The sequence below is a fragment of the Hypanus sabinus genome, chromosome 11 (assembly GCF_030144855.1).
Source record: "Hypanus sabinus isolate sHypSab1 chromosome 11, sHypSab1.hap1, whole genome shotgun sequence".
Taxonomy (NCBI): domain Eukaryota; kingdom Metazoa; phylum Chordata; class Chondrichthyes; order Myliobatiformes; family Dasyatidae; genus Hypanus; species Hypanus sabinus.
Genome location: NC_082716.1, coordinates 78,919,183 through 79,063,361, shown reverse-complemented (window position 1 = coordinate 79,063,361; position 144,179 = coordinate 78,919,183). Strand labels below are relative to the sequence as shown.

Here is a 144,179-nt window from a genome sequence, read left to right as displayed (position 1 = left end):
GCAGCTGCATCACTATTTCTGGATCGACAGTGCCACGCCCCCCCCCCTCTTTTGCCTCCCTCCCTGTCCTGTCTGAAACATCTAAACCCCAGCACTTGAAATAACCATTCCTGTCCCTGAGACATCCAAGTCTCTGTAATGGCCACCGTATCATATCTCCAAGTGCTGATCCACGCTCTAAGCTCATCCACTTTGTTCACAATACTCGTTGCATTAAAGTAGACACATTTCAAACTGTTGGTCTGAGTGTGTCCCTTCTCTGCCACCTGCCTATCCTCCCTCACACACTGTCTCCAAGCCTCTTCAGTTTGATTCCCATTGTCTGCCATTTCTTTGTCCCCCCCATTACTATATCTCCAGCATCATTTTCTAGTAGTTTGACATCCACTCTCGCTTCTCTTATACTCTTTCTATATGAGAAAAAACTTCTGGTATCCTCTTACATTATTGGCTAGCTTACCTTCATGTTTCATCCTTTCTCTCCTTATTGCTTTTTTAATTGCCTTCTGCTGGTCTTAGGTGCTTCCCAATCCTCTAACTTCCCACTAATTTTTGCTATACTGTATGCCTTCTCTTTTGCTTTTATGCTGTCTTTGACTTCCCTTGTTAACCACAGTTGCATCATCCTCCCTTTAGAATACTTCTTGCTTGGGATGTATCTATACTGTGCCCTTGAATTGCCCCCAGAAACTCCGGCCATTGCAGTTTGTCTGTCATCCCTCTTTGTCTCCCTTTCCACTCAACTCTGGCTGCCTCCTCTCTCATTCCTCTATCTCATGGGCATTCTACAAGTTTGAACTCTTGGGATAAGTAAGCCATGAGTAATTAAGCAGGCATCTGGCATCTGCTTTTTCTTTAGTTAGGCTATGATAAGCACTGCAAAATCAAATCTGTATTGTCCATATTTTATGATGAACTTTAGATCATGGTCTGCTTGCGTGGTAGCGTGGTGGAGGTTCGGTGCCTTGCTGAAGCAACTGGGGGGAGGAAGGAGTGTTGATGCTTTGCTGCTGCTTGTGCGTGGGAGAGGGAGGGGCTCTTTAGGGTTTCTGGTATTCATTCTTTGGGGTTTTTTTTGTTTTGTGGATGTCTGTGAGGAGGAAGAATTTCAGTTTACATGTTGTATACGTTCTCTGATATTAAATTGAGCCATTGAACCATTTATGATGTGCTAATGGGGCCTTGAGGTGAACTGCTACATATAAACTCTCTGTGGTGAAGATGCTCCCACAGTGCCATTGGGTAAGGAGCTTTAGTGTTGTGGCCCAGCAATAATGTAGAAATGGCCACTGTCTTTCTGAAATGGAATATGAGTTGCTTTGACTATAAGTGCTTGTTCTCATTAATCCGTTGTAGCTCCAGCCTCCCAGTGTTGTAGACCTCAGATCTCACATTAGGTCTTTCCATCATCCATGTGCCTGGTACTTGTGAAATGTAAAAAAATTTGTTCAGGAAACTCTAGATCCAAAATACTGGAAATAAATCACATCATCAAATTTCCTTCCAGCCCGTGCACTCTCCAATTGTTCCTGAAGCATTAATATGCTTGACGGGAATCAATGTGCACTGAAGTATTGAACAAAAATGAATCTAACATAAAGGCACTAAACAGTAGTATGATTTACATACTACACTATTTGCTGAAGAGTATACTTATTTCTTCCTCAAAATGTGCAGTGCACCAAATAAGTTTGTAAAGTTCAAATGCTATATCATCAGTTTTCGGTTCTGAAGTACCTATCTTCGACATCCAGTCTTACTTCAAATATTTGCATGTGAAGAGGTGCAGACAAAGTTTTTAGGGTTCTAATAGTTTGTCCCTCCTTCCCACTTGCATGCCACCATCTGCAGTCTATCCTTCTCCCAATTACATGCGTAAGTCACCAAAAAACAAACCCACTGCACAGGCAAGTTGCTCTGATTTCTCACAGGAGTGATCTTGGCAACATCACTTTGTGACACTGACTACTTTGCAAAGAATTCTTGTTTAAATAATTGCACCTCTGAGACAAATTAGTTTCTGATCGCCAACCTTTCATCAGATGAGACCTGAGCTGCCTTTTCCAAATTCTTCCTGTTCTGATGAAAGTCAAACACAGACTCCACTCACCTACAGACAGGGCTTCCCTGAACTTCTGAGAATTTCACATATTCGTCTTCTGAAGTGTTTTGCATCTTGCATTAAGCTTCCTGTAGTTTTTGGGCAAATTGTCAAACCCATCTCAGGTTTTAGACATTTGCAGGTTTGTTAACCACTAGATGGTCTATTTCCATTTCCTGTTACATCTGTTATTGCTTTGTTCTGATTAATGATGCAAATTCACACACATTTTTAGCTATCTGATTGAGAATGTGGCTGCAATATATATCCATATATCCATGTGAATGATAGCATTTCTATATAGTGAAATACGGGTACAGTATACGTAGAACTGATGTTCACCACCCAAGTGCATGCTATGTTGGCATTGTGGTTTGTTGTGCTATTCTCAAAGCAATGGAAGTTTCCCCTGAGTAGCTATTTGGAAGATCACATTATCATTATTTCACGCCATTGATTCACCCTTTTGGCAAGTGGTGGTAGGAGATAAAGTTTCACGAAGTGACCACAATACAAATGATATATTTCCTGGAAACCGCTTTGAAGTCGCCTCAGGTAAAGGCTCAGTGGGCTGATCATTCTGTGTCAGCACATGAACCTTCTCAGAGGCTGAGCTGTGTTCGAGTTCCTTGAATACTGGTCGGAAAAACTAAATGAGCGCTTGAGATGCAAAGATTAGAATGAAAAATGGCATCATGAGTTTCAACTGGGTAACAGTCAATAACTAGGGAACCAATATAGACACAAAAGCACACAAAGTTTTTCCCAATATAAGGGGAGAGGGGTAAGGTCTGCAGAGAATCTGAGAAGCAGAGTTTCCACACAGAGACTGGTGGGTATATGGAATAGACTGCCAGAGGAATTGGCACAGGTGAGTACAATTACAGTGACATTAAATGAAAGGCATCTAGTCATACAGTAAAGATTTCTAGGGATACAAGGCAAACACAGGCAAATGGGACTAGCTTAGGTATTTTAGTCAGCAAGGGCGTTCAGCAAAAGGACTTCATTCCAATCTGTAATACTCTCCAGCTCTATCTATGACCTCCTATCTCAAGTAGGGTAAGATGATGAATATCACTGATTTATTATGAATCCTTTGAAGAAGTTAGGGATGGCACAGCAGCTTAATGATTGGTGTAAAGCTTTTCAGTGCCAGTGATACAGGTTCATTTCCCAACCGCTGTCTGTAAAGAGTTCATTCATCCTCCCGTGACCAGGTGGGTTTTCTCTGAGTGTTCCAGTTTCCTTCCATATTCTGAAGACATACAGGTCAATAGGTTGGGCTGGAAGGGCCTGTTACTGTGCTGTATATCTAAATTAATAAATAAATCTTCTCCATTATTCAGCAGGGTCTTGGCAGACCTTTCTCCTCAAACACCTTTTTCCTGCAGTATCGCTATCCCCTTTTCTTCCTTTAACAACCAACTATTACTGATTCTCCTGAGGCCTCCCGTCCCATGATCCTTTCCCTTCTCCAGCTCTGTATCACTTTCGCCAATCACCTTTCCAGCTCTTAGCTTCATCCCACCCCCTCCGGTCCTCTCCTATCATTTTGCATTTCCCCCTCCCCCCCTCTACTTTCAAATCTCTTACTATCTTTCCTTTTGGTTAGTCCTGTCGAAGGGTCTCGGCCCGAAATGTCGACAGCGCTTCTCCCTATAGATGCTGCCTGGCCTGCTGTGTTCCACCAGCATTTTGTGTGTGTTGCTGTTTGAATTTCCAGCATCTGCAGATTTCCTCATGTTAACTATTACTGATGTTTGTTTAGTGAAGATAAAGGAGCCAGTAGATGCTGGGATCCTAGCGAAAAAAACGTTGCTAGTGGAACTCAATAGGTCAATCACAACCTGCAGTACTCAATGGCAGGGAATTCTAAAGTATAGGCAAAATAATTCCCCTCATCTCAATTCTATGTGTCTTACTCATTATTATTGCGTAATATGATATAACCGTGGCCTATCTTGCAGACCACAGTTTGTGTGGCTTCAGAGCTGTGTGCCAGACATGGTTATAAACAGCACAGGGGACTGTATTGGCTCCCTTCCTGTTTACCCTGTATACCTCAGACTTTAGATACAACACTGAGTCATGTCATCTGCAGAAATTCTCTGAAGACTCAATAATAGTTGGGTGTATAAAGGGAGGACGGGAGGATGAGTACAGGGCCCTGGTGGAGAACTTTGCCAAATGGTGTAAGCTGAATCATCTGCAGCTCAACATCAGTAAGGCAAAGGAGATGGTGACGGACTTTAGGAAGACCAAGCCTGCGCTGCTCTCTATTACTATTGATGGTGAGGACATGGATGTGGTGGGGAGCTACAAGCAGCTGGGGGTGCACCTGGATGACAGACTTGAGTGGAGCACCAACACAGAGGCTGTGTATAAGAAGGGCCAGAGATATCTCAACTTCCTGAGCGGATGCAGGTCGCCTGGAGTATGCAGGCCTCTCCTTCACGTGTTCCACCAGTCTGTTGTCGTCAAACTTCTATGTGATGATGTGTTGGGATAATGGCATCAACAGAGGTGATGCCAACGGGCTCTATAAACTGGTTAGAGAGGCTAGCTCAGTTACAGGAGTCAAAGTGGACACACCGGAGGCTGTGGTAGAATAAAGGCCCCTACGGAAAATCCTGGCAATTGTGGACAATGTTTCTCACCCTCTGCCTGCCACCTGTTAGTAATAGACTAAGACAACTGCATTGCTCCAAAGAGCGCCATATAAGGTCGCTCTTACCTTTGGCCATTAGGCTCTGTAGTAAGTCAACCTATAGACGCGGAAGTGATGACCCCATCCTGTAGACTGTTTGACGTAACTTACTTTTTATTCTTTCTTACTTTTCTTCTAATACTTGTATATCTGTGCACTTGTACTGCTACTGTGACACTGTGATTTCCTTTGGGATCAATACAGAATCTGTTTATCTATCTATAATGTACTTCCAATTTGCTTTTGGCCTCTCCAGAGCAATGGAGAAAGCTGAGGACTGACAGGTTAACATGGAGTGGGAAGGAGAGTAAAAATGACAGGACCAGTTTTCTTCTCCCTTTGTTCACCCCAATTCTCCTCATCCGGTTCCTGCTATCACCCACAAGCCTCAATCCCACAAGCAACCTTATCATAATGTTACACAGTGCCAATATTTCTTTGCCCTGATGCAAAATGTTGTCTCAATATGTCAGTTATCCAATCTGCTTTCACGGATCCGGCTTCACCTATTGAATTCTTCCAGTGTTCCGCAAAATATTTCTGAGACTCTTGGGGGAACCTTTAAGACTTGCATCCCATCCATGAAACTGGTGGAGTGTGTTATTTGCCCATCGTAGAATCTGTCTGCACTTTGTTCCTCTGTCGGGAGGTCAGGCAGACTGTATTCAGAGAGGACATTATTGGTGTGTCCTTTCAGTTTCCAGTAAGCAGATAAGTTTGGTTTTACTCATGGAACAGCCTGGGGGCAAGGGGGATATCATTCAGAATTAACTACATCTGAAATTTTTGATCCAACTCCTTCTGCAAAGATATTGCTGAGATGCCATATTTACCCATAGAATGGCACTGAGGAGATGCTAAAGCATGATGAAAGTTGAAATTCGCTTCCTATACTAAGCAAAAGAAACCTAAAGAAAGATTTGCACCAAGATATCTGGGGCCAATCAATTTGAACTGTGGGATTATTAAAGACACTGGAGCAGAATTAGGCCATTCAGCCCATCATGGCTGCTCTACCACTTAATCATGGCTGATTCGTTTCCCTCTCAACCCCAACCTCCTGCCTTCTTCCCATAACCATTCACACCCTGACTGATCAAGAACCTACCTCCACCTTAAATACACCCAATGACCTAGCCTCCACAACCACGTGTAGCAATGAATTCTGTAGATTCACCACCCCCAGCTAAAAAAATTCTTCAGCTCCGTTCTAAATGGACATCACTCTATACCGAGGCTGTGCCTTCTGGTCCTAGACTACTCGGAAATGTCCTCTCCACACCCATTCTATCTAGGCCTTTCATTGTTCCATAGGGTTCAATGAGATACCCCTCATTCTTCTAAATTCCAGCAAGTATGGGCTAGAGCAATCAAATGCTCCTCATATGATAAGCCTTTCAATCCCAGAGTAATTTTTGTGAACACCCTTTGAACCTCTCCAATGTTAGCACTTCTTTTCTTAGATAAAGTTCCCAGATCTGCTCACAATACTCCAAGTGAGGTCTCACCAATGCCTCATAAAGCCCCAGCATTACATCTTTGTACATTCTAGTCCTCTCAAAATGTTCAAAGTTCAAAATTTCAGAGTTCAAAGTAAATGTTATTATCAAAGTACATACGTGTCACCATTTACAATCTTGAGATTCATTTTCCTGCAGACATACAAAGGAAATCTATAGAATAGAATCTATAACAGGATCAATGAAAGATCAACCAGAGTGTAAAAGGCAAAAACTGTGCAAAGGCAAATATAAATAAATAGCAATAAATAACATGAAAATGAGCTACCAAGATAAAGAGTCCTTAAAGTGAGATAATTGGTTGTGGAAAAATCTCAATGGATGGGAAAATGAGCGTAGTTATCCTTTTTTTGTTTAAGAACCTGATGGTTGAGGGGTAGTAACTGTTCTTGATCCCAGTGGTGCAAGTCCTGAGGCTTTTTTTACATTTCACCTGAAGGCAACAGCAAGGCAAGAGCATGGCCTGGATGGTGGGATCTCTGCTTTACTATATCAGTGTTTTGTGTAGATGTGCTCAATGTTGGGAAGGGTTTACCCATGCTGTACTGGGCTGAACCTATTACCTTTTGTAAGATTTTCTGTTCAGCAGCATTGATGTTTCAAATACACCTTCCAAAACACATCCATAGAAGTCTGACAAAGTTCTAGATGTCATGCCAAATTTCCACAGAGTCCTCAGGAAGTAGATGTGCTACTATGCTTTCTTCACATTTACAATTATGTTCTTGGTCCAGGACAGGTCACTTGAAATAGTAACACCCAGGAATTTGAAGTTGCTAACCCTCTACACCTCTGAACCTCCAATAAGAACTAGCTTATGGACCTCTGGTTTCCCTCTCCTGCAGTCTACTGCAGATCAGTTCCTTGATCTTGCTGACATTGAGAGAGAGGTTGTTTTGATGGCACCATTGCATTTGACTTCCTCACCACTGACCCAACTCTTTAGAGAATCCTGCACAAGGACTCCCAAGACCCTTTCCACCTCAGATTTTTGAATTTCCAGTCCTTTGGAACCATTACAGAATCTAGTGATTCTTGAAAGATGATTACTGATGTCTCCACAATCTTTTCAGCTCTCTCTTTCAGAACCCTTGGATGCAGTCCAGCTGGTCCAGGGGACTTACCTACATTCAGGCCTTTCAGCTTCCCAAGCATCAACTCCATAGTAATAGCAGCTGAATTCACTTCTGCCCCCTGCACTCTTGAACGTGAGGCATAATGTTAGTATCGTCTACAGTGAAAACTGATGCAAATACTTATCCCGATTGTCCTCCATTTCCTTGTCCCCATTACAAACTCTCTGGCGCCATTTTCCTTCAGTCCAAAATTCACTTTCATCTTTCTTTTACTCTTTATATACCTGAGAAAACTTTTGGTATTTTCTTTGATATTATTGACTAGCATACTTTTATATTTCATCCTTTCAATAAGTTTCAAAAGGTTTCAATAGGTACATTTAATGTCAGAGTAATGAATACAATATGCATCCTGAAATGCTTTTTCTTTGCAAACCTCCATGAAAACCGAACGCCCTGAAGAATGAATAACAGTTAAACGTTAGAGCCCTAAAGCCCCCCTCAACTCCCCTCACCCACACACAGGCAGCAGCAAAGCAACGACCACCCCTCCCTTCCTCATGACCAAAAAAGCATCAACGCCCCCCACCGAGCACTCAAGTGTACAGCAAAGTATCAAGAAGGACACAGACTTGCAGTACCTCAAAGACTACTCGTTCACCCAGTATTTGACATACTGGCTCTCTCTCTCTCTCTCTCTCTCTCTCTCTAACTCTCTAATAAGGGAAAAAGTGATGTCTCCATTTCACAGCGAGATGGGAGACCAAACAAATCAACTTGCCTATTTATGGTGTTAAAAGTCTGTTGCGTTGCTTTTTCCAAGGTCTGTGCCTCTGGGCACACAGCCACCAGCAAGCTGGCTAATTCCGATCTTCCTTGCTCTCCCGCGACGCACCAGCCTTGTGTCCACCCGCCTCCAGGGCCAAGAAAATCTGGCACCCTGAAGGTGCACTAGTATTCTAGTGTATAGTGTATAGTATAATGTATATAGTCCTTGGCATATCGAAAAGCGGCCGGTCATGAGGCCCTGAGAGCAGGTCCCATTCCTGCAAAGAACTGAAGTCAAAGTGTAGCTCCAGGTCGGGAGTAACTCCAGGCCAGCTGTTTTAGTTGCCTTCTGGTGGCTTTTAAAACATCCCAATTTTTTGCTCTATTATATGCCCTCTCTTTTGCTTTTATGTTGGCTTTGACTATCCTTGTTGACCACGGTTGTGTCATCCTGCCTTTAGAATACTATTTCTTCTTTGGGATGTATCTATCCTATGCCTTTTGAGTTTTTCCCAGAAACTCCAGCTATTGCTTCTCTGCAGTCATCACTGCTAGTGACCCCTTCCAATCAACTTTTGCTAATTCCTGTCTCATGCCTCTGTAATTTCATTTACTCCACTGTAATACTGATGCATCTGACTTTAAATGCTCCTTCTCAAATTCCAGGGTGAATTCTGTCATATTATGATCAGTGTTTCCTAAGTGTTCCCTTTCCTTCAGTTCCCTAATCAAATCCAGCTTATTAGAATAGCTGATGTTTACTGTTATGGTGATCTTTGGTTCCTCTAGGCCTTAGAGTCTAAGATGTTGAGAATATACCCATCTCTGGGAGTGTGGTGCCCTTTTAGAGGCTACGACATCAGGCTGGTTAGAAATGACTGACCCTCATTTTGACACACACCCCCAACTCTTGCTTAGAAAGAGGGTTTTGAAACGAGAGGGTGCCATCACATAACCTCAAGCCTGTTGTTTCTTTCTATCCTTCCTGTCAATTACCTCACTCCATTTCAATTGAGTGCCTGATATTTGGGCCCCTCCAGAATCAATTGTGTTACATGGTGTGTGTGTAATGAAGCATCTCTGTAGCAAAGATATGTGGTATGAATTATATACCTCATTATGCAGGTCTGGAATGTTCTTCCTGGTTATTTGAGGGGCTGTGATACTTGTCGCCCTACAAGTGGCCCGGAGCAACCACTTTCTGCTGAACATCGACGGCTCCTCCGTAGAGATCGTTAAGAGCACCAAATTTCTTGGCGTTCACCTGACGGAGAATCTCACCTGGTCCCTCAACACCAGCTCCATAGCAAAGAAAGCCCAGCAGTGTCTCTACTTTCTGCGAAGGCTGAGGAAAGTCCATCTCCCACCCCCCATCCTCACCACATTCTACCGAGGATGTAATGAGAGTATATAACCTGGTACAGGAATTGCACCATCTCGGATCGCAAGACCCTGCAGCAGATAATGAGGTCAGCTGAGAAGATCATCGTGGTCTCTCTTCCCACCATTACAGACATTTACACCACACGCTGCATCCACAAAGCAAACAGCATTATGAAGAACCCCACACACCCCTCATACAAACTCTTCTCCCTCCTGCCATCTGGCAAAAGGCACCGAAGCATTCGGGCTCTCATGACCAGAGTATGTGACAGTGTCTTCCCCCAAGCTATCAGACTCCTCAATACCCAGAGTCTGGACTGACATCTTACTGCCCTCTGCTGCGCCTATTGTCTTGCTTATTATTCATTGTAATGCCTGCACTGTTTTGTGCACTTTATGCAGTTCTGAGTAGGTCTGTAATCTAGTGTAGCTTTTGTGTTGTTTTACGTACTTCAGTGTAGTTTTTGTATTGTTTCATGTAGCATCAGGGTCCTGAAAAACGCTGTCTCATTTTTACTATGTACTGTACCAGCAGTTATGGTCGACATGACAATAAAAAATGACTTGACTTGATGACACCCCACCCTACTCTCCACTCCCTTCTCCCCACCTCACTCCTCCACCCACCACTACCAGCTCTCACTGTGAACAGCTGCTTTAATGGATAAAGGCATAGATTACCGCAAAGCTTAAAAGAGACTAGCCAGAAATATGTTCAAACCACATGAATAAAATTATTTTCACAATAAGCTGCTTGGGTGCAAATGTGAAAATTTCTAGAAAGATGCAATTGTACTGGAGGGTGTGAATGAGATTCACCTAGTTGTTGCCTGAGATGAAATATTTCACTCATGAGGAGAGGCTGGATAGGCTGGGATTGTGCAAGGCTGTAGTGGAGGCTGTTGGGAACACTTCTGCCACTTTGTAGCTTCATCCATTACTGCCAACAAATTTGTGTCCATGAATGATCTGGCAAAATCCACATAAATCCTGTGACACCCCACACTGCTTTGTCCATTGCCATTTCTTCCCGATCTTGTAGGTCCAAATAGAAGTTAATCTTGTTTCCCAAGCTCTTGTCAACTTTGAGCAAAAATTCAACCACAGTGTCAAAAAGATCAAAGCAACATTTTAAACAGCAGTCTTTTGACAGTCAAAGCACCCCAGTGTGAAGCAAGCAAGCATTCAAACTCTTCATCATCATCTTGGTGAAATATTCTGCTATTTAATAGCTGACCTTTAATTTTGTTGAATGCAGATATTACAAGAGTTATGCTTAAAAAATGTCACTGGCTGTGAGATGTTAATGATAAATTACACAATAGATTCCAAACAGGTTAGCTTTTTCTCGTAGGTGCCCCTAAACCAGCATGGCAACCATATATGGTTCTCTATCTATTGCACAAGAAGTCATGTTCCTAATCAGAAAATTCTTATCCTCAATTTACATTTTGAGCTTGTTGTAGATGGATTCTCCACTGATTTTTTTTAAACTTTTTACAAAAGAGAATCTCTTCATAAATGTTTCCATTTTTGATAAACCGTACATATTCCATTAGCAATGCCTCATTGTCTCGCAAAGTTGACTCATCCAGTAGTATCCCAATTGTAGCTCTGTACATAGTTGATACTCAATGTTTCCACTCATTTTGTCAATATGAGGAGCTACAGAGTTATTACTCAGGGGAATTGATTTTAAAATACTGCTATCTACTTTGTGTGTGCAATGTTTTTCAAATGCTTCCTTCATCTTCTGGAATTGTGCAAGTAGCCTTTTCAAGGTGTCTTATACAGAATCTTGATGTATAAATGAATCTTCATGGCTTCATTACACAGTACAGTATTACATATACAACACGTGGAGGATTGCTGATCTGATGGGAATGGAATAAAAGCATACTCTAGGTACGTAACATTGCATTGACACACTTTCTTGCAGTTTCTCTTTCCTAGCAGGATTAGAATTCAAGGTTTTGCTATCTTTGGACTCAAAGAGATCACTCTGCACACATTTATCCATCATTAACAGGGCTAAATTAAAATAAAAATTAACACAAACTGGGAATGTCTATCAGATGTTGATAGCAACAGTGAGTTGGCATGGATGGAACAATGGCAGTGGCATGCAAAGGAACAGCGAGGTGAAAATGAAGGTGATCACAACAGCAAAAATTATGTTCATAAAGATTCAGATTGGAATCTAAATGTCAATTGGGATAGAGCTGGTGTTTGGCAAGCTACCTTTATACTATTCCAGTTAGTGTGATTGACCAATCACGTAAGGTCTCATAATCCCCAAAAATGGTTCTTCACTGGACGTATGATGCCAAGGTCACTTTGAACACCTCAAGAGGAATCCTCAGGGGTGGCAGCTTTGCTAATTGGCTCTATTTCACCATTTTGTTCCGGCTGGCACAGTATCATTGTGCAACCTATTTTCTGTAGATCTCTAGGGAAAATTGAGAGGGTGTACTTGACTTACCTACTGTTAAATTGCATAAATTTGTTTCATGCCACAAGTCAAGGGAAACTTGGGGACTGTTGGTTATTCACCCCGATAGTGTCTGTTTGGTCGGTAAGGCCAGATGAGATTGCTGAGTTTCAGCCGTGTGGTGACGACGAGTGCTCACCGCCTGCAGAGCTGTTGTTCTTCCTGTGTTCCAGTGCCTCATCCATTTTTTTGGAAGTGCCTGCTCTACTAACGGCCGGTCAGGTCTCGTGCCTCTAGTTGGGGTATCACTTACAGGCCCCCCCACCCCAAGAATCCTGAATGTCCCCTGCCAATGACTTCCATTTCCCCTAATGCCCCCCAAGACATAAAACCACCTCCGTTGGGAATCACTGATCAACCTTATTGCGTATACTGTGTGTATTCAAATATAACTCCTTCTGTCCTGTATTCATCACCCCTTTCTGATTTTGCCCCCATGTTACACTTCAACTCATGCCACTGACTGCAACTCTGTCCTTCCTCTCTGACTCACTACGCAATACATTAATTTGGGACTTGGGAGAACTTGTGCATGATTCCCTAAACGTTAATTTGCAGGTGACATATGCAATGTTAGCATTCCTTTCAAGAAGACTAGAGTATAAAAACAAGAATGTAACGTTGAGACTTTATAAAGCACTGGTGAGGCCTCACTTGAAGTACTGTGAGCAGTTTTGGGCTCCTTACTTAGAAAGGTTGTGCTGAAACTGGAGAGGGTTCAAAAGGGGATCACAAAAATGGACCCAGGATTGACATGGTTTGTCCTGAAGAGCATTCGATGGCTGTGGGCCTGTATTCACTAGAATTCAGAAGAGTGAGGGGAGACCTCACTGAAATTTATCAAATGGTGAAAGGCCTTGATCGAGCAGATATGGAGAGGATGTTTCCTATAATGGGAGAGTCTAAGGCCAGCGGACAGTCTCAGAGTAAAGGGGCATCCTTTTAGAATGGAGATGAGGAGAAATTTCTTTAGCCAGGGAATCTGGAATCTGTGGAATTCTTTGCCACAGATCATGAAAGTCTTGATGTATATTTAAGGCAGAGGTTGATAGATTCTTGGTCAGGGCACAAAGGGATACGGGGAGAAGGCAGGAGATTGAGGCTGAGAGAAAAATTAGATCAGCCATGAAGAAATGATGCAGCAGACTTGATGGGCCAAATGGCCTAATTCAGCTCCTATATCTTATGGACTGCATACCAACTGCCCCCATCTTCAGGCAGATCAGTCTGGTTGCCACCCCTCACCAAATTAGTTTAAACCTTCCCCAAGATCTCAAGCAAACCTGCCTGCAAGGATATTGGTCCTTGGGTTCAGCGGTAACCCATCATTTTTGTACAGATCATCCCCAGAAGAGATCTTAATGATGCAGAAATCTGAAACTGAGAGAAGATGTGAAATGTGGGATAAGTTAACAGAGGCATACAGCTTAGAGACAGGTCCTTCCATCAACCATGCTGATCATCAACCACAATTTACTGCTGATTTTATTTTATTCTTCCCACATTCCCATCAGCATCCTCCAGATCGTACCACTCAACCTCACACGGGATCAATTTGCAGTGACTAATTAACCCAGCAAGCCGCAAGATTTGGGGTGAGGGAGGAAAGACACATGGTCCTGGGAAGAACAGGCAGACTGCACATGGATAGCACCTGGGGTCTGGATTGAACTCAGATCTCTGGAGCTGGGGCAGTCGAGCTACCAGTTGTGCCACTGAGCTGTCCGCGTAGAAGCAGGAGGAAGAGAAGGCTTCCTGTTTGAAGCCACACATTTAAAGAGTAATCGTCCTGCTAGAACATCAGCACTCTTGTGGTTTTGCAAGAATTTATTTCAAGATCTGGCATTTGAGGATGCATTCTCTGGAAACAGCCGCTGAATGAAGACATCCGTCTTTTTGATGTGCTCTAGGGTTGGGGGGCTTGATTCCTGTCATTGAACACACTGTAGTTATTTTTTCCCTGTTATCTTTCGATCAAGTTTTTTTTTGGAGGAGTTCCTGGTCTGGCCTCCCATTTTCAATTCTCCTGCTTTCTGTCTCCCCTCGCGGAGCCCTTACTCCACTGACCGGTGCTGTGCTATGCACCAATGTTTCCAGGTAAGGTTCACTTGGAGAAACATTGTCAGCAATCTGCCAAAATACTTCCTATGATGCAGAAAAACCATTTGCCTATTGAGTGAGTTAGACCTTACTCATCGCATCCACTGATACATTTTCTCACAACCCATCCTCTCTCTCATATCCATCAACATAACAGTGACTCCTACTGGTAATTTATAGCAGAAATTTAACCTACCAACAGCACAGAGAGTAGGGATAGAAGCAAGAGTAGTCAGAGGGATAGGGAAGGGCAAGACAGAGGGAGGGCAAGGAGAGATGGGGAGCGAAAAGGGAGAGACAGAATAATAGGGTAAGGAGTGACAGGGGAAGGGAAAGGAGAGACAGAGTGGGTGAAGGAGAAATGGAGAACATGAGAAGGAGAGATAGAAGTCAGGGGAAGGGGAGAAGGGAGACAGAGTAACAGATGGTGAGAGTGGGGGAAGGAGAGAGAGAGGGATGGAAAGCAGGGGACTGAGAGTGAGGGGGAGTAAGGAGAGCAGGGGAAGAAGAGATAAACAGTGGAGGAAGGAGACAGATAGAGACTGAAGGAAATGTAGAACCATAGAACATTACAGCACTACAGGCCCTTCGTGTCAAGTCAAGTCAACTTTTATTGTCATTTCAACCATAACTGCTGGTACAGTGGAGACAATGTTTTTCAGGACCATGGTGTTACATGACACAGTACAAAAACTAGACTGAACTACGTAAAAAAAAACACAAAGAGAGCTATACTAGACTACACTGGACTGCATAAAGTGCACAAAAACAGTGCAAGCATTAGAATAAATAATAAACAGGACAGTAGGGCAAGGTGTCAGTCCAGGCTTCAGATATTGAGGAGTCTGATAGCTTGGAGGAAGAAACTGTTACGTAGTCTTGCCGTGAGAGCCCAAATGCTTCAGAGCCTTTTCCCAGATGGCAGGAGGGAGAAAAGATTGTATGAGGGGTGCGTGGGGTCACTCATAATGCTGTTTCCTTTTGGATCCAGTGAGGGAGGCAGCAGGGTCTTGATATGCCTCATGACGAGCCTCTCAAAACACTTCATGACGTTGGATGTAAGTGCAATGGGACATTAGTCAATTAGGCAGGACACTGAAGACTTCTTCGGCACGGGGATGATGGTGGCACTGCTCAGGGAAATGTTGAAGATGTCAGTGAGAACATCTGCTAGCTGGTCTGCACATCCTCTGAGCACTCTACCAGGGATGTTGTCTGGCCCAGCTGCCTTCTGTGGGTTGACCCTGCACAGGGTTCTTCTCATGTCGGCCACAGTGAGACACAGCACCTGGTCATTCGCAGCAGGGGTGGACTTCCTCGATGCCACGTTATTTTCTGCCTCAAACTGAGCGTAGAAGTTATTCAGCGCATTTGGGAGGGAGGCATCACCCGCACAGTCAGGTGATGTTATCTTGTAATTGGTGATGTCCTGGATGCCCTTCCACATGCGCCACGTGTCACCGCTGTCCTGGAAGTAACTGTGGATTAGCTGGGCGTGTGTATGCTTTGCCCCTCTGATGGCTCGGGACACCATTGCCACCACCCTCCACCTGGCCCTAACCCACCTGGACAAAAAAGACACATACGTTCGGATGCTGTTCATAGACTTCAGTTCAGCATTCAACACAATCATTCCTCAGAAACTGATTGGAAAGCTGAGCCTACTGGGCCTGAATACCTTCCTCTGCAACTGGATCCTAGACTTCCTGACTGGGAGACCTCAGTCAGTCTGGATCAGGAGCAGCATCTCCAACACCATCACACTGAGCACGGGGGCTCCCCAGGGTTGCGTGCTCAGTCCACTGCTGTTCACTCTGCTGACCCACGATTGTGCTGCAACACACAACTCGAACCATATCATCAAGTTCGCCGATGACACGACTGTGGTGGGTCTCATCAGCAAGAACAACGAGTCAGCTTACAGAGAGGAGGTGCAGCAGCTAACGGACTGGCGCAGAGCCAACAACCTATCTCTTAATGTGAACAAAACAAAAGAGATGGTTGTTGACTTCAGGGGGGCACAAAGCGACCACTCCCTGCTGAACATCGACGGCTCCTCAGTAGAGATCGTAAAGAGCACCAAAGTTCTTGGTGTTCACCTGAAGGCTTCAGCCTTCCATGTTGTGCCAACCCATATAATCCTTAAAAAAAAAGTACTAAACCCACACTACCCCATAAACCTCCATTTTTCTTTCATCCACGTACCTGTCCAAGAGGCTCTTAAATACCCCTAATGTTTTAGCCTCCACCACCATCCCTGGCAAGTCATTCCAGGCACTCACAACCCTCTGTGTAAAAAAAACTTACCCCTGATGTCTCCCCTAAACTTCCCTCCCTTAATTTTGTACATATGCCCTCTGGTGTTTGCTATTGGTGCCCTGAGAAACAGGTTCTGTCTATACACCCTATCTATGCCTCTCATAATCTTGCAGACCTCTATCAAGTCCCCTCTCATTCTTCTACGCTCCAAAGAGAAAAGTCCCAGCTCTGCCAACTTTGCTTCATATGACTTGTTCTGCAAACCAGACAACATCCTGGTAAATCTCCTCTGCACCCTCTCCATAGCTTCCACATCCTTCCTATAATGAGGTGACCAAAAATGAACACAATACTCTAAGTGCTGTCTCACCAGAGATTTGTGGAGTTGCAACATGACCTCTCTACTCTTGAACTCAATCCCCCTGTTAATGAAGCCTAGCAACCCATAGGCTTTCTTAACCACCCTATCAACCTGTGCAGCAACCTTGAGGGATGTATGGATTTGAACCCCAAGGTCCCTTTGTTCATCCACACTCTTAAGTAACTGACCATTAATCCTGTACTCAGTCTTCTGGTTTGTCCTTCCGAAATGCATCACCTCACACTTGTCCGGATTGAACTCCAGCTGCCATTTTGCTGCCCAACTCTGCAGCCTGTCTATATCCTCTTGTAACCTTCGACAACCTGCAGCTCCATCCACAGCTCCTCCAATCTTCTGCAAACTTACTCACTGATCCTTCCGACTCTATGTCCAGGTCGTTTATAAAAATCACAAATAGCAGGGATCCCAGGACAGATCCCTGCAGCATTCCACTAGTCACCAACCTCCAGCCAGAATACTTTCCTTCCACAACTACCCTCTGCTTTCTTCCTTTAAGCCAATTTTTTATCCAAACAGCCAAGGTTCCACTTATCCCATGCCTCATGACTTTCTGGATGAGTCTCTCATGAGGGACCTTGTCAAATGCCTTGCTAAAGTCCATGTAGACCACATCCACTGCCCTACCCTCTTCAATTTCTTTTGTTACCTCTTCAAAAAACTCTATCAGGCTCGTGAGGCATGATCTTCCCTTCACAAAGCCATGGTGACTATTCATGAATAGACTCCAAATGCTCATAGATCCTATCCTTAAGAATCCTTTCCAGTAGTTTGCAGACCACCGACGTAAGACTCACCAGTCTATAGTTCCCAGATTTCTCCCTATTACCTTTTTTAAACAAGGGAACTACATTTGCCATTCTCCAGTCTTCCAGCACTTCCCCTGTGGCCAAAGAGGATTCAAAGATCATAGCTAATGCTCCAGCGATCTCTTCTCTCAATTCCCACAGCAGCCTGGGGTGTATCATATCCGGCCCTGGGGACTTATCAGTCTTGATGTTTTTAAGAAGATCTAGCACTTCTTCTTCCTTAATCTCCACGTTGTCCAGCACACAGGCCTGCTCTATTTCAACCTCACCCTGATCAAGATCCTTTTCACTTGTGAATACTGAAGCAAAGTATTTATTTAGGACCTCCCCAACCTCTTCCACCTCCAGGCACATGTTGCCCTCTTTATCCTTTAGCGGTTCCACCTTCTTTCTCGTCATCCTCCTTTTCTTCACATACACATAGAACACTTTGGGGTTCTCCTTAATCCTACATGCTAAGGCCTTCTCATGTCCCCTTCGAGCTCTCCTAAGTCCTTTTTTTAGCTCCTTTCTGGATACCCTATATTTCCCATGAGCCCCTCCTACTTCCTGCTTCTTATATCTAACATATGCTCCCTTTTTCCTTTTGACGAGTTGTCTCACATGTTTCCTCAGCCACGGTTCCCTTTTCCTACCATTTTTTCCTTGCCTCAGTGGGACAAACCTATCCTGAACCCAGCTCAGGTGGTCCCTAAACTTCTCCCACATTACTTCTGTGCTATCCCCTTTGAACATCTGTTTCCAATTTACTCTCTCTAGTTCCTGCCTCATCCCTTCAAAGTTAGCCCTTCCCCAGTTAAGGTCTTTGCCATTTCATCTGATTTTATCCCTTTCCATAGCTATGCTGAAGCTAAGGGAGTTGTGGTCACTCTCACCAAAATGCTCCCCCACCAAGAGGTCTGTCACCTGACCAGGTTCATTACCCAGAACTAGATCCAGTATGGCCTCTCCTCTCGTCGGCCGGTCCACATACTGTGTCAGGAATCCTTCTTGAACACACCTGACAAATTCAGCCCTATCTATCCCCCTGGCACTCAGGAGGTGCCAGTAATATGAGGGAAGTTGAAATCACCCATAACTACTACCTTGTATTTTGTGCACCATTCTAAAATCTGCCTGCTTATCTGCTCCTTGGTGTCCCGAGGCTATTTGGGGGCCTATAGACTACTCCCAGCACAGTGATTGATCCCTTCCTATTTCTGACTTCCACCCAGACCAACTTAGTGGACACTCCCTCTGCAGCGTCCTCCTTTTCTATAGCCGTGATACTATCCCTGACCAGCAATGCCACTCCCCCCCCTTTTTCTACCTCCCATCCTATTCCTTTTAAAACACCTGAATCCCAGGATCTGCATCATCCAATCCTGTCCTTCCTCCAACCAAGTTTCAGTAATGGCCACAACATCATAGTTCCACGTACTAATCCATGCTCCAAGTTCATCCTCCTTGTCCCTAATACTCCTAGCATTGAAATAGACACATTTCAACCCCTTTAACGGGCTACAATTATGTTCTGTCCCCTGCCTGTCCTTCCTCATCAACTCAGAACTCTTAGCATCATGCCCTTGTCCTTCTACCTTAATCCCTGCACTCAGATTCTGATTCCCAACCCCCTGCCAAACTAGTTTAAACCCTCCCTAACAGCTCTATCAAACCTGCCCGCCAGGATATTGGCCCCCCTGGGATTCATGTGCAACCTGTCCTTTTTGTCCAGGTCACACCCACCCCAAAAGAGATCCCAATGATCCAGAAACCTGAATCCTGCCCCCTGCTCCATTCCATCAGCTACGCACTTATCCTCCACCTCATTCTATTCCTGTTCTCACTGTCGCATGGCACAGGCAGTAATCCCGAGATTACTACCTTGAAGGTCCTGCTTTTCAACTTCCTTCCTAACTCCCAGTAGTCTTCTTTCAGGACCTCTTCCCTTTTCCTACCTATGTCATTGGTACCAATATGTACCACGACCTCTGGCTGTTCTCCCTCCCACTGCAGGATATCTTGGACGCGATCAGAAACATCCCGGACCCTGGCACCTGGGATGCAAACTACCATCTGAGTTTTTTTCTTGTGTCCACAGCATCACCTGTCTGACCCCTTCACTATAGAGTCCCCTATCACTACTGCCTTCCTCTTCCTTTCCCTACCTTCTGAGCCACAGGGCCGGACTCTGTGCCAGAGGCACGGACACTGTCGCTTCCCCCAGGTAGGCTGTCCCCCCCAGCAGTACTCAAACAGGAGTACTTATTGTCAAGCCATACAGCCACAGGGGTACTCTCTAGTACCTGACTCTTCCCATTCCCTCTCCTGACTGTGACCCATTTCTCTGTCCCCAGTGGCCCCGGAGTGACCACCTGTCTGTAACTCCTCTCTGTCACCTCCTCACTCTCTTTGACCAGACGAAGGTCATTGAGCTGCAGCTCCAGTTCCCTAACACGGTCCCTTAGGAATTGCATCTCAAACACCGAGTTCAGATGTGGCCGTCCAGGACAGCGGGAGACTCCAGGAACTCCCACATCTGACACCAACCACAGAAAGCCGGCCTCACACACATACTAATTCCTTTAGCAATCAACAACTGCCTCACCGCGTCCTGTTACCGCCGAAGCCCATTGAGCCAAAGCCCTTTCACTCAGCTGCCCGCTCCCAACACTACCCGCTGGATATGGCTGCCTTCTTTTTAAACTGTTTGCACTCGACTGGCTGACGTCATATGCCTGCGTAGTCTGGCCTCTCACTTCCCCCGGGAAATCAAAATGTCTTCCCGCTGGAAATCCTTAGGTGCTCTCCCGCTGCCTTCTTGTTCCGAATCCTTCCTGTTCCGAATGTGGGAGGAAACCAGGATACACCAGAAGAAACCCATAAGCTCAGAGGGAGAATATGTAAATTGCACTCAGACAGCTCAAGAGGTCAGGATCAAACCCAGCTCCATAAGACATAGGAGCAAAATTAGGCCAGCCAGCCCATCGAGCCTGCTCCACCATTCCATCGTGGCTGATCTTAGATCCCACTGAACCCCATACACCTGCCTTCTCACCATATCCTTTAATGTTCTGACTGATCAGGAAACGATCAAATTCTGTGTTATATATACCCACAGATGCACTACTCTTTGGCTAAAAAAATTTCTCCCCTCTGTTCTAAAAGGTCAGCCCTCAATTTTGAGGCTGTGCCCTCTAGTTCTGGACACCCCCACCATAGGAAAACATCCACTCCACATCCACCCTATTTAGTCCTTTCAACATTCAGTAGGTTTCAATGAGATCCCCCTGCATTCTTCTAAATTCCAGTGAGCACAGGCCCAATGCTGCCAAACACTCCTGATATGTTAACCCCTTAATTCGTGGAATCATCCTCATGAATCTCCTCTGGACTCTCTCCAATAACAACACATGTTTTCTGATATATGGGGCTCAAACCTGTTGACAATACTCCAAGTGCGGCCCAACAGGCGGCTTATAAATCCTCAGCATTATCTCCTTGCTTTTATATGCTATTCCCTGTGAAATAAATGTCAACATTGCATTTGCCTTCTTTACCACAGAGTCAACCTGTAAGTTAACCTCCTGGGAGTCTTGCACAAGGATTCCTAAGTCCCTTTGCACCTCTGATGTTTGAATTTTCTCCCCATTTAGATAATAGCCTCCACTATTTGCCATCTGCCATTTTTATGCCATTCTTCCAATCTGTCTAAGTCCTGCTCAATCACATTGCTTCCTCAACACTACCTACCCCTCCACCTATCTTCATACCATCCACAAACTTTACCACAAAGCCATCAATTCCATTATTTAAATCATTGACAAACAATGTAAAAAGTAGTGGTCCCAATACTGACCCCTGAGAAACACCACTGATTACTGGCAGCCAACCAGAAAAGGCCCATTTTACTCCCACTCACTGCCTTCTGTCTGTCAGCCACTTCTCTATTCATGTCAGTATCTTTCCCATAATGCCATAGGATTTTCATCTTGTTAAACAGCCTCCTGTGTAGCACCTTATCGAATGCCTTCTGAAAATCCAAGTAAATGACATCTACTGCCTCTCTTTTGTCCACCCTGTGTGTTACTTCCTTGAATAACGAACAGATTTGTCTGCAAAGACTTCCCTTTTTAGAGACCATGCTGACTTTGATTTATTTTATCACTGGTCTCCAAGTACCTTGAGACATCAGGCTTGATAATAGAATCCAGCACTTTCCCTAAATGGCCTATAATTTTCTTCCTTTTGCCTTCCTCCCTTCTTAATGAGTGGAGTAACATTTGCAATTTTCCAGTCCTTTGGGATCATGCCAGAATCAAGTGATTCTTGAAAGATCATGATTAATGCATCCATTTTCTCTTCAGAAACCTCTCTCAGAACTCTGGGATGTAGTCTATCAGGTCCAGGTGACTTATCCACTTTTGAATTTCCCTAGCACTTTTCCCTTTGTAATAGCACCTCCTATTTACTCTTTATATAACAGAAGAAAACTTTCAGTATCCTGTTTTATATTATTAGCTAGTTTTCCCTCATTTAATCTTTTCCCTTCTTATAGCCTTTTTAGTTTCCTTTTGCTGGATTTTAAAAGCTTCCCAATCATCCAACTTTCCACTCACTTTTGCTACTTTAAAAACCATTAACTTCCCTTGTCAGTCATGGTTGCCTATCCCTGCAGTTTGAGAACTTCTTCTTCTATGGATCACATCTATCCTGTGCCTTGTGAACTACTCCCAGAAACTTCAGCCACCTCTGCTCTGCTGTCATCCCCACCAGCATCCTCTTCCAATCCTGGGCAAGCTCTTTTCTCATACCTCTGTAATTCCCTTTGTTCCATTGCAATTCTGATACATGTGACCTATGCTTCTCCCCCTCAAGTTGCAGTGTGAATTCAATCATATTATGATCACTGCCTCCTAAGGGTTCCTTTATGTTAATCTCCCTAATAAAATCTGGGTTATTACACAACACCAAATCTAAGATGGCCTTTCCCCTAGTAGGCTCAAGCACAAGCTGCTTTAAAAAACCATTTTGTAGGCATTCAACAAATTCTCTTTCTTGGAATCTGACAGCAAACTGTTTTTCCCAGTCCCTTGCATATTGAGGTCCCCATAACAATTGTGATATTATCCTTATTACATGCCTTTTCCAGCTCCCTTTGCAATATCTTAACCCTACATCTTGGCTGCTATTTGGAGGCCTATATATGATTCCCATAATAGTTCTTTCACCTTTGCAGTTTCTTAAATCCACCTACAAAGATTCAGCTCTTACTGAAGATGTAATTCCATCTCTTACCAGCAGAGTCACACCACCACCTATGCATTTCTGCCTGACCTTTTAATGCAAAGTATATCCTCTGATGTTAAGCTCCCAATTATGGCCCTTTTCACCCATGACTCAGTGATGCCCATCATGTCATACCGACCAGTCTCTGATTGTGCCGTGAACTTGTCCGCCTTATTCCAAATACTTCCAAGTCGATGAAACTGTGAGACGGCATTTTTATCTGCTATGTTATTGTCCCACTCTTCAAAACCTACACTTCTATTTTAAATAAATCCAAACCATTTAGATGACATCCCAAGACCACATGATGTTCTGGTGATCATGTCTTGTCCAGAACCTCAAGATGTCCTACAGTCTGTATGAACTAAAAGTGTACACTGGCTGACATCTGCAAAGTAAATTTTATATTGCATTCAACATGCCTTGATCAATTTATACTGAGACCTCCTTCAGTCAGGGTCGACCATGGACTTTGTATCCTGGCTGTCTAGATATGCAAGCCTGGACAGTACAATATGGAGAGCAAGATGTTGCCCAAGTAGCAAGCTCCCCCTCTCCACACATCTGATGAACCTAAAGGAACATAGAAACATAGAAAACCTACAGCACAATACAGGCCTTCGGCAGCGACCGATACAGTTTAGCATCAACAGCATTGCAAGGGTTGCCAGTCAGCAATGAACACATTGTACAACTGCCTTAGGAAGTCCAGCTCCAGGCTTTTCCCTCCAGGTTTATTCTTGAAACCGTCCCTTTGAGTGAGAAAGCTGCAAGGCAGCCGAGATTTGAGATCCAAGATTTCCTTCTCCTAGATGACTTGCCAACCATGACTGACAAGTCACATCCGCCCAAAGCGACTGGTTTTATGTCCAGTAACCCATCTTTGCCCCTTCTCCCGTCAGCAGAAATAGTTCCACTGGGCTTAGTAGCTAAGCCACACATAAAGGCCAGGAGCTGTCCTTGGTTGTCAGAGGCTATTTGAGATGCACGCCATTGCAAGAATTTAATAGGTAGTGGGAGCTTCTCCCCATTACCACCCCCAGCTATAACAAACTTAAGGAACCAATCAAGTTATATGATGTATTTTCTAACTGACACGTTTTATCAACAAATTCATTCTGCATTATCCTACAACAATCTTCTCTTCAGGCTTATACTTTACCTCTGTACTTAGCTTTGTGCTGTACTTCCCCACCTCCCCATCTGAAAAGAAACTAAAATAGGTACGTGACACATTACAAGTACAAATTTATCAGATTTTCAACCTCCACATAAACCTCCAGAATGAAACACAGCCCATTGTTGGTAGGTACTTTTAGAGACAAGAAATGCCCCAGCACTCAACAAAATGAAAGTGATGTTGTGATAACGCACCAGGGAAGAAAACCTGAGAAGGAGATCCCAGTTAAGCTAGTAATGGAACTTAATAATTTTCATTTCCTCTCTAACAGGTTGTGGAAGGCCCCACTAAAGAGAACTTCTAAAGAAATACTAAATTTGTTTTTGTAACCAATGGCAGCCAATAACACTAAATTCGCTAATTTTATTCAAATATCATGAAGTAACTTCTCTAACACAGCATTTAGAAAGTCACTTGTTTCACAAAAACTGCTCAGTCAGTTATTAACTATTTCCTGCTGGACACACAAGAAGTTATAGGTGCTGGAATCTGGAGCAAGATGCTGGAGGAACTCAATGGGTCTGAAAGCATCTAGGGAGAGAAATGGACAGTTGACATTTCAGAATTAGACCCTTCATCTAGACTGGGAGCTAGCCAATATAAAACAGTGGAGAAAAGGGGTGCAACAAGTCAAAGAGGGCAAATCACAAGCAAGAGAAAACCTGCAGATGCCAGAAATCCGAGCAACACACCTTTTTCAAAGAAAAGGCCTTGCCTTCCTCCACCATCAACGCTGCCCTCAACTGCACCTCTTCCATTTCAAGCATGTCTGCTCTTACCCCATCCCCCCATACACTACCAGGGTTAGGGTTCCTCTTGTCCTCACCTACCACTCCACCAGCCTCTGCACCCAGTACATAATTCTCCTAAACCTCCACCACCTCCAGTGGAATCTCACCACCAGGCACATCCTTCCCTCCTGCTCACTTTCTGCCTTCTGCAGGGATTGCCCCCTACGCAACTTCCTTCTACATTCGTCCCTCCCCACTGATCTCCCTCCTGGCACTTATCCTTGGCAAGCAGAACAAGTGCTACACCAGCACCTACACCTCCTCCCTCACTAACATTCAGGGCCCTAAAGAGTCCTTCCAGGTGAACCACCTGTGAGTCTGTTGGGGTTATTTACTGTGTTCAGTGCTCCTGGTGTGACCTGCTGTATGTCAGTGAGACCCGACATAGATTGGGAGAACGCTTCATCGAGCATCTACCCTCCATCCGCTAGAACAAGCAGAATCTCCTAGTGGCCACCCATCTTAATTCCACTTCCTATTCACATTCCAATACGTCCATCCTTGGCCTCCTCCACTGTTGTGATGAGGCCACACTCAGGTTGGAGGAACAACACCTTATATTCAGTTTGGGTAGCCTCCAACCTGATGGCATGAACATTTATTTCTCAAACTTCAGCCCCCCTTCTCCATTTCCTATCCCATTTTTCCTCTCTATCCTTATCTCCTTGCCCGCCCATCACCACCCCCTGGTGCTCCTCCCCCTTTTTTTCTTTTTTCCATGGCCTTCTGTCTCTTTCACCAATCAACTTCCCAGCTCTTTCCTCCCCCTCCACGTTTCACCTATCACCTGGTGGTTCTCTCTCCCCTACCCCAATCAAGTTCCCAGTTCTTTCCTCCCCCTCCAGGTTTCACCTATCTCCCCTACCCCACCCCCACCCGATTTTTAAATCTACTCCTCAGCTTTTACTTTTCTCCAGTCCTGCCGAAGGGTTTCAGCCCGAAACATCAACTGTCCTTTTTTCAACAGATGCTGCCTGACCTGCTGAGTTCCTCCAACATTTTGTGTGTGTTACTCCAATGAGGAGGGGTTATAGACAGATGGAGAAGAGATGACTGGACGTTGTAACAGAAGCTGGGAGCTGATAGGTGGAGGAAACAAAGGGCTGCAGCTGATGGAATCAATATGCAGCGTAGAACCAATTGAGGGAAGTGGGTGAGTAGTGGAAGGGGACCACGGGGTACTGTATGGACAGATGAAGTGGGAGGAGAAGAGGAAAGAAAGAATGTGATAAGTGGGCTGGGCGACTGTAGGTAGACTGTGCTGATCAGCAGGGTCAAGAAAGGAACTTAGGGTCTAAAAATAAAGAATTGGTGTTCCTACCGTTGGTTTGTGGTTACCCTGGTTGAAGATGAGATGCTGTTCCTTTCTTTTGTATAGACATTTTGTTGAGGGAATGGGGAGGAAAATTAAAATGACTAGCAACCAGGAACTCCCAGACACCCACAGCTGTTTCTCACTGTTTTGTTTGCTAAACTTCATGTGCCAGATTTAACGCTGGAAAGCAACTGGAACACTTTCGAAAGCAACTTTGGTCAGTTGAGTCCAAGAGCAAAGTAGGTGGATTAGACAGGAGGGAGTGAGTTAGACAGCAGGCTGTAATGGACTGGGCAAGGAGAAGTTTGGCCAGAGGCATCATGATGTACATTGTGAGAACCAGTGGCAAATTAATGACCTCAGTTTAAACAAATAGTAGACTGTTGCACAATTCATACAACCGCAGCCACTCCACAGATGTCAATATTTCAATACCATGATATTATTCAGGGAGGTTCAATGAATCAAAGATCCTCTTCTAGAAACTATGAATCTCATGCCTGCTATTTTGTGTTTTTCCAATAAGGGGCGCTTTGCATTTCAAAAATCATTGCATAAACCTTCCTAATGGTATCAGTAGTAGTAAATTATTCAACACTAAGCAGTATATCAGCACAGCAATGATAAAATCTATACAGGAAATTAGGAATGTATTCCAAATTTATTTAGACTGCAAACATACTGTTAACTGCTATGTAACAATGGCAACTCATTCAAGTCGTGTATGGTCACTGGGTGAACTAGGAAAAAGTTCAGAGGAACAAAAACTAGCTCTGGAAAGGGGCAAGAAGAACTGAACTATGGTGTTCAGGTGTCATCATGGAGAAAGCTTAACCTTTGTGGTTTCCGATCATCTCTTCAGAGTTGTTCTGTGGTCACCAGTGCACTTTCTTCGATCCGCTTCATTAATGTTATATTGTGATTAGGGTCATAGAATATCTTTTTTGAAAATGTACCTACACTTTACAGAAACATATTGTATTGTGGCTATTTGTTACATTAAATGGTGCATTTTCATCGTTGCTTTGTTATAGGTACTACAACGTAAAACATTACAGCACAGTACAAGCCCTTCGGCCCATGATGTTGTGCCAATATTTAATCTAATCTATCAAAGTAACCCTCTCCTACCTACATAGTCCTCAATTTTTTCTATCATTCATGTACCTATCTAAAAGTTTCTTAAATGCCCCTAATGCATGTGCCTCTTCCAGCAACTCCGGTAGTGTGTTCCCTGCACCCACCCCACACTGTGTGAAAATCCATACCTCTGACATCCTCTAATCACCTTAAAATTATGCCTCCTCATTTCCACCATGGGAAATAGACTCTGGCTATCCTCTCAATTTATGCCTCTTATCACCTTGTACACCCTATCAAGTCACCACTCATCCTCCTTCACTTCAAAGAGAACAGCCCTAGCTCACGAAAGCTATCCTCATAAGACATATACTCTATCCAAACAGCACCCTGGTAAATCTCCTCTGCACCTCTCTAAAGCTTGCACGTCCTTCCCATAATGTGGTGACCAGAACTGAACACAATATTCCAAGTGTGGTCTAACTGGGGTGTTACCTCGTGCTTCTTGAACTCAATCCCCCCCATGAAGACCAACACACCATACACCTATCAACTTTGAGGGATCTATGGATATGGCCCCAAAGATCCCTCTGTTCCTCCACACTTCTAAGAACCCTACCATTAGCCCTGTATCGTGTCTTCAAGTTCAACCATCCAAAGTGAATCACTTCACACTTTTCTGAGTTGAACTCCCAACTGCCACTGTATCGCACAGCTCGGCATTCTGTGAATGACCCATTGTAACCTACAGCAACCTTCCACACTATCCACAACGCCACCAACCTTCGTGTCATCTGCAAATTTACTGTGTTGCTTCTCTCTCAGATGAGCTAAACACCTTTCATGTACATTTAAAAGGGAGATTAAAACTACAATGTCTGTAACTCTGTAACATTAGGATATCTTCCATGAGGATGAACCTTCACAAAGAGCTAGGCCCTGATTGTGTACCTGGAAAAGGAGTAACAAGACAAGAGCCCATGGTATTACAGGAAAAATACTAGCATGGATAGGGCATTGGCTGATTGGTAGAAGGCAAAGAGTGGGCATGAAAGGTGCCTTCTTTGATTGGCTTCTGGTGACTAGCAGTGTTCCACAAGAGTTAGTGTTGGGATTGCTTCTTTTTACGTTATATGTCAATGATTTGAATGACAGAATGGGCTTTGTGGCCAAGTTTGCAGTTGATATGAAGATAGCTGGAGGGGCATATAGCGTTGAGGAAACATGGAGGCTCCAGAACGACTTAGATAGATTAGGAGAATAGCCAAAGAAGTAGCAAATGGAATACAGTGTTGGGACGTGTACGATCATGCACTTTGGTAAAAGAATAAAGGCATGGACTAGTTTCTAAATTTGGAGAAAATTCAAAAAAATCTGAGATGCAAAGGGACTTCTGAGTTCTTGTGCAGGATGCCCTAAAGGTTAATTTACAGATTGAGTCAATGGTGAGAAAGGTAAATGTATCATTCAACATCCCTGAAGTTCTACCCTGGGCCCAAAATATTGATGTAATGACAAAGAAGGCACGGCAGAGGCTATATTACATTAGGAGTTTGAGGAGACCTGTTATGTCACCAAAGACTCTCACATATTTCTACAGATGTACCATTCTAACTGGTTGAGTCACCATCTGGCACCGGGGGGGGAGGGCCCACTGCGGAAAGTTGCAAACTCAGCTCGCTCCATCACATGCACCAGCCTCCCTCACTGAGAAAGTCTTCTAAAGGTGATGCCTCAAAAAAGCAGCGTCTGTCATTAAGGATCCACATCACCCAGGGCATGCCCTCTTCTCATTGCTAACATCAAGGATGAGGTACAGGAGCCTGAAGACACGCACACAGCATTTTATGGAAAGCTTCTTCGCCTCCACCATCAAATTTTTGAAAGGACAGTAAACCATGCAAAGATCATCAGCGAAGGTCCAGAAATCTCTTCCCAAAGTAACCTGGGTATATCCCGTCCGGCCCTTGGGACTTACCTATCCTAATGATTTTCAAAAGTCCTAGCACATCCTCTTCCATAAAGTCACCATGTTCTGGCTAATCAACCTGTTTTACATGGTCCCCACAAAGGTCAAGGATCCTCTCGATACCGAAACAAAAGTATCCATTAAGGACCTTCACCGCCTCCTTCCTCCAACTCCAGGTACATATTTCCTCTTCTATCACTGACTGATGCTACCCTCATTCTAGTCATCCTCCTGTTCTTCACACATCTATAGAATGCCTTAGAGTTTTCCTTAACCCTATTCACCAAGGCCTTCTCATGTCCCCTTCTAGTTCTCCCAAGTCTATTCTTCAGCTCCTTGGTCACTACCTTGTTACTCCCAGGAGCCCTGTTCCTTGCTTAGTAAACCTTAATTAAGCATCTTTCTCTCTCTTGACTAGGTGTTCTACATCTCTTGTCAACCATGGTTTCTTCACCCTACCATCCTTTAGCTGCCTCAGTGGGGCAAACCTATCCAGAACCCTATGCAAACATTCCCGAAGCAATGTATACATTTACATTGTGCACTTCCCTGAATACATCCGTTCCTAAATTTTGCTCCAAAGTTTTTGCATAGTAGCATTACAATTCACCCCCTCCCAGTTAAGTACATTCCCATACCATCTGCTCCTATTTCTATCCAAGGCCATGATAAAGGTCAGGGAGATGTGGCCACTGTCTCAGAAATGCTCTCCAATACTATACAATCCATTCGTTTTAGCAAGCAGAGGAAAGTAGTGACCAAACATGCTAGCTTTTATTTATGGTTGTTTCTGGTTGATGTCTAACTCGTCACATTCCTCAAAAGCAGTTCTTGGAGAGAGAGAGAGAGAGAGAACGAATGAACGTGTCCAATGAGTTTAAGAATGCATGCTGTTGTCTAGTTGATAGCAGAGTTACCCTTTAATTGGCAGCTAAATATTATGCTCCTTGGTTTTGTTTTGTGATTGTTCGTGAGTCTATTTTTGGATTTTGAAACTCCAGTTTATTTCACATGGTCTTGAAATGTGTGGTGCAGGAGTTATGTGATAGGGTGCATATCCGATGTTGGAAAGTACTAGACATGCATCGTTACTGCAAATATTTGATACAATTTTGTTACCTGCACAACTTCTTTCACTTGAATGATTCCTCACATGTATATGTGTAGGATCACAGACCAAATCTGTGTGGATAAAATTTGCTCTTTTGTTTGCATGTTGGGTGTTTTAATGTTTTCTTTGAATGGGCTCATGGTGATTCTTTGTTTCATGGCTGCCTGTGAGAGGACAGACCTCAGAGTTGTAATCTGTATGCATACTTTGATAATAAATCTTTGAATTTTGATTCTTGGCTGAGCAGGGCCTTGGAGAAGCTTGATACCTGCTGCGAGTTTACACATCTAATGCTGGTAATCAATCAGCCACCTCAACTCTCTTCCCAGTCCCCCAGCCATTTTTCCACCATCGTCAACCCAAGAGCCCACCTACTTTGCAGTTTTGGTCACCTACCTGTAGGAAAGACGTAAACAAGGTTGAAAGAGTACAGAGAAAATTTACAAGGAATCTGCCAGGTCTGGAGGACCTGTTATAAAGAAAGATTGAATGTTAGAAGTGTATCCTTTAGAACATAGAAGATGGAGAGGAGATTTGATGGAGATTTTCAAAATGATGAGAGGGATAGAAAGGGTAACTGCAAGCAGGCTTTTCCCACTGAGGGTGAGTGCAACTACAACTAGAAGCCATGGGTGAAGGGTGAAAAGAGAGACGTTTAAGAGGAACATGAGAGGAAATTTCTTCACTCAGAGGGTCGTGAGAGTGTGGAAAGAGCTACCAGCACAAGTGGTGTATGTGAGCTTGATTTTAATGCTTAAGAGAAGTTTGGATAGGTACATGGATCGTTGGTGCATGGAGGGCTATGGTCCCAGTGCAGGTCGATAAGAATAGGCAGTTTAAATGCTTTCGGCATGGACTAGATGGGCCAAAGGGCCTGTTCCTGTGCTGTACTTCTCTATGACTTCTCCAAATTAATTTACTAATGGCCATTTAGCTGAAAAGCATTTCAGGTAACTTCTAGATAAGACTTCAAAGTTGCAAGTTGAAAGTTCAGTGTAAATTTATTATCAAAGCACGTTTATGTCACCATATGCTTCCCTGAGATTCTTTTCCTGGCAGGAGTTACAGTAGAAAAAGAAATGCACACGCTACACACAAAGACTGATAGGTAACCAAGATGCAAAAGAAGACAAACTGTGCAAATACAAATAACAAATAATAATTATAATTATTATTATTATTATTATTTAGGATGTGGTAAAGGTATGAAAAGATAACAAGATCAACTGATAATAGATTCTGTAATTCTAAACCAAGCCCAGTAGAAAAGCAAAATTCTTTCATGTTGCTAATGTTGACCAGCAAAAAGCATTTGATTCTATCCCACACTCATGGTTATTAGAAGTTCTTAATATATAAAAACTACACCCAATTCTTGTGAAGTTCCTACAACATCTGATGAAGCATTGCCGTAATCATCGTATCTACTAACGCCCAAAACGGAACAACCACTGTTATCAAAATAAACCTAAGTATTTTCCGGGGCGACTCTCTCAGCTGACTTTGGTTTTGTCTAGCTTTAAACCTACTCTCTAATTTACTGAATCAAATAAAAATAGTGTATCAAATCAGAAACAAGCAAATATATTATACCTATACACAGACAATTTGAAATGATACGCTCCTTCATCAGAAAAGTTAAAGCATTTAATTCTAATAATAGAACTATTTTTGAAAGATATAAACATGAACTTTGGACTAGATAAGTGCAGAACATTTAACATAAGGAAAAGTGCAATAGAGCTAGTAGAAAATAAAACAAAGCAGCAGGGTACAATACAACCGAGGGACGAATATGAAAAATATAAGTACCTGGGATATCAACAGGCAAAGAAAATCGATCAAAGGGAAAACTTTCAATGGAATTTACTCCAAGGCTCAAGAGAATCTACCAAACAGAGATCAACAGTAAAAAATATAACAAAGGCAATAAACACTTTTGCTATACCCATATTAACGCATTCTCTTGGTATAATATCTGGAAAATTTACAAAGAAAAATAAGGACTGATAGGACAAATTTTAGAAAACACTATGTGCTCTCAAACACACTTAGATTAACACAGAATGAAGAATAACAGACATTAAAAAAGTTAGATACTGTAAAACCTCCAAGGATGTTTTGTACTTTCATCAACAAAAATAGAATTCTGCACTCCACCCGAGCATATACAATCACGATAAGAAGTATACACCACTAAACGTAAGTGAATGCACAACTCAGAAACAGAAAGAAATTATCACTACAGAAGAAAAAGTTAACCGATGGATGAGCATGACCCTCCATGGAAGACATCCCCATGGTCTGAGCAGACTAGATGTTGACAAGGAAGCATCAAGCACCTGGCTCAGAGTTGGAGGCCTCTTCCCAAAAGCAGAGAGGTTCCTTGAGCAAAACAGGACCAGGTGGTAAACACAAAAATGATCAAAAATACATAATAAAAGAACAAAAAAAATTCAAGATGATAAATGTAGAAAATGCAAAGAGAAACCAGAAACAATCCAACTCATTTCCAACGTATAATCCTCCATAACTTCTGCCACCTCCTACGGGATCCCACCACCAGCCACATCTTCCCCTCCTCCCCACTCTCGGCTTTCCGCAGGGATCGCTCCTTACACGACTCCCTTGTCCATTCATCCCCCCTCCCCCCATCCCTTCCAACTGACCTCCCTCTGGGCACTCATCCCTGCAAACAGAAGAAGTACTACACCTGCCCCCACACTTCTTCCCTCACCACCATCCCAGGCCCCAGGCAGTCCTTTCAGGTGAGGCACCACTTCACCTGCGAGTCAACTGGGGTGATATACTGTATCTGGTGCTCCCGATGTGGCCATTTATACATTGGGAAGACCTGCTGCAGATTGGGAGACCGTTTCGCCGAACACCGGCGCTCAGTCCTCCAGCAGTGGCGGGATCTCCCTGTGGCCACACTCTTCAATTCCACAGACCCTCCCACTCTGACATGTCTGTCCATGGCCTCCTCTACCGTCAAGATGAGGCCACACGCAGGTCGATGGAGCAATACCTTATCTCCCGCCTAGGTAGCCTCCTACCTGCCGGCATGAACATTCAGCTCACAGACCTCCGTTGATACCCCTGCCCCCCCCCCTTACCCCATCCCTATCTATAATTTTAGTCTGGTTCTCTTTCTCTCTCTTTTTCCCCCTTCACTATAATCTCCCCCCAGCCCTACCTTTCTTTCTCTTTTATTTCCCATAATTCTCCCCTTCCCCCAGCTCATTTCCCTCCAGCCTATCCCAGCTCTCTACTTCATCCCTCCCCCCCACTTCTTATCCCCCCTCGACCATCCCAAGCTACTTCACTCCTGATGAAGGGTTTCGGCCCAAAACGTCGTCACTACCTCCTCCCATAGATGCTATCTGGCCTCCTGAGTTCTTCCAGCATTTTGTGTTTTTATTCCAATTCATTTCAGGATCCTGCAGCAGTTTAACTTCAATCCAATTAATTGCACAGGCACAATTACTGTAGGTGGCAAACACCTTTCACCAAAATCTTGCTTCAACCTCATAAAAGACACCACACCTCACTATAAATACAAGCCTGATCCAATTTTAGAGTTAGAGTCCTGCAAACTATCCATTGTTACAGATAGGACAATCTATACCAAGTGTCCAGATATAATATTACAGGGTTAACAAGCAAGAACAACTTACTTAGCAGATATAGCCATTCCAAACACACATAACATACAGAACTCAATAAATGAAATGACACCAGAGATATGCTGAATTAAAAGGGGAAATTGAAAGACTATGTAACATGAACAGGATATACATTGTCCCTATAGTAATATCTACAATCATATCATCCCAAAGCCACCACACAATAGAATTTAATGATTAGGCCTATACAGCAATACTGATGTAAGTCTCCAGAAAGCCACAATACTAAACATCAAAAGTTCCTAGCAATTGAGAAATGAGTGAGCTTGCCTATGCTTGTATCTCAGGTTTTACTAGTTTGAGCTGAGCAAAAATAAACAATAATAAATAGTAAATAAATAATACCGAGAAAATGAGTTGTAAAGACCTTGTAAGTAAGTCCATAGCTTGTGGAATCAATTCAGTGTTGAGGTGAGGGAAGTTATCCATATCAGTTCAGGAGCCTGATGGTTGAAGAGTAATAACTGTTCCTGAAATTGATGTGGGACTCAGGGCTCCTTCTCTGTGGCATGAGCAAGAAGAGAGCATGGCCTAGATGGCGAAGGTCTTAATGATGGATGCTGCTATCTGGTGGCAGTGGTGGGAAGGGCTTTTGCTCTGATCAATTAGGCTGTATCCTCCACTTTTTGCAGCCTTTTTTGTTTCTGAGCACTCATACCAGGCCATGATACAGCAGTCAGGATACTCTCTACTGTGCATCTATAGAAGTTTCAGATGACATCCCTGTTATGTATTTAATATTTCATTTATGTATTTGAGTAATATTATAAATATATTGTTTGATCAAGCATTCTTTGTTTCAATTATTCAATATTGGTTCTATGTATAATACTGAGGGAATAGCATACATTATCATACCACCACATCATATGAGTGTGTCTCGCTTAAAGTAAAAGCAAACCAAGACCCGTTCTCCTGGGCTCCCATCTTAAAAATTGCAATTTTTAATGTTTTGGAGTTACAAAACATAACAGTGCCAAATCTGTGCAAAATTTTAATGAAGTAGAGATGCTGCCGTGCCAACTTTGTGATGGCACTTACACCCGGTTCACAAGTAACCTTGGTGCTATTTCAAAGAAGGGCAGTGTTCTGCTCACATTTTTGTCCCTCAGAAAAATGCTACAGAATAGATAACACAATCATATCACAGATTCCTAGCATTGTACAGGTCCTTCAGTCCAGTGACTTTGGCAGGCCATCAAGCTCCCATTAAAGTTATTTCTTGTGGGATCATGCTGTGCGCAGCTTAGCTGCCACTTTTCTCACACAAGCCAGGTTGCCCATTCTTCTAAGGTACTTGATTCATTACAAAACAATTGTTTAATATGCTTGTTACAAACTTCAGACCAGAGAGGAAAGTCAAATCCCATTGCTAACTCTGCTAAGATCTGCTGGGATACTTCAAAGGAGAGCAATTGGCCAAAATTTGTTGCCAAGCAACATATGGTATTAAGGCAGATTCTGAGAAGCTTAGATGGAAAGTGAAGGAGAGATGAAGTTTGGGGATAAAATTTGAGAACTTAAGCACAAGGCAGCAAATGGCATGACCAACTTTAATAGAGCAAAGATGCTCAGGAGCTCAAACTTAAAAGTCCATTGATACAATGAGCTTTAATAGGGCTGCAGGAAAATGCAGAGACTGACAAAGGTCAGGCTGTGATTCTCAGAATTGCTCAAGAATTGTGAGGCTATCTCTAGTATGTAGTAACTATTACTCACACAACCTGATCAAGCATATCAGATGCAGAGCATAAAACCAAAATATTTAGGGCGAGGATATTTTAAATCAACTTTCCCTTGACATGAGTAATATGAACATACAGAAGCAACTGACAAGAGACATTGGTTCATCCCATAGACGTAATAAATTGCAATGCCATTGTGCAATACAATGCTTACATTACATAGTGTCTGCTCTTTGCAATCTTCTGGCAGACAAAATCAACAGATTTAGAAAGCACAGGACAAGATTCAATGAGAGAAAAGAAAACTAGAGAGCAGCTCTCTGGTGCATTTCAATATTGGACACTATTCCAGGGAATTACGTTCATCCTAATTGGTTATGGATACCATTTTATTGCCCTACAGGTTCTGTCTGGGAAGACACATTAAATCAGACTTGCATGGGAGCATTCTGATACATACCATAAGGACAAGACACTGCAAGGCATAGATCTGTCCTCATACACTTTTATACCAAATAACCCTTCCTCCATGAGATACATTGTGGGAGATGGGTCTGATTCATTAATTGTGGGGCAGGAGATTGTGGTCACATTGGGGAGGGCCCATGGCAAGGGTGATTCATGGAGCATTAGTTGGAGGTGGGATGAGGGTTGGGGACCTCAAGGTCTGAGTCACTGCACGTAGGTGGAGGGGGTGATGGTGGGTGTGGGTGAAGTGGCAATTAGCTGCTTCTGATCCCAGTTTGTGGGGTTCTTCGGGGTTGGGATGAGTTTTCCATGCTTTCTGTGGGACTTGCACACACAGAACAGCACAGCAAGTATGAGGTGAATTTATTTATTCATAGCTCCAGAAGGAAAATCACAGACTTGACAATCTGCAAGGTTTAATTAAAGGAAAAATGCATACAACTTTGTCCACACTTTGCACATAAATGTCACTGTACACATACAATTTCTAGACATTGTTTCCTGCAGCCAAGACAGAAGCAGGCTAGGCTCACGGTTCAATTCTGACATCTTGGAATCAGACTCCAGGCATGCATTGATTGTGTATCCTCAAGAACATTGTCCTGGCTGGGAAGAAATACAGATGGCAAAGTAACTTTGTTAGGACTAAAAGCTATGTTACGCCAGCAGGAAAAGAGAATATTTTGAGATTTCCATGATTTGTCATCTAACATAACTGCACACCACAAGGACAGATGGTTATTTATGCATCTTTTTATACATGACAGCATGTTAGCCTGAAGCATTTACTCCTAGTGAAGCACTTTTGAAGCATATCGCTAATGTAATGAAGGAAATTCTGTAGCACTGAAAATTTGTGTCCACAATTGACTCATCCTCTAGCCAAGCTGGATCTAGTGTGAGTACTACGCTGATATGTTGGCCATCTACCAACAATGTGGAAAATTATCCAGGCCTGTTTTTTAATAAAATGCAGGGCAGATCTAATCCAGCTAATTCGTGCCCATTCTATTCTCAATCAAAGTAATAGAAGATGTGAAGAGTGTTATCAAGCAGCAATGCGCAGCGTGGATTTAACCACTTTGCACCAGGGTTTTATCATCATCTCACTGCACACAAATGAAAGAGCTGAATTCCAGAGGCGAGGCGAGGTGTCTGCTCTTGTATCAAAACAAACATGGCTTCATGGAGCCCTGGTAAAGCTGAAATCAATGAGTATCCAATGGAAACACTGCAAAGGTTAAAGCCATACCTCAGTCAAAAGAAGTTTGTTGGCTTCTCTGAGGTAGGTAATCCTGTCCTCAGGGCACTGCTGAAGGGAGCTGCCTTGGGCAGAGTCCTGCGTCCATCCATCTCCAGCTACTTCATCACTAGTCTGCAACAAACACAAAATTACAAATGAGTTACAGATGAGATTACTTGTACTGAAAAATGCAGGAATCCCTTACAAAAGATATACCAACACGACACTTATAAAACTATGCAAATATGAGGTATAGAGGTCATGCTTAACAAATCTACTGGACTCTTTTGGAGGAAGTATCTTTGGAATAGGCAGGGGATATCCAAAGGATATAGGACATTTAGGCTTCCAGAAAGCTTTTGATAAGGTCCCTACAAGCAAGTTTTTCCACTGAGATCAGTGTGCAACATTAAAGCATTACGATATGGATAATAATGTGTCAAGAACTGAGGATTGGTTGATAGATAGAAAACAGAGAATAGGTATTAACATTTTTTTTCTGATTACTTGCATTTAGACAACTACATCCCGAATCTGCAGAGGAAAAAGCGTCAAGGGAATACTGTATAAGCTGTGTGTTTTCCATGGAGTGATTGCAAAGAAGGTTCATTAAGCTGATTCCTGAAAAAAAAGCAAGACTGATATATGAGGAGAGGTGTTCACAGGAGTTTAGAAAATCTCAAAGATCTCACAGATACTTAAAACATTTTAGGTACTTGCGTGTGATTCCCTTACACATTTCTCACACTTTTCTAGCATTAGACATACACCCACAGACATCATCTGCAGCACTGCAGACATTTGCACACTTACTGGCGGGAACCAGCTGGTAAAGGTGCAAACTGTGACTCGCATTTTTCGATAACCAAACGCAGAGCAGGTTACCAAGATGACTCAATTTAAAGGGACCCCAATGGGGTGTCAATATTTTGTGCATAGCCTCTGGGAACAGTTTTTGTGCACAAGTTTCATTATCGATCATCTCAGCATCTCTGTATTATGCAGTTTTATTTTAGTTTTTGTCATTTTAGTGCTTTTTTGCATTAAAGACTTATTTCATATAGTCTTCTTTCTTCACTGTCTTGTATAATTTAGGTGTAAGTTAGGTTTTGTGTATTGCGTGAACCTACATGCCTATAATGAAGATGTAGACGAGTTTGTCATTGTACCCATATCTCATCGTTCTTGCTTATATGACAATGAACTCCATTTGTCTTGGCTTCCTCCTCAGTACCTGATACTGCAGTTGCAGCTTGTAATGTGCTGTTAACCCCCAGTGGCCTCTCATGGGATGGTGATCCATCAGATTAGCCAATCATATGAGGAGACACGCCGTCTCCCCTGATGAACCATCAATAACTCACACTGAGACGTAAGGCGAGATATCGGCTTTTATTGACTGGAAGAAGGAACCAGGAGTGAGTGTCCATCATACTATGACCTGGAGACTGAGGCCGAGCGTCAGGCCTCCCATCGCCTTTATACAGGGGCCTGTGCGAGGAGCCACAGGAGCAGTCAGCAGGGGGACGTGTCCAGACAGGCACATAGTTCACCACATCCCCTTCCTCCCTTCCGCTGTTTTTTCTCACCTCTATGGTACCCTCTTCTCCAGATCTACTGCAGAAGTATCCCATAAGGCCTGAGCTGCCTCCAAACCGTCAAGGCAGCAAGGACACAACAACCACAAGCAGGAAACGCATTTGATGGGTTGCTATGCATGAAGCTGTGGCATAAAGTAACAGCACATTGTGTTGGAGGAGGCATTAGAATCGATTGAAAACTCAAATAGGAAGCAGAGAGTTGGAATAATTGGGTTCTTTCCATATCTGAAAGAAGTAACGAGAGAAATACTACGGCAGTTTTTGGTCGCCAGATGATCTCTATTTACATTAATGAGCTGGAGAAAGGAACAGTATGTAAAGTTTCCAAATCTGTTAATGATACAAAAATTAGTGGAAGAGCATATTGTAATAAGGTTGCTGTGATCCTGCAACTGGTTATAAATTGGGTGAGTGGGAAAATGGAACATTTGGAGAAGTCTGTGATTGAGCCCTTCGGTAAGAGAAATCAAAAGGGCAGGTTATTAACTACATGGACAGAGACTGCAAGAGAGTGAAATACAGGTGGATCTATTTCTTCTAGTGCATGATTCACAAAAAGTCAGTAATCAGATCCAACAAGTAGTTAAGGAGCAATTAGCTTTCTGGATTTCATTGCAAGAAGATGGCCTTGTAAAATAAGGAGGTTTTGGTGCAATTGTACAGGGTGTTGGTGAAACCTCACCGAAATACTAGGTACAGTTTTAGTCCCCTTGTCTGAAAGCAAATATAGTAACATAGGAGATCCACCAGGTTAACCCCTTCTCATCTTTCTTTCCAGTCCTGATGAAGGGTCTCGGCCTGAAGCTTCAACTGTTTACTCTTTTCCATAGATGTTGCCTGGCCTGCTGAGTTACTCCAGCATTTTGTTGCTTGGATTTCCAACATATGCAGACTTTCTCACGTTTGTAATTCCTGATATGAGAAGGTTGTCCTACCAAGAGAAACTAGTATCCCTTAGAATTTAGCAAAATGAGGAATGATCTTATTCAAAGATATAAGATCCTAAGAGGGTTTGACAGTAGATATTGGGATGCTTACACTAGTGGGAGTGTTTTGAACAACAGGATATAACTACAAAATAAGACGCCAATCATTGAAATGTGTTGAATGTCAGAATTTCTTCTCACAATTTTTGTATTCCTCTGCCCAGGCAGTTGGTGGAACCTGGACCATTTCAAATATTTAAAGTGCAGGTTGATAAATAATTGACAGATGAAGGAATAGAGGAATATGGAAAACTGGCACAGAAGAGGAATTGAGGCCAGAATAGATTGGAAATGTTAAATGGTGGGGCCTGTGTGTCCACTTTCTTATCTTCTTGTGGCCAGTACAGATTCTGTGCTTCACTTATGGTGAAAACCACCCTAATATCTTTTAGTAAATCCCATACCCTGAAAAATGACTTACTATTTTAAATGCTGCATGCCAATCCCAACAAAGAGAAGAATAAAGACATGCATTAAATTTTCTGAAGTAACTTAATTGGCTGTAGATCTCTCTGAGACATCCAAGCTTTTGGCAGCACTCCTCCTGGGCCCTGGCTACACACAACATCAGTTCAGAGGCCTCACCCACAAATGGTGATCTCTAATTTCTAAACAGGCTAAGTCTTTGTGTGTGGAAGTGTGCGTGTACATCTTATATTTTTTAGTGATGCTTACTGAGAGGTCATTTTTGCTCAGATCACCAAGAAAAACTTGTCTGCTCTTTTTCAAAGAGGAACACACCCTCCCAAGGGAGCAGAAAGGCAATCATTAAAAGTTATCCGAAGCATCATGCTCCTGCCTGTATGACACAAGCTCCATATGCCACTCAACTGAAGGTTATCCTGGGTTTGTGCTCAGATTGCCAGAGTGGGACCTGAACCCAAACCTTTCCTATTCAGAGGCACTTTGATATTGAATATCTGTAGATACCATTCATCAAAATCTTTCTAGTTACATTGTGCATTTTTATCTTTATTTTCAGTGGAAATTAATCAGTTTGTCAGCTCTAAGGGTCGAGCAAAATTTGCCTCTGGAGAGATTATTTGAATAACCACTCCAGAGGGTCGGCTATCATAGCAGATGATTTCTCCCGACACCCACATTATGTTGCCCTCTGAGATGGAGGAGGTTGATAATGAGAAGGAGGAAGTCAGTCTTTCAAGTGCCTTAATTTCCTTAGACTTAATATAAATCTGGGTTATATGGTGATACAGTTTGTAGAGCTACAGCCCTAATATTCCAACACTTCCAGAAAAACCCTGACCTTGGGCACTCTGTCTGAAATTTACACATCATCACTGTGACTGAAAAATAAAAGTGTTCTTCAGACTGCTGTAGTTTTCTCCCACATCTCAAAGATATGTGGGCTGGTAAGTTGTGTGTAGGGGCAAGCAGTAACATCTGGGGGAGTTGAGGGGAGCCTGTCATGGAAATAAAGAAGGTTAAAGCACAAAAATGGCCCCCTTGGTCCACTGAGTTCACACTGATATTAGCCACCCTTTTATGTTAATGCTGTATTAATCCCATTTTCAAATTATTTCTTAGTTTATTTGTGCTAAATCAAATAGAGTAAGAATACATAAATGATTGATAATGCAGACATGGTAGATCCTGAGGTATGTAGGAGGCTAGGAATCTACAAAAGTCAGTTACATTTCCCCTACTCCAGAGTGTAAAGTGGAAGCACAATGCAACTTTCCACCTAAAGAATCCAAAGATAGCATAAGATAGAGAGTTGTCAGACAAGAACATAGGTCCCTGCTCACTTACAGCTTAAAGCTAGTGCTTCACTTGTACTCCAGTATTCAACCTTCCTCGCTACATCTCTGGAAAATGTGATTAAAACACTTTTTTTTAATGTTAAAAGATTATATCAAAAGTAGAAACTGGAACCTTTGAATAAGAGGTGAGGCAGAATCTCTTCAGCCAGAAGGTGATGAATCTGTGGAATTCATTGCCACAGAGGGCTGTAGAGGTCAAGTTCTTCTGTCCTTTGCATCTTGATTCCTCTCATATATTCTCCAGAGTAAAGGCCAAAGGCCCATACTGCTCTTCTTCACTACTTGAATCAGTCCCAATGAAAGTTGAAGGGGAATTGATATGGAATTCTGAGGGGAAAATGTTTCACACAAAAACAGTTAATACCTGAATGAGCTACCCAAAGAAGTGATGAATGCAGGAATATTTAAGGCAGAGATAAATATGTTTTTATTATTGATAATGACAAATTAATTGGAGAGGACTTAATGGACCAATTGGCTTAATTCTGGTTTTACATCATATGATATAAACCCAAGTGTAGCAAGAACAGGTGAGAATAATTGAGTTCATGTGACTTATTTAGTTTATCTAAAGGGCCTAGATTTTGCAGTTAAATTAATTTTTTTTTATGTTTTAAATTGTACCAAGTATTTAAGTATATTTGATGAATTTAATTATTTCAATATTTTTATTAATTCTTATTTTTTTTAAACTCCAAATTGTAACTGTGTCTGAGCATAGGGTCACAGGGTTCTACAGAACGAAAACAGGCCCTACAGCCCATCTGGTTCATGCAGAACTACTATTCTGCCTAGCCCCTTTCACTTGCACCTATAGCCCTCCATACCCCTCCTGACCACGTACTTAATTTTTTTAAATATTGGAATCAAACCCACATCCACCACCTCTGCTAGCAGCTTGTTCCACACTCTCACTAACCTCTAAGTGAAGCAGATCCCCCCTCATGTCCCCCTTAAACATTTTACCTTTCACCCTTAACCTATGACCTCTGGTTCTTGTTTCAGCTGACCTCAGCAGGAAAAGCCCGCTTATATTTATTCCATCTATAACTCTCACAATTTTGCATTCCTCTATCAAATCTCCTTTCATTTCTCTTAACCTCCAAGGAATGAAGTCCTAAACTTTCCACCTTCCTGATAACTAAAGACCCAGTGAAATCCTTGTAAAGTTTCTCTGTACTAGTTCAATGTTATTGATATAGGTATATTTCAAGGTGACCAGAACTGCACATAGTACTCCAAATTAGACCTTCCTAATGTCTCCTGTACTCAGTACCCAGTTATGAAGGCCGATGTGCCAAAAGCTATCTTTAAGACTCTATCTACCTGTGATGTCATTTTCAAGCAATTATGGATCTGTATTCCCAAATCCCTCTGTTCTATTACGCTCCTCGGTGCGTTACTGTTCATTGTGTAAGTCCTACCCTAGTTGGTCCTCCCAAAGCACAACACTTCACACTCATCTGCATTAAATTCCATCTGCCATTTTTAAGTACCGAATTTAATCATTTCAATTTTAGAATTTAAAAACAATATTCATATTTGTTAATGACACAATTGCAAAGGAAAGTCAATGTTGAAAAATAAATCAAGAAAATGTTGAAAGAGATCAACATTTGCTAATCTCCTTAAAGCTGCAGGGAACTTTCAGTCATTAAAATCAACTCCTCTCCATTTACTCAAGCTGAACCTTTGGTGATTTTAAATGCCTCTATCAAAGCTCGTCTTTGTTCTGTGAGGGGAACAAACCCAGCTTCTCTTGTCTATTAATATCAATTTCAGCAACTTCATGCTAGATTTCTTTTCCCTGGTGTTTACTTTTCCCCGACAGGAAAAACAGAAACAGTTACAAAGCTTCTCAACAACTATTTGAATGAGCAGGACATAGAAGGATATGGAATTAATGCAGGTAAATGTGATCCTGATGAAGGTCTTAGCCTGAGATGGTGTCAACTATACTCTTTTCCATAGATGTTGCCTGGCCTGCAGAGTTCCTCCAGTATTTTGTGTGTGTTGCTTGGTAAAGATAGGCACGATGGTTGATACCTTTAAACTTGGATGATAGAATCTCCAGTTTGATGCAGAAATAAAACATTGTGAAATATTTACAGGAAATGCTGGTCAGAGAAGTCATCTTAATGCTACAGTCAATTGGTACCTGACGTCTTCAATTATCAGCCAGTTCTAAGAATTGTTTCACACATTTTATTACTTACAATGGTGTGAAAAGATGTACATACCATTGGCAACCACTGACTGCCGCCTTTACGTAATGATTGCAGAAGATACCAAATGACACCTCAGTTAAATGACCCTAAAGGATAAGTGAAGGGGTAGCAATGGGAGGATTAGGTCTCGTCCACTGTTTCTGTTGCTGAGATTCTCAAGTCATTTCAGCATGCTAAGTATAATGATTGAAGTTTACATGAGCTGTTGTTGCTACACACACAGTAGGGACCAGTGTAATATGGGACCAGTACCACTTAAAGGTAACCCGTTCTACAAAAAGACAGTAAGCTCACCTTAAAGGGGAACTGCCTAGTAGTGTCCATCTCCAGTGCGTTTAACCATTTACCTTTGATATTTAATGGTTTCACCATAACCTACTCTCCAATCATTAGAATGCTCACATCACCATTGACCAGAAACTCAATGGATCATAAACGACACGTCAGATTAGAATCTGTCTCTCATTGGCAAATGACTGATGCCCCAAATACTTTCGACCACCTACAAGATACAAGTGTGCTATAGGAAGCTTCCCATTTACTAAGCTGAATACAACTCGAACAATTCTCAAGAAGTTTGACATCATCCAGCCGAATCAACCTTAATAACTGGCTCCCTAGAGATTGCAAAGATTTGGCATGACATCTAAAACTTTGACGAACTCCGATGAGATGTGTGGTGGAGAGTATACTGACAGGCTGCATCACAACCTGGTATAGAAACAGGAATGTCCTTGAACGGCAAGTCCTACAAAAAGTAATGGATACAGTCCTGTCCATCACCGGTAAAGCCCTCCCAACTATTGAGCACATCTACAGAAAATGCTGTTGCAGGAAATCAGCATCCATCTTCATTGATCCCCAAAACTCAGGTCATGCTCTATTGTTGCCGCTTCCATCAGGAAGAAGATACCGGAGCTTCAGGACTCAAACCACAAGGTTAAGCAACAGTCCTTACCCCGCAACCATCAGGCTCTCAATCCAGAAGGGATAACTTCACTCAACTTCACTTGCCTCAGCATTGAAGTTCTCACAACCAATAGACTCACTTTCAAAGACTCTTCATCTCATGGCCTCGATATTTATTGTTTATTCATTTTTTTTATTATTACTTAGTTTGTTTTTTATTTGCACAGTTTGTTATCTTTTGCACATTGGTTAAACACCCAAGTTGGTGCTGCCATATTATTCTATTGTGGATTTATTGAGTATGGCTGCAAGAAAGTGAATCTCAGGGTTGTATATGGTGATGTATGTGTACTTTGATAAAAAATTTACTTTGAACTTTGTCAGTACCCCTTCAAAACTACCACCTACACTATGAAGACCGATAAGGGCAGCAGGTGCATGACAGCAGCGACATCCTCCAGTTTATATCCCAGGTGCATCACTGGGAAACGTATCATTGATTCTGCATCATTGGGGAGTCTGAAGTCAGGAGCTTCTTCCCCTACAATACTATGGCAATACCTTCACTAGGAGGACAGCAGAGTTCAAGAACCAGTACTCTGCCTTAATCCTACTTTATATTCCCCGCATGTTCTCTTCAAGACGCGGTTACTGCGATGCTGTTACTCCGCCAATGACCTGGGTTCAATTCCACCACTGTTCTTAAGGTGTTTCTACGTTCTTCCTGTGCCCATGTAGGTTTCCTCTGGGTGCTCTGGGGCTGATGGGTTAGTTAGTCACATGGGTGTAATTGGACCACACAGGCTCATTGGACCAGAGAGGCCTGTACTCATGGTGTATCTTTCAAATAAAAAACTGCCCTCTCAAGTATTTGCACACTAGGGGTAATCTGCAGTGGCCTATGAACCTAACAACAATCGATACTGGAGAAAACCAAAGGAAATCTCACACCATCACAGCAAGAGCATGCAAGCTCCTTTTAGACAGTACCTGAGGTCAGAATTGAATCAAGGTCTCTGGGACTGTGACATAGCTGACCCAGCAGCTGCACCTCTATACTGCCCTCTGATGAAATATATATTGGCAGGCCCAGGGTCTCCAAAGTTGTTCTTCAGCAGGAAAACCTGTGGACACATTCTTGGTCCTAGACTGCTTTCTCCAGGGAAGTTGGCATCAGGCTGATTCTCTTCTACCTCTCATGAAACCACAACTGATCTCTGCCATTCCTCCAAACGGGCTGCCACTGTGGCATCTGAGAGGACAGCAGGCATCTGCACTGAGAAATGAATTCATCTGCTTCAACTTCCGTGAAACATACAGTAAGTTACATCTCTGTCACGGGGATGTGCCAATTCTGCTGACTTCTGCAAGTACAGGCAGCCTATGAATACACCCATGTGTCCACAAGATTTCTCCTTGATAGCATATTCATTGTCGTAGCAGAATCAGAATCAGAATTAGGTTTATTATCACCGGCATGTGTCCTGAAATTTGTTAATTTGGCAGCAGAAGTTCAATGCAATACATCATGTAGAAGATAAAAACTAAATAAATAAATAGATAGATAGATAGATAGATAGATAAATAAATAAATAAATGGCGGTGTGCATGTGTTGAACACATTAAAAATTGTGCAAAAACCAGAAATTAAATATATTTTAAAAGTGAGGTAGTGTCCAAGGGTTCAATGCTCATTTAGCAAACAGATGGCAGAGGGGAAGAAGCTGTTCCTGAATCGCTGAGTGTGTGCCTTCAGGCTTCTGTACCTCCTACCTGATGGTAACAGTGAGCATGCCCTTGGTGCTGGAGGTCTTTAATCATGGACACTGCCTTTCTGAGACACCGCTCCCTGAAAATATCTGTAGATGTTTGTAGGCTGGCACCCAAGATGGAGCGGACTAAATTTACAACTTCCTGCAGCTTCTTTCAGTCCTGTGCAGTAGCCCCTCTATACCAGACAGTGATGCAGCCTGTCAGAATGCTCTCCACGGTACAACTATAGTTTTTGAGTGCATTTGTTGACATGCCAAATCGCTTCAAACTGCTAAAAATTATAGTTGCTCTCTTGCCTACTTTATAACTACATCAATATTTTGGGGCCAGGTTAGATCCTCAGAGATCTTGACACCCAGGAACTTGAAGCTGCTCACTCTCTCCACTTCTGATCCCACTATGAGGATTGGTATGTGTTCCTTCCTCTTACCCTTCCTGAAGTCTACAATCAGCTCTTTCGTCTTACTGACGTTGAGTGCCAGGTTGTTGCTGCGACACCACTCCACTAGTTGGCATATCTCACTCCTGTACCCCCGCTTGTCACCACCTGGGATTCTACCAACAATGGTTGTATCATCAGCAGATTTATAGACAGCATTTGAGCTATGCCTAGCCACACAGTCATGTGTATATAGAGAGTAGAGCAGTGGCCTAAGCACACACCCCTGAGGTGCGCCAGTGTTAATTGTCAGCGAGGAGGAGATGTTATCATCAATCTGCATAGATTGTGGTCTTCGAGTTAGGAAGTCAAGGATCCATTTGCAGAGGGAGGTACAGAGGCCCAGGCTCTGCAGCTTCTCAATCAGGATTGTGGGAATGATGGTATTCCTACTGCTCCAGAAAATACAGCTGCTCCTTCAAAGTGCAGCTGGTTATTGATTATGAGAAGAATTTTCTCATTGTGAATGCCACAACTCTGAAAAGAGTGTATGACGTCTTCACCCTGATGAAGTCTGCACTGCTAGGCATTATCAGTGGCCTGTCTAATGAGTGTTCTGTCTAATGACACCAGCCAAAGACAGACACCACACGACCCACATGATCAGTGTGGAGAGCATTAAGATAAAATCATATTAGCTGAGGTGCAGTAGGTGCCAAGCAGATTTGAATACTGCACCATCGATTGTTTTGCACTGCACAACATAGTGGACTAACAACAGCAGACGGGCAGCAAAAGGAGCCCAGAAAACGAGGGCCAGGAGAAGGAACCTGGAGAGTGGCAGGAACAAGAGGAGCATGCAGAAAATGAGGGCAACCTGGTGGTCAGCGCCCCTCAGCATGGACAGCCTCATCTTCCTGCTGAGTGAAAGAAATAAGCAGTAGCCACAGGGTAGACCAGCAGGGACCATTTTCCAAAAGGAGACTTTACATCACAGAACAAAATCCCACCAAAGCAGCAATAACTACTGATGATATAAAAAAATCTTCTCGTGGCCTGCTGAACAGGTCCTCCTGCACTGAACTGGTACCCAAATGAATGAAAACCCGATCTGATTCCTGAATTGTCTTGTATGTCCCTGTGCCTCCTGATTAGTACCACCTCATTTAAAGAGCTCCGGTGTCCGTATAAATCTTGGTGAGATTCCATCATATCTGGGTTAAGCACTAGATCCCCACTCCCGAGTCCCCCTTATCCCTGCCACGCCACACCACGCAAAATCACAACAGATTTTGTCCAATGGTGTGTGTTTTAGCCCAGAAGCTAATAATGCACGAAGTACTAAACACAACTATGTTTTAGTGCACAAAGGCAAGTGCAATGGAAATTCTAGACAGAAGATTGGACACTGATTTTGTGTTCTCTATCAAATCAAGTTAACACCAAAACAAGCCATTAAGTTTATTTGGAACTAACAATCTTGATTGTACCTGTCCTTGCTGTTAATCCTTCAGCTTCCATACTCCTGAAAAAGGAGACCAAAATAGGAGTCAAGAATTCAGTGTGCATGGTTAAAATTAAACTATTCTCTTGTGCAGCCTAATGAAGTGCTTTCTCCACTGCTCATTGCTTTGCACTTTTCAAAGTTTCCATCTTACTTTCAGATATAAAGCATTTTCATTTTTCTTTTGATCTTCAAAGAGTGACAAGATCACAGGAAGTGGTGCAAATGCTTGCTTGCTACAACGTGGGACCAACAACCATGGCCCAAACTTGAGTCCTGAGACCCCAGCACTGCATTGCAACAGAGTGCAGAGGGAGTATCTGCCTGCAGCAAACGCTTATGTCAGAATGCGTAATAAGAACACTTCTGTTCTGACAATTACCAAACCCCCAAAGCCAAGAAGTATGAAGAAACCGGAATTAGAATTCTTAGTGGAATATTATGTCTCGTTTTTAGATTTAAATTGTTTGAAAAGAATCAAATCTGTCAGATATTTTTCTTTCTATATTACTTACACTGTAAAAAGTAGTGCTTCAACTGATGACCATTGTGGAAGTTCCAAAGTTGAACTCAGGGTAAAGTAACCCTTCAGAAGACCAACCCCACCCCTCCCCCCACAGATATATGACCATGTTCAGGCTTGTGATCAAAATTCATTCACAAGTGTGGAAAGATATTGTCACATTATGACCTTTACAGGGTTTTTTTTCAGACAAGTATCTGACACACAAAAATCCATCATCTTAATTAACAACCTTAATGAGCAAATTGCTTTCTCACTTTTCTAATGAATAATAAGCATTCTCATGCTACTGAAGTATAGAGAGTATAGTTTCAGCACATAATGCAGGTTATTCCTCCAAAGTAAAGACAAAAGAAAATGCAGAAATCTGGAACAACAAACAGACCACTTGAAGAATTCAGTAGGTCAATTATCATCTGTGCAGAAGAAACACAAAACCAATGTTTTGGATTGAGACACTGTAAGAGGACTGAGAGGGAAGAGGGAAGATCGCAGTACAAGGGAGGAATCAGAGGCAGGAAGGTGGAACCAAGTGGGGAGGGGATAATGGACAAATGGATCCTGGTTGGAGGGGGTATGGGACAGAACCTGGTAGGTGAAAGGTAGAATGGTAGGCTGATGAAACCAAATGGGAGGAGAGATTTGGAAAGGTGAACAAAGGGAGAAGAAACCTAGGTGGACAAGTGTGTGTGTAAGTGTGTGTGTGTGTGTGTGTATGTGTGTGTGACAAGTGTGTGTGTAAGTGTGTGTGTGTGTGTGTGTGTGTGTGTGTGTGTGTGTGTGTGTGTGTGTGTGTGTGTGTGTGTGTGTGACAAGTGTGTGTGTAAGTGTGTGTGTGTAAGAGAGACAAGAGCTCGGAGGGTCTGGGTTACTTGAAGTTAAAAAAGTCAATGGAAATTACCATTGGGTTGGAAGCTACACCAGCATAATACGAGATGTTTCCCTTCTAGTTTCCACTTGGCCACTCTGTAGCAATGGAGAAGTTGGGGGACATGCAGGTTGATGTGGGGTTAGGAAGAAGAGTTAAAATGAGGTGAAACCAAAAGCTCAAGTTTCAGTTTGTTGACAAAGTGCAAGTGCTCTGTAAAACAGCTGCCTTGTTCAAGCTTGCTTTCACCAATACAGAGAAAGCCACATTATAAGCACAGAATGAGGTGGATCAGGTAGGAAGTGAACTGTGCCCCACTTGCAAGGGTTGGTTAGGTCCCTGGATGGTGCTGAGGGAGGAGGTGAAGGAACAAGTATTATACATCCTTTGCCACTAAGGTAAATGCCAAGGAATGGGGAGGGGTGCGTGGAAATGCTGAGCAGGCCAAGGAGTTGTGACGACAGTGGTCACTATGGAAAGCTGAAAGATTGTGGAGAAGGAAAGATTTGACTAATGGTAGGATTGTATTGAAGCTGGCAAAAGCAGTAAGATATGATGTACAGGATGCAAAGGCTGGTGGGATGAAAGGTGAGGTCCCAGGGAAGTGTTAGCTCTGAGGAGAATGGGAAAGGTCAGAGCAGACGTATAGGAAATGAAGGCTCCATCAACCATGGAAGTGAGAAAGATGCTTAGGTGCTTCCTTCTCTCCCATATCTTTACTAAACTCTATTAACTATTCCATCTGCATCCTTCCTTTTCCTCTTGAGCTTTACTAGTTGCCTTAGAAAGCATCCCTTATGGCTCACCTCTGCCACTCATCTGAAAGCAAACTTCAGTTTTTCATAAACACAGGAGATTCTTCAATCGTTGGAAATGTAGAGCAACACACACAAAATGCTGGAGGAGAGCAACAGATCAAGTAGCAGCTATGGAAATGAATAAATCATTGACAATTCAGGACAAGACCCTTCGCCAGGTCTGGAAAAGAAGGGGGAAGAAGCCAGAATAAGAAGGAGGGGTGAGGAAGAAGTACTGGCTAGAAGGTGATTGGTGAAGCTAGCTGGGTAGAGGAGGGGGAGTTATTAAGAAACTGGGAGGTGAAAGGAGAAAAATGCAAAGGGCTTGAGAAGAAGGAATCTGATTGGAGTGGAGAGTAGACCATTGGAGAAAGGGAAGGGGGAAGGAAGGGGCACAAGGGGGAGGTCATAGGCAGCTGAGGAAAAGAGGTAAGGAGGGACCAAGATGGGGAACTGAGGAAGAAGGAAGGGGAACGGGAAAAATTAAAGGAAGTTGGAGAAATCAATGTTCATGCCATTATATTGGACACTACCTAGAAAGAATATGAGGTGTTGTTCCTCCATCTTGAGAGTGTCCTCATTGTGTCAGAAGAGGAAACCATGGACTTGCATGTCAGAATGGGAATGAGGATTGGAACTAATCCAGGGTTGGAGAATAGGCATGGAGGAAGGGGAACTCTGTTTTCCCATCACCATTTTTTGTTAGCACTTTCTCCTGATGTCTAATGAAGATATCATGAACAATTTTATGGATATAACACTTGGTTCTGATCTCCACCCACTAGAAAAAAATGAGATTAAAGATAATCAAAAGCTTTGGTGATGATAAGTCTTGAAATGCTCTCTCAGTTTGGTCAGCAGCTTGGTGGAAGACTTACTGCAGGTAGAAGAGTATCTTCCATTTTTTGCAGGATCTGAGTCTCAGTGACTAGTGATCATGTGCTACTAAATAAGAACAGTCCAGCTAAGAACCTGAAGGACAGCATCGGGCCTACTTTTGTGCTTTAATACTCTATGATTCTACAACCAAGGCTACCATTCATTTCCCTTGAGAAGATGGTAGGGAGCCACTATCTAAAGCTTTACACCACATATTAAGGCTGCTTCACCAATGCTGCTGGTTGGCTTATTGCGGGATATGGATGAGTGACAATACAGGAAGGATAATATGTCTTCAAATCAGTACGGGTGGTTGGATTATGCAGAGGGGATGTTCCTTGTGCTGTCAAGCAATTCCTTGATGCAATGCATTTTATAGATAACACAGGCTGCAGGTATATGCTGAAGAAACTGAAATTTCAGATTGCCAATCAAAGAATGGTGCTGGATCTGAGATGATGTCAAGCTTATTGAGAGTTCTTTGAACACTATTCATCAAGCAAATATCAACATAATATATTACAATATGCTCCTGATTTGGATCTTTTAAATGGTGGAAAGGTGTGAGGATTCAGGAAGTGAGTCATTCACTGCAGGATGCCCTGACTTTCTTTACCATAAGACCATAAGATATAGGAGCAGAAGTAGGCCATTCGACCCATTGAGTCTGCTCCACTATTCAATCATGGGCTGATTCAATTCTTCCAGTCATCCCCACTCCCTTATCTTCATCCCATACCCTTTGATGTCCTGGCTAATCAAGAACCTATCTATCGCCGCCTTAAATGCACCCTGTGACTTGGCCTCCACAGCTATTTGTGGCACCAAATTTCAGAGATTTACCGCCCTCTGACAAAAGTAACTTCTCTGCGTCTCTGTTCTAAATGGATGTCCTTCAATCCTGAAGTCATGCCCTTTTGTCTTGGACTCCTCTACCATGCCAAATACCTTTGCCATATCTAATCTGTTCAGGCCTTTTAACAATCGGAATGTTTCTATGAGATTCCCCCCTCATTCTGCTGAACTCCAGGGAATACAGCCCAAGAGCTGCCAGACAATGCTCCGCCCAAGCTTGTAACTTCCCTGTAATTCCATGGGCTCTTATCTTGCTAAGCAACCTTATGGGTGGCACCTTGTCAAAGGCCTTCTGAAAATCGAAGTACACAACATCTACTGCACCTTCTTTGTCTACCCTGCTTGTAATTTCCTCAAAAAAATTGCAATAGGTTAGTCAGGCAGGATTTTCCTTTGAGGAAACCATGCTGGTTTTGGACTATCTTGTCATGTGCCTGCAGGTACTCCATAATCTCATCCCTAACAATCAATTCCAACAACTTCCCAACTACTGATGTCAGGCTAACAGGTCTATAGCTTCCTTTCTGATTCCTCCCACCCTTCTTAAATAGCGGAGTAACATTTGCAATTTTCCAGTCATCTGTTACAATGCCAGAATCTGTTGATTCTTGAAAGATCATTGTTAATGCCTCCGCAATCTTTTCAGCTACTTCCTTCAGAGCCTGAGGGTACGTTCCATCAGGACCAGGAGATTTATCCACCCTCAGACCATGAAGCTTTCTGATCATCTTCTCAGTCATAATTTTCACTGCACATACTCCACTTCCCTGACACTCTTGAATGTCTGGTATACTGCAGACATCTTCCACTGTGAAGACTGATGCAAAATATGCATTCAGTTCCTCTGCCATCTCTGCGTCTCTCATTACAACATCTCCAGCATCATTTCTATTGGTCCTATATTTACCCTCAATTCTCTTTTACCCTTTATATACTTAAAAAATCTTTTATATCTTCTTTGTTATTAGTTGCCAGCTTCCTTTCATAATCCATCTTTTCCTTCCTAATGACATTCTTAGTTTCCTTCTGAAAGTATTTAAAAGCTTCCCAATCCTCTATCTTCCCACTAGCTATGGCTTCCTTGTATGCCCTCTCTTTTGCTTTTACTCTGGCTCTGACTTCACTTGTTAGCCATGATAGTGTTCTTCTTCCATTTGAAAATTTCTTCTTATTTGGAATATATCTGTTTTGCACTTCCCTCATTTTTTGCAGAAACACCAACCATTGCTGCTCTGCTGTCCTTCCTGCTAGTGTCCCTTTCCAGTCAACCTTGTCCAGTTCACCTCTCATACCATTGTAATTTCCTTTATTCCACTGAAATACTGGCACATTGGAATTTAATTTCTCCTTCTCAAAGTGAATTCAATCATATTGTGATCACTGTTCCCCAAGGGTTCCTTAACCTTAAACTCTCTTGTCACCTCTGGATCACTGCACAACACCCATTACAGCACAGCCAATCGCCTAGTGGGCTCAACAACAAGCTGTTCTAAAAAGCCACCCCTTAGACATTCTACACATTCCGTCTCTTGAGGTCCAGTACTGGCCTGGTTTTCCCGATCCACTTTCATGTTAAAATCCTCAACGATTATCATGACATTGCCCTTTGACACTCCTTTTCTATCTCCTGCTGTAATTTGTAATCCACATCCCGGCTGCTGTTTGGAGGCCTGTATACAACTGCCATTAGGGTCCCTTTACCCTTGCCATTTCTTAACTCAACCCATAGAGATTCTACACCCCATGTCATCCTTTTCTAATGTTTTAATATCATTTCCTATACACAGGGCAACACCACCCACTCTGCCTACTAACCTATCTTTCTGATACACCCTATATCCTTGGACAGTCAGCTCTCAATGGCAGCCATCCTTTAGCCAAGTTTTGGAGATGGCCACAATGTCATACTTACCAACCTATAGCTGAATTTCAATATCATCCGATTTATTTCTTATGCTGTGTGCATTCAAATATAACACTTTCAGTTCAGTATTTACCTCTTGTTGCCATTGTCTGCATGTAGTTGGTCCCGTGAGTCTTTTGGTTAACAGTAGCCAGCAAACCAGTAATCTCACGCAGGCTGTTGATATTATGTAATTTGACAGTAGCATTGCCCTATAATGTCAAAGACAGGTAGATGGCCCTTCCCTTGTTGGAGATGTCATTGCCTAACATTATAGAGGCAGAAAGGTTACTTGCCACTTCTCAACCTATGCTTGAATAATGTGTAGCTCTTGCTGCATTCAAGCACAGACTTGCTTCATTTTACGAAGAGTACTTGTGTAAATAAATGCTGTCCAATCATCGGTGAACATCCTCACTTCCGACTTTCTAATGGAAGAAAGGTCGTTGAAGGAGCAACCAAAGATGTTTGGGCCACGGACAATTTCCTAAAGAACTCCAACAGTATCCTGCAACCAAGATGACTGGCCTTCAAAAATACTACCACTTTTCCTTTGTGCAAGTTATGACTCCAGCTGGTGGACAAACTGGCCCTAATTCCTATTGAATTCTATCTTGACAGGGTGGCTCGATGGCACATTTTATTACTATTGCGTTGTCTCTGAGATTCAGTTGTTTGATCGATGATGGGACCAAAGTAGGAATGAGCTTTGGAGACAAGCTATTCTAACAAAACCCACACTACTCACCAATGATCAAGCTCTATGGAATAAGTGCTGCCTGATACCACCATCAAGATCTTCCACCATCTGAGGGTAAATTATTGACAAAGTATCAATTGATTATGTTGTAATATTTTGAAAATAGATTACAACTGGGCAATCCTCCATTTTGCCAGTGGAGCAGCTTGTCTAGAAGCAAGGCTACAATATAATAAACTAATAGCAGAAGATAAAACATAGAACAGTATAGCACAAGAATGAGCATTTCAACCCACAAAGTTGTGCCAGCCTAATTAAACTAATCACTTTTGCCTACACAAGGGTGTCTTCTACAACAGCCAGAATCTCCCAGTGGCCACTCATTTTAATTCCACATCCCATTCCCGCACTGTCCACGGCTTCCTCTATTGCCATGATGAGGCCAAGCACAAGCTGGAGGAACAACACCCCATATTCATCTGGGTAGTCTCAAACCTGGTAGCATGAATATTGATTTTACTAGTTTCTGCTAACAGTTTACTCCTATTCCTTCTGCCCTTTGTTTTTCCTCATTATGTTGGTCCATATCCCCTTCTTTTCCCCTGCCCTGCAATCATGACTTGCCCATCACCTCCCTCAAGCTACTCACTTGCTTCCCTTTAGTCCATGGTCTAGCCCTCTCCTATCTGATTACTTCTGCTTCAGCCCTTTCCCTCTTCCACTAATCCTCTATCAGTGTCCAACATCATTCACTTTCATCCCCTTTCCCTTAACAATCTAGCTTCCCCGTCACCTGTATTCATCTGCAGGCTCTCCCTCCTCCCCCTTTTTATTCCCCCTTCTGCCCCCCTTCCTTTCCAGTCCTGACAAAGGGCCCTTGCCCAAAACTTTGACCATTCATTCTACCCTTCCTTAGATGGTGCCTGATCTGATGAATTCCTCCAGCATTGTGAGTGTGCTGTTGAAGATGAGTCAGCATTGTCACCGGCATAGAGCAGACTAATAAACTGGAATGTGTCAACTTCCAGAAAGAATTTGTGCTGGAACTTATGAAAAGCTTTAGAATAGATAGGCTCCCAGGGCTGGATGGGATGTACTCCTAGCTGCTACCAGAAATAAGGGCAGTGATTGCTGCACCTTTAACAGTACCCTTTGCATCGTCACTGGCCAGAAGATTGGAAGGTAACAAGTGTTATTGCTTTGTTCAAAGAAGGTAATAGGGATAACCCCAGGGATTATAGACCAATAGGTCTGACATCAGTGGTGGGCAAACTATTGGATCCATGGAAACTTAGCTGTGAGTCAGAATTGGCTTGCCCCACAGAAAGCAGGAATGGAAGTACTCTGCTAGGAGGTCTGTGACTAGTAGTGTTCTGGAGGAATCTATTCTGGGCTCCCTGTTCTTTGTGACTGTTATATATGACTTGGTTGAGGAAGTGGATTAGTAAGTGTAAAGATGACATAAAGGTTGGTCGTGTTGTGGATAGTGTAGAAGGTTATTGTGGGTTACAATGGGACATTCATAGAACATAGAGCTTGGCTGAGAAATGGCAGATGGAGTTCATTCAAGGTTCAACTTTAAGACAATGATACAGTTTATTAGCAGTGTAGAGATACAGAGGGATCTTGGAGTCCACATCCATTGATACCTCTGGAGTTGCCTTACAATTTGAGAGGGTAAGTAAGAAGCTATATGGTGTGTTGGCCTTCTTTGGTTGATAATTGAATTAAAGACTGCAAAGTAATGCTTCGGCTCTTTAAAACGCTAGTTAGACCACGTTTAGAGTATTGTGTTGCCTCATTATAGGAAGGAAGTGAAATCTTTAGAGGAGGTACAGGGGAGATTTCCTAAGATACTGCCTGGATTACAGAACATATCTTCTGAGGAAAGGTTCAGCTAGCTAGGGTTTTTCTCATTTGAGTAAAGGAGGATGAGAGGTAGCTTGATATAGAAACATGGATAAAGAAATAGCCAGTTCTTTTTTTCCCAGGGTGGCAATGGCTAATATGAGAAGGCGTACTTTGAAAGTGATTGGAAAGAAGTATGGTGGGGGAGGTAGGAATCAGAGGGAAGTTTTGTTTACACAGAGAGTGATAAGTGCATGGAGTAGTGGTAGAAACTGATATATTAAGGAGATTTAAGAAACACTTAGACGGACACATGGATGAAAGAAAAATATGGGTTGTGTGGAGGGATTGCTCTAAGAGTAAGTTAGAAGGTCAATGCAACATTGTGGGCCGATGGGCCTGTACCGTCTGTACCATTCCATGTTCTATGCTCTGCACCCAGGTGCAGGACTGTGTCCTTGTTGGGGAAGTGGAAGTATATGGAAACTCCTCTTCCTATCATTTAGTTTGAACGCTGAACACTATTCATGCATGGCTGCTTGTGACAGTAATACAGAGCTTTGGCTTGACACATAGCTTACGGAACTAAATGATTCTATCTGCCGTGGGCGGCTTCTACTGTTTTAGTCATTTTCACTGCACTTTCACTAGGCTGCCATATACAGTAGTATTACTGTAGCTGCTCCAAACATGTCCTTCTATTCTCTCCACTGAACCATGTTCAGTCGTGTTTTGAAGACTGATATCCAATGATACATCTCTACCAAAGGAGGTGTAAGGCACTCCTTCCCTCACTGCCCTGCAGGTCATCCTTGGGTAAGGTGTAGCAACTGCTTAGCCCCCCAGTCAGAGCCATGTGAAGTCATGGGAGCAGATGGTGGATGTCAGAAGTCCTAGTTATGCGACCACTGACCCACTGACATCAGGCAGACAATCGCTGAAGAGAATTGATAATGGCTGGCATCACCCATCTTCTAAAGACACTGCCCAGAAGAAGGCAACGGCCAAACCATTTCTGTAGAAAAAATTGTCGAGAACAATCATTGTCAAGACCATAATCATCCATGTCATACAACATGGCAGATAATGACTGAATGATATCCAAGGGATTTACTGAGCAAGGAAGTTATGGATTATGACTGTGTATAGTTCCTTTGTTGTATGGCTTCAGCTGATGGATCTGTTCTGAATCTTTCCAATTTAGCACAATATCAGTGCCGCATAAACACAATGAAGCATGTTAAGTTGGGACAGTTTCTATAAGGCTAGTGCTGTGGACATTTCTGTCGTTACTGGAATGTGTAGAATCACCTGTAATAAGGTTACTTGTGTAAAAAAGTACAGATAAATTAGTTTTATGCTACAGTACTGCTGTTCTTAGCACCTGCTATGAATCCATTCTGTCAACTGTGCCTTCAGGACAGTTCATACAGTATTGTTGTTACTCAGCCATTGTTAGTTGTCGAGCACTTGTTATCCTCTTCCCCCAAAGGTCCTTCAACATGCTGGGACATTCGGTCTTCAGCTGACGGAGGACCGTGGTTCTCAATCACTCGGTTTATGTCCCTGTGTTTGACCTCAAACTCTTTGATCTGCAACACAGTTTGTTGCTTGGATTTGAGCCTTGATTGCTTGAATCAACTTTCACAGCATGGTACAAAGCACAAAGAAAACCATTCAGACATCTTTCCACTTTCCATTTTTATGTTATATTTTCAATTCATACTCATTTAATACACAGTTAATAATTCACAATGCCTTGCTAACATTGTTGTGGCCAATAAAATTAAACTTGCAGTGTTTCTTCTTTTCTTTATATAAGATTCCAATTCCAAATATGCAAATACATTCATATCTAAGCAAATGCTTGACAAGATAAAATTATCCAAATGCAATAAGTACTATATATCAATATCACATTACTATAAATGTTGTTTTCAAATGTATAACTTTTACCCTCACCCTCATCAATATACGAGGGATAATTGATAAGTTTGTGGCCTAAGGTAGAAGGAGATGAGTTATCAACTTCAAACTTTCCGGATAATCACTCAGAGTTGAACTACACAGGCATGTAATGAGAGCTGTATAACTCATCTCCTTCTACCTTAGGCCACAAACTTATCAAACAGCTTCTGGAGGCCCAAGCAGCCAACTTCTACAAAGATGGGATCCATATGCTCCATGACTGCTGGACTAAGTGTGTAAGTGTAGGACAGGACTATGTTGAAAAATAAATGTGCTAGGTTTTCCAAAATTGACTCCTTCTACCTTAGACCATGAACTTATCAATCACCCCTCGTATATTCAATCAGATTGCACTATATGTTTGACTAAGGCATAAGGGTTTAAACATTTTATTGTCAATATCATATGAAGAAAATAACTTAAAAGCTTACTCAGGTGCACAAACCTATGATCCATAGGCATAGGAAGAATTAAAAATAATCAGCAGAAACTAAAGCTTATGTAATCCAAAAAAAGTGTAAAACTGATCAAAATTGACTAATTTTGGATCTGACACTCTCACTAATATATGATCGCCTTTGATTAGCTTAAATATTCCTGTTTGAAAACTATTTCTTGACCACAAATTTTTCTTCTCAGGACAGTACAAGTTGCTCCTGACAGCCATTAGAGGAAGATCTTTCGGATAGCGATCGGTTCGCTTAAACACTTTCTGTTCCAGCACTGTGTCTGATTTACACTCTGTGCCTCGGAAGTAGATTTTGGAGTAAATTAAGAAGTAGCCATCTTCATTAATGACCAATGAACCTTCTTTGTAATGTAATCCACTTATGAAGGCATTGTCCTTCTTGGCCTCCCATAGGAGTGTACTCGAATTCCCGGCAGCGTACAGTCCTTCAAATAAGAGATTGCAAATAAAGTATTATGGGCAGAAAGCAAATAGGATATATTGTCATGAAAAATCGAAAGTGCATATCATATCACAAACAAGAGAAAATCTGCAAATGTTGGAAATCCAAGCAACATACACAAAATGCTGGAGGAATGGGCCAAAATGGGCCAAAACGTTGACTGCACTTTTATCCATAGATGCTGCCTGGTCTGCTGAGTTCCTATTTCCTAACAAAATTAATATGAAAATCGTTCTTTTCATCGGCATGCTTCATATGGTAAAATAAGAGGAATTGTGCTGTGTTCCTTCAATTTTACTGCTACTTTTACTTCATTAACTGTCCTTTTCCCCCTCTGTCTCATTTTAATAATGTTAAACTTGCTCTCCTTTATATAATTCTTTAGATTTGGTTTCTCACCTAAAACACACAAAACCTTCTATAGATGTACCGTTGAGACCATTGCGACTGGTTGCATCATCATCTGCTATGGGGGTGGGGGAGGGGGGCTACTGCGCAGGATTGAAGTAAGCTGCAGAAAGTTGTAACGTTAGTCAGCTTCATCATGGGGACTAGCCTCTGCAGTACCCAAGATATCTTCAAGGAGCAGCGTCTCAAGAAGGCAGCATCCATCATTAAGGACCCCACCATGCAGGATATACTCTCTTCTCATTACCGTCAGGAAGGAGGTACAGAAGCCCGAAGACTCACAGTCAGTGATCAAGAACAGCTTTTTCTTCTCTGCCATACAACTTCTAAATGAACATTGAACCCATGAATATTTTTAATTTTATTTAACCTGACTACATTTTTTATTTATTTCTGGTTTGGCTCTGCTTATTTTAATTTAAATATTTATTAAACATACATATAATTACTATAATTCAGTTTTTTCTATATTTATCATGTATTGCATTGTACTGCTGTTGCAAAGTTGACAAATTTCATGACATATACCAGTGATATTAAAGCTGACTTTGATGTGACAAGGCCTCTACCAATCTTAACACGGAAATGATTTTTTTTCCCTAAGAGGATGGACACAGTTTTGAGCAGGCAAACATAGCAGCCATTTTACAACACTGTGTCAGCAGGCAAACCGGGGATTAAAGAATAATCAGCTTTTTCTGGTTTGATTCTCCTTTGGTAGCCACCTCTATGGCATTTGAATCACCAGAATAGGTGACCAGAAACTTCGTTTGTCTCATCTGAAAATAGACGCCTCAGAATTACTTACCGAGAGACACCACTTCTCAGTGCTATACAATTTCCACCGTCAGAATGATAAGCTGAATCCCCTACACACCACTCCCATAATTTTACAGCCAAAAGGCACCTCCACTAATGATACAAATTTATTTCTGCCCCTTTATAGCTGGGATGTCATATTGCAACTGAACAAGACGTTGGTGAGACAACACTTCGAATTTTGGTCTCCCAGCTAAAAGACTCAGTAGAAGCTGGGCAAGGTGCAGAGATTTATGAGGACAGTATCAGAACTAGAGGACTTGAGTTATAAGGAGAGATTGGATAGACTGGGACATATTTGCCTGAAATATCGGAGGCTGAAAGGTGACCTTATTAAAACACATAAAATCACAAGAGGTCTAGATAAAATAGATGGTCAGAGCCTTTTTCTAAAACTAGAGGACATGGATTTAAGGTGAGGGGGGAAAGATTTAAAAGAAACTTGAGGAGAAACTTTTCAACATAAGGGTAATGGGTATGTGGTCAAGTTTCCAGAGGAAGTAACAAGCATTGGTAAAGACATTTAGACAGGTATGTGAATAGAAAAGAGTTTAGAGGGATTTTTGCCAAATACAGGAAAATGTGATTATCTCGGATAGACAACTGGGGCAGCAAGGACAATGTGGGCCTGTTTCTGTGTAGTATAACTATGATTCTTTCTTTTTAAATCTTCTTTGATTTAAACTTCCATGCGATATTTTATACTAAATTCTTTCCACCACCCCCAACCACGTGCTCAGGCAAGTCACTGACCTGTGAGGTGTGCAGCAACCGTGGCCTGCTTCTTAACTTCTGGAGCTCCTATAAAGAAATATAAGAGTTAAAGGCAGATGAATTCAAGCACATGTCTATAGAATCTCTATATTCTCAGTAAAAGAAAATCTCTTCTGGTGAGATAAAAAGATGGGGAGCAATTCAAATTAAAATCGAAAGTTACTTTCAATGTGAGTTTCATTCTCACATTGATTAAAATAAAAAGTGAATTAAATGCTCGGGCTGTTCCTGCTTCATTCATTTTGAAACTTGTCAATATTCATGTGTATAGTAACTGAACTACCTGTAGAGTCATGTTATATTTCTACACATTTTAAAATATTACTTTGTGTCCAAATCAGTTCACATTAGCTTTCTCCTTGTTGTATCTTGAAATGTGTGTGCATTATCAGGTTTTAAAAGTAATAAACTTATGGGTAACAGGTTTTCATAGGTCAACTTATTTGCTGCCAGACTTTGAAATAACAATACTTAGGTATGAAGTTCTGTTTAAATATGAAATTTAAAGCATGTTTCTACTCACCAATTATCTTTGCTTGTGAGCTTTTCTCGTCTTGATCCTGATGATAAAGAAGAAAAATATTGCATTCAAATTCTGGTTTTAAGTCAATTAAATTTGTCTTTCAGTTTTACAATAAAAGAAGAATGAACCTTTTGGATTTTCTTGAATTCCATTCTGAGCTCTATGATGTAGACTGTTCCAAGTACCAGACATGCCAATATTACTAATGTCAGGATCAGAATCATAGCAGTACACACTTTCTGCCAGTCCCTCGCTGACTTCTTTTGTCTTGGTATCTTCACTGCCGGGTCCATTGTGCCCACGGGATTACAAGAAACATTCAGGTTGCTCCCCACAGTATAAACATGGGATCGTTGGTAATCAGCTTCCATTGGCAGTTCCAAATCTAAAGTGCAGTTAGCAGCCTTCTATATCTGGCCCTTCTAATTCAGTATTCACGCATTAGACCAATGTCGAAAAATGCACTGGCTTGCTATCTCTCGTTGTGCAGCTGCTGTGTCAACCTATGTGGGAGTTTCTTTTACACAAAGCCCAATCAATTAGCAGGTCCACGCTTGGTCATCTTCCTCCTGAAGCAAATGGAAAGCTGCCAGGTAAGTTTCCATCCAGTGAAGATGACGCTGAGGTTCTAAATATTCCACCGGTTGCCTATAATTTTCGTTTTAAATAACTCAATCAAACCTACAATAGCAGAATTTCCAGACTGACTCTTAGGACCCCCGCCCCCCTCCGTCCCCACCACATATGAAACTTTTCACTCTGTCTGAAGTGAGAATGAACTGCAAAGACTATTTTTGTTACTTCCTGTAACCTCCTGCACGGCTTAATTAACTGGGTGATTTGCAACATTTCCTCTGCCAGACAACATAAAACATCCAGTGGATGTGAAGATTATCTCATGAGAAAGCAAACCTCCAAATATGAATGCAGTGATACTACGCGAATTTGCATTAGATCTGTGTTCATTTTGAAGTTAAGGCAGACAACGTACTTTACATTTTAGTTCCCCTCCAGTTATACCTGGATATTTCAAAAATTAATTAAAGGGATGATTTATGTCAACAACTTCTTCGCTATTGGAACATTCATTTGGCATGAGGGGGCCATGTCTTCTTCCATCAAGACAAAAACTTCCATTGCCAAGATCTCCTCTGATGTCAATGTATGAATGTGCAGGTTCACTTCTTACTCTCATGCAGCTAATCTGAAAGAAATGAGCTGTGGCTCATGGGTTGCAACAATAGATTGATTACATAATCTTGTCTGATACTTCAGGAGTAGGCTTTCCTGTAGCCTGTCCTCAACATCAGACATTATTCTGGTGTACCAACTGCTCTCAAATGATGGTGAAGAAGTGAAGTAGGTTTATCTCTGGCGTCATGACCAATACCTTTCCCTCAACCTACATTATAAAGCAAATTATCCAATTAACACCGGAAGTTTGCTGTGTGGAGATTCTGAAAGTGGCAGAAAAGCACTGCATTAATGCAATTCCTTTTTATTCACACCTAGCCAGGGGAATTTTTAAACAAGACTGCTCTATTTCATCGCTGAGCAACACACACACATGCTGGAGGAACTACAGAGGGAAATGGTCCACCAATGTTTTGGGCCAAGATTCTTCATCTGGAAAGGAGGAGATAGCCAGTATAAAGATCAGGAGCTGACAGGTCATAGGCGGTGGTAGGCAGATGAGAGAGGAAGAGAGAGAGGGATGAGACTGGGAATGATGTGAGAAATTGGATGATGACAGATGTAAGTGACAAAGGGCTGAAGAAGTCGGAATCTGATAGGAGCGGATTGTGGCACATGGATAAACGGAGCAACGTGGAAGTGATGGACAGATGGAGAAGAGGGGAGGAGAAAGATATAAGGTGAGGGGACCAGTTGGATCAGGAGTTAAAAGGGGGAAAGGGACAGAATTTCCATGCTGTGTAGCTCTTTGACTCTATGCAGAGTGGTCACCAGAAGTTAGAGAATTCGATGTTTATGCATCAGGTGGAATATGAAGCTTTCCTTGTAATATGTGTGTAGTTTTCACCTGACAAATGGAGGAGCTGGTGTAGGAATCCTTTCCATTTTAGCACAGGTTGAAAATGTTGCTAAAATATCTATGTTGCTCGTTAGTCCAGCTATCCTCAGCACACTGATTCTAGGGCAGAAGAAAAGTAAGTCTTAATATGAATCAAGGACAAGGAATTGTGCATTAGGACAATAATGCTTCACTTTCCCTGAGTCACAGTATCCTGACCGTTGTGCAGTATAAAGTGGGATAACTAACTGATAAGCACCCTGCTGGACAAAAAGCTGCAATGAGATGTGGCTGATGTGCATCTGGTTGGCTAATGTAAGCTGCTTCTGACAGTAGGTAAAATACAAGAGAGTAAGAAGGGAACGTTGGCGTATAGGTAAGAGAAAATGGATTGAAACCCATAAGAGCGGAGCAAGGACTGCTGGGAACCAACATTACACAATGGACAAAATAAACTTCTGTATTATAATCAATATCTCAGCAGTTAGTGTAAGTACATAATTGTCAGCATAGACCCAGTGGACTGAAGGGCCTGCTTCCAGTGGGCCATGCTTTATGACTTTAACATCATTGACACAATTTCAAGAAAAAGGACCTTCAATTTTGTGGAGATTGATGAAGCCTGGATTGGAAATATTTGACAGTTATTCAAGAAAAGGGACTTTCAAATATTAAATACATTAAATTCTTTCCAGTGGCTGACCAAAGAGTACCTAGAGATTTAAGATGATTGTCAAAAAAGGAGGATTTTGCTTGATTATTGAGTTACTTGGATTTGCTCTTTGGCTTTCAATGCTGGCCCACCATTTCACCTACCACAAGATCAATCTAACTCTTCCCTTCCACATAGTCCTCCATTTTCTTTCAACCACGTACCTATCTAAAAGCTTCCTAAATGCCCATAATTTGCCTCTACCACCATCTCTGCCAAGATATTCCATGCATCTACCACTTTTTGTTAAAAAAAAACTTACCCCTGATATCCCCCAAATACTTTCCTCCAAAATTATAAAATTACACCCCCTCATATTAGGCTATTGCATCCCTGGCGAAAAGGTGCTGACTGTCCACTCCATCTATGTCTCTTATCATCTCGTACAACCAAGTCACCTCTCATCCACCATTGCTCCAAAGAAAGAAGCCCTAGCTCATTTAACCTTTCCTCATAAAACATGCTCTCTAATCCAGACAGCATCCTAGTAAATTTCCTAAAGCTTCATCTTTCTTATAATGAGACAGCCAGAACTGAACACAATATTCCAAGTAAGGACTAACCAGAGTTTTATAAAAGTGAAATATTAGGTTCTCTAACAAATGACGCTGCTCTCTTCAACTGATCAATATGCTGTCTCCAGATGAGAACAAACATCATCTCCACTATGTTGGAGAGTGGTCCAGTTCTGTCCTTAATCTTTCGAAGATCATCTCTTTTGATCACCTCGGTCATCCCTCACTGGCATTGCTTGTTTAGGAGTGAAACACAGAATATTTTTCTTTGAGGAGCTTCCATTCGGGTCCCCAAACAGTCCTTCCAAGTGAGGCAACGTTCCACCTGTGAATCTGGAGGGGTTGTTTATTGTGTCTGGTGCTACCAATGTGGCCTCATCTGCATCAGTAAATTCGGGGAACTGATACATTGAGCACCTCAGCTCCATTAACCCTAAGCAGAGCTTACTAGTGGCCAAACAGTTTAATTCTGATTCCCATTCCAGTTCCAGCATGTTGGTCCATGGCCTCCTTTTATTGAGGCCACCCTCAGGGTGAAGGAGTAACACCTTATATTTCATCAGAGTGGCCATCAAACTGATGTCATGAATATTGACTTCTCCTTCCAGTAAAATGTTTTTCCCTCCCCCTCCCCTCTTCTTCTATTCCCCACTCTGGCCTTTTACCACTTCTCACCTACCTATCACTTCCTCCAGATCTCCTCCTCCTTCCCTTTCTGCTATGGTCCACTCTCCTCTCCTATCAGATTCCTTTTCACGAACTTTCTCACCCACTTAGCTTCACCTGTCATCTTCTACCTAGCCTCCTTCCCCTCCCCACTTTCTGTTATTCTGGCATCTTCCACCTTCCTTTTCAGTCCTGAAGAAGGGTCTCAGTCTGGAATTTAGATGCCGCCTGACCTATTGGAACACCAGTCCTTGCGAAGGGGGCTTTTCAACATATCAAAGATATGTAAAACTGTAGTAGAGGCGAATGGGAACACCTCTGCCCACTTTGTAGCCGAATCCACTGCTACCAAGAAATTTGTGCCGATGAATGGTCCGGCAAAATCCACAAGAATCACTTGCAGACCATTCCCAGAGATGGAGAGGCATCTTCTAGACTGTTGCCATCCCAATCAGTGCACAGCAAGCTGCTCGATCCCAGTCCACTAGAGCCAACACTTTCATTTTGACAACGCCGAGATGACCGACATATAGCTCCTCCAGCACTTTAGCTCTCAGCTTGCATGAATCACGGGGGCATTTGGATCTTCAAATCTCAACTCCATTTAACCTCATTTACAGATCCCTCAACACCCTCACTCAACAGATGACCGTCAGTCTCAGTCTGGAATGCTGCACCTCTGCTAGCATCAACGACAACAGCTTGCATCCATCTCTGCCGCCCTGAGGAAGGATCTCAGCCTGAAATGTCGACTGTTTGCTTTTTTTCCCTACCTGCTGCCTGGACTGTTGAGTTCCTCCAGCATTTTGTGTGTGTTGCTTTGGATTTCCAGTATCTACAGATTTTCTCTTGTTTGCATCTATATAGCATCACAGGTGTGATGAAGCATTCTAAGATGCTTCATGGGACTGTTATCAAACAAAACCTGATACTAATATGTGGAGAGAAATTAAGACAGGTGAAACTTCTTTAGAATTATTTTTGGGTTTCTACTATGTTTCCCATAAAATAATAAGTTGTTTCTTGATTTCCTCCTGACTGGAGGGTGTTAAATTAAATAGTGTAGAAACTGAATACCCTATAGCATTAGTCCTCTAACCTAAAGAGGTGACGCATCCAGCTGCCTGTCCCACCTTACCCTCCCAGCCACTCCCAGAGGCTGCACCTTCCCTCTTGGCTGTATATTGGGCCTCTGGCCTTCTTCTAGGCTCTTGATAACCTCTAGTTTCTTGCCTGGCTGCACCAGAGGACTTCAGCTTCTCACAGGACCAAACCAGAGAAAATCTGCAGAAGCTGGAAATCCAAGCAACACAAGCAAAATGTTGGAGGAACTCAGCAGGCCAGGCAGCATCTTCGGCAGGTCTGGAGAAAAAATGCTGAGGAACAGATTTGAAAGGTGGGGGTAAGGGAGTGGGGAAAACACTGGGCGATAGGTGAAACTTAGAGGGAGAGGGCATGAAGCAAACAGCTAGGAAGTTGATTGGTGAAAGAGACAGAAGGCCTTGGAAAAAAGAAAAAACCGGGGAAGGGGGGAAAATGAAATCCTCCCCCTCCCCATTTTCTTTCTTTCATGGCCTCATCAGGAAACCACAATCAGTGTGGGTCAGAAATGATATACCCCAGCTCACCAGCACAGCTCAAGTCCGCTAGGCTCACTCTACACCAATATCTGCATTGCTAGACACAGCACAAACACCATCTATAAGCTCACCTGTGCCACAACTGATTTCAGCAGAATCTCAGATGATGTGAGATGGATCATCTAGTTGAGTGTTATTGCAACAGCCTTGCACTCAACGGGTAAGTCGAGGGAACACAAGCCAGTCCTCATCAAGGGATCAGCGGTGGAAAGGTTGAGCAGTTTCATGTTCCTGTGTTGTCAACATCTCTGAAACTCTATCCTGGGCCCAACATATTAATGCAATTACACAGAAGGCATGACAGTGGCTATATTTCATTACGAATATGAGGAGACCTGGTATGTCACACTTAACCCATGACCACTAGTTGTAATCCCACCCAACCTCAGAGGAAAAAAAGCCTGCTTGCACTTACCCTATGTAAACCTCCCATAATTTTGCATATCTCTATCAAATCTCCCCTCAGCCTTCTGCATTCCAAGGAATAAAGTCCTAACTTATTCATTTTCCTTATAACTCAGGTCCTCCAGATCTGGCAACATCCTTGTAAATTTCCTCTGCACTCTTTAAACCTTGTTTACATCTTTCATGTAGGTAGGTGACTAAAACTGCACACAATGCTCCAAATTAGGCCTCATCAATGTCTTATACAATTTCAGCATAACGTCCCAACTCCTATAATCAATACTTTGATTTCAGAAGGTCAATGTGCCAAAGACTTTCTTTAGGACCCTCTCTACCTGTGACACCACTTTCAATGAATTATGAACCTGTATTCCCGGATCCCTTTGTTCTACCACACTCCTCCATGCCCTGCTGTTCACTAGGTAAAACCTACCCTGGTTGGTCCTATCAAAGTATAAAACCTCACAGTTGTCTGCATTAATTTCCATCTGCCATTTTTCTACCCATTTTTCCAGCTGGTCCAGATCCTGCTGCAAGCTCTGGTAGCCTTCCTCACTGTCCATTACACCCCCAATCTTGGTGTAGTCCTCAAATATGCTGATCCATTTAGCCATATTATCTTCTGGATCATTGATATAAATGACAAACAACAACAGACCCAGCACCGGTTCCTGCAGCACTCCACTAGCCACAGGCAACCATTTACTACCACACCTGACTTCTCCCACAAGGCCAAAGGTTAATCCAATTTACTCCCTCATTCTGAATACCGAGCAACTGAGCTTTCTTGAACAATGTTCTATCGGCTCCTTCACCTGCCAGAATACAGTCCCACTGATGCGTCTATTTTCCTGATTCTTTTTTAAAATACATTTATATGATTTGGATAGCCCTAGAAAGATCATATTTACTGCTGAAGAAGGAGGAGATGTCATATCTTCATTATCTCTTTAATCCATTCCTTTTTGCTGTTTTAAGCTATTAGGCTATTAGGCTATTTCGGAAGACAGTTACTTTAGCTTGGAGTCGCCTACAGGCCAGACAGGGTAAAGAGAGTAGATTTGTTTCTCTTGTGAACATTATTGAAGCAGGTAGAGCAGGAAGCCAATCCTCCATTGCTGAGACTCCATTTCCAAATGTAATTCCAGATTACCTAACTGAATTAATTTCACCAACTGTCATCAGGGATTGAACCAACTGATTGACAGGAAGCTCCTTAACCTCATTTACTGAATTCCATCAAAACCCGTCCAATTGAGAGAAAATTGGTTAAGACTCATAAGCTAGCTTTATGTTCTTTAATAGTTTTGTGCATTTATAAATACTATACAAATATCATCCTTTATTTTTTCCAGATGTTTCCATTTAACTTTAAGCATCACTTACATATAGTGTCCTTTAACTCAAGGTGATTTGGGACACTAGTAGTCAATTGGAATAGTCTATTCCTACATCAAGTCTATCCACAATTCCTTGCTAAAGTTTGCCTTGAATCTTTTTCCACAAATATTACACACCATGGTAATTCAATTGACACAATCCCCATTTACCTGTGCTACCTTAATGTTACCACCTTTTTCTTAATCTTACCTGCTTGCTGTGAGTCTGACATGATTCCCACTCAATCCCACATCAGTGAATTAGCCCAGTATCCTCTCACGGGAAGGCCTTCTGTTCATCAGCAAAGGAAAGCAACACACAATAGATTGCAGGTGAATTACAACTGAAAACTGAAAATGTTGAAAATATTCAGCCAGTCAGACAGCATATGTGGAAAGAGACACAGTTAATGTTTCAGTTCAAAAATCCTTCAGAAGACCTGGAAAGGAGAGAGAAATCTCCTCTACATCACCTGTAATGTAATCACATCATTGTTGTAATGTAGTGGTCAGAGCTGTGGTCTAATTAGTATTGTACTGTTCTAGACTAACCACCTTGTTCTTGAATTCTACAGCTCAGCTAATGAAATGGATAGCTTTTTGATTTGTCTTGCTACTTTCTAGTATCTGTGCACATACATTATAAGGTATCACTATTCTTCCACACTGTTCTATATTTTCCTGCTTCTCTCCTCTTTGCACCACCTCAGATGCATTACCTCACACTCTTATGGATTAAATTCAATTTTCCACTTTGTCTGCCCAATTGACAAAACAAACTATTTGCACCTCCAGTCCAATCATCCCCTCCTCATGTTGCCAATTTTTGCCACCTGTATTACTCAGCTTACTGTACGTAGTGGGTGGCAGGATGCAGATGCGTCTCTACCAATGGAGGTATAAGGTGCTCCTTCGCACTGCGAGCCTGTAGGTCACCCTTGGGCAAGGTTTAGAACCTGCTTAACTCCCTGATCAGGATCATGTGAAGCCCTGGGAGCAGGTGGTGGACGGTTGTATGAGTAGCTGATGTATATCGTGTTCTGGTTATGTGACTACTGGCACTAGGCAGATAACCTTTGAAGAGTATTGATAATGGCGGGGGTCAACCGTCTCGTAAAGACATTGCCCAGAAGAAGGCAATGGCAACGTACTTCTTTAAAGAAATATGCCAAAGACCATGATTGCCCATGTCATATGACACAGCACATAATGAAGATGATGACTGTAGAGGATGGTCTAAATGCAACAGAACATAAAAAGCAAGAAACTGCACTCTAAGCTCTAGGAAACTTTGCTGATAACACAATTCTAATCACAGTATCACCCATTAAGCTTTAAATTCCTGGGTGTCACTATCTTAGAGAACCCGTCCTGCACCCAGCAGATAAATATAATGGCACAAAAAGCACAACAGTGCCTCTACGTGTTCAGAAGTCCGCGGAGATTAGGCATATCATCAAAACTTTTGGTGGACTTCCACAAATGTGTGCTGACTGGCTGCATCACAGCCTGGTATGGAAACACCAACACCTTTGAGTGGAAAATCCTATAAAAGGCAGCGGATTCAGCCCAGTAATCATGGGTAAAACCCTCCCACCCATTGAACACATCTACATGAAACATTGCCGTAGAAAAGCAGCATCCGTCATCAAAGATCCCCACCACCCAGGCCGTGCTGTTTTCTCAGTGCCATCAGGTAGGAGGTACAAGTGCCCCAGGACACATACTATCAGGTTCAAGAACAATTACTATCCCTCAACCATCAGGCTCTTGGCTAGCTACACTCATTTAAGTACTCTTTTATCTTGTTATTTCATGCTCGCAATTTATTGGTATTTATTTATTTTCTGCATTTCGTGCAGTTTGTTTACAGTTAGTTCCTGATGTTTACATTTTACAGATCTTGTTTACAGTTGCTCAGCATGCCTGCAGAAAAAGGATTTCAGGGCTGTATGTGGTGACGTATATATACTCTGATCAGAAATTTTACTTTGAACTTTAACCACAGCTCCTTGCCACCTGCTAAGTTCAATCTGCTAGTCTTGCTTATATGGCCATTTACATATATCTTTTTACATTTTCATGCACTTTTTCTTACTCCATCACCATGTGTCTATCATAATCATTGCATATAATATCTAACTAAATACACATTTTGATTTCTTCCTCCCCAGAAAAATTAACAGTCACATCTTCCACAGCGTAAATGCCGCAGGCTTAATACTCCATAGCACTCACCTTTGTAGTTTCCATAAACTAACAACACAAGCTGAGAAGTGAATAAAACTGAAATTAATGCTAATATTTCTGAATGCCATTTTGTTTGATTTCCAACCTGATTTGCATAAACACAAGCTCATGTGAAAGGATCAGAATCACAGTAGCTTCACAACTGTTTAAAAAAGAAACCGATGCCTATCATTGAATGATTATAATTACTAGTCAATTCTAGGAACTGGTCATTGTTTGCAACATTTTTAATGTTGCAAGAGGATATTGTGTGGTCACTGCAACCAAAAAAGTGGATATTTTTAACACCTGCACTGGTAACTGAGCAGAAACAATACGTTTAAATGTCAGATAAAGTCAGACTGCAAGAGCAAGCGATCTGATAACCATTCTCACGCAAATACACCACAACCCTAACACTGGATTTCATCCTCTTTGGCATGTTAAACATGCCATCTTTCATCTTCTCCTTCCTCTTGGAATTAAGGCACCCGGTTCTGTGACCTCTGAGGTGCTCGATAAGACTATGGTTGGATTGCACATGGAACAGAAGTTGATTGACTTGGAGAGCAGCTTGGAAGGAAATGCCAGACTACCAACAAATGGGTCAGATGTTCTTACTTCTGCTCGGATACTCCTTGCCCATCTGAGTGTTCATGAGTAAGGGATTCTCATGAACTGATGGACATGTCATGTTCTTTCAAAGAAGCTTCTGTCCTGGCAAAAGGTCTCTGGCTATCCACTCAAGCTATGCCTCTTATCAGCTTCAGTCCAAATCTTAGGTGCTGTCAGTGTGGAGTTTGCATGTTTTTCTTGTTGGCCCCATAGGTTTCTTTCAGGAGAGAGGCAATGGGATGAGGCAAGAATGGGGCTACCAGGAGAGGCTGAGTGAAGGAATAGGAAGGCTGCAGGGTAACAGAGAACAGCAAAGTGAAGAAATTAATGAAGTTAAATTAAAAGTTACGCAATTCATTGTAGGTGAAGTGAAGTGAACATTCGGTCTGAGGGGCTGAATGGCCTACACCTGCACATATTGTCTATTGTCGTGTGCAATTAAGTTTTCATTCATCTTTGCATCTGAGCACAAATGTTGCTGCAGCTTCAGCAGCCTTACTTCTGTTTATTCAGTTCCTCAGAAGTCATTGAGCAGCCAGAAATCTCTCTGAAGTCAAGAAGATCCGCTGCTCTTTGTTTCCACAGATGGCAGCCAGTCACTAGGGTGGAAACCACAGTGCTCTGAAATAAACCTAAACTTCAAGCAGATTGTGCCGTGGAACCACCTCTTCAGAAGCATTGAAAGTGGAAAAAGAGAACCTGCAGATGTTTCAAACTAACCAAGCAGGTCACAGCAGTGTTCGTGGGGTGAGAAAGGCAAGTAATGTTTCAGGTTAATAAGCTCTCATCAGAACTGTGTGATCTATTAGGAGAGGGATGATCAAGCAGTTTGTACCCACAGAATTATTATGGTAGTTTCAGAGTTAAAGGTAGAAAGCTGGACATTGGAAGTGACTTCATAGAGTTTTAAGATTACAGAGTTGTCAAAACACAAATAAAAACACCATTCAGATCACTGAGTCTACATTCCCCATAGAGCCTTGCCATCAGTCCCACAACCTGCAAATTATTGGTCCCGATCCATTGTGAATACTCTAATGACCAGTCTGCATCCAGTTGCCGTTGCCTGCAATATAATAGTCCACGGATCCCTCCTCACCTCAGCACAGGTATGGGTTTTTGAGAGATTCCACTTGTGAAGATGTAAGTGCAGAAAACTGGGAAAGCACTCAGCAGGTCAGGCAGCATCCCTGGAGTAAAAACCAGAGTTAATGTTTCAGATCACTGACCAAATAGGTTAAGTCCTTTCTCCAACCTCCTCCTAACTCTCGTCATGTCTTCATCCTGTTCTTGCGAATGACTTCCTTCTATCTCAACTCTGTACTCGTGGAATTACTAACTTCCCAACTTCCTTTTCTCATTGTTAAATTCCTCCTCACCTATAGATCCAATCTCATCCCCTCTGTCCTTCAAAACTATTATCCTGTCTCTATTTTCTCTCCAATATTAACATTGCCACAGAGTCGTTGAGGCATATAGCACAGAAAGACCATTCAGCCCATCTTTTCCATGCCAGCCATCAAGCACCCATCTACACTAATCTCATTGATCAACAGTTGATCAGTAGCCTTCTGTGGCTAGAGTTTCAACTACTCATCTAGACAGTTCATAAATACAAGACACACCCAACCGCTTCAGTTTCCGGAACTCAGATGCTCTAACTCTCTGAAGCATGGCTAGCTGGCATGGCCCCTTTAAAGGTTCAGAACGGTCCAGCTAATTGGAATCATGTTTTGGACACTGAGAATAGTGTGCTTAAAGAGCACCTGAATGGCGATTTGGCACTCAATCGTAAGCCTAACCAGTAATATAATCGAGTGTTTGTTTTGTGCTCATTTCTCAATTCTGTCTGATACTGTGTCTCGATTCCTGCTTCAGATTCTCCAGCATTTGGGAACAAACCATCCCGGCTAAGGACTCTTACCACAGTACAACTGCCATGTATCAGAGTCTGTCATCCACTGTGACCAGCTACAGCGAGAGAGTTTCCAGACAGCCTAGAGATTCACAAACTCCAGGTAGCCGTTTGTCAGCTTTCACAAGAAGGAAGTCAGAGATGCTCGGAAGAGCCAGACGGTCAGTTTGCAGACTCAGTACCTCTTCCAACCCCAGAGAGATTCAATAGTGACCTGGGTTCTTGTTGCAGCTTCCTCATCCAATGCGCATTGGTGTTTGAACTCCAGCAGATCCAGTTCCCTTTGGAACCCGAGAAAGAGGTCTTCATTATCTCTCTTCTGACTGTAAGAGCCCTAGCCTAGGCCACCGAGCATTGGGAACATGGGTCACAGGTTTGCTCGGATTTGGAGGAATTCATGGCCACCTTGTGGAAAATGTTCCATTGCACCACCAGAGCCAGCCAAGCCTCAGACCACCTGATGAAGACTCAACAGGGTAGAAGGTCAGCGACCAACTATGTGATCGAATATCGGACCTTAGCCCAGTACAGTGGCTGGAAGGGGGAGGCCTTGGCAACTATACTGTCATGGTCTCTGAGATGGACTGAAGGATGCCCTCGACTTGGGAGAACCAACAGAGAACAAAGGTTCTGGTCCGCCAGTCTATTCATCTCAATAATCACCTGGCAGAGTGAAAGTGGGACTACTTCAGGAGGTTGAAGAAAGCAGATCCGAGCCTGGTCCCAACACATCATTGTTCCACTCCTCAACCTCGGACCGTGACCAGCCCATCTTCTGCTCAACATCCTGATGAACTTACGTAGGTTGGCTCTCCACCAATAAGAGGTCCCGACATTGGAGTCAAGGCTGCTGTTACTACTGCGGGGAAGCAGGTCACCTGCGGGTCGAATATCCCAGGCTGAAACCATCAGGAAAGCTGCTAAGACCATCCAGTGCCAGGAGGACTGTGAAGGTAGCAGCCACTCCCACGGATTTTAATTTCGTGCTAAAGGCTGCGTTCACCTAGGGTAAGAACCCAAGGCAGGTGAAGGTTTTTTGTGGACTCTGGGGCAGCAGGTAAGTTTCTGGACTTAAGAATGACCCATTGGCTCAACATACCATGGCAAGAGTTGAGCTAGTCCATTCCCACACTGTCTTGGACAGCTACTCGCTGAGTACCAGGCAATTCCAGCAGCAGACTGTGGTTTTGCAGATAAGGATAGTAGAAAGATTAATTTCTACTTTATTGACTGTCTACTCACACCTCTGATCCTTGGGCACCCAGCATAACCCATCTGTGGACTGGGGGGAGGGGAGAATCATTGCTTGGTCCAATCGTTGTAAGAGGGTTTGTTGGCGGAGTTGTGCTCTGACCCCCAGACTCCTCTGAAACCAGTGACCAACAAGAAGGTGGCCTTCAGTCTGAGGTAACCTAACCTGAGGCATCCTAGAGACTAGTCCTGTCCTCAAGGACAGACAAGCTGGACCTGGCCAACAGAACTGTGCGTCAGGACCTAGAGAGAGGGACTCTGGAAAACCTGCAGCTAAGCTGAAGGGATCCAGGCGCCAGGTCTCGAGGAAAGGAAAGACTCCTATCACAGATCTTTGAAGCCTATCCCGGTGGGGAGGTAACAAGGGCCATCTGTAATGCCTTGCTGTTCTCGCCTGAGGATACAGATGGGGATTTGGACTCTGATTTGGCCGTTGTTTTGCAAATGATTTCTGTGAACCTAGGGAGGGGACTCAGGTCCATCAAACCATTCCTGCCACCTAAGATGCCTCAGGAGATGTCCTCGAAGGAATGTCCAGAGGAGATAGCAACACCCAAACCCATTAAGATCCTTTCCATCTACAGGGATCGGGAGGAGGTCTTCAACAAGGGAAAGGCCTCGACTCTTCCACCACACTGACCCTACAACTGTGCTATAGACCTGCTGCCAGGTATTTGTTGATTGCATGCCCTCTCAGGCCGGAAGCAAAGCACAATGAAAGGGTAAATAAAGGAAGTTTCTTGCCTTGGGTACATTCTGCCCGCCACCTCACCAGCCAGCGCTGGCTTCATCTTTGTACGAAAGAAAGATGGGAGCCTGCAGTCAAGCTTTGATTATGGGGAATTAAGCTGCATAACAACCATGAATTGTTACCCCCTTCAACTCATGAATATAGCTTTCAAGATACTCCAAGGAGAGAGATGAAGGTGGAAACCTCACACATCAGAGTGAGTGCAGTGATGTCTCAACTATCACCTTTACAGTAAATTGCACCAGTGTGCCCTCTTCTCCAGGCAGCCATCCCCAGCTGAGAGAAACTATGGCATTGGCAATCGGGAGCTTCTTGTGGTTCAGTTAGCTTTGGAAGAATACTGTCACTGGCTAGAGAAGACCAAGAGCCCTTTTATCGTTTGGACTGACCATAGAACCTGGCTTATATTCAGGAGTCCAAGAGGCAGATTTCCAGGTAGGCCAGGTGGGCTTCGTTCTTTAACTGCTTTACTTTCATCCTGGCCTATCGACAGGGGTCAAAGAACCTGAAGCCATTCGCCTTGTCCCATCAGTTTGACCAACCGGAATGAGAGGAGTGACCTACTACCATTTGCCCCAAGCCAAATTGGTAGCATCAGTTCATTGGGGAATCGACACCGTTGTTCACAAGGCCCAAGTGCAAGGGGAGATTCCTGAGAATAGTTCCCCAGGTCAGCTGGTTGTCCCAAGTTCTGTCCAGTCCCAGGTGTTCTAACGGGGACATTCACTGAGAATGACCACTCACCCAGGGAATGCCAAGACCCTTGAGAGGAGGTATTGGTGGCGCGAAATGACAAAAGAGGTCCAGCCAGCATGTCCAGGCATGCAAGGTGTGAGCCCAAGACAAGGAACCCTGAACCCAACCCCCTACCTGTTCCAGAAAGACCATGGGCGCATGTCTCCATAGACTTAGTCACAGTCTTCCTCCATCCAAGGGAAAGACTGTCATCCTGGTAGTTGTCAATTGGTTTTCAAAAGCTTGCCTTGCAGAGGCTACCAACTGCAGTGAAGATGGCCAAAATTCTCCTGGATCAGGCCTTCAGGACCCATGGATCCCCAGTGAACATTGTCCCGGATTGTGGTCCACAATCCACATCACATTTCTGGAAGGTATTCCGCATGCTATTTGGAACAACAGCAAGTTTTTCCCTAGGGTTTCACCGGCAGTCCAATGGCTGCAGATCAAACATGATTTAGATTGCACCCTGAGATACCTAGCCTCAGAAAGACTTGATGTGCAGTTCAACCATTTGACGTGGGCAGAAGTTGCCCACAACACCTTATAGCATTCAGCAGACAGGATGTCACTGTCCCAGTACCAGTTTGGTTATACTCTGCCAATCTTTCCAGAACGGAAGGCTGAGGTTGGGGTCTCTGCGGCAGAAGATTTCATCCAATCTGCAAGCAAAAGTAGATTAGGGCAAGAAAGATTTTGCTGGCATCAGCCTGGAAGGTGGAAATTAAGGCAAATGGAGGAAGAAGCCAGGGTGCCAAAAGGTCTGACTGTCCACTCATGATTTGCCTCTCCAGGTGGAGTCTAGAAAGTTCCCATCCAAGTTCACCAGACCCTTCAGAGTCCTGAGGAAGTAAACCCGGTGGCTTACAACTTGCAGCTCTCCAAGGCTCTGAAGATCAATCCCACCTTCCAAATCTCTAAATTAAAACCTGTCTGCACCTTGCCCTTGACCCCATTGCCACCCAGGTTTATCAATGGGGAACAGGTCTTCACAGTGAGAAGGCATTTGGACACGTACTGTTTGGGGTGTTCGGTAATACCTCATGGACTCGGATTCGGACCCCAGGAGAGATGCTGGGTGCCTGAAGGAGCTACCTCGGATCCGGCTCTCATCCACGACTATCATCACTGTCTCTCCAAACAGCCAAGGCTGTCAGGAGTCAGCCAAAGAGGAAGGGATCCTGTTATCAGTCGTGTCCAACCACGTCAGCTTCTGGGATTTAGACGCTCTAATTCTCCAGAATATGGATAGCTGGTGCAGCCCCTTTACGGTGCGGGATGGTCCCACTAAGTGGCAGTCATGTTTTAGGCATAAAGAATTGAGTATTTAAAGAGCATCTGACCCGAGGTTTGCTGTTCAGTCGTAAGCCTACTAGTGATTTTGTCTAGAGTCTGTTTTGTGCTCAGTTTCCGATCCAGTGCTTTGATCCTTGCTTCAGATGCTCCAGCATTTGGGTCCAAACCATCCTGTCACACATCGCGGGAGCACCTCCTCAGGCAAGTGCATTCGAGATTCTAACCTCTTTCCGTGAAAAACTAAAGGTGCTGCAAATGGCACCATCTCATTGACCCCAAACAGCCTTTTTCCGTGCTGCAAAAATTCTTTAATCTTAGATCCTTCCTAAACTTCTTTTCCATTACCCTAAACCGCTGCCATGCAGTGTCAGACCTCTCTGCTATGGAGAAACAGCTCCTACTATCTACACAACACTACCCACTCTCCCAGATGTCCCCCCCCCCACCCCGTTCCAGGGAAAACAAACTAAGCCACTTTCCAAATTCACATGCATCTCTCCTGAACCCGGTGTTTTTATCTTCGCCATCAACGCTCTTCACCTCCCAGTACTGAACTGATTGACCAGAGAGCTGTGTGGTGGTGAGACCAAGAGTTCATAGAACATTACAGCACAGAAACAGGCCTTTTGGCCCTTCTTGGCTGAGCCGAACCATTTTTCTGCCTAGTCCCACTGACCTGCACCTGGCCCATATCCCTCCATACATCTCTCATCCATGTACCTGTCCAAGTTTTTCTTAAATGTTAAAAGTGATCCCGCATTTACCAATTCATCTGACAGCTCATTTCACACTCCCACCACTCTCTGTGTGAAGAAGTCCCCCCACAATGTTCCCTTTAAACTTCTCCCCCTTCACCCTTAACCCATGTCATCTGGTATTTTTCTCCCCTAGCCTCAGTGGAAAAAGCCTGCTTGCATTTACTCTATCTATACCCATCATAATTTTATATACCTCTATCAAGTCTCCCCTCATTTTTCTACACTCCAGGGAATAAAGTCCTAACCTATTCAACCTTTCTCTGTAACTCAGTTTCTCAAGTCCCGGCAACATCCTTGTAAACCTTCTCTGCAAACTTTCAACCTTATTAATATCCTTCCTGTAATTACGTAACCAAAACTGCTCACAATACTCCAAATTCAGCCTCACCAATGCCTTATAAAGCCTTACAATAACATTCCAATTCTTATACTCAGTACTTTGATTTATAAAGGCCAATGTACTAAAAGCTCTCTTCACTACCCTATCTACCCGTGACGCCACTTTTAGGGAATTTTGTGTCTGTATTCCTAGATCCCTCTGTTCTACTGCACTCCTCAGTGCCCTACCATTTACCTTGTATGTTCTGCCTTGGATTTTCCTTCCAAAGTGCAATACCTCACACTTGTCTGCATTAAACTCCATCTGCCATTTTTCAGCCCATTTTTCCAGCTGGTCCCGCTCCTTCTGCAAGCTTTGAAAACTTTCCTCACTGTCCACTACACCTCCAATCTTTGTATCATCGGCAAATTCAGGCCCAAAGACCTTGATGTTAACTTTTCAAGGTGAATGGGTTAGTAGGTTAATTAGTCATAATGGTGTGATGGGTGGTGCGAGCTCGTTGGGACAGAAGTGCTAGTTTCTGTGCTCTAAATAAAAATAAAAATACAAGTAATCAGTTGCCTTGTGTGAGTGGTTGCAATGAATGAATAGATAGTCAAATGTCACCCTCAGCTGCTGCTTAGCTCACCACACCCGTCATTCACCAACCAACATCCTTTATCAAATAAGATTCCCACCTAGCAAATATACGCTTCAGTCCAAGCCCAGGCTCTTACTGTGGTGCTGTTGCAAGCCTTACACCAAGGTCACTCATTTGTCACACAGTGCCAGAAATACAACCACGAGAGCCACTTCCCCCAAGCAGACTCCTTGCCTCAAACCAGTACACACCTCGTCTGCTTTTTGCAGGGCACGCTCCACCCAGTGGGAGAAAGGCACCTTTGCTTATACCACCCTTCGGAGAGAGGACAAGGACGCCCGTTTTGGAAAGGGCATGGCCAATTGAGGGGCAGAGTCAATGCAGAGGAACGGAGGTAAACTAACTTGTGAGGAGGGTGTCACTAGGCAGCTCTCGAGTCATCAGGACATAGGAGGCTACAGACAGACCAAGAGGCAGCCAGCGATGAGAATGGTCTTCTTACCTGTCCATGGTGAAGATCTGAAAGGAGAATGGAGCAAGCTGGTGGTAAGAAGGGGCGAAGGCAAGAGGTGCAGGCTCACATCATCTGCAGCTTCCAAATCAAGGGCACGGGACATCAGAAGAAGGGCTGGGTCTGACACTACTCTAAGCTCCAAACCTCTCGATCCCGCCACTGGTCACAGGATGGTGCCTCTGAACTCCCATCAGCCACTGGGCTGAACCTCGGCTTTACCACAGTCGTGAGTAGACTTCAGGGTCAAAGTCATACAGCACAGAACCACGTCCTTTGGCCCAAATGATCCGTGCTGATCTGCTGAATCAGACTGCCCACCCTGGGAATAAAAGTTAAATACTCTGTTTATTTTCTTTACTTCACATGATCATAACTAATTCCATTAACTGTTACTTTGTTTTAATAAAATACATAATGATTCTTATTTTTTAATTGTTTTCATGTAACTTAAAATCTACTGATACTGATTGTCAAACATTTAAAAACAATTCAAAGGCTTCTGACAGCAGTAGGTTGTTAGGTCATTGGAGTGGGCAAGATTTGGATGGAGGGTCATTGGTCTGAAACATTAACTTCATTTCTCTCTCCATAGGTGCTACCTGACATGCTGAGTATCCCCTACATTTTCTGTTTTTGTAAGTTAACTATGGTTTATTTATTTAAAGTGCGCAGAACTACAGTTGGTGCTTAAGATGTTCTTGAGAGAATGAGTTTCCTTGAAATGATGCAATGGCCTGGACAAGCAACATGGTAAAAACTCCAATAATTCACTTTTAAGTTGTTCAGAAACTCTGGTGGTTTAGCACGTGGCTCACTGGGTGCTGATTCCCAGAGTCTGTCTAACTCACTGGGACCCTCGCTCCCACGCTCCCTCTTTGCCACTCTCACCCCACTCTAATCAGGAAGGAGACTACATAGCAGCCAAGCCAGGATCACAAGATTCAAAAACAGTTACTTTCCCCAAGCAGTAAGGCTGATCAACACTTCCACCCCCAACCACCACTTTATTGTTTCCTGTCAGTCACATTATATACAGACACTCCTGTGCCCAGCATTACTTTATGGTCATACAATAAACCTATATATATATAAGCTATCTTATGTATTTACATTTATTATGTTTTTGATTATTATTGTGTTCTTTATTTTATTGCTTTTCTTGTGCTGCATCAGATCTTACTTACTGTCAACTACGTTGCTGCCATTTAGGGCAACAATGGAGGTCCTCCATTTTTGACAGCGATCAGAGCTTCCTTCATCATGTCAGTAGCTCTGTCTTGCTTTTCACTGCTGTCAGTCCTGGGTGGAGACTCAGGAATACCAACAGGATTCTTCATTGCTGTTTCCATAATAGTCATGTCTTACGAGTCAGGGTTGTTAGTGCTGAGCTGGTCCGCCGAACCTGGAGGACCAGTCTGGCCTCTGCCCTTTGACCTGTTTGGTGTTGGTGACCAAAAGCTAACAAAGAAAGCTCTGACCCCAGCCAACATAGCTCTCTGGGTCATTGAGGCACACAAGCCTCCAAACCACAAAGTTGTCCTTTTGGAGGTGCATCATATCAGCAGTAACATTTATTTCATTTTCCTTTACACTTGTGTACCGGAAATGACATAAAAACAATCTTGCACATTTGGACTCTGATTCCTGTGCTCTCTTTACACTCATCAAATTCTATTTCGTCCATGCTCTTGAAACTTACCTGGAAACTGGAAATTAGAAAAAGCTTTACATTACTGTACTGAGCAACATCTTTTAAAAAAAAGTGAATTAAACATTAAATAAAATTATATCCAATGGTCTGAAAAATCTGCCTGTCCGGCACCACCAAAATTCTGAGCATTCTGGATTAAATTATTTCTGTTCTGCAATATGCATAACGAAAGGAAATAGCAATTGTCTGCTTAACACCTTTGAGTATAGTTTCTTTTACACTAGATCTGTCTGCTGCTCCAGGTCCATGTAAAGGTCACTTGGTGACAGAGCAGCCTCTGACTGGTTGACTGCAAAATGATTGCTGATTGGCTGCTGTAAAGACAAAGTGGAACGTGGGATAGGAAATTAGGCCATGAAATATACCATCGTGGCTGGAGAGGTACTTAGCAAAATAGAGCCTTCCTCCTGTAGTAAAGGAGGAGCAGTGCATGATAGACTGTGTTTAATTTTAAGATAAACATCAATATAAATCAGTTTTTAGACCACATTAGCTAAAACAGTAACTCTCTGAGTCAGAAGTTGGTCGTTTTAGCTTTTGTTCAGAGCTCTGTGTACAGTAGTCCAGCTCATTACTCTGTATGGTACTGATGGCGACCTGTTGACTAGGATGCAATGTAATTATGAGGCTTGACCTGCTCTTCCACACTGCACTATTCAATCCCCATACACAGTAACCAACAATGAGCATTCCCAGAACCCCTAGCCTTTCAGGTATTAGGACTCGCATAAGTAAACTACCATCATCCACCCCTTCTGCCAACTCTCTCAATTCCCATGCTATCTTCATTCCCACTGTCATGTGCCCCAGTCCCTTAACTCTGAAACTGCCACCCTTCCCTCCAAGTTCATCATGTGCCAGCATTACCAATACAAACCCCTGAACTTGGCCTCCTAACAGGTGTAACTGCATTGAAAGGAATCAACAAAAGTTTTATTGGTCTCTGTTGTGGCTTTTGTCTTCTGAAACTCAGAGGAAAGGGAAAGGACTTGAGCCTATGAGGTCTTCACAGACCAGATGAGGAGTTCATTCTCCCATGGGAATCTTCAACTGTGGGTCCCTGTTTTTGAGTTCAGAATGAGAGGAGACAATTTTCCCTCTTTTGAATGGTTGTGAATCACTCTAGCTTAAAAAGCATTGGAACAGAGTCTTGATTATTGCAGGGGCTCATTCTTGATAGGGTTAATAGTGATAGAAAGGAATGTGGAACTGAAGTTATAATGAGACCACTTACGACTTTGAATGGCAGAGCACACCTGAAGGCCAAGTGGCCCATTCTTGTTCCCTTGGTTGTTTGTAAATATCACAAACTCTAAATAGGCTGACCACTGCAGCTGAAATTGCAGTTAATGATTAACACTTTTTGGGTAGAACTTTCAGGAGTATATCCTTATTAAGAGAAAAATGTCAAAGCCTTCCAATAAAATCCCTAACACAATTCATTGACAATTTTTTCTAAAACTGATATTTATTTATAAATTATGTCATATATAAAATTAAAAATATAAAATCTACACATTACCATTGCAATTAGGTAAGTTAGTATTGCACAAATTTTTTCATCATAAAAATGGTTACCAATAAAATCAAAATCTGCTGTGTTTCAAAGTGACGTAAAATCAAAGGTGGTGTCCACTAGGACATTGATATGCTCTAACAGATACCCTTGTCCAGAATAGAAGATCTCAAATGAGCAATTCAATGAGACTGCATATAATGCACACAACAGTATGTTTCTCAGGGAAGCTTCTCCGCCTTCAAAATGAATATTTTACAATGCATTCACAACCAAATCCATTGCACACATATCAAATTTAACTAGATTTCTGAAATGGTGTTGTAATCACTAAAATGCAATAGGTTGCTCTCAGTTCAACAGAGTCTGAAGGTCAAATAAAAGACCTTTTCTGAATTGCCTATATCTGTGTTTTGCTTGTATAAATTCTTCTGAAGTTGAACAATATTCAACCTTAATATTTTAAATTCACAACAACAATTTTTGAGTATAATAATCTTCTTGTTACTGTTGACAAATTAATAGTTAAAAGATCAACTGAATAATTGAATCATGGCCACAGAAATGGCTCTGTCCTCCTTCTTGTCCTTATCCACTCCTCCATCCTGTGGAGTAGATCAGCCTCAGTTAAAACAAAATTGATTGCTTTCCCAAATCCTTTCCTGTTTGGAAACAGAAAGGATCAATCAAAGGGTAGAGATCTTAAATGCTGGTGTGAGTTGAATACATTCTTTGAATTTCTGTTTAAATAATATTATATAAATGAGCGAATGTGTTAAAGCTTATATAATCCAAAGAAAGTTTTAGACTCATCAGTATCAACTAACTTGGGATATGACACATTAACATAAAGTGACTCTCCTTTGGAAAGGTATGCTATTCCTCCTTGGTAACTACTTGTGGCCCAGTCTTTGTCATTCGATGAACAATAGCTTGTTTTCTTTGTTTCCATGAGAATCAAGTCTTTGTGATAGCGATCTGTTCGTTTGAACATGATGTGCTCTAAGTTCTTGTTTAGTTCACATTTAAATGCTCGGAAATAGATCTTAGAATATATGAAGAAAAATCCAGTTTCATTGACGATGAGACCTCTGTCTTTATATAGGACACCCCGGGTAAAGGCATTGCCCAGATGGTCATGCCACGTGAGTGGGTTGGAACCTTTATTTTGATAAGAGCCTGGTGTAAAAACATTGCAAGTAAAGATTATTAATATACAATTCAAAATTAAACATTATGAATACTTATTATCTAGGAGTAACAAGAAGTATTAGTCACTAGTGGTTAGGATAACACATCAAGTAAATGAATGCATTCCACTTTTGTCCAGTGCCAAAATACCCAGACCAAATGAATATGAAAACCACTATAAATATAATATTATCAATGAATGTAAAGTACAATGGAGACTTTTCTATAATTTTAGTGAAAGGAATGCGATTAAAACTGATGAACTGAGGTCTGAGCAACAGACACAAAATGCTGGAGGAACTCAGCAGGCCAGGCAACAGCTATGGAAAGGAGTACAGTCCTCAGGAAGGGTCTGAGGTCGGAGGTCACAGTGACTCTTAAAGGACATGAAGCCTGGCTAGTCTCAAATAAGCTCCCAGTTATACCCAAGCTCATTGGAGGAGATGAAATGAAGGTAGAAGCTACTGCTGTATTCATTGGGTTCACCTAGACACCAAATGTTAGATCAATATCAAAATATCAATCTACCACATCTAATGATGCTTAAGGTCAGGTCAAGCTGCTGACTGACAAGGCAGTGGTGGGAGTAAGAGTTGAGAATGTCACCTGTTCACTAAAATAACTTCAACTTCAACAAGCATAAAACACAAGCAAAGATGCTGCAAGACCTGCTTCCAACATTTTCTAGTTTAATTTGCTTTGTATTTTAAATTTCACTGTGTTACATGCCTGAAAGTAATCTCATGGCAGGCTAATTGTTCAATCTCTTTAGTAATAACTGTTAGTATTACACTGAGCAGGTAAAAACACTCTGAGCTTGCAACCGGTCCTGTGCCATTCCTTTCTCTTAATCAGCAAGCATATATAAATTCTTATTTCTTTTAATTATCAAAAGACAATGTGTGCTTTGATCTACTTTTGGATGTACTTTAATGCTAAACAAATCCTTTCAAGACTTCAGCTTATTTTTACTGGTTCCATTACCAGATTCAGTTACCAAGCATTTTGCTAACTTGTCTTACAAAGTGCACTAGAGACAGCTAGTGGCAAGATTGTAGTACTGCAGCACATTTTGATTTTTTTTTAATTACAAGGGCTGATATCAAAGTAGGAAAACTTGACACACAAAAAGCCTAGCTGATCCAAACAAGTTTTTCTTGATATTTCCCTTCTTCCCTTAATCCCTGAATATATTACCTTATATATTTCTCTCTTCAACTTGACTCTGTACGCTTCTCTTCTAACTTGTTGCACATAACTATTCTTCCATCCATATTATGTGAAGTCTCAATGAACTAGTTTTTCAACTATGCCCCCTGGTGAATTAGATCAACATTATTCATTCCCATAATAATTTTGAGTATTTTTATTACTTCTTTCCCAATGGTAGCAAATCTAAAATCTTCAATCTTTCCTCCCAAAGTTCCTGAGGTTAGTTGATTTCAAATGTCTAATTCTGGACAAACTTGAAAGCAATAAAATCTATTGTATGTTTCCTGAGTGAATATTGGTTAAATTTTTGGCTGCATGGCTTCATTTTATCAAATCTAAATAAAATTCTAATCAAAACTAATAACATTTAATAAAATTCAAGTCAGTAAAATGGAAGGAATCCAAGATATTAGTTCTGTCTTCATTCTATAGATTTATTTTTGTCCTAGCTATTTTATGTTTTTCTCACTGAAATTCACCCTCCACTGCCCACACCCCTTCTCTGCATAGCTTTTGAATCATTGTCCTTGCTGGTCTCTCCCGTTACTTTCTGTTTCATTTTATGTCTCCCAGTCCTCTTCAGAACTACCATTCTAAAACTGATTCCGGTACGCCCAAGTATCAATAATTTGTCACTGACCTGTTAGATGTGCAGCTGCTTTGAGATTCCTGGGTGGTTCTGTCACATTTTTAACTCCTGTGGAAGGCACAAAGTTATGATCCTTTAGCACGAAGAGACAGAATTGCATCATGTGTCACATACTGAACAAATGAAGTACAACTTTGGAATGAATCAACAACTTCAAATACTGGTGATTTTATCAAAATCATTTTCTACACTCTGAGTAACTCAGATAGAGTTCAATGTAAGAGTGAGTCTTTTTCCTTTGCAAACTTCCTTGATAGTTAATACCATTTTAGCAATTGCCGTTTTTAACTTTATCTTCTTCATTTTGACTCTCTGCACTCCTCCCCAGGACTCTGAATGATAACAGAATCCATAGGTCTCTGCTGAGCCCCAAGAAGTACCAGATCACATTTGCAAGACTAGTGGGTCAAAGTAAATGACATTTTGCATAATTATATTTAAACTAGCCCATGCTTACCAATAATTTTCTCTGCACGTGGACCCTTTGCTCTATTATCCTGATTAAAAGAAAAGAAAAGAAAAATTAGCCTGCACCTTCTCATCCAAGTTGCCTGCTTTAATCCCACATCACTCAGTTCCTCCACCATACCCACCTCAACCTTTCATCTAGTTGATTAGCAATGTACCTCTTTTATCTCTTTGATATCCTTTTCGAGGTCAATTAAATAGACCGTCCCCAGTGCAACCCATGCCAGAGTTAGTAGAACCAAGTTCAGAATGAGGATGGAGCCCACTGTCTTGCAGTCACACTTTCTCCTCTTCTTCAGGGTGGGCGGAGTCCAGACTGGTGCCTGCACATAGGGATTGAGGTTTGGATTTCCATCCACCATGAACACTTGCGGATATGCATAGCCCTGTTGCATCGTTGGTCACTCAAGCAAATAAATAAGCCTGCAGAGCAGTACTTCCTTTGATAATGTTTCCTTCAGTAGCCTCTCCTAGTGTAAAGTAATCCTTCAGCTTGTGTATTAAGTATCTATACTGCTCAACCAACTGTGGGAGCTTCTTTTTATAGTGAGAATGTTCCGTGCTGCCCACATACACACCCCCTTTACTTAAAGTGTGAACAGACAACCAAACATTTCCAAGCGCTGGCCACCTATCAACTGATCACATTTGCACTTAAGGCTTGTGGTTTGTGCTTTAGCTGTTTTTACGTTTGTTGGCTGAAGCCTTTTTGTAGGTTAGGTGCATCAGTAAGCTGTTAGAAATGATACTCAGACTGATAATTCATATGCCTTAAATGAGCAGGTGTTCAGCTGCCCAGCCACGTTTAAGGTGATAGTTATTGCAAAGTACTTGGGAAGAGGTGGCCAGATATCTGAATGTGACCTGTGCACCATCAATTCTAAATATATCCCATATCTTGAACCCTTTAGTAACACCATAAGGTTCTCAGTAGACCTCATGCAATGAATTACTGTTCTCTTGAACTCCACTCAATGAGTTGAAATCATTTTTTAAAAGATCCGGAAAATATCTATCCATATCATAGATCATAGGTTCTAAAACGGACGGCTCTTGCAATGGGTTTGGAGAATGTAAAGCATGGTTAACTTGGACCTGGTTAACGAGAAGCTGACAGTGCACAAAGTATATCTTACCCACTCCTCATGAGACTCAGCTTCCATCTCAGCCCCAACCTAAACTCTCAAATGCCCACAGAAAAGGTCTAGTTCCTAAGACAGGCTGGAACCAGTATAAGGCAGTCTTCACTTAATAAAAGGGGAAGAATGTTGTGCCTGCAGTAAGGTCATTGTGAGGTAATAGCAGGTTGTCTAAGAGGTCCCAACACAAAGAGAACAGACTGTGACGCTGTGGAAAGGTGGAGTTCTACCTTTGTGTACATTGAGCAGATGATTGGCAGTGACACATGGAGAAATTAACGGTGGGAATCAGGCTTTCAGCATCTGTTACAAAGCTAGTTCTCAAATATGGACGGGGTTATCCAATGCCCCTTGCAAGACATCTACCCCACAAGCAACAGCAGCAGCCTCACACACTGCTCAATGCATCAATCCTCATCACTCTTACAACTTACCTATGCATTCCCAGCTGCACCATCGCACAAACACACAACTCAGAACTGGCACACCAACTGTGAGAGCGACCCCATAAATTCAAAGGGAACACAGCACCCCTTTGAGTTTACAGGGAGTGTGAGTAACAGATTGTGTGATGAGTAACCAATAGAATGGGAGAGGAATGAATATTAAAGTTGAGCTTAGAGCAGGGATACCTAAGCAGGGGTCCACAGAACCCTTGCTTAATGTATTGGTCCATAGCCAATAAAAGATTTAGAAACCCTAGCTTAGAGAAACTGAAGAGTTAAAAATTTATGGTCCACAATGTAGGTCAGGATTATGACGATTAAAAATTTACATTGAAATTGCTGACTCATTAGCTCACCTAAAGTTAATTCATCAATTGGAAAGTAACTTCAACTTGTACTAAAACCAAATATAGCAAGAATTTTGCAGCCTTGAGTTACGTCTGTGTTGATCTCCTGTTGGTTAAGAGTGGCTGAATGCACATGGAAAATGAAAGAAACAAAGAGGAAATCCTAGAACTGCAAAACCAAAGTGACCAAGTTACCGTCATCAGTATTTGTCATCGAATTGAACTAAACCTAATTTTTGTCGGTATCAATTATGAAGTATATTTCTAGTAACTGACGGTGAACCTTTCAGAAACATATAGTAATTATTCCCCTTTGCCGTACTCTCATAGATGGACTGGTGAAAATTTGACACCCGCAATTTTCATCAATCCTTAAATATGAAACCTGATATTTGAAGATACTGTTAATTGTGCTGATGGACTTTTCAGTAGTTCAAGAACTGTGGGAAAAATGTAAACACCCCAGGAGTTATAGCACACAATGAAAATGGTTAAGGATTGAGCTTAGAGCAGGGGTCCACAGAACCCTTGCTTTATGTATTGGTCCATAGCCAATAAAAGATTTAGAAACCCTAGCTTAGAGAAACTGAAGAGTTAAAAATTTATGGTCCACAATGTAGGTCAGGATTATGATGATTAAAAATTTACATCGAAACTGGCGAAACTGGCTAAAAGGAATTTTTGTTTGACATAGCTTGGGTATCTTTGATTTGAGTTTTGAGAATCATTTAAAATAGAACAGAATCGAATGATAGAAACAGTTTGGACAAAAGAAAGGGAGTTAGTACACTGGATCTCTACAGGTTACCTATTTAGATCCAGTGACGGAGTAGACAGCCAGCACCTTTTTCCCAGAGCGGCAATGACCAACATGAGAGGACTTTTGCAGTGCCTGGGTGCTCACACAGGCATGTAGCTGAAAAAAAGACAGCAATCACGCACTTGAGAATGCACAATGCACGCCTTGCAATGCCGTTCAACCTGGCCAACGCCCCTGCTGTTTTCGAAGACCTGGTCAACGGTGTGCTCCGGGGTATGTTGAATCAGTTTGTTTTTGGACAACATTTTTATCTATTGCAGCTCTCACCAGGAACACATTCAGCATGTCCAGAAGATTCTCAAATGGCTCCTTGAGAATGACCTTATCGCCAAGCCAGAGAAGTGTGAATTCCATACAGGGGTCATTTTTGGGCTACATCCTCACCCCTTCCAGTGTTCAAACGGACCCATGAAAAGTTCAGGCACTCGTAGAGAGGCCCAAGCCATCTACAGTCAAACAGGTGCTGCGGTTCATGGAGTATGCCATTTAGCTATATACATGTACAGTATATAACATAAATAACTATATAATGTATATAGACGACATTTCTCTGAGCCTTTTTTGTAAAGCATAGTAGTACACATAACACAGATAACACATGATAACTTATGAAGGTAAGGATAAAAGATGAATCACACATAAATAACAAACTAAAGTGTATTCATATTAAATATTGTAACATATGGAACAGGTTAACCAGTGACATAAGTACGTGTTCAGCACAGCATTGTGGACCAAAGGGCCTGTGTTGTGCAGTAGTTTTTTTCTATGTTTCTCATTTTGAATACGATGTGGCTCAGAAGCCGAATGGCCTGGGGGAAGAAACTGTTTCTCATCCTGACCATCCTTGTTTTTGTGCATCATAGTCCCCTGCCTGATGGTAGAAAGCCAAAGAGGGTGCTGGAAGGGTCAGTGGAATCCTTAATAATACTAAAGGCCCTGCATACGCAGTATTGCTGATAAATAAATGTCCGTAGTGAATGGGAAGGAGACACCTATGATCCCCTCAGCTGCTCTCACTGTCCCTTCATTACTGCTTTGTCAGCTCCAGTGCAGCCCCCATAAATGCATTCACCAAGAAGACCTCTGCAAGATTCCAGTGATCAAGTAAACCAGATCAAGCATTCTCAGAACTAAGGTGACACTTCACCAATGCCCCAGGGCTGCAACGTCTGGACTGATCCTGTCTACTCATCTTTGAGGTTGATGCATCTGTTGTGAGTATTGGAACTCACTCTCCCAGTGTTCTTCAGTAAACTATCAGCAGCACCCCTGTGACTTTCTTTCCTGTCACTTGACACCCACAGAGTGTAGCTATGATGTCAGGAACCAAGGTCTTCTGGCTCTCAAGGAGAACTTGGAGACACTGGCTGGATGCAGCAGAGCATCCCTTTCTGGTACAGACAGTAACAAGAACATTTTTATCCCCCATCAGAGTGGTGTTAAAGCTCTCCATTTTTTGGCGCTGGTGAGGCACAGTGACACAATCACAGTCCGGGATAAGTCTCCCGGTCTGGATGAAGTGCATCCATGGGTTCTGAAGGAGGTGGCTTTGGAGATTGTGGAGGCATTGGAAATAATCTTCCAGGAATCAATAGACTCTGGCATGGTTCCGGAGGACTGGAAGTTCACAAATGTAGTTACATTGTTTAAGAAAGGGGGGGAGGCAGCAAAAAGAAAATTACAGACCTATTAGTCTGACATTGGTAGTTGGAAAGTTATTGGAGTCGATCCTCAGGGATGAGATTATGAATTACCTTGAGGTGCGTGACAAAATAGGCCCCAGCCAACATGGTTTCATGAAGGGAAGATCCTGCCTCACCAACCTATTGGAATTTTTTGAGGTAATCTCAAATAAGATTGACAAGGGAGAGGCTGTGGATTTTGTGGATTTGGATTTCCAAAAAGCCTTTGATAAGGTGCCGCATAAGAGGCTGCTTAATAAGATGAGGACCCATGGAGTTACAGGAAGGATATTGGAATGGGTGGAGCATTGGCTGATAGGCAGAAAGCAAAGAGTGGGAATACAGGGATCCTATTCTGGTTGGTTGCCGGTTACTAGTGGTGTTCCGCAGGGGTCGGTGTTGGGGCCTCTTCTTTTTACACTGTATATCGATGAATTAGATTATGGATTAAATGGTTTTGTGGCTAAGTTTGCAGATGACACCAAGATAGGTGGAGGAGCTGGAAGCTTTGAAGAAATGGAAAGGTTGCAGACAGACTTGGTCAGTTTAGGAGAGTGGGCAAAGAAATGGCAGATGAGATACAATGTTGAGAAATGTACAGTTGTACATTTTGGAAGAAGAAACAATTGGGCAGATTATTATTTAGATGGGGAGAAAATTCAAAAATCAGAAGTGCAAAGGGACTTGGGGGTCCTAGTGCAGGATACTCCAAAGGTTAACCACCAGGTTGGATCGGCAGTAAGGAAAGCGAATGCTATGTTGGCATTCATTTCAAGAGGAATAGTGTATAAGAGTAAGGAGGTTTTGATGAGGCTCTATGGGGCACTGGTGAGACCCCATTTGGAATACTGTGTGCAATTTTGAGCCCCCTATCTTAGAAAGGATGTGCTGATGTTGGAGAGAGTTCAGAGAAGATTCACTAGGATGATAGGTATCTAATTAGTCAGGGTATCAAGGGATATGGGGAAAAAGCCAGAAATTGGAACTAGATGGGAGAATAGTTTAGCTTATGGTGGAGTGGTGGAGTGGTGGAGTGGCGGAGCAGACCTGATGGGCTGAATGGCCTATTTCTGCTCCTTTGTCTTGTGATCTTGTGATCTTATGACTACTTGCCTGTGCCAAACAACACAAATAAAACTACTAAATACTTTATTAATCACCTTTGTCCAGTAAAAAACATTACTGAATTCAACAGCTTGTAATGTCCCTTTTGGAATTGACCTTTTGAAACGCCTGTTCCAGCTTGGCATTTTTGAGGTATGAACCGAAGTCTCAGAGGCGCAGGATGGTTGTGGCATGGTATCTATGGGTCAGCAGGGCCTGGATCCGAGAGCAGGGAATGAGCCAATGTTTGGCCAGTGTGGAGGCAATTCAATGAATCAGAACCAAGGCAAGGAGAGTGGAGGCGAGCCAAAGCCGAGGCAGTAGGAGCCCGGGCCCAAGAGTGAGGAAAGACCCAAGGTTTGATCGACTTAAGCACTAGGCCGAATTGAAAAGGTCAGATCGTACCTAGCCACATTTCTCTTAAACATTGAAAATGAACCCGTATCCACCACCTCTGCTGGCACCTCTATCCACACCCTCACCACTCTCCAAGTAAAGAAGCTCCTCCTTATGTTTCCCTTAAACTTTTCACCTTTCACCCTTAACCCATCACCTCTAGACCTAGTCTGACCCAATCTCAGTAGAAAAAGCCTGCTTGCATTTACCCTGTCTACACCCTTCATAATTTTGTACACCTCTATCAAATCTCCCCTCATTCTCCCACAACCTAAGGAATGAGGTCCTAACCTATTCAACCTTTCCCTGGAACTCGGATACTCAAGTTCTGGCAATATCCTTATAAACTTTCTCTGTGCTCTTTCAATCATGTTGACATCTCTCCTGTAGGTATGTGATCAAAACTGTACACAATACACCAAATTAGGCCTCACTAACGTCTCATACAACTTCAACATAGTGTCACATCTCCAGTACTCAGTACCCTGATTTACGAAGGTCAGTATGCCAAAAGCTCTCTTAATAACCCTATCTACCTGTGGTGCTACTTTCAAGGAAGACTGCCATATCTAGCAAGGCAGCGTTCAGAGCTGGCAGCAGAGTGAGGGGTAGCTGAGCTTTGGCTCAACGGGCTTAGGCGGTAACAAGGCAAGGCAAGTTTACCTGTGTTAATTGTGGAAAGGAAGTGTGAGGGTGAGGCCAATTTTCTGTGCTCAGGGTCAGATGTGGAGTCTCCCAGCCTCCCAGACGGCCATATCTGCACCCGGTGTGTCGAGCTGCAGCTCCTAAGGAACCGCCTTAGGGAACTGGAGTTGCAGCTCGATGACCTTTGTCTGGTCAGGGAGAGTGAGGAGGTGATAGAAAGGAGTTATAGGCAGGTGGTCACAGCAGGGCCACGGGAGACAGACAAACAGGTAATAGTCAGGAGAGGGAAAGCGAAGAGTCAGGTACTAGAGAATACCCCTGTGGCTGTACCCCTTGACAATAAGTACTCCTGTTTGAGTACTGCTGGGGGGGACAGCCTACCTGGGGGAAGCGACAGTGTCCGTGCCTCTGGCACAGAGTCCGGCCCTGTGGCTCAGAAGGATAGGGAAAGGAAGAGGAAGGAAGTAGTGATAGGGGACTCTATAGTCAGGGGGTCAGACAGGCGATTCCGTAGACACAGGAAAGAAACTCGGATGGTAGTTTGCCTCCCAGGTGCCAGGGTCTGGGATGTTTCAGGTTGCATCCAAGATATCCAACAATAGGAGGGAGAACAGCCAGAGGTCCTGGTACATATTGGTACCAATGACTTAGGTAGGAAAAGGGAAGAGGTCCTGAAAAAAAACTACAAGGAGTTAGGAAGGCAGTTGAGAAGCAGGACCGCAAAGGTAGTAATCTCTGGATTACTGCCTGTGCCAAGCGACAGTGAGTATAGGAATAGAATAAGGTGGAGGATAAATGTGTGGCTGAGGGATTGGACCAGGGGGCAGGGATTCAGCTTTCATGATCATTGAGACCTCTCTTGGGGCAGGTGTGACCTGTACAAAAAGAACGGGTTGTGCTTGAATCCCAGGGGGACCAATATCCTGGTGGGGAGGTTTGCTAAGGCTACAGGGGAGAGTTTAAACTAGAATTGTTGGGGCATGGGAACTCAACTGAAGAGACTGGGGAAGAAGCTGTTAGCTCACAAATAGAGAAAGCTTGGAGACAGAGCAAGAGGGAGGTTAGGCAGGTGATAGAGAAGGGATGCGCTCAAACAGATGGTTTGAGATGTGTCCATTTTAATGCAAGGAGTATTGTGAACGAATCAGATGAGCTTAGAGGAAGGATCAGTACTTGGAGCTATGATATGGTGGCCATTACAGAGAGTTGGATGGCTCAGGGACAGGAATGGTTATTTCAAGTGGTGTGTTTTAGATGTTTCAGACAGGACAGGGAGGGAGGCAAAAGAAGTGGGGTGTGGCACTGTTGATCAGAGATAGTGTCACGGCTGCAGAAAAGGTGGACGTCATGGAGGGATTGTCTACGGAGTCTCTGTGGGTGGAGGTTAGGAACAGGAAGGGGTTAATAACTTTACTGAGTGTTTTTTATAGGCCACCCAATAGCAACAGGGATATCAAGGAGCAGATAGGGAAATAGATCCTGGAAAGGTGTAATAATAACAGTTGCCGTGATGGGAGATTTTAATTTCCCAATTATCAATTGGCATCTCCCTAGAGCAAGAGGTTTAGATGGGGTTGAGTTTGTTAGGTGTGTTCAATAAGGTTTCTTGACACAATATGTAGATAAGCCAACAAGAGGAGAGGCTGTACTTGATTTGGAATTGGGAAATGAACCCGGTCAGGTGTCAGATCTCTCAGTGGGAGAGCATTTCAGAGACAGTAATCATAATTCTATCTCCTTTACAATAACATTGGAGAGAGATAGGAACAGACAAGTTAGAAAGGCGTTTAATTGGAGTAAAGGGAAATATGAGGCTATCAGGCAGGAAATTGGAGGCTTAAACTCGGAAAAGATGTTCTCAGGGAAAAGTACAGTAGAAATGTGGCAAATGTTTAAGGGATATTTGTGTGGTGTTCTGCATAGGTATGTTCCAATGAGACAGGGCAGTTATGGTAGGGTACAGGAACCATGGTGTACAAAGGCTGTAATAAATCTGGTCAAGAAGAAAAGAAAAGCTTACAAAAGGTTCAGAGAGCTAGGTAATGTTAGAGATCTGGAAGATTATAAGGCTAACAAGAAGGAGCATACAAAGGAAATTAAGAGAGCCAGAAGGGGCCATGAGAAGGCCTTGGCAGGCAGAATTAAGGAAAGCCCCAAGGCATTCTACAAGCATGTGAAGAGCAAGAGGATAAGACATAAGAAAATAGGACCTATCAAGTGTGATAGTGGGAAAGTGTGTATGGAACCGGAGGAAATAGCAGAGGCACTTAATGAATACTTCAGTTCAGTATTCACTATGGAAAAGGATCTTAATGATTGTGGTGATGACTTGCTGCAGACTGAAAAGCTTGAGCATGTAGATATTAAGAAAGAGGATGTACTGGAGCTTTTGGAAAGCATCAATTCGGATAAGTCACTGGGACTGGATGAGATGTACCCCAGGCTACTATGGGAGGCAAGATAGGAGATTGCTGAGCCTCTGGCAACGATCTTTGCATAATCATAGGGACGGGAGAGAATCCAAAGGATTGAAGGGTTGCGGATGTTGTTCCTTTATTCAAGAAAGGAGGTAGAGATAACCCAGGAAATTATAGACCAGTGAGTCTTACTTCAGTGGTTGGTAAGTTGATGGAGAAGATCCTGAGAGGCAGAATTTATGAACACTTGGAGAGGTATAATATGATTAGAAATAGTCAGCATGGCTTTGTCAAGGGCAGTTTGTGCCTTATGAGCCTGATTGAATTTTTTGAGGATGTAACTAAACACATTGATAAAGATAGAGCAGTAGATGTAGTGTATATGAATTTCGGCTAGGCATTTGATAAGGTAATCCATTGCAAGGCTTATTGAGAAAGTAAAGAGGCATGGGATTCAAGGGGACCTTGCTTTGTGGATCCAGAATTGGTTTGGCCACAGAAGGCAAAGAGTGGTTGTAGACAGGTCAGATTCTGCATGAAGGTCGATGACCAGTGGTGTGCCTCAGGGATCTGTTCTGGGACCCTTTCCCTTTGTGATTTTTATAAATGACCTAGATGAGGAAGTGGAGGGATGGGTTAGTAAATTTGCTGATGACACAAAGGTTTGAGGTGTTGTGGATAGTGTGGAGGGCTGTCAGAGTTTACAGTGGGATATCGATAGGATTTAAGGGTTATGGGTAAAAGGCAGGTAGATGGAGATGAGTTTACAGACAGATCAGCCATGATCTTATTCAATGGCAGGGAAGGCTTGACGGGCCGGATGGCCTACTCCTGCTCCTATTTCTTCTGTTCTCATGTTCTGCTATCTTCCTGATCAAGGCTGTTCTGGATTCTAGTTTCTTTGCAACATTTTAATGGTTGATCTTGTACTGATTGTAGATTTCAGGAGAGTGAAACCAGAGGTCCATGTGCCAATATTCATCTGAGGATCACAGGTGGAGAAGGTCTGTAACTTTAAACTCCTGGGAGTCACTATCTCAGAGGACCTGTCCTGGACCCATCATATAAGTATAATTGCAAAGAAAGAATGACAGGGCCTCTACTTCCTCAGTGGTGTGTGGCATTACTCTTGTTCATAACTGGCACTTTTGAAGCCTGCTACTTACCGAATATTACCGAAAACAAACTGGGCTAATCCGCACTTTCATTGATTTAAAATCTCAACCCAAGGCTCAGACCTACCCTTCTCCATAATTATCTTGAAACTAATGGCATTATGATCATCAGATGCAAAGAACTCCTCCCGTACAAAATCCTGTCACCTGCCCTGTCTCATTCCCTATATGCACTCTCTCTAGTTGGGCCTCTGTATATTGATTAAGCAAACTTTCCTGAACACGTTTGACAAATTCTATCTTATCCAGCCCTTCTACAGTATGGGAGCCCCAGTTAATATGTGGGAAGTTAAAATCATTTACTATGTTTCTTCCAATAGTCTGTGATCTACAAATTTTCTCCCCTAAATCCCATTGACTGTTGAGAGGTCGATAATAAAATCCCATTAACAGGTTGTACCTTACTTAATCCTCAGTTTCACCCATATATTCTCAGTGGATGAGCTCTCCAGCCTGCCTGAGCGATGTCATGGCATTTCCCTGACTAGTAGGCCACCCCTCCCCATTGGCCCATTTCTGAAATTTCTCTTCCCTTTCTCAATCTCTCCATCTCCATCTCTGGAGGGAGACTGTCTACTGATACCTTTTATAAACCAACTGACTCTCACAGCAATTTGGCTATACCCTGTCACTTTAAAAATGCCATTCCTCTTCCTCAGTTTCTCTGTCTCTGCTGAATCTGTTCTCAGGATGAGGCTTTCCATTCCAGAATATCTGAGCTGTTCTCTTTCTTCAAAGAATGGTGTTTCTCTTCCTCTACCATTGACGTTGTTCTCAGCTGTATCTCCCCCATTTCTCAGTCATCTGCCCTCACTCAATCCACCTGCCGCCATGACATTGGCAAAGTTTCTCTTGTTCTTACCTACCACCCCCCAAGCCTTTGCGTCGAGCACATCATTCTCCGCAACTTTGCCATCTTTAATGGGATCCTATCACTAAACACATATTTCCCTTCCCCCTGCTCTCCACTTTTCACATGGATCGCTTTCTCTGTAACTACTAGTCACTCCTCACTCATCTCCCACTAGGTACATATCACTACAAGTGGGACAAGTGCCACACTGGCCCTACACCCCCTCCCTCATCACTACTCAGAGCCCCAAACAGTCCGTCCAGGTGAGGCAACACTTCACCTGCAGGTCTGTCGGGATTATCTGCTGTATCCGGAGTTCCTAGTGCAGCCTCCTCTGCATCAGTGAGACCCAACATTGATTGGAGACTGCTTCATTGATCACTTTCACTCTGTCTGCCACACCAGACAGGACCTCTTGGCAGCCACCCATTCCATCCTGACATGTCGGATCATTGCCTCCTACTGCCACGATGAGACCACTCCCAGGTTCAAGGAACAACACCTCATGTCCCACCCGGGTAGCCTCCAAGCTGACAATGAATTCAATAAATTCCAGTAATTTCTCTACCCTCCCCATTCTCCCTTTTTCCATTCCTCGCTCTCCTCTTACCCCTTCTCTTCTCACCTGCCTATCACCTCTCTCTAGTTCCTCTTCTCCTTCTCGTTCTCCCTTGGTCCACTCTCCTCTCCTATTAGATTCCTTCTTCTTCAACCCTTTACATTTTGCACCTGTCACCTCCTAAGTTCTTCCCCATCCAGCCACCTTCCCTCTCACCTGGCTTCACCTATCACCTGCCAGCTTGTAATCCATCCCTCCCCCCACCTTCTTACTCTGGCTTCTTCCTTCTTCCTTTCCAGTCCTGATAAAGGGCCTTAGCCCAGAATGTTGACTGTTCACTTCCCTCCATAGATGCTGCCTGGCCTGTTGAGTTGCTCCAGCATCTTGTGTGTAAGACTGAAATGTCAACTTTCTGACACCCAGCTCCAGCTGGTGAGATCAAAGGCAAACTGCTGGGAGCTCTGAGTTGTCACAACTGATTTTAAACCAAAATAAAAAGGCGGAAGCCAGTGCAAGTCTGTAATTATTGGAATTAGCTGAAAGTTAAAATGAAAATAATCCGGTGTTTGAATGATGTGACATCATTTTGGCAGCAGTAGGAAGAAAACGGCAGTTAAACACAACTGACCTTTGGTGTATAGTAAGACTTTGGTGTATAGTAAGTGTGTTGCAGCCATCAAATTCTATATTTGTGTATTTTTACAAAATACAATTAAGTTGGTCAGTAAAACTATTGAAAATCTTTTCACTATTGAAAAATCTTTTGTCAGTTAAATAAAGGTTCACGTGAATTAACATATCACAGATTTTTGTTTTTATTGCATTTTGGAAAATATCCCAACTTTTCTGGAAATGGGGTTTGTATATTGAAGAATCTCTTGCTATTATGGATATGGTAAAACCTTATTTAAGAGCCACAACACAGCTGTGAGTCAAGGCAAGAGGATACAAGTTTCTCAGTTACAGGAACAAGAATAAGGTCAGCAACATGCACACAACTGAAGAGGTCAAACCGACTAAGGAAGTCCGTCAACTCACTAAACCTGTGATGATTATTTTACACGACGTGGTTTCCAAAAGTAAATCATTCCAGCCCCAGTACATCACTGTGGAATTTCCTATGTTCAGCCATCTTTAGCTCCCTCATCAATGACCTTCCTTCCTTCATGAGGTCAGAAATAGGGACATTTGCTGAGGATTCCATAATTTTCAATTCAGCTTGCAACTCCGTAACATATCAAGTAGCCCATTCCTGCTTGCAACAGGACTGAGAAAATGTTCAAATTGTGAAAAATATATAAAATGATAAATTGGTACAAAAATAAATCCATAGATAGAGAGATAAATGGATAGGCAGGCAGGTAGATGGATAGATACCAGTTTTGCAAACTTACTATGTGTGGTCTAGTAATAATGTGTGAAGAGTCTGCTGCTCTTGTTCCTTTTGATGATCAGGTGTTTAGTAAATACTGTCGAAGTAGATTAGGCCCCTGTCCTGAGTTTTGTACACATGCTCTTAAATCAGCTCAGCATTCAATACCATCACCCTCTCAAAACTAATCAATGAGCTTCAAGACCTTGGCCTCAGTACCTCATTGTGCAACTGGATCCTCGATTTTCTCACTTGCAGACCCAGTCAGTTTGGATTGGCAACAGTATCTGCTCCACAACCTCCATCAGCACAGGTGCACCACAAGGCTGTGCACAGCCACCTGCTCTGCCCGCTTTACACCTATGACTGTGTGGCTAAGCACAGCTCCAATGCCGTATCCAAGTTTGCTGACATCACAGCCATAGGCTGAATGAAAGGTAGTGAAAAAGCTGCACATAGGAAGGAGACTACAATCCTGGCTGAGTCGTGCCTTAACAACAATCTAATACTCAATGTTAGCAAGACTAAGGTCAGAACTGAGGACATTTCAGATTCAGATTCAGTTTATTGTCATTTAGAAACCACAAATGCAATGCAGTTCAAAAATGAGACAACGTTCCTCCAGAATGATATCACAAAAGCATATGACAAAACAGACTACACGAGAAAATCCACATAACGTTTGGCAATCCCCAATCCAGAGTCCGGAGAGGCTGCTGCGTATTAATATCGCACTACCGTCTTAGCGCATTCCCCGGAAAGGAGCTCCAAATCCACCAGACAAAACAGGACCAAAAACTAAAGCTACAAGACCTGCACAAAACCACATAATTACAACATATAGTTACAACAGTGCAAACAATAGCATAACTGATAAAAAAAAACAGACCATGGGCACAGTAAAAATAGTCCAAAGATGTTAAAGGACTATAAGTTCAAAAGAAATCACCACACAGTTTCCACAAGTCCCCAGGGTCCCGACAGACTCGTCATCCCATGCCGGTGGCAGAAGGGAATACCCCCGCTGTGGACTTCCATGGCGCCACCCGACTCAGCCTCGCAGATGCAGCACACAATGAAAGCTCCATTGAAACCAGCCTCGCAGACGCAGCACACACTGAAAGCGACCTGACTGCAGCAGACTCCAAGTCTGTCAAACCTCCAAGCCGACGATCATCCCCTCCAGCACAGCTTCTCCAAGCACCATCCCCTCCAGCACAGCTTCTCCGAGCACTATCCTCTGCCGAGCGTATTAAGACGGCCCTGCCAACGGCCATCGGCAACGCAACCCCGAGGACTGGGAGCCTGTTCTTCCCAGCAGAGACCCGGACCTCACAGCAGCAGCAAGGAAGAAGGTCTTCCTGGAGATTTCCCGATGTTCCTCCGTGCTCCCAAGTCTGTTTTCAATCGATTATGATTGCGCATGGCACCCCACAGCACAGAAATAACAGATAATCAGCTCCAGAGTGGCCGCTGCAAGCTGCGTCGCACTGCCATCTGCATAATTTTCAATTCTTTTTGCAACTCCTTAGCATATTAAGTACCCTGTGCCTGCAGAATCAGGTTTAATGTCACCAGTATATGTCGTGAAATTTGTTGTTACGTGGCAGTAGTATATAGCAATACATAATAATAAAAATTGTGATTTACAGTGTGCAGTGTCCATGTGCTGAATGGCCATACCGAATGGAGAGGGGACAGAAAATGTTCAAGCTGTGAAGAATAAATAAAATGATAAATAGGTAAATAAATCAATAAATCAATGGATAGACAGATAGATAGATAGACAGATGAATAGATAACAGCTTTGTAAAGTTAGTATGTGCAGTGTAGTAACTTTACAAAGTTTTTATCTATTCAGGTTACTATGGAAATTGAGGGTCAAGATTGCTGGGTTATTAGTAATAATCTTTGTGTCATCATTGGCCACAGGAGTAAAAACAGAGGATTGGAGGATAGCAAATGCTAATTGTTTGTTCAAGAAAGGTAATAGAAATAAACCTGAGAAAGAAAGATCAGTAAGTCTTAGAACATCATTGGTGGGCAAGTTATAGGAAAGCGTTCTTAAAGACAGAATTTATATGAAGGCAGAGGATGGTTGTAGATAGAGCATATTCTGCCTGGAAATTGGTGACCAGTGGAGTTCCACAGCAAACTGTTCTGGGACTCTTGCTCTTATGTGAGTTTTTATAAATGACTTTAATGAGGAATTGGAAAAGCGGATTAGTAAGTTGCAGATGACACAAAGATTGGTGGTGTTGTGGGTAGCATTGAATATTGGCATAGGTTACAAGAGCAATTGATAGGATACAGAGCTCAGCTGGAAAGTGCAGAAGGAGTATAGTCCAGAAAAGTGTAAAATGATTTACTTTGGAAGGTTGAGCCTGTAGGTAGAGTACAAAGTTAATGACAGCACAAGTTGATAGAGTGGTTGAGAAGGCTTATGGTGCACTGGCCTTCAGTAGTTGGAGAATTGTGCTCAAGAGCCACAAGGCAATGTTTAAAGAGCATGTCTTTTGAGGATAAATTAGCAATCTAGGGCTATTTGCTTTGAAGTAAAGGAGGATGAGAGGTGACTTAATAGAGATGTACAAGATATTAAGGGGCATAAATAGAGCTGAGAATTAGAGTCTTTTTCCCAGAGAGGCAATGGCCAAAACTGTACAAGAAGAAAGACTTTTAAGCTGATCGGAGGAAAGTATAGAGGAGATGTCAGAGGTAGGTTCTTGCACAGAAAGATAAGTGAACTGTTGGGAGATGTGGTAGAGGTACATACATTAGTGAAATCTGAGACACATTTAGACAAACACTTGGATGAAAAAAAAATGGTATGCTATGCAGGATCAAAGGGTTGGATTGATTTTGGACTAGGTTAAAACGTCAGCCAAAAGGCCTGTAGTGTGCTATACTGTTCTGTGTTCTATATTCCGAAGTTTTTAAGCAGATAAAATCTTCAAAGTGACAAAGCAATGTACGTGAACTGTTTGTATACTTCAACTAATGGTAATTTTATGGTTACATAATTAGGCCATGTGGTCAGATAAAATAGTGATATGTGATGTAAGCAAACAGCGGAGAAAGATTGCTGCTGGGAAAGTTAGAACATCCTTCTGTCCCCTGCAATTCTTACAATAAATAGAATTTATCAAAACACCAGAATGTATCCAGACTGTTACAAGAATCACCCCTTGTAATAGTCATCAGAGAGGCACAGAGAGATCCGTAATTATTGCTAGGTACCTTTATTGTCTCAACGGAAGAACACATGAGCTTACACAATCAATAGCTGTGTGCATACCTATTAAGTTTTCTGACCTTCCACGAACAGTTAAAGAACAGAAAATATAATACCAATTGTATGAAGTTGAGTTCATGTTGAATTCATGTCTAGTCATTGAATATAAGAACATAATAAACAGAAGCAGGAGTGGACACCTTCTTGCACCATCTCCTTTCACCAAAATTGCCTTAAAATCTGTTGATCTTGGCTTTGCTCAACAACTGAGATGATACTTTTTTGGTAGAAAATTCCAAATATTTAGTACCTTCTGAGAGAAGAAATAACTTTGCATATTAATTCTAAATAGCGAATTTTTGGGAGACATTGATCCTTGTATCTGGACTTCCCAGAAAGAACATCCCTGTATCCACCTTTAATACTTCATCAATTTCAATGATATCAACTTTCATTTATGCAAACTCGAGTGAGTATAGGTTGAGACTGCTGATATCACAACTTCAACCCCCAGCCCAGAATCCAATCTGATGAAACTTTGCTGAACTTCTTCAATCACAGTGAATTATTCTCATCTTTTATTTTCCCTTTCCTCACCAGTTTTTTTGGATCTCCTTTGCCACAGCTGAAATATTCCCTTTCTTCATTTTCTTACACCTTGTGGAGACAATGCTTATCTTTGTTCATGACATGCTCCATTGACATGGAACATGCACAAAATGCTGGAGGAACTCATCAGGTTAGGCAATGTATATGGCATCTCCATCTGTCTATCTTCAGCATTTTGTGTGTGTCCATAGATGTTGCCTGACCTTCTGAGTTCCTCCAGTATTTTGTGTTTGGTGCTCTGGATTTCCAGCATCTGCTGAATCCCCTGTGTTTACCATTATAACCATATAACAATTACAGCACGGAAACAGACCATCTCGGCCCTTCTAGTCCGTGCCGAATGCTTACTCTCACCTAATCCCACTGACCCACACTCAGCCCATTACCCTCCATTCCTTTCTTGTCCATATACCTATCCAATTTTGCTTTAAATGACAATACCGAACCTGCCTCTACCACTTCTACTGGAAGCTATTTCCACACAGCTACCACTCTCTGAGTAAAGAAGTTACCCCTCATGTTATCCCTAAGCTTTTGCCCCCTAACTCTCAACTCATGTCCTCTTGTTTGAATCTCCCCTACTCTCAATGGAAAAAGCCTATCCACGTCAACTCTACCTATCCCCCTCATAATTTTAAATACCTCTATCAAGTCTCCCCTCAACCTTCTATGCTCCAAAGAATAAAGACCTAACTTGTTCAATCTTTCCCTGTAACTTAGGTGCTGAAACACAGGTAACATTCTAGTAAATCTTCTCTGTACTCTCTCTATTTTGTTGACATCTTTCCTATAATTTGGTGACCAGAACTGTAAACAGTACTCCAAATTCGGCCTTACCAATACCTTGTACAATTTTAACATTAGATCCCAACTCCTATACTCAATGCTCTAATTTATAAAGGCCAACATACCAAAAGCTTTCTTTGCCACCCTATCCACATGAGATTCCACCTTCAGGGAACTATGCACCATTATTCCTAGATCACTCTGTTCTACTGCATTCTTCAATGCCCTACCATTTACCACGTATGTCCTATTTGGATTATTCCTACCAAAATGTAGGACCTCACACTTATCAGCATTAAACTCCATCTGCCATCACTCTGCCCACTCTTCTAACTGGCTTAAATCTCTCTGCAAACTTTGAAAACCTTCTTCATTATCGACAATGCCACCACCTATCATCTGCAAACTTACTAATACAATTTACCACCCCATCTTCCAGATCATTAATGTATATGACAAACAACATTGGACCCAGTTCAGATCCCTGAGGCATACCACTAGTCACCGGCCTCCAACCTGACAAAAGTTATCCACCACTACTCTCAGGCATCTCCCATCCAGCCACTGTTGAATCCATTATACTACTTCAATATTAATACCTAACGATTGAACCTTCCTAACTAACCTTCCGTGCGGAACCTTGTCAAAGGCCTTACTGAAGTCCACATAGACAACATCCACTACTTTACCCTCGTCAACCTTCCTCATAACCTCTTCAAAAAATTCAATAAGATGTGTCAAACATGACCTTCCACGCACAAATCCATGTTGACTGTTCCTAATCAGACCCTGTCTATCCAGATAATTATATATACCATCTCTAAAAATAATTTCCATTAATTTACCCACCTCTGACGTCAAACTAACAGGCCTATAATTGCTAGGTTTACACTTAGAACCCTTTTTAAGCATTGGAACCACATGAGCAATACGCCAATCCTCCGGCACCATCCCCGTTTCTAATGACATTTGAAATATTTCTGACAGAGCCCCTGCTATTTCTACACTAACCTCCCTCAAGGTCTTAGGGAATATCCTGTCAGGACCCGGAGATTCATCCACTTTTATATTCCTTAAAAGCACCAGTACTTCCTCCTCTCTAATTGTTATAGTTTCCATAGCTTCCCTACTTGTTTCCCTTAACTTACACAATTCAATATCCTTCTCTTTAATGAATACCAAAGAAAAGAAATTGTTCAAAATCTCCCCCATCTCTTTCGACTCCACACATAGCTGTCCACTCTGATACTCTAAGGGACAAATTTTATCCCTCACTATCATTTTGCTATTAATATAACTGTAGAAACCCTTTGGATTTATTTTCACCTTACTTGCCAAAGCAAGCTCGTATCTTCTTTCAGCTTTTCTAACTTCTTTCTTAAGATTCTTCTTACATTCTTTATATTCCTCAAGCACCTCATTTACTCCATGCTGCCTATATTTATTGTAGATATCTCTCTTTTTCTTAACCAAGTTTCCAATATCCCTTGAAAACCATGGCTCTCTCAAACTTTTGACCTTTCCTTTCAACCTAACAGGAACATAAAGATTCTGTACCCTCAAAATTTCACCTTTAAATGACCGCAATTTCTCTAATACATCCTTCCCATAAAACAAATTGTCCCAATCCACTTCTTCTAAACCCTTTTGCATCACCTCAAAGTTAGCCTTTCTCCAATCAAAAATCTCAACCCTGTGTCCAGTCCTATCTTTCTCCATAATTATATTGAAACTAATGGCATTGTGATCACTGGACCCGAAGTGCTCCCCAACACATACCTCTGTCACCTGACCTATCTCATTCCCTCACAGGAGATCCAACACTGCCCCTTCTCTAGTTGGTACCTCTATGTATTGCTGCAAAAAACTATCCTGCACACGTTTTACAAACTCCAAACAATCCATCCCTTTTACAGCATGGGCTTCCCAGTCTATGTGTGGAAAATCAAAATCTCCCACAATCACGACCCTGTGCTTACTACAAATATCTGCTATCTCCTTGCAAATTTGCTCCTCCAATTCTCACTCCCCATTAGGTGATCTATAATACACCTGCATAAGTGTTACTACACCTTTCCCATTCCTCAATTCCACCCAAATAGCCTCCCTAGACAAGCCCTCTAACCTATCCTGCCAGAGCACCGCTGTAATATTTTTTCTGACAAGCAGTGCAACACCTCCTCCTCTTGTCCCTCTGATTCTATCACACCTGAAGCAACGAAATCCAGGAATATTTAGTTGCCAATCACACCCCTCCTGCAATCATGTTTCACTAATAGCTACAACATCATATTTCCAGGTATCAATCCATGCTCTAAGCTCATCCACCTTTCTTGCAATGCTCCCAGCATTAAAATAAATGCATTTAAGAAATTCTCCACCTCTTCCTCTCTGTTTATCTCTAACAGTACAAAGAACTTTACTGTCCTCTTTTTCTTCCTTCTCCCATACATCTGTTCCTACACTCTGGTTCCCTCCCCCCCATATCTAGTTTAAATCCACTGGAGCCTCTCTAGCAAACCTACCTGCAAGAATATTTGTCCCCCTCCAGTTCAGATGTAAACCGTCCCGCCGGAACAGGTCCCACCTTCCCTGGAAAACTGCCCAATTATCTATAAATCTGAAGCCCTCCCTCCTGCACCATGTCTTCAGCCACGTGTTGATCTGCACTATCTTAATATTTCTAAACCCACCTGCATGTGGCACTGGTAGCAATCCTGAGATTGCTATCCTGGAGGTCCTGTCCTTTAACTTGGCACCTAGCTCCCTAAACTCACCTTTCAGGACCTCCTCACTCTTCCTACCCACGTCATTGGTCCCTACACGGATCACGACATCCGGCTGTTCACCCTCCCTCTTGAGAATACTGAGAAGTCGATCCGAGATATTGTGGACCCTGGCACTAGGGAGGCAACAGACCATCCGGGATTCTCGATCTCTTCCACAGAACCTCCTATCTGCCCCCCTAACTATCGAATCCTCTATCACTACTGCTCTCCTCTTTTCCCTCCTTCCCTTCTGAGCTGAGGGTCCAGTCTCGGTGCCAGAGAAGCAACCACTGCAACTTGTCCCTGGTAGGTCATCTCCACCAACAGTATCCAAAACGGTATACTTATTATTGATGGGAATGGCCACAGGGGTTCTCTGCTCTCCCTGTCTATTACCCTTCCCTCTCCTGACAGTCACCCAACTACCTGTCTGCTGACTCCTAGGGGTGACTATCTCCCTGAAACTCCTGTCTATTTCTGCCTCTGCCTCCTGAATGATCCGAAGTTCATCCAGCTCCAGCTCCAGTTCCCTAACACGGTTTGTCAGGAGCTGCAGCTGGATGCACCTTTTGCGGGTGTAGTCATCAGGGACAATTGTGCTCACCTTGACTTCCCACATACTGCAAACAGAGCACTCGACTGCCCTAACTGCTGCCCCCATTACCTACTCCTAATCTAATTAGATTAATTAAAGGAGCTTACCCAGCCTTACCTGACCTGGAGTGAAGCTTGTACTCAGCCTCTGCTCGCTATTTAAATTCTCCCGCTGCCTCACGAGCCGACTTTCACGCGCTTGCGCAGTTGCGCCCCGTTCAAACCTCGCCTCTGCCTGTTCTCGCCAAAGCCGACCCACTCTTCCTCAGTCCACTCCGACGATGGCCGCTATATATGGCGCGCTACGTCAGGCGCCTGCGCAGTCTAGCCTCTTTGCTGCGATCAGTTAAAAAAAAGCTTCTCTCCGAGCTTCTTTTACCTCTTCCCTCTCAGCCTCTTGCTTTGATTTAAATAATGCCATTGACTTGGATAGCTTCCATTCACCTAATTCCATGTCTGCTTTCAACAGTTACTTCCCATCTCCATTATTGTAAGTTACCAAGGCATTGCTGGAATGAGTTAAAAGCATCAGGTATGTCAGGTGTTCAGTGACTAGATCAATATATTGTTCCTTTAGCAATACTGTCATCTTAAGTATAGTTGGTCCAACTATTTCCTTTCATGTTGGACCAGAAGGGTACCAGGGATGAAAGGCTTCAGTCTCATGAAGAAAAATTCAGGAGTTCTCTTTGGAAAATGAAAGATTAAGATTGATAGAGATTCTCAAAATATTGAAGTTGAAAGAAAACATTGTTGAGGTCAGTAGATATTGAGTAGTTCAGCTGAAAGCTGCAAAGAAAAGCTGCAGTTGCAGGAAATCTGAAATAAAAATGGAAAATGCTTGAAACACTCCTCAGGTATAAAGCATCCGTGGAAAGAGAAAAAGTTACCATTTCAAGTCTGGAATCCTTCATCAGAACTCCAGCTGCATTTGCTTCCTGTCTGCCTCCCTCCAAATGGCAATGGAGTTCAGGTTTTCTTTTGGTGATGACTATTACCTTTAAGATAGCATTCCTGTGCAATTCTATTTTAATTTAAGAAATATCACAATATACCTTTCGTGTATCTCAATGATGACTCAAAGAACCAGAATCCAGAAGGCAGGAACAAGAGCTGGGAGTTAGGAGTGACATTTGCCTGCCAGGGTCATAATGACATTTCTGTGACATGATGGGATCTCACCTATGAAAAGGATTTCTGCCTTCATGTGGAGACGCAAAGCATTTCCTTCAAACTTATTCAAGAGTTGCCAAGTGTCAGAAGACTTATTCTATTATCTAAACTATCCAAACTAAACTACTTCTAAAATGATAAAATGAATGCCAATGCTAATTCACCGATTCCACAACTAGACACTGCAGCTTAGTCCTATCAATCACTTGCAGAAGCATCCTGCTTGTAGAGGATCTGAGATCTTGCCTTATCACATGTTGGGGCAACTGGAGTCTAACCCTGTGTCACCTTTTGATCTGAATCGGTTGTTTACATTTTTGCCTGAATACTTAATTGCTACATAGGTGAAAATGAACAAACATTTGGTGAAAGGAAATGAGATAAATATTGGTAAGCAGTTTTATTTTATGCAGCAAAGATATTATGACTAACCTCACTTAATCAGTGCAAGTGATCTCTTATAATGTTGATAAAGGAAATGCAGCAATCTTCTCTGCATTAGTATGTCATCTTTTGTGAACAAGATATTGCGAACAGTTTGCTTTTAGATAAATTATTCACAATACAACTGTAAAATCAGTATAGAAGTCCAAAGAAAGCCAAATTACAAAGTGTTCAATGAACCATCTTGGAATATCATAATCAATGTAGGCAAACAACACAGAAGAGACATGCATTTACAACCCTGATAAAGGTCACATGATCTATTTTAGAGATATTGGTAAAAGCATAAGTGTTAAGCAAGACCCTTGGGGAACTCCCCTTGAATATACAAAAATACTGTAGTTGAAAATTTTACATCAAATTGAGAAAGCAAATGCAGTCTTAGATTCTCCTTTCTGCTGATAAATGGATGGAATTTATTAATAAGGCCATAAGACCATAAGATATAGGAGCAGAATTATGCCATTTAGAATATCGGGTATGCTCCGCCATTTCATCATGGCTGATCCATTTTTTCTCTCAGCCCCAATCTCTTGCCTTCTCCCCATATCCCTTCATGCCCTGACCAATCAAGAATATGTCAACTTCTGCCTTATGACTTGGCCTCCATTGTGGCCTTTGGCAACAAGTTCCACAGATTCACCACTCTCTGGCAAAAGAAATTCCTCCTCATCACCATTCTAAAAGGACACCCCTCTATTCTGAGGCTGTGTCCTCTAGTCTTAAACTCTCCCACCATTGGAGACATTCTCTCCATATCCACTCTATCAAGCCCTCTCAATATTCGATAGGTTTCAAAGAGGTCACCTCTCATTCTTCTGAATTCCAGTGAGTAGAGGCCATGAGTCCATCAAACGCTTTTCATATGACAAGCCGTTCAATCTCAGAATTACTTTCGTGAACCTCCTTGAACCCTCTCTAATGTCAGTACATCCTTTCTAGGTTAAGGGGACCAAAACTGCTCGCAATACTCCAAGTGAGGCCCACCAGTGCTTTATAAAGCCTCAACATTATATGCTTGCTTTTATATTCTAGTCCTCTTGAATTGAATGCTAACTTTGCCTTTGTCTTCCTCACCATTAACTCAGTCTGCAAACTAACCTTTAGGGAATTCTGCACAAGGACTCCCAAATCCCTTTGTACATCAGATTTTTGAATTTTCTCTCCATTTTGAAAACAGTCAACCCTTTCATTTCTTCTACCAAAGTGCATGACCGTACACTTCCCAACACAATGTTCCATCTGCCATTCCATTGCTCATTCTCCAAATCTGTCTAAGTCCTCCTGTTGCCTCTGTACTTCTTCAAAACTCCTGCTCTCCACCTGTCTTCATATCATCCACAAACTTGGTCATAAAGCCATCAGTTCCATTTTCCAAGTCATTAAAATATAACGTAAAAAGAAGCAGTACCAACACAGACCCTTGTGGAACACGTTACCAGCAACCAACCAGAAAAGGCTCCCTTTATTAGCACTCTTTGCCTCCTGTTAATCAGCCACTGCTTTATCTATGCCAGTATCTCTCCAGAAATTCCATGGGCTCTTAACTTGTTAAGTAGCATTATGTGTGGATCTTGTCAAAGGCCTTCTGAAAATCCAAATACACAACACCTATCGATTCTTCTTTGTCTATCCTACTTGATGTTTCTTCAAAGAATTCCAATAGATTTGTCAGACAAGATTTTCCTTGAAGAAACCATGCTGAAAACGGCCTATTTTATTACATGCCTCCAAAACCACATCCTTATCAATCAAATCCAACATCTTCCCAACCACTGAGGTCAGACTTACTGACCTATAATTCCTTTCTTCTGCCCCTCTCTCTTCTTGAAGAGTGGAGTGACATTTGCAATTTTCCATTCCTCCAGAACTATGCAAAAGAATCAATTGATTCTTGAAAAATCATTACTAGATCATCTACAATCTCTTCAGCCATCTCTTTCAGAACCCTGTAGTGTACACCATCTAGTCCAAATAATATGTCTACCTTCAGATTTTTCAGTTTCCTAAGAGGTTATGGTAACTTCACTCACTTCTTCCCCATGACACACTTCTGGCATACTGCTGGTGTCTTCCACTGTGAAGGCTAATGCAAAATACTTATTCAGTTCATATGCCATTTCCATTGCTACCACCCCAATGGAATTTTCCAGTGATCTGATATCCACTCTCACCTCTCTTTTTGTGTCTGAAGAAACTTTAGATATCCTCTTTAATTTTATTGTCTAGCTTTTACCTGTCTCTTGCAACCTATGGGTGAGTGTCTCCCTGTAGCTCTTATCTATCTCCCGTATGAGCTGAAGGTCCTCAGGCTGCAGCTCCTGCTCCTTTATAGATTCTCTGAGGAGCTGCAGCTTGAGGAAGGTGTGATCATCCGAGTGACTGTAGATCTCCCAGATTTCACACATCTCTCACACACAGTACAAACCACCACCCATGGAGCCACTCTCACTACACTACGATGCCTAACAGAGGAGGAACGAAGAATTAAGAGCAAAAAGAGAAACTTGCAAGATACTTTACCACGCCCAAGCCTAATGAGCCAAAGCAACTCCAAACACTGTCCCATTCACAACAACGACTACTCCAAGGGTTACTCCACTTGCATGTGCATTATTCTTATTTGCCCTTTCTAATGAATCCCACTAGGTGACCGGTTGCACTCCAACCCCAAAATATTGCCATGAAGTTTGGCCTTTTTAATCTTGAGTGTGGACCCGATGGAAAAGGTGGCTCTCTTCACATACCCCCCCCCCACCCCCGCTCGGTGACTGGTCACTGCACAACTCCATTAACGGATAGCTTGTGAAAATTCTTCTAGTGAAAGGTGGCTACAAATGGTACAAAAATTACAAAATTACAAGATTTGTCATTGGCAGTATTCTGCACCAGTAGGAGGAAATTCTAGTCAATGTGTTTGAGACAGTTTCAAAAATCTCCCAAAAAAAATAGAATTTTGCATTTCCACCTTTCAGTAGCTTGACTAATGAGGCCAAGCTTTCTTGTCCACCAGTACAGAAACAGAAACTGCTGGAAACATTCAACAGATCAGGCAGCATCTTTGGAAAGAGAGTTAATACTCCAGGTCTGAGTCCTTTGACCTTACACAATTGTAAGAACACAAATAGATCGAATGAAGAGTTCATTGTTGTGCAAAGTAGTCATAGTGTTGCTAAACTGAAATAGTGATTAGGGTTAGATTATCTGTGATAGAGTGAGACCACATAGGGCAGTGAGAGGATGGTTATATTTTATTGTTCGTTTATGTGTTGACAAAAAAAACTATGGAACATTCTCAGCAAGTCACACTATATTAACAGAGCGAAGACACTGAGCAAAAAAAAACATAGATGCATGACTGGCAGAAAGGGCCAGTTCTGACACAGTTACTTTAAGTTGGAACATTCAATATTGCATCCGGAAAGCCACAACATACCCAGATAGAAGACAGGCATTGCTTCTCAAGTTTGCATTGGGCCCTGTTGTAACCCTGCAGGAGGCCAGGGTCCAGAGAGGAAGTGGTACAAAAAATTAAAGTGTCCGGCAATAGGAGCTGAGGATCACCCCTGTGACAACGTGCAGGTGCTCTGCAAAATGATCATCCAATCTGCATTTGTTTTTCGCAGTGTAGCAGAGAAAACCTTGTCAATCCCATATGAGTCCTTGCCAGCAGCCTTAATGGTTCCAGCATTATTTTGTAATGCTGGAACTCCTCATTGAACAACAAGGACATAAGTGTAATTACATAATACTGAAATTAAAAGCCGTGGATCCAATGGTGACACATGAAGCAATTGGTGAAAAGCTTAAATGGTTCATTTCTGTCACTCAGGAGAAGAAATCAACCATTATAGGAGTTTCTGATTCCTGAGCCACCAATGTATTCAGCTCAAGGTTCCCTCCCCAGTTCAGGGCCAAACAGGGGCAAACTATAAATGTTGGCCTTACTTAATTTTTACTAACTTGCTTATATCACGTGAACAACTGCTATGTTACCTTTAACCTGCCAACCTTCAGTAGCATCAGTACAGATTCCAAGCCTTCATATAAAGATATATACACAAAAGCATGTAAAGTTTTACTTTGAAAGAGTATTTATTGCATGCATTTTGCTCTTTTACAGGAATACTTGCAGGCATTATGAACTTGATACTGAATATTACTTGTGAACTGCGCAATAAAAGCAAAAATAAAACAATAGAAGTTACATCTTTAATGTCTCAACTCAACCAAAGAGCAACAGTCAAGAGCATTTCACAACTTCGGTTTGGCAAACACTTTTGATACTCAGACTGTTTAATAATGCAAAGCACTGATTCAGTGCATGATGCTGATACAAAAGTGGATCTGCTTCTGTTCTGTATGGGAAGCTCTGAATGGCTGTAAGGAGAAGGGATGTTAAAGCAAACTCCATTGCCAAGGCAACAGGTGCTTCTATCTTCACTTGGAGGTAATTAAGAGGCCTGACTGCCCTCAGTTAGAGAAGGCTCAAATACATCTCCATTGCAGTGTTAAATACTGGATGTGGTGAGAGAGCAATTCTCTGGTGGGAGACACTTAAAGGAGAAATATTACAGCTGGGAATATTTGGGGTTCCTCAAACAAAAGGTGGTGAAAATCTGGGAGTTGATTCATTCTTCCCAAAGCTGCTGAGGATTAAAATACCAAAACTGAAATTACTGAAAACTTATTAGATTTGTGTACCAATGATATGAACACCTGTAGTACTGGATTTAAATTTGATGACAATTTCTTTAGCTCCCTGCTGGTAAAAAAAAAGAAACAGCTGAAGTCATTGTCCAGATACAACCATGAAGTATGAGGCGCTAAATGGCTACACATGTTTAAATGTTAATTCAATTTAAAGGCAGAAGTGAATATTGGAAATAAGAGAAACACACCGAGCTTTATATTTTGATAAATGAATTACAAAAGCATTTCTCCTGTTTTCTAAATAATACATAGCTTGCAATGATTTTATAGTTTGCAAAGGAAATAATTATCTTGTGGTCAAAGCATTGTGAAACTTTTCAACTTCCTTGCTGTTGCAATGACTGCTAGGCCGTCACTAAATGTCAAGGTCATAAGCACCTTGAAACCATAATCTAAATCTTGTAGATTCCAAAGAAAGTCATAAGCTCATCAAGACTGACCATTGTTGGATCCGAGACTTGGACAAACAACTGAACTCCTCGTTTCAGGTGAAATATTCCAGCCTGAAAAGTGGTCTTCCTCCAAAGTCCATGGCCACTGCAGAAGTTTATCTCCTGAACTCTCATCAGAGTCTGGTCGAGCTGGTAAGTGTTGTCGTGTTTAAGAATGGTTTGATGCAATGGCATCAGAGGGCAATTTTCTCCTCGGAAGTGGATTTTTGAATAAATGTAGTATTTTCCAGTTTTATTGATGATCAGTGTTCCATTCCTGTATGTAAACCCTTGCATAAAGGCATTTCCCATCCGAATATCCCACATCAATCTATCGGAATGCTGAGCCGTTGCCTTCCCTGTAATTGCATGTTGATGTTATTCTTGCATTTACATGCAATGAATCGAAAAAATTTTGCATCAATATATGCCAGTCAATTTGCTCAAATAAGACAGAATTATTGTCCATAATTCTAGGATAAGTATACTTTAATATATCGATTTCACTTTTCCTTTCTCATTTGACTAACGTTAACAGCACAAAAAAACAACGATGTTGTGCCAACGTTTAACCTGCTCCATGATCAGTCTAATTTTTCCCTCCTACACAACCCATAACCCTCCATTTTTCTTTCATCAATTTGCCTATCTAAGAATCCTTTCAATGTTGCTAATGTGTCACCTTACTATCATCCCTGACAGTGCATTCCAGACACTTATTGCTCACTCTCTATCTCTGACATCTCCTCTAAGCTTTTCTCTATTCACCTCTGGTATTAGTCATTGCCACCTGATTGGTTTTTAATGTTCTACTTCACCATTACTCCCCTTTCATTCTATTGTTTTAATTAACATGTAACTATTTTCTTTCATCTTATTCCCCAATTAATATATTTCCCCCACATTTTCCCCAGCCCTTTCTCCTGGTCTCCAGTTTCCCAATTCAATTATTTATGGAACGCACAGAATAACAACAGACCTGTAAGATGAGCGGCCCTTTCAGTGTCATCCTCTGTCTTGTTTTTCTTTGCAGCTCCTACAAGACAGCAAATGTAGACCATAACAATCAGCTTCCTGCAAACCCCTGAATCGACTTCAATGAATGAAAAAGACAATTTCGAATTCGTAATTGAAAAAGATGTTTGTACTTGCCAGTAAGCTTTTGTGGTGTGTTCTGAGGACTGCCATTGATCTGCAAATATTACAAGAATTGAGAGTAAATAGACCTTCAATATGTACACTTTAAAAAAAGTCATCCACTGGTTAATTACCTTGTTTATTTGGGCTACTTCTCGGTGCAGGTTGTACAAGCTGTGTATGGTAAAAGTAAGTCCAGCCAGTGCCAAAGCGAGCATGACAGCTATTAGCGAAGCACAGGTTGTTATACACTTCATTTTCTTTTCAATTCTAGGTACTGGAAAGGGCAAGGGCCCTGCTGATATCACCCTGCTTGCAGCACGGTTCTGAGCTTCCCGCATTTCCAGAGACTGGAGGTTCCTGTGCTCCATGTCTGAAAGCGATCTGGCAAATAGAACAACGTGTAGCCCCCAGAGACTTCCGTTCGTTCTGCTGGCTGGCAGGTTGCTCGCCTGTTATAAATTGTTGACCTTAGTTGTTTCCTTTATTTCTGGGTGTAAATAGATGGGTATTTCAAAGCCAGAGACCGCATGGACCTTGCATGTTTTGAAGTACATTTAGTCTCAAGTTAGCAACTCCTCCCACCAACACAAGCCTTTGCACAATAATATTTGTTACTGTAGGCAGTGACAAATTACTATCTCAACATTTTTAATTCTTTTACTTCAATAATATAACTACTCCAGATGTAATGTTGTACACATCTGCAGACTGCTATCATCTTTCTTTTTAATATCCTTTTAGCTCAGCTTCTTGCTCAGAGAGGAAGTGAACACGTAGAGCTCTGTTTTCAGACCACAAGCAGTGAGGTTACGCAAGAGTTCTGTGCAGTAAGCTTCAGTTAGGAAACTGAATGAAATACATCAAAGCTTAGTGAAGATGCAGAGTTCAAAACGGAGTGACTGCTTCACGCCCCCAAAACAAACACTCTGATCCATGTCCTCTAACAGGGAAAGGTTATCTGATGGACAAAGGTAAAGACTGGAAGCTGTGCTCTAAGACTTCTTGAAATAAATTGAGGAATCCCTGCCCAGCAGAGAAGCATTCAGGATCATATTGAAGACAGTGTTAGATCACTGGCCTTCAGCAGTCTGGGGATTGAGTATAGGAAGTGGCAATGTTGTAGTTGTACAAGACACTCTTGGAGTATTGTGTACAATTTTATTACTCTGTTATAGGAGAGACATCGATAGATTGGAAAGAGTTTAGAGATTTATAAGGATGCTGCCCAATGTGAATGCTTGAGTGACAGAGCGAGAGATTGGGCTGGCTAGGACTTTACTCGTTGGGAAGTAGGAGATTGAGTGGTTTCCTCATAGAGGCATATCAAATCATGAGGGGTATAGATAGTGCGAATGCACACAATTAGTTATCAGAAATAAGAACTGATCACTAAAGCATTTGGATCACATGGTACACAGCATTAGACGAGGCAGGGATCTAATTCCAAAATGTAAATCTAACAGCTTCTGGTTCAGGAAATCAGAAATAAAAACAGAAAATACAGGAAACACTCAACAGATAAGGCAACATTGTTGGAAAGAGAAAAGGATTCAATATTTCAGGTTAAACACTCTTTGTCAGAAACAGGTAGGCTCTGTGAGTCTCAGAACTGAAATACTAATTCAATTTTTGTTTTTACAGATTCTACCTGACATTTCTATATTTTATATATAAAGGATCTACATTCAACAGCTCTGAGATAATAGGAAAATGAATGTGTCTGTTGCCAGCAGCATGCTCCATGGTCATCAGTATTAAATCGCATCAATGGGTCAGAATCAGATTTACTATTGCTGATATTGGTCCTGAAATTTGTTGTTTTGTTCCAGCAGCAGTGACAGACATAAAATATTACTACAGGTTACAAAAAAAAAATGAATAAACAAATCGTGCGAAGGAGGAATAGCGAGAAGGTGTTGGTTGACTGTTCAGAAATCTGATGGCCAAGGGGAAGAAGCTGTTCCTAAAACTTTGAGAGCCGTATTCAGCCTTCTGTACCTCCTCTCTGATGCTAGTAATGTGAAGAGGACATGTCCCAGAACATAAATCTGTAACTTTCAAAGCATTCATTGAAATAATTATTAAATTCCCTTCTTTGGCAGCAAGTTAGAACTGATGAATAAAAATTTAATGTTATTTTTTACCCTCAGGCAGGGGTTCCCAGCCTGGAGTCCATGGACCCCTCAGTTAATGGCCAGGGTCCATGGCATAAAAAAGGTTGGGAACCCCTGCCCTAAGGGTGTTGAATGATCATTTTCATATTTGCCTACAGCATAGAAGAAGCCCATTTGAAACCATGTTAGTTCGCAGAGCAATCACATTCCCCAACTACGCTCCCTGTAACCTATTCTCCCCACATCCCCCAGATTCTACCTGTCACTTACACACTAAGTGAAATTTACAGTGGGTCACACAATTATCTGGAATGTGAGAGGGAATTGAGCACCCGGAGTACACCCAAGAAGATACAAAGAAAGCATGTGAACTCCACAAAGACAGCATCAAGATCAGCAACCTTGGTCATTAGAGTTGTGAGACAGTGGGTCTATTCACTGTAGCACCATATCCCATACAAATCAGAAATTCTAATTCCTCTCTAGCTGAGCTTTTCACAAACTTGAAACTTGATCAGACAGGGAAAGAGTTACATTTTTTTGCTGGTGTAGACAGAATTAATATTGGCTAAGAAATAACTATAAATATGGAGGCTGTATTTTAAAAATGCCTTACAGCTTATGACATACCTGCTTGAGGTTGTTAATGTCCTGTTGTAATTTGAAGATGTAAATTGTACTCCCAGCAAGCCAAATCAGTGCTATGAAAACCAAAACTGGAATGAACTTGGTAGCAGCCTTTTCTATTTTTCCTTTCTTCTCCATCTTGTTTTGCAAAGTCTGGTGCTTAGATGTTGCTCCATTGTTCAAAGAGGTCAGCATGTCAACACTTGCTTCAATTCTTGATTTGCCTGGTCTCTCATTCAAAGTAACTTCAGAATTCGGCTATGCTCCTTTGAAAAGCTGAACCTTTAGAATTGGGTTCAATGAAACTTCCCTGTAGTGCTCAGTATGAACTGGAAGTGAAAGTGGAGAGTTTGCAAGATATAAATAGGTGGTAATTCAGCCATGGCGCAGGACATTTGCTAGAAACCCTAACACTACTAAAAGTATTTGCTGATATAGATCAAAGCAGCAAATCCTTGCCAATTTCTGTGAATAGCAGGAGAATTTTTTATGCATATAACATACAATGAGACATGTATGTCAGGATCGTGGATCGTTGGACTTCAGCACAGTTAAATTGGACCCATTACAAGTGTAAACTTACAGATAGTGTGAGCTTTTAAAAATCCTTGCATCAAGCAGTGGGTCTCTACTAGAGTACCCAAGCTGGGCCATGTAAGAGAGCGAATAACTGAGGCAGCATGTGTCCTTGCCTCAAGACCTGTGTGTAACATCCTTGGCAAGAGAAATGATCAAAATGGTCAATGGACCTCTAGGAAAGTGGAATACTTTACCTCAATCGTTGGAAACATCCCGTCCATCAATCCTAGGTATTTTCAGCACCATTCCAAGCCGGCCAGTTGTATCAATTGCCACTTGGTTTCTTCAGATTTTCTTATATGTCTCTCAGCTGTAATATCAAACAATCGGAAAAGAGGTACAGGAGCCTTAGATCCCATGCCACCAGGTTCAGGAACAGTTATTAACCATCAGTTTCCTGAAGAGCATGGATAACTTCACTGACCTCAGATATGAACTTTACTTATTGTCACGAAACAATTGATACTAGAGTGTACAATCATCACAGTGATATTTGATTCTGCGCTTCGCGCTCCCTGAAGTACAAATCGAAGTAAATATAATTAAAAATTAAATTATAAATCATCGTTAGAAATTAGAAAAGGGAAAGTAAGGTAGTGCGAGTCAGGTCCAGATATTTGGAACGTATGTCCCAGATCCGGGTCAGGATCTGTTCAGAAGTCTTACCACAGTTGGAAAGAAGCTGTTCCCAAATCTGGCCATACGAATCTTCAAGCTCCTGAACTTTCTCCCGGAGGGAAGAGGGATGAAAATTGTGTTGGCTGGGTAGGTCGTATCCTTGATTATCCTGGCAGCACTGCTCTGACAGCGTGTGGTGTAAAGTGAGTCCAAGGATGAAAGATCGGTTTGTGTGATGTGCTGGGCTATGTTCATGACCTTCTGCAGCTTCAACTTCCATACCAGGTTGTGATGCACCCTAGAAGAATGCTTTCTATGGTGCATCTTTAAAAATTAGTGAGGATTTTAAGGGACAGGCCAAATTCCTTCAGCTTTCTCAGGAAGTAAAAGTGCTGGTGGGCCTTCTTGGCAGTGGACTTTGCTTGGTTAGACTAAGTCAGGTCATTTGTGATATTCACCCCGAGGAACTTAAAACTGTTCCACCTGCTCCACCTGTTCCACCTGCACACCACCAATGTAGATGGGATTGGGCAGTCCGCTACTCCTTCTGAAGTCAACAACCAATTCCTTTGTCATGCCGACATTGAGGGATAGGTTATTGTCTTCACACCATGCCACCAGGTTCTTAATTTCCTCTCTGTACTCAGACTCATCATTACTCAAGATACGGCCTACAATTGTGGTGTCATCAGCAAACTTATATATTGAGTTCAATGAAAACCTGGCTACACAATCATGGGTGTACAGTGAGTACAGCAGGGGGCTGAGTACACAGCCTTGTGGGGCGCTCAGAGTGATTGTAGAAGAGAGCTTGTCCCCTATTTTTACAGCCTGGGTCCTGTCTGTGAGGAAGTTGAAGATCCAGCTGCAGATCTGAGTGCTAAGACCCAGGTTCCAGAGCTTAGGAATCAGTTTATTTGGAATGATGGTATTAAAGGCAGAGCTGTAGTCAATGAAAAGGAGCCTTACATATGCATCTTTATTTTCCAGGTGTTCTAAGGAGGAATGTAGTGTCAGAGAGATGGCATCTGCCATTGACCTGTTGCTCCGGTAGGCGAATTGCAAAGTGTCGAGGTTGACCAGTAGGTTGTGGTTGATGTGTGCCATAACCAATCACTCGAAGCACTTCATAGCAATGGATGTCAGAGCCACAGGTCGGTAGTCATCCAGGCATGCCACCTTGCTTTTCTTCGGCACCGTTGCCTTCTTAAAACACGAGGGGATCTTAGACTGAAGTAGGGAGCAGTTGAAGATGTCAGCAAACACTCCAGCTAGCTCGCCTGCACAGGCCCAGAAAACCCGTCCCAGGATGCCATCTGGGCCCGTCGCCTTCCTTGGATTTATCTTCCTCAGTAACGATAAATCTCGATGCCACCAGGTCCAGTTCATCCGGAGTGGGCGGGACGCTCCTCTTCTGTTCGAATCGTGGATAGTATTGGTTAAGTTCATCAGGAAGAGAAGCACTACAGTTATTGTTATTCCCTGCCTTTTCTTTGCGCCCAGTTATCTCATTTAGACCCTGCCGTAGTCTACTGGCATCCCTCTGTTAGGTTGGGCTTCCAACTTGGCTCGATATTGCCTCTTGGCTCCCTTAATGGCTTTCCGGAGTTCACGCCTGAATTCCATGTAGTGACTGGTATCTCCGGACCTAAAAGCCACAGCTCTAGCCTTCAACAGGGACTGGACCTCATAATTCATCCAAGGTTTCCAGTTAAGGAATACCCGGATCGTCTTGCGAGACACAACCTCATTTTCAAGGACTCATGTTGGCAGTATAATTTATTTACTTATTTATTTATTTTTTGTTTGCACAATTTGTGACAACGTACAGAATCTCTTGTGTGTACAATTCACTGCTTACGTGCTCTCTTTTAAGCTTTTCCTGAAAATTGGAAATGTTGAACTGTCCAGGTCAAACAGCATCTGTGGAGGCAATGGGGTGGTCGGTGTTCTGGGTCCAGACTCTGTATTAGGAATGAGAATTGCAGAGGAAAGGTTGCCAGTAGGAAAGGTGAAAGGGAGGGGTGAGGCAGTGGGCTGGTAGGTGATGGGTGGAAACATAATAAAAGAAAAGTAATGTTTGGGTAAATAAAGATGAGGAGAGGGGGAAAGTAGAAACAGAACCTTGTAGGTGGTAGCTGAGATCAGATAAGGGAGGGATGACAGCTGGGGGAGGGTAATGCTTAGGATTTGGGAGTGTATGAAAGGAGGAATCAAAGGATAAAGGTTATGGTCTGGCTAATCATTGTGAGAAATTAACACAGGGGGAGTGAGTTTACCCTTTCTACACCTACCACCCAGAGTTTCCCTTTCCATCCCTCAGAACACCCCCACCTCTGTAACTTGGACTCATCACATTTCCTTATCAGATTTCTTTGGAGCCCTTTTACACACACACTCATACACACACAGGCACACACACACACGCACACACACACACACACACACACACACGCTCACACACAGGCACGCACACGCGCATGCACACACACACAGGCACAGACTCACACACACTCACACACACGTTTCTTCTCCCTTTGCTCACCTTTGTTATCGTCATCCCCTCCTTTATCTGGTTCAACCTTTTACCTACCAGCCCCTGGTCTTACCCATTCCTCTCACTTCCACGTACTGGCAACCTTTTCACTATAGTCTCATCCGGAGGTAGCATCCCTTTGCCTCCGCAGATGCTGTTGAATACCGGGTTCTTCCAGAGTTTATTTTTTGTTGTATATTCCAGCATCTGTGGTCTCTTGTGCTCTTGTGTCTATGAAGCTCCAACCTTGTTGAGAAACATGCTGCCCAATATGATTATACACACAAATACTGAACAAACAGCCTGTCTATTGTAGCAATCTATTATTACATAGGAGGTTAACAATGGCTGATGTCAGGCCTGCGCAGTCAGGTACCTCCCAGTCTCCACCCAGCTAACAGGAGTTACCTTCCACTCATTTCCAACTCATCACCTGCAGCCTACTTAAACCCAGCTCTCATCCACAGTCCTTGTTCACCCACCAAAGCAGCTAGCCTCAACTATTTGCTCCTAGCCTTCAATTACCTTGTTTCCTTGTTGTCCTAAGTATCTGTTCTCCCTTATTTTGTGACCCCCTCATGGTTTGTTGTTTTGCAGTTTATTAATAAGGTACCATTTATGCTGAATTGTCTGCAGTGCTCTACTTTTGGTTCAAGTCTCTACATTTCCTGACAGGATAGGTGAACCAACAACTAACCCTGTGGAGTATGCTTGGCTAAAGGAAATCATCCATTTTCATGAGCATATGATCCAGGGACGGTAGGAAACCACTGACCATCTGCTTCCCACTCACTTCCATCTCTCCATCTTGATATGGCAATCCTATGGCAGTCAACATAGACTCCCTCTGAGCAGCGGATTCTGGTGTCCAAATGCTTCAATAGATCTCCAGCCTGATGCCCCAACTTCCTGTCTCAGTACATGTCACACTTTGAGATCCAGCCATCTCTGTATTCTACAGACTGAGCCAAAGTGGTCTTCCTCCCCTCTCTCTTGGCTGGGAGAGCTCTGACCTGGACCATGGCTATCTGGAACAATAAAACCACCATTTGCAATGAATATGAGGAGTTCACTGTTGTGATGCACTGGGTTTTTGACCATCTGGGAATTGGAAGGGGAACAGCAGATCAGATACTTCATCTGCGTCAAGGCTCACGCTCAGAGCTGGATTGCACCATGGAATTCCAGACCCTCGCGGTGCAGTGCAGATGGAATGCGGAAATGCTGCCAACCCGTTACCAACACAGCCTGTCGGAGGGCTTGAAAAATGAGCTGCCTATCCAAGATGTGCTCTGACATCGAAAGCCTCATAACTCTAGCCCTCCAATTACGTAAGGTCTTGTGGAACGACCCTCCAGGTTATCAGCCAGAATCCGAGATCTGTTCCCAAAACGATTTCAGGTTGCAGGACCATCATCATCAATGCCGCTGGAACCCATGCAGTCAGGGGTAGCTGCTTTAACCCCCAGGAGCGTAAGTGTTGGTGGAGAAAAACTAGTGCATTTACTGTGGAGCCGCCAGTCACCTATGCAACAGATGCCCACTACATCCAGTGGTAGAGGTGGACACATCTGACGTTAATGCCGGGGCCACCCTCTCCCATCAAGGACCGGATGGGAAGACACACCCATGTGCTGCCTCCCCGTGCCAAGTTCAGCACTACACAGCACCATCATGGAGTAGGAGACAGGGAGCTACTTCTCATTAAATGGGCCTTGGAGGAATAGAGACATTGCCTTATGGGAAACACCAAGCCCTCCCTGATCTGGACTGACCACCGCACCCTCATTGCCATGCCACAGACCCACCAATAGACCCTGTCATGTTTGCTGGGACCTCTTCTTCCAGCAAATCAACTTCACCATCTCCTACTGACCTGGCTCCAAGAGCACTGAGGCGGACGCCCTGTCACGACAGTCGACCCAGCTGAAACGGAGACTGACCCTCAGCCCATCATCCCAAAATCAGATTCAGGCTAATTTCACCGGCACACGTCGTGAAATTTGTTGTTTTGTGGCAGCAGTACATTGCAATATACAATAATAGTAAAACTGCAAATTACAATAAGCATATATATTAAAAAATTGGATTAAATAAAGAGAGCAGAAAGATAAAGAATACTGTTGTGACCCAAAGCCGATTGGAGAGCCAGTGAGGGTGCATCAACTGTAGTCCTATTGTGACATAGGCCATAACGAGGTATATTGTGAGTCATCTTATCATACAAGGGGACTGTTCAATAGTCTTTAACAGTGGATACAAGCTGTCCTTGAACATGGTTGTACAAGCTTTCAGACATCTGTATCTTCTAACTGAGGCAGAGAGAAGTTTAGACAAAGTCCATGTAAGAGAGATTAGTTTCTGTGATGTACTGAGCTGTGTCGACAAGTCTGTCCAGTTTCTTGCTGAGTAATTGCCATATCAATACATGGAGCACCCATATAGGATGCTTTCTATAGTGCATAGATAGAAGTTGTTGTTGAGGATCAAAAGGGACATGCCAACTTTCTTTAGCTTCCAGAGGACGTAGTAATACCGGTGAACTTTCTTGGCCATGGCTTCAATGAGCTTTGTCCAGGACAGGTTATTGCTGATGTTCACTCTCAGGAACTTAAGGGCTTCAATCCCCTCAACCTCAGCATTGCTGAGGTAAACAGGAGCTTGCGACCCACTTCTTGAAAGTCAATGACCAGCTGTTTTGCTTCTCTGGCGTTGAGGGAAAGGTTGTTGTCAAGACACCAAGCCACTAGCCCCTCGATCTCCTTTCTGAACTCTAATTCATCGTTATTTAAGATACTGTGGTGGCACCATCTGTAAACTTGTAGATGGAGCTGGAGCAGAATCTGGCCATGCAGCCAAGAGTGTAAAGGGCTGAGGACGCAGCCTTGTGGCGCACTAGTGTTGAAGATTATCATTGCTGCCCAGCTTTACTGATTGCAGTCTGTTGACCAGGAAATTAAAGATCTATTTGCAAAGGGAGATGTTGAGTCCCAGATCTATGAGTTTGCTTGCAATGATAGCATTGAAGACAGAGCTGTAGTCAATAAGAAAGTAGTCTAACATTGGAGTCTTCTCTGTACAGATGCACCTGAGATGAGAACAGGGTGAAGAAGATGGCATCTGCTGCAGACCTTTTTCAGAAGTAGGCAAATTGCAGTGGGTCAAGGTTGCCAGGATGCCAAAGTTGATGCGTGCCATGACCAGCCCCTTAAAGCAATTCATGATCTAAATCTTCAAATTATACTTTATTGTGAAAGTCTTTGAAAATTCATAATATAGTATATTGGTTTATTTAGGCTTTTGTATTGCCGTTCTCTGAATTTGCAGGCTTTGAGGTATGCATTTAAATGTCAAACCAACAGGCTAGCTGCTGCCTACAGATGCCCAGCACTGTTCCAGAGATTTGCGTCAACAGAGCAATTAGATTGATATCAACCTTGGTTTGGATATTCAGTACCTTACTTTCAAATCGAATCTAGCAGCTAGCTGCACAGACGGAGGTCACGTGGAGGAAAATTAGCAAGAATTCGGTTAGGTCTCAAATGTGTAATGATTATGACTGGTGTTGGTTAACAAGAACAGTTTCAATCAAGATATTTAAGCACCTGGAAATAGACCTGGGAAAATCCTTTTTCTCTAGTTTTATTTCAATGGCTTCCTTCACCAGGTAGTCCCAAAAGCCGTTAGAATGGCACAGTTGTTTTGTGCCATTGAAGTCAATTCTATGGCTATCGCTTTTGCAATGTTCTGCTACAACCAATCTTTCCGGGTAACCCAAACTGATACACCTCCAATGCTCCTTGATGAAGGTTTCTACCATGCGCCCCATCTGGCTGATATACGCTGCTCCACATTCACAAGAAATCCTGTACATGCCATGCATCCTGAGACCCAGGTCATCTTTGACCCAATAAGTTGCAATTTGAGCTTCCTTATGGGTTTGTGGATGGCATTAATCTGGTATTTCTTCAGGATCCTGATGATCCTTCCAGAAACCAGGGAAATAGAGGGAAGATAGGGGGTGCAACAGATTCCTCCTCATGGTTAGTTTTTTCTGCCAGCCCTTTTAAGGGCCTGATCGATTTCCTTCACCTTGTAGTTATTCTATAGGAACATCGTGCATAAGGACAGCTTGGTAAAGGAAGCCTTTGAAATAAAACTAGAGAAAAAGAATTTTACCCAAGACAAAGATCTCACTCTAAGTAAGAACTGGAATTTGATTGTAAACGAAGTGGGAGTGCAGAAACCTGATTGGATGAAAACTAACCACTCAGGAAGGACAGTTGACAGGGATATATATACCACCAGTTCTAGACATGCCTAGGCATAATCCCTCATGAAGTAGGCAGAGCTTGTCATCAAACATCAGTTAAAATCAATACCTGTATCTGGCTAGCAGCCCGAGAAAAGTTTATTCATTAAGGAAGCAGTTTTGGGAAAGTCACCTACTACATGGCACTTTGTGAAATCCCCATAAAAGTATGCAAAACTTTCCATTTGAGAACGATTTAAATATTGTGCAAGCCCGTGTATTTATGGTTCTGAGCACAATTCTTCATAATTCTTGTTAATTTGAATGTAATTGATCACTATAGTTAGTCTGTACACAACCAGATAATGAGCAATAAATAACAACTGTTGGTCCTCATCAAGAGGAAGATCGTTTTTGGTTACAGGCAATTCATGTCACTCAGATCACACACAAGGCATCTAATTTTATTTCACATCAAATTCAGGTCCACATGAAAATCCTTTTCTTAAGGAGAACAGGAATCCTGAAGGAGAAGCAAGCTGAAACAGCTCACTGTTTGATCACAACTGTAATAATGTACTGAAGAGTTTTGGCTAAGAACACATTAGAACCCTTCTGAAAGATAAGGAGATATGTTAGTGAAGGGCAAATGAATCTAGTGTGCAGAATCAGGAAAGAAACCACTTCCTGGGTAACGTGCCCCAAAGGACTTGCAGCTTAGGAGTCTGAACTATGGCTGTCAACCATGAGGGAAAGAGAGAGAAGTTTTTCTCAAAGTTGAGAGGAAGGCTTCTCCTAAAGTCCAGAATGAGATGGGAAGGACAAGGAAACTGGCCAAAGGAAGAGCTGTGTGAGCAGCCAGTAAAGATGGACAGCATACAATAAGACCCATGTTAGAGGAGTTCAGTGTGGCTTTACAGCAGAAGACAGAACATTACTGTGAGAGGTCATTGGTATGTCACAGCCTTGTTTCTGTGAGATGTCATATATCTGAGCTGGGAGAAAATGAGAAGATGGACATACAAACCTCTGCTTGTACAGCACTTCCAATGAGGTGAAGCCCCTGAAAGGCTGAAAGAGGGAGGCCAACTAACAGATAGTTGGAGAAAACATGCTTCATGATTATGATGGTGTAGAATAAGATTTCATTGGCAGAGGGGTATAGTGAAGGAGGCAAGGAGAGAAATGGGGTAGGCAACTACTGTGAGATGAAGCAGTGAATGAACCTCATTCAAAGTTATCCCAGCCTTTTCTTCAGCTGAAGTAGCACTGTAGAGTTTCAATGGACTGAAGATTAAAGGTGCCAGAAAGACAGAAGCAATAATTTAGAAAATGCAAAGACAATGGGAATGAAGAAAGAAAAATATGGAAGTACTCAGCAGGTCAGGTAGCATCAATTAACAGTGAAACAGGATTACCATTTCAACTTGGTCATCTTTCATCAGATAAAGAATGTTGCAATATCAAGCACATTTTGCTAGTGAAACACCAGGAACTCTTGGAATTTGTCCCAAAGGTTTAGCTCTCAGAAGTTCACCATTAAGCAATGAATTCAAAAGTCTGAGTTAAATAGGAAAGGGGAGAGTTCCACAACATTTAATTTAAAGCTCAAAGTAAATTTATTATTAAAGTACATATCATATACTACCCTGCAAATGATTTTCCTACAGGCATTCACAGTGCAACAAAGAAATGTTACAGAATCAATAAAACACTACACAAAGACTGGCAAACAACCAATGTGCAAAAGTCAACAAACTGTGCAAATACAAAAATAAATATATATGTATAACTATTGAGAACATGAATTGTTGAGTCCTGAAAGTGAGTCTGTAGGTTGTAGAATCCATTCAGCACTGAGGTGAGTGAAGTTATTCACACTGGTTCAGGAGCCCGATGGTAGAAGGGTAATAACTGTTCCTAAACCCAGTGTTTTGTGACCCAAGACTCCTTTAACTACTTCCTGATGGCAACATTAAGAGATCATGGCCTGGATAGTGAGGGTCCTTGATGATGGATGCTGTTTTCTTGTGGCAGTGTGTCAGGAGCAGACTTGGAATGGACCCAAATGCAGGACACAGGCACTGAAGTACTAGGGGTAGGACAGGATGGGGATGCCATGGCATGCAAGGGGTAATGCAGGCAGGGCTGGATCCCAGAGGTCAGGCAAGGCCACCTCCCAGGCAGGAACATAGAGGCCCAGGCAAAACACAGAACACCTGGGCAGGTGCTGGTACAACCCCTAGGGAGCAATGGGTGGAAAGGGTCAGTGCCCACCACATGGATCCCAGGCAGGACCACCTCCCAGGCAGAAACAGAGGCCTAGGCAAGGCACAGACACATGGGCAGATGCAGGGTACAACCCATCTGAGGTGAGGGGTATGAAGGGGACCAAGTCCCCCCACCAGGCAACAGCAAACAGCCTGGCTTCCCCAATGAAGGAAGGGGCAGAACCACCCAAGGGGTAACAGCAACAGCCTGGCTTACCTGACAGAGGCAAGGAAACAGAAGGGAGCTGGGTCCAGGGTGAGCAGCAGGACAACCAGGATACACCAGTAAAGAGGGAGAAGCAAACAGCACAGGCAAGACAGAACAGCACATACAAGAGAAGCAGGTGACAAAACAGAGCAGAAACCCACCCCCCAACTAGGCTCAGTCCCCGAGCCCCTTATAAACACCTGCCCCCTAATAGGTGACAGGTGTACCTCCTTAAGCCAAGATGATCCAATGGCTCCATGTGACAGGAGGGCTGGCTGCAAGGCCCGGAGTCCGGAGTCTGTGGACCGGAGCAAGACCCGGAAGGCGGGCTCCGGACCGGACCCTCACACAGTGCTCTTTGTAGATGTGCTCAATAGTGGGGAGAGCTTTTCCTATGATGGACTGGGCTGTATCGATCACTCTTGGAAGGCTTTTTCACACTTCAGCATTGGTGCTTCCATAACAAGCCACGATACAACCAGTCCGGAAGATCTCCACTGTGTTTCTATAGAAGCTTGTCAAAGTTTTAGATGCCATGCTGAATCTACACAAACTTCTAATGATGTAGGGGTCTGAAGTGGGGCTAAACATCTTGAATATGTACAAGAACCTATTTATCTCCTTCCATTATTAAAAGCTGAACCTTACAGCTATAAAATTCCATGCAAAATCCAATATGCATGAGACAGACATTGAACCCAGTTGCAGTCTTTCATCTCCAATTCTTGACTGACTTAATTCTTCTGTAGTACTCAGACAGCAGCACCCGCAGATTGCCTGTACACCAAATCCACCCCAAAAGTGGTTAATCTGCCCTCCCCACGACTGCTGTTGCTGAGAATTGAAACCCCTCTCCCCTCAGTCCTGACAAACTCCAGCTCCCCACTTATTCAGATATAAACTTTGACCGGTGATGCAACCGCAGATGGCACCACACAATATGTCATCCATTCCTCAGAAGGCATCTACACCTCTACATCAGCAGTGCCGTCCCAGGGCAATTTACCCTGCCTTAGTGAGGCTCAAGTTGCTGAACTTCAATCCTGCTCATTGTTGCCAATTCCTGTAAAATCCATCATGAGCCAAGGTCTAACCTTTACCACCTTTTGAACTGAGTGCCTCAGATGTTCATTGGATAAACTCACTGACATCTTAAAAGTACTTAGTGGAAGAAAGTACAATTTATTTACTATTCCCTTGCAACCTATGCTGTGAAAATTTCCTTTGTATAATCGATCCCCAGAGGCATCCAAAAGGAACGGTTTCAATTTGAGTGTGGGACCTCGCATCTTCATCATCATCGTCATTGTGTGCAGTGACATATGACAGGTAGGTGATTGTGGTCATCTTTCGACCATGATTGTTCTTGGCATATTTTTCAACAGAAGTGGTTTGTCATTGCCTTCTTCTGAGCAGTGTCTTTACCAGACGGGTGACCCCAGCCATTATCAATCTTCATAGATCTTTTAATTAGCTTCCCTGTACAAGACAGATTATAATTATTTCCTTCTGATAAGGAACACTGTTAAACTCACTACAATGACAATTTAACACAGGCAGTATAGAAATCTCTCTGTAGGCAGCTGTCAGTTTTAAAATTGAGATTTCCAGATTTTTATTAACCAAATATATTAGAGGATTAGGGTAAAATGTGGTTGTGTGGTTTGGACACAAATCAGCCATTATTTCACTGGATGGTGAAACAGTTTCAAGGGGCTAAGCCTGGTGCTGATTCCTTAATAGGCACTTCACAGTGTACAAACTTTTGTCATTAAAAATTAAATATTCAAAATATAAAAAATTATTGTGTTGTTATCTCACTCATTTCCTTTTAGAAATTTTACACCCCCAACTGCCCCACCACACCCACCAAGTGTATCATTTGTACACAACCATTTCAAAGATCCTGTGACACAGCTGCATATGTTGAGATTAGTGGCTTGATAGTCATGGAAGAATAAAGCTCCCAAACTTTGAAGACCAATAAATTAAATTGCACATTTTGAGAACCAGATAGATGTGTTTAAATTAACTTTACTGCTTTTTTTAAATGAACTGGTATTTATTCTGGCATCTTCCCCCTTCCTTTCCAATCCTGATGAAGGGTCTCAGCCTGAAACGTTGACTATTTATTCACTTCCATAGACACTGCTTGACCTCTAGGATTTTGTGTGTGTTGCTCTGGATTTCCAGCATCTCCAGAATCTCTTGTGTTTATAATTGTTTTCAAATCCTTTCTACTGCCTGCATTTTTAAAATGTTTTCACATTTCAAGCACAAGTAAATTTTGAGCTGTTTCGTAAACGTTTGATGTTTTAATACGATTAGCTATTTCAATAGGTTCTTTTTTTATTTTTCAGTGAAGATTGCATTTCAGTGGTCGTCACAAAGTCCTAACGGTGTTAGTAGCTGATGACTCCTGCTCATGATCTTGATGCCTGCAGCACAGTGCCTACAGAGAATGCTCCGGGACACTGCCTCAGTTATTGCTCTGTGAAGAATGTCTCTATCCAGGTACTCTGCACAGTCTGTGGGCCACATCTGGCTTGTGCGAGCCACTCAGCATAGAAACTGTGCCAATTCTGCTCACCACATCCACACCCGTTTCCACTGGAATTACGTAAATCACTATTTTTAATTTTCCCTGCATTTTCTTTAACTCCTCCCTGAGTCTAGCACTTTTCTGCACACTAGGAGCAGCTCACAGTGGCCACTTAGGCTACTACTCAGTGTGTCTTTGGGATGAGGGACGAAACCGGATCATCAAAGGGAAACCAACAATGTACCAATGGGAGAATGCCCTTGCTTTCAGTAATCCCAATTCCACATTCTTGCTGACCACAGATAACCTTGAGCCCCTTGCTTAGCAGTTCTAATGGCAGAAGCTAATTAATGCCATATATTCCACTTTTCTATGTACCAAACCGTCAAAAAAGTCAGTGATCCTCTCTGTAAAAGGAAAAAGACAGTGTGTTGCCTCTGCCTCAAGCAACGATTAAAGGCAGAACAGGCCTGTGAATCTGCACAGATCTCCCTGGCAGGTATGCAGTGAACTCAAGAGGTGCCTTAGGTTCCTCCACATTAATCACAAGTGTTTGCCTTACCCGGAGACACAACACAGGAGCAAATACGAGCAACAGCTTTTCAAACTTAATTCAAGTCCTGATGATCGGTTCCGGCCGGAATGTAGGTGCTGCCTGTCATGCTGAGTAGCTCCAGCATTTTGTGTGTGTTTCTCAAATTCAGCTGCTGTCAGATCATGCTAAGTCTTTTCAAGGAACTGTTCTCCTAAACCGTTTTGAAAATTGAGTTTTAAAATGAGCCTTGTTTAATTATCTTAAGAAGTATACTGGAAAATACATGTATCAGTCTCTGTTGGCCATATCCAAATCAGATGAATGTCACACGTCAGCCACAAGACTGGTCCTGAAGTCTCAATATTACACTAAGCAGAAGCATATTACCTTAAACCGAAACTGTTTTTCCCTGAGAACTCTCCACCCACCTTCCTTCTGTGAAACTCCTTGACTGAAAGAGCTTCAGTTAACAGCTCCCCGCCAACACTCGAAGGAGAATTACCCAAACCTGCTTGAAGCTGCGAGACAAATTGGCTCTTTTCAAATTTCAGTCGGTAGATTTCAGCTGTCTCGAGCTGGTGTTTATTTCTAGCCACTTTCAGCTTTGTACAGAAAGCTGCATGCATATAGGGCAACAGCCACATCAGTGATGCCATTACTGACGTTAACGGGGACTTCATTCACCACAAGTAGTCAAAAAGGCAGTAAAGGTGTTGCCTTGGTGCTTTCTGAAATCAATAGAAGCTAACAGTCGTTAACTTAGAAATAAGTCATCGGCTTAGGAACAGAGGGAGAGATTATAAACACGAGAAAGTCTGCAGATGCTGGAAATCCAAAGCAACACACACAAAATGGTGGAGGAACTCCTCAGGTCAGGCAGTATCTGTGGAAATTAATAAACAGTTGGTATTTCGGGCCGACACCCTTCCTCAGGACTGGAAAGGAAAGGGGAAGCTGCCAGAATAAAAGGTGGGGGGAGGGGAAGGAGGATAGCTGGAAGGTGATAGGTGAAGCCAGGTGGGTGGAAAGATAAAGGGCTGGAGAATATGATAGAAGAAGAGAGTGAACTACAAGAGAAAGGGAAGGAGCAGGGGACACAGTGGAAGGTGATCAGCAGGTGAGTACTGGTAAGAGGCTTGAATGGGGAATAGAAGAAGAGAGGAGGAGGAGGGATTTTTTTAATCAGAAGGAGAAATCGATGTTCATGCCATTGGGTTGGAGACAGAATATAAGGTATTGCTTCTCCACCCTGAGGGAGACCTCGCATTGGAATAAGAGAAAGCCATGGGCCGACAGGTGAGAGGGTGAGATTGCAATCTGAGGAACCTATCACTAATTGTTGTCCTTCGCATCCCTCTTTCTCCTCGCTCACTCCTCACCTCTGCAGGATCAATCCTCACAGCGCAGACAGTAATGTTTCTCATTTATTATCTTATTCATGTCTCCATTACTTTATAGACAGAGGCTATTTGACCAATCAATTATATCTGAGTGCATTCCCATTCCCTCATAACGTGTCTCGGTAAGCGATTCTCTCTACCTTCCCAACAGCTCTCCTCAGTTCGTACCACCCACTGGCTCTCGGGCAGCTAATGGACTTGCAGTCTCACAGAACTAAAGGCTCAGGTTCCATCATGACTTCCAGTGCTGTTTGAGCAGAGTTTACATATTCTCAATTAATTGGCAGAGCGGCCGATTAATCTTCCCGAACTGAATGTGAGAGGAAACTGGATCTTTCAGAGGAAACCTACACAGTTACAGGGAGAAGGTACAAACTGCACACAGAAAGTATGAGAGGCCAGCGCCGTACCCTGGCTACAGGAGCAGTGAGGCAGCAGCAGCGTCTATCACCAACTGTCTATTAGTGCAACCCAACTAACAGAAGGCACGAGAGCACCTCTACTTCCTCAGAAGTTTGGGCAGATTTGGCATGCCATCTGAAAGTCCTGGAGCTCTTCCCCTAACAGCCTCGTGGGTACAACCACACCTCAAGCGACTGTAGAGACTCAGGCTAGCTGCTCAGACCTTCTCAAGGGTTCTCAAGCAACTAGGGATGTGCTGTAAGTTAAACATTACTTCAGCCTGCAAAGCCCACATTTCTTAAATTAATTTTTCAAAGCTGTTTGGAATATAATATGCATCTTATCTTAACTTATAAACAAGCCTGAGCATATCTGGAAATCAATAATTGTCAAATTTAACTGAAGTAAATCTCCTTACTAAAGATGCACTGAAGAAAGGAAGATGAGACAGGAAGCAGAAAGGCTAAAAATAACACAAGGGGTGCAGCTGGAATGGAGAATGCTTGATCTCTCAATCTACACCAGTGTGAACCTAGCATCTTATCTGTTTATTTGTTCTCTGTAAATGTAAAGCTATATTCAGCATTCTGTTTCGTGCTACCTTAAAGTACTTATATATGGAATGATCTGTCTGGACTGCACGCTAGAAATGTTTTTCTCTGCATCTCGGTCGATGTGACAATAATAAACCAATAACCCATTAGCGAATAGGAAACAAGTTTCACGGAAGCTTTTTAGAAAGAGCAGTGTAGCGGGACAAAATTAATGAGGGTTTAGGTTTAGCATGTGAGGAAAGGGGTAGATTGATCTTATAATAGGTTAAAAAATCAGCATATTGTGGGACAAACTGTGCGGTAGTGTTCTATGGTGCATGTCAATGGATATGTCTGCTTTAATAAACTCATGGGATGATGCCATGGCTGGTAATCTATTGATCTGTTACCACCAGCATACATGGGCTATAGGTTGTACTTTCTACAAAATGGACTGTCGTTGCTCATTGTGACAGCATGCCCCAATCTCACAACCTTTACTACCGAGAAGGACAAGGGCAGCAAGCTTATTGAAATTCGCTTCCCCTCTGAGTCATGCACCATCATGACTCAGAGATATGTTATCATTACCTCATCTCCATAAGACCAAAAGATATAAGAGCAGAGTTAGGCCATTTGGCCCATCAAGTCTGCTCCGGCATTTCATCATGGCTGATCCAATTTTCCTCTCAGACCCAGACTCCTGCCTTCTCCCCATATAGCTTCAAGCCCTGACCAATCAAGTATCAATCAACCCCTGCTTTAAATATATATACAGACTTGGCCTCCACAGCTGCCTGTGGCAAAGAAATCCACAGATTCACCACACTCTGGCTAAAGAAATCACTCCTCAACTCCGTTTTAAAAGGATGCCCATCTATTCTGAGGCTGTGTCCTCTGGTCTTGGACTCATCCATCATAGGAGGAAGCATCCTCTGCACATCCATTCTATCAAGGCCATTCACCATTTGATAGGTTTCAATGAGGTCACCCTTCATTCTTCTGAATTCCAGTGAATACAAGCCCAGAGCCCTCAAACATATGACAAGCCATTCAATCCTGGAATCATTTTTGTGAACCTCCTTTGAACCCTCTCAAGTTTTAACACATCCTTTCTAAGATAGGGGTTGCAAAACCACTCACATTTCGCCATAAAGCCTCGTCAGTGCTTTATTAAGTCTTAACATTACATCCTTGCTTTTATATTCTCGTCCTCTTGAAATGAATGCTAACATCACATTTGCCTTCCTCACCACAGACTGAATCTGTAAATTACTCTTTAGGGAATACTGGACATGGTGGAGGATTACAAATACCTGGGGATACAAATGGACAATAAACTGGACTGGTCAAAGAACACTGAGGCTGTCTACAAGAAGGGTCAGAGCCGTCTCTATTTCCTGAGGAGACTGAGGTCCTTTAACATCTGCCGGACGATGCTGAGGATGTTCTACGAGGCTGTGGTGGCCAGTGCTATCATGTTTGCTATTGTGTGCTGGGGCAGCAGGCTGAGGGTAGCAGACACCAACAGAATCAACAAACTCATTCATAAGGCCAGTGATGTTGTGGGGGTGGAACTGGACTCTCTGACAGTGGTGTCTGAAAAGAGGATGCTGTCCATGTTGCATGCCATCTTGGACAATGACTCCCATCCACTCCATAATATACTGGTTAGGCACAGGAGTACATTCAGCCAGAGACTTATTCCACTGAGATGTAACACTGAGCGTCATAGGAAGTCATTCCTACCTTTGGCCATCAAACTTTACAACTCCTCCCTCAGAGTGTCAGACACCCTGAGCCAATAGGCTGGTTCTGGACTTATTTCCACTGTGCACTATTAACTTATTATTTAATTATTTATGGTTTTATATTGCTATATTTCTTCACTATTCTTGGTTGGTGCGGCTGTAACAAAACACAATTTCCCTCGGGATCAATAAAGTATGTCTGTCTGTCTGCACAAGGACACCAAAGTCCCTTTGCACCTCAGTTTTTTGTAGTTTCTCTCCATTTAGAAAACAGTCAACCCTTTCATTTCTTATATGCCAAAGTGCATGACCATACACTTTATGACACTATATTCCATGTGCCATTTCTTTGCCCATTCTCCTAATCTGTCTAAGTCCTCCTTAGCCTCTCTACTTCCTCAAAACTACCTGCCCTTCCACCTATATTCATATTGTCTGAAAACTTTGCAACAAAGCTATCAATTCCATCATCCAAATCACTGATATATAACGTAAAAAGAACCAGTCCCTCCACAGACCCCTATGAAACACCACTATTCACCAATAGCCAGCCAGAAAAGGCTCCTTTTATTCCCACTCTTTGCCTCCTGTCAATCAGCCACTGCTTTATCCATGCTAGAATCTTTACTGTACTTCCATGGGCTCGTATCTTATTAAGCAGCCTCATGTGTAACACCTTATCAAAGACCTTCTAAAAATCCAAGTACATAACATCAACCAACTCTCCTTTGTCTATCATGCTTGCTATTACTCCACTGTAATACTGACGCATCTGACTTCAGCTTCTCCTCACATTCCAGGGTGAATTTGATCACATTATGATCATTTTCCCCTAAGGGTTCTTTTACCAAAAGTCTGTACTCAATTCCAATTCATTGCAAAACACCCAATCCAGAATAGCTAATCCCCTAGTCCGCTCAATCCTAAACTGATCTGGAAAGCCATCTCATAGGCACTCACGAAATTCCCCCTCCTGGAATCCAGCACCAACCTGATTTTCCCAATCTACCTGCATATTCAAGTCCCCCGTGACTATTGTTACATTGACTTCTTGGCGGCCTCTTCTATTTCCATTGCAATTTCTAGATCACGTCCTTACTACTGTTTGAGGGTCTGTATACAATTCCCATCAGGGTTGTACTACCCATGCAGTTTCTTAGCTCTATCCACAATGATTCAAAACCTTCCGGCCCTATGTCACCTCTTCCTATTGATCTGATTTAATTTTTTACCAAAGGAGCAACACCACCCCCTCAGCCTTCCTGCCTGACCTTTTGGTACAATGTGCATCCTTGACCATTAAGATCACAACCCTGGAGGCCCTGCCTTGTAACTTAGCACCTACCTTCCTGAACTCCCTATGCAGAACTTTATCACTTGTCCTACCCATGTCATTGGTAACTACAAGGACCATGTCTTCTGGCTGTTCACCCTCCCACTTAAAAATGCTGAGGACTCAATCTGAGATAACCTGGATGCTGCCACCCAGGAGGGAACACACCATCCGAGAATCTCGTCCTCTCCCACAGAACCTCCAGTCCATTCTCCTGACTATCGAGTCCCCTATCACTACAGTCTGCCTCTTTCCCCCACCTCCTTTCTGAGTCATAGAGCCAGACTCAGTGCCAGAGACCCAACCACTGTGACTTTCCTCTGTTAGGTCATCACCCTCTCAACAACACTCTCAGAATTTATATACCTGTTGCTGAGAGGGATGGCCACAGGGTTACTCTGCACTGACTCCTTAACCCCTTTCCCCTTCCTGACTGGCACCCAGTCGCCTGTGTCCTGCACCTTGGGTGTAACGACCTCTCTGTATGTCCTATATATCAGCCCCTCAGCCTCCTGAATTGATCTGGAGGTCATCCATTTCCAGCTTCAGCTCCTTATAGTAGATTGTTAGAACCTGCAGCTGGATGCACTTCTCACAGTTGTGGTCATCGGGGCATGGCAGGTCTCCCTGTTTTCCCGCATCTCCCAAGGGGAGCATTCCACCATCCTGCCTGGCATTCCTACTATCCTAGCTGAGGAGATATAAAGAAGAGAAGGAAAAAAAAACTTAACCTGGAGCTTTTCTTTTCTTTAGCTTTCTCTGACTGTAGCCTCTCTTCACCGAGGCCTCAAAGAGCTACTTGGTTAGTGGACTTGAGTAAAGCCTCCTTCTCACTAAGTTTCCGAGACTTGCTCCGGAACATCCCACACAATACTCAGCAGGACCGCAGCAGTTCAAAAAGATCATCAACTTAGATTATCAGCAGAGATTAAGGGAGCTAGGGCTTTACACTCTGAAGAGAAGAAGGATGAGAGGAGACATGATAGAAGTATACAAGATATGAAGAGGAATAGATAGAGTAGACTGCCAGTGCCTCTACCCCCAGGGCACCACTGCTCAATACAAGAGGACATGGCTTTAAGGTAAGGGGTGGGAAGTTCAAGGGGGATATTAGAGGAAGGTTTTTTACTCAGAGAGTGGTTGGTGCGTGGAATGCACTGCCTGAGTCAGTGGTGGAGGCAGATACACTAGTGAAGTTTAAGAGTCTACTATTGAATTGAATTGAATTTCGGTTTATTGTCATTTAGAAGCCACAAATGCAATGCAGTTAAAAAATGAGAAAATGTTCCTCCAGAATGATATCACAAAAGCACACGACAAAACAGACTACACCAGAAGATCCACATAACGTTTGGAAATCCTCAAATCCAGAGTCTGGAGAGGCTGCTGCGTATTAATATCGCGCAACCATCTTAGCGCGTTCCCTGGAAAGGAGCTCCAAATCCACCAGACAAAACAAGACTGCCCAGACTCACCAAGTCAGGAGACCAACTCTACCACCCAACAAACCAAAAACTAAAGCTACAAGACCTACACAAAACCACCTGGTTATATATAGTTATAGTTAACATATAGTTACAACAGTGCAAACAATAAAAAAGATAGACCATGGGCACAGTAAAAATAGTCCAAAGATGTTAAAAGACTGTAAGTTCAAAAGAAACCACCACACAGTTTCCACAAGTCCTCAGGGTTCTAACAGACTTGTCATCCCACGCAGGCAGCAGAAGGGAATACCTCTGCTAAGGACTTCCAAGTCGCAGCCAGACTCAACCTCATAGACGCAGCACACAATGAAAGCTCCACCAGACCCAGCCTCGCAGATGCATCACACAGTGAAAGCTCCCCGACCGCAGTGGACTCCGAGTCCGTCGAACCTCCGAGCCTCCGACCATCCCCTCCGGCACAGCCTCTCCGAGCACCATCCTCTGCCGAGCGCAATACGACGCCCCCGCCAACGGCCACCGGCAACGCGACCCCGAGGGCTGGGGGCCTGTTCTTCTCAGCAAAGACCTGAACCTCACAACAGCAGCAGCAAAGAAGAAGACCTTCCTTGAAATTTCCAGATGTTCCTCCGTGCTCCCGCATCCGTTTTTTATCAGATTAAGATTGTGCAGGGCACCCTGCTTAACAAATAACAGATATCAACTCTGGAGAGGCTGCTGCAAACTGCATCGCGCTACCATCTTCATGTCTATACATCTTCATATACTAGACAGGTATATGGAGGAATTTAAGGTGGGGGGGGGGTTATATGGGAGGCAGGGTTTAAGGGTTGGCACAACATTATGGGCCAAAGGGCCTGTACTGTGCTGTATTGTTCTATGTTCTATGTTCTTACCAGAGATAAGCAGGTTTCAAAATTAAAATTGGATAGGCAGAAGAATATGCCTGTAGAGGCAAGACAATTCCAGGAAGAGTTACGGTTCTTATTAGGGAGGGAGCTCAGAAGTTGACACAACAGTGAAGTGACAATGATGTATTTTTCAGGTAATTTGTGACTTTGAGTGGTGCTGTTCTCTATCACCAAATGCTCTTACGTTTCTATCTAAATGGTGGAAGTTGCACTTTCGGATGGTGCTGTTCAAGATGTGGTGGGCCAGGTTGTGACAGATAACTTTATAAGAACCGAAAGTGAGAGTGAAGTAGTTTAGCATAATTGGTGGACCAAGAAGATAAAAAGTGAAAGAGGAGAATTTCTCTCCAACTCTCTAGCAGTAACTTAACCCTAACACCATCTGGTGTCAGAGCCATCTGTAGCTACCTAGAAAGAAGCCTCCATGCCAAGACTGAAGTTTTGGAGTGTATACCCAACAAGTCAAGGGAACCAAGAGGTGATGACCAGTGGGAGAATGGACAGAATAGGAAAGGTATGATGAATAGAAAATTTGGAGTCAGTCCGAAAAAGATTCACCCAAATAATTCCTAGGATGAGAGGCTTGTCCCACCAGGAGAGGCTAAACAGCTTGTGTTATATTCTTTGGCATTTCGATGAATTAGGGGTCACTTTATTCAAACATGTAAGATGCTAAGTGGGCTTGGCAGGGTAGATGTTGGGATGTTTCACTTGAGCGACTGGTTATGGATCGCATTAAATCCCATCTTCCTGCTGCAGTGCACCTGTTCCAGGTCACTTATCACTCAAATCCGTCAAATCCATAGCATCTGCTGTCCACTCTGTCCTGGCTCACCTGGAAAATGGTGTCTCATACACCAGGAAGCTGTTCATTGACTTCAGCTCAGGCCTCAGGTAAACTGGTGGGTAAACCGTCTTTGCTGAGTCTCAATACCTCTCTCTGTAACTGGACCATGGACTTCTTGACACAATGTTGGGCATTTTACTGAGTCAAAAAAGTTATGTATATGCAAGTCATAATTGACCACAGGAATTACGTTGTCCATGCAAGAGGGCTGAAGAGGCTGTGGGGAGCTAGTTTCAAACAGGAAATTGTTACATTTGTTTCAGTTTTCAAGAAGTAAAAGAAATCTTTGGTCGCCAAATTTGGTTATATTTCAGACTTGCGTCTGACTGTGGTAATTTAATATGCCAACTGATGTGTTATCACCTGACACCACTGGTCCAAACCCATACATGCAATGAAATCTTTTCTAAACCTGTGCTAGATAACGGTGTTACATAAACGTAGGAACTCAATATAAAAAAGTGACCACTTATGTCTCTTGATCCCAATTACCCAGTTTTTTTAGAAAGTGCTTATAACTAGTATTTCAGGGTGAGCAGGAAGTGTGAGTAATGTTAATATCTGGTTACCTGCTGAATAGAAGACAGGGTCTCTTTCCCAGCCAGCAGCTCTCGACTAAGTGTCAAGTTCACCAACTAATCATATTGCTCCCGAGGCCAGAACTAACAACTGACTCTCGCCCGACAGAATGTGGTGCAGGTATTTACAAACAAGAGGTGAAAGACAGAAGCTCAGCAAATGCACGGTGTAGCAAAAGTTAGCACCATCACCACAATCAAGAATTGAAATCCACAAAGCCCCATGCCACACATCAAGAAGAAGAAATTGGCCTTCAAAGAGCAGGTTTTGTTTTTGTTTAATCAAAACTAGCTATTTTCCCAAAAATTGCAGCAAGTGAATATTACCCAATCTGGAATGTGCAGCAAAAAAAAAAAGAAGCTGGAGGAACTCAGCAGGTCGGAAAGCTTTTGGTGGGAGAAAAAGACTGTCAGCATTTCAGGTCCAGGCCCCTCATCTGGGCTAAAAATGTAGAGGGGTGATAACCAGTATAAAGAGGTGAGGGGAAGGGAAGAAGCAAGAGCTGGCAATCAGTATCTGGATCCAGATGAGGCAGGATGATAGGCATTTGGGGGAAGAGAAGGATGGAAATAGAAATAAAAGTTAGGAGATGATAGATGGCAGCATGCATGGAACCAAATAAGGGAGATTGGTGGGCAGAAGAGAACAGTGGGGGAAGGACATTCAGTGGAAGAAGTGTGTGGGTGATGGGAAAGATAAATTAAGTGTAGGAGGAGAGAGAAACTGGGTGATAGGGAACAGATGAAGGTGGAGGACTGAGTGTGTGTAAAAGGATCTGGATAGACCAGAAAGAGAGGAAAAGGGACTGCCTGACATTGGAGAATTTCATTTCATTGCAGACGACTCAGTCTCTTCCTCCAGCTTGCATGTGGCTTCACCCCGGCAGTGGAGAAGGCTGAGGCCAGGCAGGTCAGTGGGGGAATAGGGAAAGGAGTTAAAATAGCTGGCAACCAGGAGCTGGAGATGACCATGGCAGACGGAGTGGAGGAGCTTGGTAAAGCAGTTAGCTAGTCTGCACTTGGTCTTGCTGATGCAGCAGAGGATGCATTAAGAGCATGTGGGGGAGGTCAGAGAAGAGAGGAAATGCAGTGTGAACTAACCATTCGGTGACAGGAAAACCATGAACTTGTGCTTCGAAAAACCATTGGGAATTAATCAAAGCCTCTTGCCATGCGTTGCCTCTTCCTGGGTGTGCATTTTTAAAATTTAAATACACATTATTCTCTATTACCATCTCTTGTTATTAACCAATAAATGTGAAAAGTGAAACTAATAGCTTTTCTTTCAAAAAATATTGAGGTTCACCTTCCTAACATTAAAACAATGAAGAAAAAAATTTTGTTGAACTATCTTCCAATAAATCATTTATTCTGATGAGACAGCATATTCTATATAAAATCATCCATGGCATTGATCTGGGTTTGAGAAGTATTTTGCTGACAAGGACTCTGAGTGTGGAGGTGGGGACAAACTTGTGGGAGTGTTTGTGGTGGAAACATTACAAAGCAGACCCACTGGTAAATCTGTGTAAGTCTCCAAGACCCTGAATCCAAAACAACTTTACAATGGAAAATCAGGGCAATGACACTTTCTGTGCAGTTTTAAACAATAATCTAAATAATACTGGTGTCAGCAGATCACATCACAATTAGTAAACTAGTACATGTACCAATGTACAGTGAACATCTCTATTCTCTAGATCATTTCATTACAACAGTGAATTGAAGTTGTACAAAGACGAACAATAACAGAGTACAGAGCAAAGTGTTACAATTAAGAGGAAGCGTAGTGCTGGCAGACAACAAAGAGCAAGCAATAACAAGTTAGTTTGTGAGGTCAGGATTCCATCTTATCGCACTGGGGGGTCCATTCAACAGTGTTGTAACAACAGTAGCTGTCCTTGAGCCTGGTGGCACATGCTTTTGGGCTTTTGTATCTTCTGCCCGATGGGAGGGGGACAGGAAAGAATGTCAGTGTGAACAGAGTCTTCTATTATTTTGGCTGCTTTAATGGCTCTGCAAGAAGTGTAGGCAGAGTCCACGGAGGGGAGGCTGGTTTCCGTAATGTGCTGAGCCGTGTCCACAACTCTCTGCAGTCACGGGCAGAGCAGTTGCCGTACCAAACCATTGTGCGTCCAGTTAACTTCAAAATCAAAGTAAATTTATTATCAAAGTATTTACAGCATATGTTACCATCGATTACATTGAGATTCATTTTCTTGCAAGCATTCATAGGAAAAAAAACACAATAGATTTTTACAAAAAACTATACATAAACAAAGACTGACAAACAACAAATGTGGAAAAGAAAACAAACTGTGCAAATGAAACTATGGTGTAAAGAGTCCTTGAAAGTGTGTTAATTGGTTGTAGGATCGCTCAGAATAGTGATGAATAACATAATTCCACACATGTTCAGGTGCTTGAATATGGAAGAT

General features: G+C 42.7%; 3 protein-coding genes and 1 long non-coding RNA gene across 5 annotated transcripts; all 4 read right to left on the bottom strand.

The window, feature by feature from the left end:
* Window positions 1–58,627: 58,627 nt before the first annotated feature.
* On the bottom strand, window positions 58,628–63,030 carry tnfsf14 (TNF superfamily member 14). Its single transcript, XM_059983640.1, has 4 exons — window positions 62,458–63,030; window positions 62,330–62,366; window positions 61,786–61,833; window positions 58,628–59,788 (listed from the first exon to the last, which is right to left on the bottom strand). Exons 1-4 carry the CDS (start codon window positions 62,698–62,700, stop codon window positions 59,385–59,387), a joined length of 732 nt encoding a protein of 243 aa, XP_059839623.1. The 5' UTR covers window positions 62,701–63,030; the 3' UTR covers window positions 58,628–59,384.
* A 6,872-nt stretch (window positions 63,031–69,902) lies between these two features.
* On the bottom strand, window positions 69,903–82,582 carry LOC132401616 (uncharacterized). Its single transcript, XR_009514634.1, has 3 exons — window positions 82,362–82,582; window positions 80,651–80,981; window positions 69,903–69,970 (listed from the first exon to the last, which is right to left on the bottom strand). It is a non-coding gene; the product is annotated as an uncharacterized LOC132401616 (long non-coding RNA).
* A 1,253-nt stretch (window positions 82,583–83,835) lies between these two features.
* Window positions 83,836–87,887, bottom strand: LOC132401615 (tumor necrosis factor ligand superfamily member 6-like). Its single transcript, XM_059983639.1, has 4 exons — window positions 87,568–87,887; window positions 87,399–87,438; window positions 86,933–86,989; window positions 83,836–85,068 (listed from the first exon to the last, which is right to left on the bottom strand). Exons 1-4 carry the CDS (start codon window positions 87,802–87,804, stop codon window positions 84,665–84,667), a joined length of 738 nt encoding a protein of 245 aa, XP_059839622.1. The 5' UTR covers window positions 87,805–87,887; the 3' UTR covers window positions 83,836–84,664.
* Window positions 87,888–113,944: 26,057 nt separating this feature from the next.
* LOC132401614 (tumor necrosis factor ligand superfamily member 6-like) lies at window positions 113,945–119,295 on the bottom strand. Of its 2 annotated transcripts, none has more exons than XM_059983637.1 (4): window positions 119,005–119,295; window positions 116,273–116,312; window positions 116,100–116,156; window positions 113,945–115,479 (listed from the first exon to the last, which is right to left on the bottom strand). In XM_059983637.1, the coding sequence occupies exons 1-4, from the start codon at window positions 119,194–119,196 to the stop codon at window positions 115,082–115,084; spliced, it is 687 nt and encodes a 228-aa protein (XP_059839620.1). In that variant the 5' UTR covers window positions 119,197–119,295; the 3' UTR covers window positions 113,945–115,081. The 2 variants fall into 2 exon arrangements, with proteins under 2 accessions (XP_059839620.1, XP_059839619.1); XM_059983636.1 differs by lacking the exon at window positions 119,005–119,295 and adding an exon at window positions 116,392–116,770.
* Window positions 119,296–144,179: the final 24,884 nt, after the last annotated feature.

Excerpts from the sequence above, each read along its gene's own strand:
- tnfsf14 (XM_059983640.1), bottom strand. The coding sequence starts at position 62,700 with ATGGAAGCTGATTACCAACGATCCCATGTTTATACTGTGGGGAGCAAC. Across the intron at positions 62,367-62,457 it reads AATTCAAGAAAATCCAAAAG|GATCAAGACGAGAAAAGCTC; the intron begins GTTCATTCTTCT and ends CTTTATCATCAG. Across the intron at positions 59,789-61,785 it reads GGTTGCTGCACACCTCACAG|GACTGTACGCTGCCGGGAAT; the intron begins GTCAGTGACTTG and ends TCTTATTTGAAG.
- LOC132401615 (XM_059983639.1), bottom strand. The coding sequence starts at position 87,804 with ATGCAACAGGGCTATGCATATCCGCAAGTGTTCATGGTGGATGGAAAT. Across the intron at positions 86,990-87,398 it reads ACGTGCAGAGAAAATTATTG|GAGTTAAAAATGTGACAGAA; the intron begins GTAAGCATGGGC and ends TGCCTTCCACAG. Across the intron at positions 85,069-86,932 it reads AGCAGCTGCACATCTAACAG|GCTCTTATCAAAATAAAGGT; the intron begins GTCAGTGACAAA and ends TTTTTACACCAG.
- LOC132401614 (XM_059983636.1), bottom strand. The coding sequence starts at position 116,628 with ATGGAGCACAGGAACCTCCAGTCTCTGGAAATGCGGGAAGCTCAGAAC. Across the intron at positions 116,313-116,391 it reads AAGTAGCCCAAATAAACAAG|ATCAATGGCAGTCCTCAGAA; the intron begins GTAATTAACCAG and ends TAATATTTGCAG. Across the intron at positions 115,480-116,099 it reads AAGGGCCGCTCATCTTACAG|GGAAGGCAACGGCTCAGCAT; the intron begins GTCTGTTGTTAT and ends ATGCAATTACAG.